This window comes from Diospyros lotus, chromosome 4 (genome assembly GCF_014633365.1).
Source record: "Diospyros lotus cultivar Yz01 chromosome 4, ASM1463336v1, whole genome shotgun sequence".
Taxonomy (NCBI): domain Eukaryota; kingdom Viridiplantae; phylum Streptophyta; class Magnoliopsida; order Ericales; family Ebenaceae; genus Diospyros; species Diospyros lotus.
The window spans coordinates 32504437-32648615 of NC_068341.1; the positions used below are offsets into that span (position 1 = coordinate 32504437).

Consider the following 144179-nt stretch of genomic DNA (forward strand, 5'->3'; position numbering starts at 1 on the left):
TTAAAACACAATTTTTTATTTTTTATTTTTATAAGAGCAGATAAAGATAATCAATTCACACAAGACTACAAGCAAATAATAGCAAACTCACAGCTAAACATGAACAAAATAATTTATAATTAGACCTTACACCCCCCAACTTGAATTGCAGTAATAAAATAGGGTTGTTAGGAATACCTGTAACTCCACAAGTCCATAGATTTACTGTAAACTGCTAGAACTCAAACAAACAAATGAGCATAACATATATATTTATATTTTCACATAAAAAATAAAATAAAATAAAATTATGCAAGTCATAAGATAAACAAAATGCGTCTTAAGAATACAAAAAGTACTCCTTACTCAGCCATCTTATCATAGACTTGCCTAACAACATTCCACAGTTTTTTTTTTTTTAAGAGAACATAAAAAAATTTCATGCAAGTCATAGGAGATGCGTCTTAAAAGTACAAAAAGTACTCCTTACTTAGCCATCTCATTATAGACTTGTCTTACAGGGATAAATCTAAATTAATCGGACCCCGTTGGCGCTTGTTTCTGGTTACTTTAGACCAATCTATCCGTGGCTCATAAAAATCATGCTATGGAACATAAGTATGTAATTTCTCAAGTAGCTCATCAATGGTGGATGCGAAAATGAGAATCTTTCTTGCTGAAAGAGAAATGAACTTTTGATCCACAGCCTAATCAAGAAAAGAGAGAAATCCATCGAAAAAATGATTAACATTTAAAAGTCCAATGGGTTTGGTATGGAGATTACTCTTAGCCCAGGAGATTATACAAAAGATTTCTTCAAGTGTTCCAAAACCTCCTAGTAAAGCAATGAAGGCGTCTGACTGATAAATCTTACAAGCCATGTGCTCAGACATAGAAGACGTTTCTAGAAGTTGACCGCATGTAATCCCAGAAATATGTGGTTCAGCAAAAGGGATTGGCATTACACCTACCACATATGATTTTTCAAGATGTGCATCTTGCGAAACACAACCATTCAATCCACAACTTCCCCCTCCATATATCAAATTAATTTTTCTTTCTCCCAATTTTAGGCCTAGTTCGCTTGCTGCAAGTGCGTTACTACTGTCGCTCCCGAGTTGAGAGCCCCATAGTACACATATGGTGTTGATTCGAAGAACTAACTGACCTTCCAATTATATTTGTTCTTTATGTATGCCCTGAAAAGAGATTTGGTCATCAAAAGTAGGTATACAAAAATTCAATAAGAAATAAACACAAATAAAGATTATGCGTATGTATAAATAGTTGTGATTGTGGCTTACATCTTCCTCTGGTTTTACGTCCAGAAACGGCTTAAACACTTTCTATGAAGCGGGGATAAGCTTCCCATCCAATTTTCTTAAAGATTGGCAAACAGGGTCATTTTTAGTCAGATTCCTAAGACTATAGCGTTGGTAGTCACTTATGAACTGGGTCCATAAAGCAAGAAGTTCTCTTTGCACTATTCCACATAGATGCGTCTCAAGAGTCAATCGGATATCATCCAATGACTCCTTACTCAGTTCATCCTTTATGAAACTAATTTTATCTTCTCGATTTATGGACGTAAACCCCACAGATTTGCATCGAGTGTTACAGGTCCAACGAGCACACTTGTGACAACCATTCACTCTTTTAGCTCTTCGTTTCTTCGCAAAACTACTCTTCCCTAAGCCCGGGAACTGCTTAAAATTAGGTGAAGTTTCGCCAGCTAATCGAACTTTTGCTTCGATCAGCCAACGAATATCTTCAGGAATGCTTTTATACATCAACATTCTAAGTCTTTCACACCTAGCAACATAATTTTTTTTCAAATCGTTCATTGGGAGAGATGGATAGTACTTGCGAATTTTTAAGAGTTGAAGATCCATTTTTTTTTTTTAATTAAAATACAACTATAATAAGAGAAAAGTAAAAACTATGAAACTTACAAAATGAATGAGAGTACCTGATCAGTGAACAACACGAAGGAAAGAAGACTGAGCTTGCTTGTAGAAGTGTGGCTTGCCTCCTATCGATATGTAGTCTCTTATAGAGCAATAGGTGTCACTATTTCATACTTGGTTCGAGGCATGCCATAATTACAGGGTCAGGCACGTCTCTTTTTTCAACGCTCGGTGTCTCATTTTTCAACATTTGACAGTGTGCCTCTTCCTTTATAGGACAGTGTGATTGCACTGCCCGAGAAAAATGGCTACCACCAGTGCTAATTCTGTCTCTCTCAATTCAAATTTTTTTATTATTATTATTTATTTATTTATTTATTTATTTTATTAGAGGCCTAATAAAATTATATATATACCACACAAGACAATATTATCGAGTCAAACAAAATTATTTGCACAATGAATCAATTTCAAATACCAATAAATCAATTCTTAAGTACACCTTACCCCCCAACTTAAATTGCGCATTGTCCTCAATCGGCAATAAAAGAATAGAAGATGGGCATACCTGGCAGTCTTCATTGCATGAATTAGTATGCAAATATTTTATTTAGACTGCACACAGAGAAATACTATTTGAGGCAAAGTTAATTAAATGATACAAAAATGAACAATAAATATATTATATATATATTTTTTGTTTTTTTTTTTTATATCTGAATTCCAAAGACATCCATTTAACCTAAATGGAAAGGTGGTCTTTTAACGTTAGATTCCCAGACGAATGTATTCCTAAAGGTCACTTAACCACTAACGGTGGTTCACCCAACTCCACCGTCTCGTCATTTTCTTCAACAAAATCTTTCTCAGCTATGCCTAGATATGGTTTCAGCCTTTGACCATTCACTTTAAAACATTGTCCAGACTCTTTGATTTCAATTTCTATTGCCCTATATTCTGATATGGTCTTGATTGTATAGGGTCCTGTCCATTTTGATCTCAACTTCCCTGGGAACAAATGAAGCCTTGAGTTGTAGAGAAGCACCTGCTAACCAACATGAAAATTTTTTCTGTTGATGTGTTGGTTATGCAACTTTTTCATATGCAACTTAGAAAATTTGGCATTTTCAAATGCCTCATCCCTAAGTTCTTCAAGTTCATTAAGTTGCAATTTCCTATTGAGGCTCACTTCTGTTGATTCCTCATTAATCTTCCTAATGACCCAGTAGGCTTTGTGCTCTATTTCAACTAGCAGATGACATGGCTTACCATATACCAACCTATAGGGAGACATGCCTAGAATGGTCTTGTATGCAGTTCTATAGGCCCAAAGTGCATCAATCAACCTCAAGGACCAATCCTTGCGGTTAGAATTGACTGTTTTCTCTAAAATCCTTTTTATCTCCCTATTGGCCAATTCAGCTTGGCCATTGGTTTGAGGGTGATATGGGGTTGCAACCTTATGGACTACTTCATATTTTCTCATTAATTCAGCCACTGGTTTGTTGCAGAAATGAGAACCTCCATCACTTATGATAGCCCTAGGCATTCCAAACCTACTATAAATATTTTCTTTCAAAAACTTCATTACAACCCGATGATCGTTTGTTCTTGTTAGGATTGCTTCTACCCACTTGGACACATAGTCAACAGCTAACAAGATGTACTCGTGCCCACCTGAATTAACAAATGGTCTCATGAAGTCTATTCCCCAACAATCAAAAATTTCTAATACCTGAATGGGTTGCAAGGGCATCATATTCCTCTTGGTTAGGCTTCCTAGCCTTTGGCATCTATCACATGAGCTATAGAACTGATGCACATCTCTAAACATGGTAGGCCAAAAGAGTCCACTTTGTAAGATCTTGGCCAATGTTTTTCTTGTGGAGAAATGACCTCCACAAGCAAGAGTATGACAAAAATTCAAAACACTCTGTTGCTCATGCTCGGGGATGCACCTTCTTAAAATTTGGTCAGCACAATACTTATACAAGTAAGGGTCATCCCAAAAATAAGTCATAACCTTCCTAAAGAATTTTTGTTTATCTAGCTTGGTCCAATGATTTGGAGTTAGACCGGTGGCTAGATAGTTAGCCAGATCTGCATACCATGGAGTAACAGAGGTTGAGGTATCATTGATAAGGAAGAGCTGTTCATCTGGAAAGGTGTCCCTGATTGGTTCTTTGTCTAGATTAAGGTCTTGGCATGGAAGTCCAGACAAATGGTCTGTCACCACATTTTCTAATTCCTTTTTATCTTTGATTTCTATGTTGAATTCTTGGAGTAACAAAATCCACCTAATAAGACGCGGTTTGGCATCTTGTTTGGTGAGCAAGTATTTCAAAGCAGCATGGTCAGTGAAAACAATGACTAATGACCCCACCAGATATGATCTGAACTTCTCTAATGCAAAAACTACTGCCAATAGTTCATTCTCAGTTGTTGTGTAATTTTTTTGGGCTTCATTGAGGGTTTTACTGGCATAGTAGATGACATAAGGTTTTTTATCTTTTCTTTGCCCTAGGACTGCTCCTACAGATAATCACTTGCATCACACATAAGTTCAAAGAGTAGTGACCAATCTGGTGGTTGAATAATGGGGGCTGAGATGAGAGCATTTCTTAACCTCTCAAAAGAGGTTTGACAAGATGATGTCCACTCAAATGGGACATTCTGGGAGAGCAAATTACACAGAGGCCGGGCTATGCTGCTAAAAGATGCGACGAATCTCCTATAGAACCCAGCATGCCCCAGGAAAGACCTGATGTCCTTAACACTCTTAGGGACTGGTAATTTTTGGATGGCTTCTACTTTGGCTTTGTCCACCTCCATTCCCTTAGCAGAGACAATATGCCCTAGGACTATATCTTGTTTGACCATGTAATGACATTTTTCCCAGTTAAGCACAAAGTGGGTTTCTTCACAACGAGCTAAAACTCTCTCTAAATTCTCTAAACATGCCTCAAAACTAGCTCTATAGACAGAGAAATCATCCATAAAAACCTCCACAATGTGTTCTGTCATCTCACTAAAAATACTTATCATACACCTTTGGAAGGTGGCAGGGGCATTGCATAGTCCAAAAGGCATACGTCTATAGGCAAATGTCCCAAATGGACATGTGAAAGTGGTCTTTTCCTGGTCCTCTAGGGCAATGTCAATCTGGTTATATCCTAAATAACCATCAAGGAAACAATAGAATGCTTGCCCAGCTATTCTTTCAAGGACTTGGTCCAAGAATGGCAATGGAAAATGGTCTTTTCTAGTCATTGCATTGAGTTTTCTGTAATCGATGCACACTCTCCATCCGGTTTGGATGCGACTAGGGATCAATTCAGTCTTTTCATTTCTCACCACTGTGACTCCAGACCTTTTTGGGACCACTTGAATGGGGCTGACCCACTTTGAATGCGAGATGGGGTATATAATACCCGCATCCAGCAACTTTAGCACTTCTTTCCTAACCACCTCTTTCATGTTAGGATTGAGTCTCCTCTGCATTTGCCTAACAGGTTTAGCATCCTCCTCTAGAAATATCCTATGAGTGCAAGTCAAAGGGTTAATTCCATGCAAGTCTGAGATGGTCCAACCTAAGGCTTTTTTATGAGCTCTCAGAATGTTTATCAGTTGAATTTCCTGTTGGGATGTCAAACTTGAAGAGATGACTACGGGGAGTGTGTTCTCATCACCTAGAAATGCATATTTTAACTCACTTGGCAAAGGTTTCATTTCAGGTGTGGGTGAGGTATTATCAGATTGTGACTCCTCATTGTTCAGAGAACCCAATGGTTCTAATTTGGGAATCCATTGAGCCACAGGCATTGCTTCTTGCTTCCTAGTGTTCTCCAATTATTTTAACTCTCTCTCTCTTCTTGATCTTCTTCCATAGATTTGTTCAAAAATTCTTTTGCAAAATAGTCCTCAGCTAATGTTTGAACCAAATCTACTTCCTCCACCTCATTCTCAGCTATGTGTTGTTTGGAAACTCTAAAGATATTCATCTCTACAGTCATGTTTCCAAATGATAACTTAAGTATTCCATTCCTACAATTAATTATGGCATTTGAAGTTACTAGGAATGGTCTACCAAGAATGACTGGAACAGGGGGTTGAGGGCCTTGATGGGGTTGTGTGTCCAAGACTATAAAATCAACAGGCAAGTAAAATTTGTCCACCTGCACTAATACATCATCCACTATCCCCCTAGGGACTTTGATTGACCTATCAGCAAGCTGTAGGGTAACTCTTGTTGGCTTGAGTTCTCCTAAGCCTAGTTGCTGATATACACTATAAGGAAGCAAGTTGACACTTGCTCCTAGATCTAAGAGTGCTTGGTCCACCCTCTGGCTTCCAATTATGCAAGAAATGGTTGGGCTACCAGGGTCTTTGTACTTAGGAGGTGTTTTAAGTTGCAGGATGGAACTCACTTGTTCAGTTAAGAATGCTTTCTCATGGATGTTGATCTTTCTTTTAACAGTACACAAGTCTTTTAAGAATTTTGCATAAGATGGTGTCTGTTTGATTGCATCAAGGAGAGCAATGTTAATCCTCACCTGCTTGAACACTTTATAAATATCAGTATTTTGTTTTTCCCTCTTTGTTTGAGTGAGTCTTTTAGGGAATGGTGGTGCAGGGTTGCTCTTGAATTCTTCCACCTTATTTTTTTTTTACCTTCCTTTTTTTGTTTTCAAGTTTTTCCTCCAAAGCTGGAGCATTGTCTTTTTTTATATTTTCATTTTGTTCTTCTTCTTGTGCATTAGGTTGGCTTGTCCTAGGATCATCTAGTTTGTCAATTATTTTTCCATTCCTAAGGACAGTGACTGCTTGCACCTGCTCATGATTATTGTTCCCACTATTTGATGATTCCACTTGATTTGTTTGCCTCACGGGGTTGGGATTTGGTTGAGAAGGGAATTTCCCAGGTTCTCTCACAGTCAAAGTTTGAGTTAGCTTGGTTAGCTGACTCCTCATATCTTCAATTGCCCTATTTGTTTGCTCTTGGAATTTTGCTACCTGAGCATTGTTCCCCATTTGCCCTTGCATAAATTGTTGTAGAGTATCCTCTAGGGATCTCTTATGCGGTGGCTGATATGAGCCAGATGGTCCTTGGTTAGGCTGGTAGGGCTGTAGCTGAGGTTGTGGCTGTGGTTGTGAGGGAAATGGTTGGTGTGGCTGAGGTGCTGAGTCATTTCTCCAAGAGAAATTTGGGTGGTTCCTAGAATTTGGATGGTAGGTGTTTGAGTTTGGGTTGTACCCTTGATAATTTCCACCCTGGTTTTGGTATATCCTACCCTCTGTTTGCCTTGGTTGTGAGTTTGAAGTTTGGCCATACAGCACTTCTTTGAAAGCAGGGAGAGTTGGACACTTCTCTTTTCTATGGCTATTAGCTTAACACACTACACAATGCACCTCTACCTCATTGACAGCCTTCATTTTTTTCATCTCCAATTCTTCCATTTTCTTTGTTAACAGAGCTAATCTAGCACTGATGTCATCAGTTTCATTTAATTGAAGTTTTCCCTTTGGTTGTGGATTGTATTGGTCTCTCAAATCTCCCATGGTTAATGGCCCAACTTCCCAATTTCTAGAGTTTTCAGCTACATGGTCAAAGTATGCAACAGCCTCTTCAGGAGTTTTTTCATAAAAATCACCATTACACATGGTGGACACCAGCATTTTCAAATTAGGAGTTAAGGCATTAAAGAAGAAACTAACTACCTGCCATTACTCAAAGGCATGGTGTGGGCAAGAATGCAAGAGGTCCTTGAAACGTTCCCAAGTTTGAGCAAATGTTTCATTTGGTTTACAGACGAAATTCATCATTTGCCTTTGGAGTGATGCTGTTCTATTAGCTGGGAAGTATTTTTTTAGAAATTTTGTTTGCATCTCCCTCCAAGTTCCTATTGATCTAGGCTCTAGAGTCCCTAACCACATTTTTGCTTTATCCTTGAGTGAGAATGGGAAGAGCTTTAGTCTAATAGTGTTCTCATGTATATTTTGATCCCCACAGGTACCACATACCTCTTCAAAATCCCTCATGTGTGTATATGGATTTTCAGAATCCATACCATGAAATGTGGGGAGCATTTGTATGGTACCTAATTTAAGGACAAATCGATGATGGTTTATTGGTAGGATTATGCAAGAGGAAGTGGTTTGCCTTGGAGGGTGCAAATAATCCCTGAGGGGTTTAATCTCATCACCATCCAAAGGATCATGTTCTCCATGATCACTCCCATGAGCAGATAGGTTTTCATTTTGTTGAGACATTATGGATTGTAAAAGTGATATTTTAGTCTTTGATAAAGAATCTATAGAATGGTTTGACTCAGTTTGATGGCTTAAGATTCTACCAGATCTAAGTCTCATATAATTTGAATAATATGCAAACAGTTAAGAAAAAACAATATTAAGAACAAAGTTACCCGTGGAGTGAATTTTTTCTTCTGTTGCACCTCCCCGGTAACGGCGCCAAAATTTGGCTGCACTCCTCACCCTACAATTTAAATAGCCTTAATCAGTTTGGATGTTCAGTGTTGAAATGGTGAGGAGGTTTAAACTCACTAATGTGTGAGTGTAGTTGTAGCACAAATATAAATTCCGGACAAGTCCGGGTCGATTCACTGGGAGGTTTATTTAACAAAAGAATTGTTCATTCAGGTTGATTTATCCAAAGAGAGCTAAGTTTTCTTGATTGTGAAAAGGTTTTTTTTTTTGAATATTAAAAAGGTCTTGGGTTGAGGCGAGTTCAGAACCAATGCCTAATAAATCTCTTATAGCAATTTAAATAGCAACATTAATCTGAAATAAACAGAGGATCATTTGGTAGTTATAATTCAAGATACGAATGATTCTCAGCTAAGCAACCCTCATACATAATATGAGGGTTCTAGGTTAAGATGTCACTGTAAATTGTATTATACTACAGACTATGATTTGATTGTCTGAGCTTGGGTATATCTCATCTCCAATTCTAGCAACTCTCATACATGACATGAGAGTTCTAAGTTAGGATGATGACCCAATCCAAACTCACAAAATCATTTACACACTCAACTCAAGTTTAACTTAGATAAATCTTGCATTCATCGAGGTTTGGCTTATCTTGAGATTCAAGAACATTGGACACTGTCCTCGCCTTAACCCAAGATTAGATTTAGCTATTCATTTCCATTTAAAAATTAATTGACAGGAATTTAAATGACGTAATTTAAATGACATAATTTAATTGACAGGAATTAAAATAGCAGAAACTAACCGGCCATTTAGACGGTGGATAATTTAAATGACAGGAATTAAAATTGTAGAAATTTAAAGGCATAAATTAACCGGCCATTTAGGCGGTGGATAATAAAGTAACAATAAATGCAATAATAATTTAAAAGAAGAAAGAAAGGAAGTAAGATTACAAGAGAAAACAAGAGAGAGAATAAGAGTAATTCTCTAAGAGAAACTCTAAGAACAAAACTAAACTTTGATTCAAATAATAACAACCTCTCACAAATGCATCAAAGTGAGCTATTTATAGGTCACAAGATGCAATACAAGCCACACAATTATTCAACAAAACATTCACCTAATTAGTGGAAGAAAATTAGGTAAAAGACAAAAAATACAAAAGACTTTGTGTGGTGGACTTCTCATAAGAATACAAAAAACTTTAGGTGGTGGACTTCTCATAAGAATACAAAAGACTTTAGGTGGTAAATCACTTATAAAAAAAATACAAAACAAAGAAAAGTCTTCTACAAATTGGGCTTTGTTGGGCCTTTGATTGGTCTTGGGCCTTTGGTTGGTCTTTGGCCTTTGGTTGGATTCCATTTGATAGTTGGGCCAAGTGCACTTGAAACATCCTCTAGACTCCATAATTGGCCTTTCAATTTGAGCAATAAAAAATGGGTAATCCAATGTCTTCGATTATGCCCCTAATTAATTGTAGAAGCCAACTTCCTTGCTTCATCCTGTAATAATATGTAATACGAATAATTATTTACTTTAAGCATAAAGATAAGGCCAAAATAGGGATATAATTCATTAAGATATAGGAAATATTGACCCTTATCAAGCCTGCCCTAAGGCCCACCTTCTCCTGGAGGGTCCCCTAGGCAGTCCGGCCCTCCACGAGGGATTCTTTTTAAGCCCTTCTGAATGCTACTAATGTACAGGTCTATCCCCGGCTCCTTGTAACAATACCGAGATCAACCCTCTCACGTCAGGAAGGTATCATTGTTCTATAATGACATGCCTTACTTATCTATTATACTATTCTCCTATAGTTACTAACTTAAGCATCGGAGGGCATACGCAGGTGAGGAGTCCCTGCGTGCCTTCTAACTTGTGCTTGTGGGTGTAGATATGTCCCGAGCACTCAGGAGATCATTCTCGAGCGATGACTAAGGTGCCTTCAGAGGTCCGTCTATGACCCCGGTCAATACAACAAGGACCAAAGCTACCTGACGCCTATCTCCACCAGTAGACTTCTGCTAGCTGTCAACCTCGCTCTGTCTCAGCTCCAATTTTCCCTCTCTATAAATTTTGTTGTTGTGTTTTTTTTTGGGGGGGGCCACTACAATTGGCGCCGTTTGTGGGAAACGAACAAGAAGCTAAAATCTATGAGGAAGACAACCCAGTCTGCCAAGCGTCAGGCATCAGTTGGGTAATACGAGGAGAACCAACACACCCCATCTAGGGGGTTGGGGGGCTTGCTCGTCGAGTAAGTTCGCTAGTATGAATGTAATACCCGAGAAATTGTTAGGGGTATAAATGGTATTTGATGAAGGGTATAATTGAAATTATCAAAAGAATGAGGCTTTAGGGCACACTATCGCAGTCTTAAGCGAATGAATCAATCAGAAGGAGTACCCTGGACCCTAGATAGCCAAGGAAAATTGTATAGTATCGACACGTGATTCGAATTATGATTTTTAGTGATGAAAGAAGTGGGATCGGGAACAGTTTTCAATACAGCTAAAATGCAGCTGCGAATTAGGCTTAGACGCCGAATTGATATAGGAGACCTCTGAGAAGTCAACTGAAGCCTGAGAGGGCTCCGATTTTTCGTAAGGAATAACCTTTAAGTGGTTTCGGGATGAAACAATAGCCCGATAAGGACTCTGGGGCAAAATCGTCATTATCGAGTAACTTTGAAATTATTAAATTTACGTTTTCGGTATTATAATGTAAATTAATTTGAGATTTAAAGATGCAATTGCAATTAGAGATTTACCCAAGTAAAATTAAGATGGAAATTTGGGGGTTCATGTGTAATTTATTTGTATTAATAAAGTAATATATATATATATACTCATGTGCATGTGTGCTTTTGGAAGCTGCCGAGAAGCTTCATGGCCAATTTGCTTGGAGTGGTGGCCAAGTTTAGCTAAAGGAGTGATGGCCAAGCTTGCTAAAGGCGGTGGGTCGGTGGGATTTCTATAAATAGGGGTTATTTGAGAGCAAAATGGAAAAATAAAAGAAGAAGGAAGCATGGCAGCACTATGAAGGCAAAGGCAGCGAGCAGAGGCAGCTATGATAGCAAGTGATTAACCAGGTGATCGAGAAGGAGCTAGGCATCGAAGCTTGTGGTCGGAGGCAGCCGCAAGAGGAGCCAAAATGGTAACCAAAGCTGTTTGCAGCAAGCGAACAGCATCCATGGCCGCAAGCCGCAGCCATGGCAGCATGCATGGAAGCTCGGATGATAGCTGAACAGCAACGAGAAGAAGGCGACTAGGGGTTACGTGGGGGCAAGAGCGATCGGTGGGGGTCATGGCAGGCGTTGGAAGTGGCTGGAGTGGGCCGCACAGCAAGTTGCGGCCATAGCCGCAAGCTTACTATGGCTGGGCTGTATCCATGGCGGCCGGAGCAGCTGCGGTGCGCAGGGAAGAAGAAGGCTGGAGGAAGAAGAAAGAAAGGAGAAAAAAAAAGAAAAGAAAAGGAAAATAGAGAAAATGGAAAGAAAAATTAGGAAAAATTGGGGAAAAATCTCAGAAAATTATGAGGATTAATTTGAAGCTATGGGAGCATGCCAAAGCAAGAAAATTACTCATATGCGCATTTTAAGGCTTAGCACGCATTACGAGGCAAAAATTGACTTGTCGTATAAGGTGAGTGGTCTGACTCTAATTTTACCCTCGTTTTGGAAATGTCTTGGTGTGAGTGTAGTGAGTTCAAGTGAACGAGTGACACGGTAGGGCACTCGAAACCAGAACTCAGGATGCTATGCTTATGCGTTTTATTCATGTATATATGGCATCATTTGCATATTGATCATGTAATATATTGCATCAACTGTTTTTACTTGCAAAAGAGTCGGTGCATGGCGTGTGATTTCATATCATTGGGGTATTGATTTTCATGTCGTTATTGGGTCCGTATGGGACGGGATGGGGTCTTCTTGAGAATGGGACAAGGTTAATCCTGGTAAACGAGCGACACGGTAGGGCACTCGAGAGATTAAGTATGTCGCGGCAAGGTCAACCCCAACGGTGTGTGGAAGATGTTTCCACGGGAGGTTGAGTATGTCAGGGAGATTTCTCAAGATAGACGTGTTTGCATGTGTCATTTTGTCTGTGTATGTCATACTCGTATATTTGTTCGTGCATTATGTAAACTGTTTCTTGCCGTCACTTAGATGTTTTGTCATCTAACCTGGGTTATGCCCCTGGAACGTTCAATGTTCTAGTCAGGGACTACTGCGAGGGCAAGGATACGGCCGGTTGAAGGTCAACGGTGCTTAGATTGATAGTCGATGTAAACTTTGGAGTTTTAGTATGTATTTCAGCTTGTGTATGAACAGTTGTACGATAACATTGTTTTCATTTGGTCATTTGTATTACACATTTTGTTATGGAAATACTATGTAAGAACCTCGGTGTTTGATGTTAATGTATCCGTTGCGTTATGATATGACTCGTTTAGTTGTTAAGATTATTGATCTTCTTAAGTTAAACGGGCAAGACTGGGGCTTTCGGGATCTTGTGTGTGCATGTGAAGGTTGTTCATGAAGCACCGCGCGCAATGATGTTAAGTAAAAAAAAAAGATTCCCGAAAATACCCTTATAGTGACACGCCCGGCGAGGCGGGGTGTTACAATGAAGCTGTCAGAGATAGCGTGTGGGCTTCCAAAAATCTTCAACGACCCCAAGATGAGGTCCTTCAGTGGCCGCAGTCACCCTATAATCCCTGATCGGGTGTCAACAACTATTTTGTTCAATAAGCACGGAGAATTAAGGAAAGACCACGATGCGTTCAGGGCGTAACAAGATTGTTAGAGGAACTCATCAGCATTGCAAGCAAGAGAATCGTGTTCATTTCTTTCGAGTTGTCATTACCTATATCGGCGCATTGAGGGTCTTTAAGAAACCCAAGCCGGTGTCATTTGAGTGTTCCCCTACGAGCATGCAGCTAAGGACAAGATACTAGAGAAACTCAAGAGGGCATAAAAAATTGTCATCTAAAAAAGGACATGCCAAAGATATGACTCCAGGAAGGAATAAGGAGTCAACTTAAGGTATGCAATGGTTACTAGACCACCATGGGCGGTCCAGTGAAAAACCTTTGAAATGAGGAGCTCGTCTCCCATTTCAGAGGTACGAAGAGGTGACTTGACTCTGTGAGCGGACCCTCGTCTAGACCAACGAGAATTTCTCTATGGCAGTGGGTGATAACAACAAAGTTGATTATGGACCCAAATACGATAAATCCGCCATAAGGCTGCGGTGGTGGCATTTGATATCCAAGCTTTACCTCCAGTATAGAAGGCCTAAGGTGGTTCAATATTTTTCAAAGAAGCAAAAGCTATTAACATCCCCTGAAGCAAAGTATGGAAGCTATACTGAGGAGTCGTTGATTCTGTTTGTTGTAACGAATCACGAACTTTTACGCCTCCAAGATAAAAAGAACGAAGCCTTTCAGCATGGAAGACCTAAAGAGGCGATGAAACATTATGGTGCGGATGCATCGACTGTTGTTAAGTTTCAGCCTTCTCAATTGTCTACCTTTGCAAGCATGTTGATGCGTATCAAGTTCCGAACCAAATTGCCGGTATCATCGTAGATCACAACCTAGCCATAGCTCTCCACTGAAGTCACAAAGGCAATTTCTAGAAGAGCCGCTTTACCTAAGGCAGTATTCTAACCGCTCTAAGGACGCTACTGTGGAAGCTTTAAACCTATGGGTAGACATGAAAAACCCGTTCTTGGCCAATGATCTTCCTAATAAATTTTATCATTCAGGCCAACAGACGTTTCAGGAAAATGGAGACTTCGAGTATTCTCAACCCTCTGAGCACCCTCAATCCGAGCAACGAGAAATTGATAAGAGAAATCTGAAGTGCGCCATGAATGAAGTGAAATCAAATTGAGCAATTGACTAGCCGAAAGAAATCAGATCAGTTTGAATTTAGCAAGCCAAGGCCACGACGTGACCAAGGATATGGACGAAAACCAGCACGTGAAGAACAATCACTTCAGCACAACCATAGTGATAAAGACAATGAAAACAAAGATGACCAGAGAAAGGATGATACGTCGGACAATCCCAAGAAAAGAACAGTCGAACCACTCGACAGTGAACCCGTGCAATCTCGATAGGTGAAAGTGTGGCAAGGAAGTCCACGACGGATCCTAAATGAGCAGGGTGTTAGCGTCACAAGAAGGCAGGTGATGGTCTCTTCGCCATCCTTATCGTAATCCTTTAGCATCTAGGGAGAAGCATCCCAACTTGCTCACCAACTCCCTTCCTCACAAACATACTTGACCAAAACAACAAATGTGCTACACAGATGAAGATATATATGGAATCCTCTTAGCGAGAAAAGAAAGAGAAAGGTCCAAGCTGAAAAGAGAAGTTATTTGAAGCCAGTCATGGAAGAGGAGGCTACTGGGGTAATCAATCAGATCTTCTTTGAAGAAACAAGAGCAATTTAATGATGCCTCAGGATTGCTCATTCATCGTTCCCATTGAAATCATCAAGGGTCTTGTTGACTAAATCCCACCAAGGAGGCGATCTTTGCAATGAGAAAGTTCACCCTGGAACATTCTAAGAGCGGGACTTGGTGTTTTGAAAAATGGCTATCACGAATGCATTAAGAAAGAAATAAGAGAAGTTTTGGTCAAGTCAGGAAAGGCCTTACAGAGTCACGAAGTATCGGGATCTGAAACGTGCATGTTACCGACGTTGCTAAGAAAGGCAACGAGCAGAATGTCAGGGGTGGTACATTTTGAAGAGTACCTCCCCATTGTGTGACAAATTGTATTTTCTTTTTAAAGTTTTGTCATACACTGTAACATTTTCAAAATAAATAAAAGAATATATCCTTTTTTGTATTCCTGTGAAAGATGGCAATCTCATAAGCCGAATCATGTAAATTTCCTATGCATCATGCATATATGTATATATATATATAGTTATTATGAAATGTGATGCAGGAACTATGGCAAGAAATCAGGATAGGCAATGATGCTCCCAAACTCAATGGAGCCATGTCGATTAAGTTAAGGGAAAGTTCAAGGCCTGAAAGGTTTAGCCTAACAAATGGTAATCTGGCACTAACACCACGTCCTTCTTGGAATCCCGTTTACGTGCTGATGCCATTCCCGCAGGCTAGCCTGGATCCCTTGCCTGAGTCCAGTGCTAAGCGCGCGAGCTAACCTTGACTCCCAGGCAGATTCGGTGCTAAGCCTCTCTACAAACTTGGAACAACCGGTGGTAATTCGATGGGTACTGATAGGTCTAACCTAGATCCCTTGCGTCAGACAAGCCCAAAAAGGGCCTAATGGGGCTGCATGCAACCTTCCCAAACAGGCTTACTCAGTTATGATCAGGCGCGATGGCCCGGTCCTTCCAAGACTCTCGGACGCGTTTTGACACTATGCCCACAAGGCAACCTGGATCCCTTGCCTAAGTCTGGCACTAAGCTTTCGAGCTAACCTTGACTCCTTGGTTGATCCGGTGCTAAGCCTTCCGGCAAACTCAAAACATCCGGTAGAAGTTCGGCAGGGGAACTTGGATTGAACCCAAATCCTTTGTGATGGACATGTTTGGGAAGGAAAATTAAGCAATGAAGATATGGGTGTTCTCAAAATCGCGAACGTAGGCAAGGCATGCTGAGCCGCCAAAACCAAATATCGTTGCAACTATTCACTCTAGCGCATATGCATGCCTCAGGCATCCCCATCAAGGAATTCTCGGTGTGAAAGTAAACGAGGTACGCCTAACCCCATAAATTATTTCATGGATAATACCCTTTGTGTATTTGTTGTAAGATCTAGTGCAGGTGTCACGACCTGAGCACAACGCGAAAAAATGACAAAGTTACCGGGTATAGCGGCAATAGGTCAGCAAAGACAAAGGTAAGCCCATCCCTAAGGGGTCTGGTTCTATGAATTGTAATCTGGTGCTAGGACCCCGGACTCATTTGAATTCCTGGATGTGTTCCGACGCCGTGTCCGCTAGTTAACCTGGATCCCTTGAGTGAGTCTGGTGCTAAACTTACGAGCTAACCCTGACTTCTTGGTAGATCCGGTGCGAAGCCTACCGGCAAACTCAGAACGACCGGTGGTAATTCAAAGAAAGATCCCGAGTTTAAGCTAGATTCCTTATGTCGGACGAACTCAAAGGAGCGATGTGGAAGAAATGGGGCTCGACCCTACCTTCTCAGATGAGCCTACCCAGTGGTGATCTGGTGCAATGGCCTCGAACATTCCCAGATTCCCGGATGTGTTCCGATGCCATGTCCACAGGCTAACCTAGATCCCTTGCAGGAGTCTACTGTTAAGCGTATGAGCTAACCTTGACTCCTTAGTCAATCCAGTGGAAAGCCTCCTGGCAAACTTGGAACATTCGGTGGAAATTTAGCAATAAGCCTCAGGCCAAACGCAAATCCCCTATGGCAGACAAGTCTGAAAAGAGAATGAAGAAATGCCAAGTACGTATAAGGATTTTGGTGTCTGTTTTGAATTCTCAGATGTGTTCCGACGCCATGTCCGCAGTCTAACCTGGATCCCTTCCTAAGCTTAGTGCTAGGCGTGCGAGCTAACCTTGACTCCTTGGTGGATCTGGTGCTAAGCCTCCCGACAAACTTGGAATGACCGATGGGAATTCAACGATAGACCACAGGTCCAACCTAGACTCTTCATGGCGGACCAACCTAGAAAAAGATGGAATAAAGAGACTTAACGAAGATATAGAGTAAAGATCATCAGGTGGCAATTAACCCCAAATGACAAGTAACGCACTTAACATACCCGATCAACTACAACAAGCGTCGAAGAAAGAGCACATCAATGACCCAATGTTGTTACACAAGTCAAGCGTAGACATCATGCTCAAGCTGAAGACGTTGACCCCAATTCATACTTTGTGGGGTAGATAAACCCCCAAACTCAAGCGACGAGTGTAAACGGGAGGAGCTAGAAAGCATGCCCTTATCCTCGATAAGAGCGCGACTGTCAACACTTGACAACATACCCTTCTGAGGCCGTTTAGCGGATAATCTAAATAGAAAAGTAATGTACATAACGTGCCTGAACGACAAAGCAGGTATCGAACGGTAGGTGACCTTTTGAAAAATTGGCATTAGGCCGCTTCAAGGACAAAAATGATTTGCTTGACTCTGGGAGGCTAGTCCTACGCTCTAACTTTACATTGAGCTCTGCCTAGCCCACGACTTTAACTCAGGTGGCTCGATATGAGCAACTTCGCCTTAGAACTACTCGGTGGTAAGAATGAGAGTGTACCTAGCCTAAAAACTAGTTTGATAAATGGTTTGGCCCTAGGGGTCCCATATACTTAAAACCCATCGAGACGTTTGGGCTAGAGATGGCCACATCGCAATTCCCCATAATAGCTCGGTGGAAGGTTGAGGGACAGTAAGAGAGTGGCAGGGGAAACGTCACCCCAGTTAGTCATTGCTATCCTGCCGCGTCGAACCTCTGTGTTCCGGCAGCATAGAATAGTTTGGAGTCCACCGTCCATCCAGTTTTAAGCTTTCAATTTAGATGTAACACCCCGCTCTCCTAGATGGGCGTTAAGTAACGTAAGATTCCGGGGATATAATTTTTTTTTTCCAAACAAACAATAGAAACCCAACACAAAAACCGTTCCCCGAAGATCCCGTTACACCTTCTCAGTATATCAACTATGAACCATTAATAAACTAAGATAAGTTCACCAACTCAAATGCGGAAGCTAGATCGAAACCTTAACAGGTCATAAGCGAACCACTTTATTTATAATATAAAGTCAACCAACGTTTATATGACGTTCTCAAAATAAACAACATAACTAAAATGACATAATATAAAACATCATCTAATCACCATCACTCCTCGGCAATTCCTTTTCCTTTCGCACCGCTGCCTTCATTTGAAACGTTTGAATATTCCAGGGACATAGTTCAAATTAGATGATGAATCATCTAAGTGAGGTTCAAAATCACATTTTTCATGAATGAATGCAAGACATGAAATAAACCAATACACCCGATAAGCCCTAGCCCAAGAGAATCCCCAGCGCTTAACCCTACCACGGGAAAAGAGCAATCTCTCTAAAAGCTATGCCACCATGCCGACACAACGACGCGACACGATTCTAACTTAAATGGGGCTGTCAATGCATCTCACCAGATTACGTTCCCACCTTAAGCATCCAGGAACCACCATACAATCCCAACTCCAAAATTTCACATGGACCACCTAGTCATCCTAGTGCAACTTCCCTGGCCAAACGACCTGGCACGGAAACCAAGGCGGCTATCCTGACATACACCCCATCATTAGATACCCCTATTATTCCATCACGCCCTTAGAGAATTACGGCTACACTAACCAAACAACATCTTAGGCTGACATCCCACATGAACAACACAGTATAGACCACCTAGTCGTCCTAGTGAAACTTTCCTGACCAAACGGTCTAGCACGGAAACCAAGGCAACTATCCTGACATGCATACCAGCATTAGATACTCCTATTATTCCGTCACGCCCTTGGAGAATTATGGCTACACTATCTAGACAACATCTTAGGCTGACATTCCATACGAACGTATAAAATGCAAGACAATGCCACATTTCACAATTCAATGTATCATATAAACAACATTTTATAGAATGCAATGCACATGTTCAAAACGTTTAGGGACAAACCTCCCTCATAAGACCAACCGTTACGTTACCATTTCAATGCACAAAACCATTTTGCATGAAATCTCCTCATGTTCAGATAGAACAAGCACAATAAATCAAGTTTTGGGGGAGAACCACTCACAACTTAAAACCAAATTTTCAGGTAGAACACTCACAGTAAACAAGTTTTGGGGGCGAACACTCACCTTGAACGAAACTCAAAACACCTTGAATCTTGTGCCTAACCTCGATTTTCATGCAACTCCTCAAGTCTTTTGACCAAACCACCTCCTTACACGCCCTCACGCGTTACCCAAGTGCTTTGCGCGTGTGATTCTTCGCGTATGCTTAAAAAAACCCCTATCTACTAAACCCGAAGCACTCTTGTCTAGCACGAAGTTATCACAATTTCGAATGAGCAACCTTTGGCCATGAACCCCTATTTATAGGTTTTGGAAACTTAGCCACCAAGAAACACATATTCTGCAATCATTTCAAATCTTCCAAAATCTTTTCCAATCATTCCTAATCTTCTAAGATCTTCTGCAATCATTGTAAATCTTCCAAGATATTATATAATCATTACCAAATCTTCTAAGATATTCTGCAATCATTCTAAATCTTCCAATATATTATATAATCATTACCAAATTTTCTAAGATATTCTGCAATCATTTTAAACCTTCCAAGATATATTATATAATCATTACCAAATCTTCTAAGATATTCTGCAATCATTCGAAATCTTCCAAGATATTATATAATCATTACCAAATCTTTTAAGATCTTTTGCAATCATTCTGAATCTTCTAAGATTTTTTGTAATCATTGTTATCCGAATCAAATCTTATTCAAATCAAATCTTTATCTAAATCAAATCATATCCAACAAAATCTTATCCAATCAAATCTTATCCTTAAAGTCATCATGAGATTTCATCTTATCTCTAATGTCATCATGAGACTTCATCCTTATCTCTAAAGTCATTTATGAGGCTTTTCCTAAATCTCCCAAATGCCCCTAGTAAAAAGGTTTTAAGAATTACACTTTGGCCCAAACTTTTGGATAATTGCACTTAGACCCTTTCCAACTTGGTCCCCGATTTAATTTTTAATTGCATTTTAGTCTCTGAAAAATGGATTAATTACGCTAATGCCCTTAATTTTTAGATAAATTACACTTTTACCCGAACCTAAAAATTACGATTTTGCCCCTGGCTTAGAAATTGAACTTTTATCTCCAAACATCCACAATCCCTTAAAACATCCTATTTCCTCAAGTATTTGAATCTAAAAATCTCGAGTATTACATCCCTTACTATCATTCGATTTTCTCAATCTAGTAGATAGCTGTACCGGAAACTGTTTCTGATTCAACTTCTTTTGATGCCTAAAATCATAACTCGAATCACTTGTCGATACTATATCGTTTTTCTTGGCTATCTAGGGTCTGGGGTACTCCCTTTGTCTAATTTGGTTGCCTAAAACTGCGATAGTGTACCCTATAACCTCATTTTTCCTAAAATTCCACTTGTACCCTTCATCAAATATTATTTACGGCCTCAAATCATTCCTGGGTATTACATTAGAGGCTAGTTTAACCAGCTTCTATTTCCTTCATTTAGGAGCTTAACTTTCAATGCATTGAATGCTGAAGCCACAGTCATTATGCTGTATGATCAGTTATCAGCGGAAGCCGACAAACAACCTCCTCTGCCTGATGGGCAATCGTGTCCCAAGCAGCCTTTCAAAATGTTACAAGGAGCAAGATCAAATAACCCATCAAAGAGGTATTCCACGAGGTACCAAAGCAAATCTAGGGCTAGCTTCTCAGTGTCTCAGAGTTGAAGGATTCTCGTGACCACGAGACCATGGCTAGTGATGCTAGTTCAGTTTTAGCGGCTCTGGATGGCTTGCTTGTTGATTATAAACTCTTTAAAAAACAAGTAATGGAATTTTTCAGCACTGCAGCATCGCTCGCAGAGGCTGAACCGTCTACTCGATAAGACAACTCCCTACGGTAGTTTGTTGATAGACACAATTGTCACAAAACAACACGGGGAAAACATTTCTTATCATCGTGCGAGGATTATCATTGCACTAGAAACTGCATCCAAGCACCTAAGATCTCCTAGAAAAGAGGCTACTCAGATCAGGGCCACACCTCGCAGCATAAAGGAAGAGTTGTTGTCCCAAGAGGCTGGTAATATGGGAATCCTAAATCACTTAGAGCGAGTCAATGAAGAGAAGTTGTAATCTCCACAAAGACTGCAAGTGGCAGCCATGGAGACAGAAGACCAGTTTGACTTGAGGCACGAACCAGAAACTCCTTTTGAGGAATACAGTCATGTCCCAGGAGTAAATGCTAAGAGCTTCAAGAGCTCGTATAGTGATGTCAGAAGACCAAAAGATAACAACTCTCCGAAGAGAGATGGAATAGAGAATGAATCTAATGTAGAAATGTATTCGGGGACATCTTTAGGTAAGAGAAGAAGAGATAGTAGTTGCCGGTCTTCAATGCAAGATAAAATGGAATGTTGTCATAGCACAGATGGACGTTGTGGATAAGGCATTGGCATCAACTATCTAAGAGACTGGTTTAAATTAGGGAGAATGGTTGAAGATGGACAGTCGTATTCCACCAATTATTATGATGGAATATCAAAGGAATCCCTGGGATAGGGTAAGCAGAGCACTGATGATGGCAGGAAAGAGAAACGCTCTTGACACAATGATTTTAGGTTGGTAGCATCGTTTCTCATATTCGATTTAAGACACTCGTAGGAGTCTGGAAAATCAAGCTTGAATGAGAGAAGATCTAAGGCATTAGCGAGAGTCGCCGTGGCCAAATGTATTATCTTGAGATAAGACTTGTTAAGGTACTTCGATCCTAGAGAAATCCGTCTTAGCTCAAACCTAAGTCCGAATATGGCAAAACCACCGACGTAATCTTCTCTAGGCCAGAAAACCATTCTCTAAAGAACCCAGTGCCCTTGAGCACTCAAAATCCAATCTATCTCTATTTATATCCTAGGCCACAACCAAAATCCTATTTCCAACTTGTGAGCCATTGGGCTATTTTCTTAGCGTTGCGTTGCTAGTAAGGCTCGAGTTTTCTCAAATCCCCTCTTACCGTGCCTTAGAGATATGTCTGTATCTTTCCCTTGAGAGGATCATTCCTTATCTTAGGTTCTATAAGTTGCGCCATCATATCTTTAAGCACCCGCTCGACATAGCGAGTCGTGCCTCTGTAGGACTGTCGAGCGTTTCCTTAGCAAGTGATCTCGTTTTAGTGACGACGTGAGGCTGTGAATCCTAAGAAAGCAGTTTTCTCCATCGAAGCAGATGGACGCAAGAGTGGCGTTAGTATTCCCTTTGACTTAGTAGTCAAAGCAAAGACTGGGGCGCAGCTATTGTGCCATAGAATTCTCGAGCGTCCACCTAGGGGTATTTTGGTCATTTGGTCTAGGTGAGTGAATCCCAAAAGTGGTCCCCCAAGCCTGAGTTTTCAATCCCTAAGAAAATCGTGGTCGAACGGCGAAGAAATTATTTAAATCGAAGACCGAACGAATAATATAGGGTTTAAGGGGGCAAAAGTGGCATAAGGCAAAAGTGGAGGGTCTGCCTTATAAAAGGAAAGTCAAAGGGTCAAAGGGTCAAAATAAGGGGAGGCCACTATTCATCTCCTCCATTTCTCTTTCCTGCACTCATTTCTCTTTCTCTCCGAGAAAGACTTTCCTTTCTCTGAGATGAGCTTTTTCCTCTTGGCAGAACCTTTCCGAGAGGCTCAAAGCCTCTCGAAGAGGATTCTCTCACTCTGCATCCTCTCGCGGGAAGGTCATTTGGTAGCGACAATCTTTCTTGGAGATGGTGGTGTCTCTTGGTAGTGGCAACAGCTCTCTCGGAGAGAGCTGCATTCTCTCGGCATATGGTCGGGCTTCCTCTCGGCAAGAGGCACCTCTGCTCGTCCTCCCATCTCGGTAATCTTCCTCGGCAAGGCTCGTGATGGTAGCAGTAGGGCTTCCGGCAAGACCTCTTCTCTTGGTTGTGGCTTCGCTCTCGGCAAGGAAGTGTGTGTCGGTGGTTTCTCTTGGGAATCCGTTTCTCGACGGCGGTAAGCTCCCCTCGGGAGGTTTCTTCCCGAGGGACCTCTCCGCGGTGGCCATGGCTTCTCTCGGGAAGCCATCTCTCAGCGACAACAAGCTTATCTCGGGAAGACTTCTTCCCAAGAGATCTCTCTCTCTCTATCTTCTCTCTCTTTGTCTTCCTTCCTTTGCGTGTATATCCATATATATGTATATATGTAGGAGGCAGAGGTGTGTATTATGTATTCGCGTGTATGAGCATTAGCGTAGAATATATATTGTGTATATATAATGAAGAGGCTTGTATGGGGTAGCAACCAAGTTAATGTGCCTATGTATTGTGATATGGTGCCATAGCACCTCGCGCCCTTATGTTGTACCCTCATATAGACATTGCACTATGTTTATGATATAATATATATAATGCTCATATGATATAATGAACCGTGTATGAAGCTAAACAGATAGTGTCTAAAGGCATTGTCACTCAGCCCAGAGCTGTGCCCGAGTAGGTCTCTCAGGGGCCAAAACGCTGCTTTGGCAGCCTGCCATGAGGCCCACCTTTTCCTGGAGGGTCCCCTAGGCAGTCCGGCCCTCCGGGAAAGATTCTTCTTAAGCCCTTCTGAATGCTACTAATGTGCAAGTCTATCCCTGACTCCTTTTAACAATACTGAGATCGACCCTCTCACGTCGGGAAGGTATCATTGTTCTATAATGACATGCCTTAGTTATCTATTGTACTATTCTCTTATAGTTACTAACTTAAGCATTGGAGGGCATACGCGGGTGAGGAATCCTCGCGTGCCTTCTAACTTGTGCCTGTGGGTGCAGATATGTCCCGAGCACTCAGGAGATCATTCCCGAGCGATGCCTAAGGTGCCTTCAGAGGTTCGTCTACGACCCCGATCAATACAGCGAGAACCAAAGCTACCCGACGCCTATCTCTACTAGTAGACTCCTGCCAGCTGTCAACCTCGCTCTGTCTCAACTCCAGCTTTCCCTCTCTACAAATTCAATTGTTGTGGTTTGTTTTGGGCCACTACAACTACCATATTAAGAAATTTGATACATGAATTAGTATCCAATATTAATGACACACCCACTTATTCTTTTAGTATTCTTAGTTGAAGATCATAAATGAACCAACCTTAGTTATTGTTATTCTCACTCTCCACATCCACTAAATCACAAAATTCTAAATCGCATCAAATCCAAAATCAAAACCCTGAATGAAACAATCTTAAATCAAGAAATCCTTAATTACAAACCCTAAATCAAGAATCCCTAAATTACAAACCCTAAATCAAATACCAAAAATTACAAACCCTAAATTAGTGTTTGGTACAACAAATAGGCTTTAAAACACCTAACTTTGACGATGACAACGAGACGAGAGAATGAGAGAAAGGGATGTCTAAACAATAGTTGTAATCAACCTGGAGTCTTAGGCTGTTGTCAGTTAATGAGAGTCAGTCTGCTAGTAAATAAGAGTAAGGGAAATAGATAAACTAAAAGTGGCCGACCTCATTAAGTTTATCGATAAATTTGGTCATTGTCTATAGTTCACCGATAAGGGGAACCCTTTAATCAAGATAGGTCATCGGTAAGAAAAATCAAGAGAGTTTTAATTTCAATTGTTCGTAAAGGAAATTGAGAGACCAAGCCATAGAAATTTAAAAATAATTTTCTATTCACAAGTTTAAACTTCTGCTAAAGCCAAACTATATTAGAAACTCATTACTAATGGTAACAAGTTATTTATTGAATCCATATTCAATAAATAAGATAAAAACAAATTGGTTACTTGAAATAATAGATTTCTTTAGAACTCATAACTTTTATAGTTAGTAGCAAGTTTTACTCGTCCAATTTTATATTGACTATCTTTCTTAATATGAAAAATTGATGTGATATATTTATAATATTATGTTGAATTGTTTGAAAGAAGTAATATTTTTTAAATATTTCTCCAATTATTTGCTACATTAAATATATGATAATAAAATAAAATAATAACTCAATTTCATTTTCTCTGGCCTCGTTCCAACAAACTAAACGCAGTTGCATGCCCCCGTTACCATTCTTACCGTCACATGGAGAAGTTTGGATAAATTATAGTGGTAATAGTGTAATTTAACAGAAAAAGAAAACCTAACAGGGAACCGGTCCAGGATGAATTGGGGTTTCGTTGCCAGCTGACTCTCTCTCTCTCTCCCCCCGCCCTCTCTCTGTGCTTTGCAGTTGTAACAATGGGAGATGGCAGCAGAGGCAACAGCAGCAATAGCAATAGCAGCGGTGGTAGTAATCGGCCGGAATGGTTGCAACAGTACGATCTGATCGGGAAGATCGGAGAGGGCACGTACGGGCTGGTGTTCTTGGCGAAGATCAAGTCCAATCGGAGCAAATCTATTGCTATCAAGAAGTTCAAGCAGTCCAAGGACGGCGACGGCGTCTCTCCCACCGCCATCCGTGAAATCATGGTTCATCCCCTTCCTCTTATTTTTATTTTTATTTTTATTTTCCCCTTTTCCCCCGAGAAAGTAACGGAGACAAAAAAAAGAATTGTGCGATTTTTACGCTTTTCATCTGCAAATTGGTTCTTGATAAAGAGAAAAATTACTAGATTTGGCTCAGAGAAAGGTGATAAGAATAGTGAAATCTTGTTCTTCGTGGTAATTGTATCGTAGGTTCAGGTTTATGTGTTATATTCAAAACCAAGAAAAAGACAGGCGAATTGTTAGCAGGATTTCTGTTTTGTTCTTTCTATTTCTGCGCATAGAAGCAGCTAGTTTTTTTTTTTTGGTTGCTTAGGCACCCTGAGGATGGATAGAACCACCAAGCGAATTCAATAGCGAAAGCTTAGCTCTGTTAAATGAGTGTAGCACAGGCTTAGTAGTACGCGGTTTCTTTTCATGGTTTGTGTTGCAAAATACGCACACATCTCCACACCGTCGTATGCTTGCCTGTATTTTTCATCTCAACGGTACTTTTTTGCTTTGGCATGGATGTTGAGAAAGCTTAGGTAAAAGAAGGCGAAATCTGTATCTTCACCAAGCAAAAAAAAAAAAAAAAAGAAAAAAGTGGGCGACTCTCTAATTTTAGTTATTTCTTTGCTTCTCTATTCTGCTGCAAAATTAGGAGGAGAAGGAAAGATAAATTATGTTTCTAGATATTGCTCTAGTTCTGTCCTTATTAGAATACTAATGAAATGTAAGTTGTATGAGAATTGAATAAGACAAATAATGATTATCTGTATTTAATTATAAAAGGTAATAATAGTTGACATGATTGTTACCAAATTTTCAAGCCTCCTGTTAGGTTTCAATAAGGCGAATGGTTATGAAGCAATTATTCAAGAGTATAAGAGTAAGGTTTATTCTAGGTTTTTGTTAATTTTTCTCTCAGAAGTCAAATCATTACCCACCTAGTGGCATTGAGGCTTGCAATTGTTATTGTTGTAGAAACCAAATCATTAAATTGTAAGAATTTAAAAGTATTCTTATTGTTCTTTTTTTCATTATATTCATTGTAATCAAGCAAGCATTATTGTGAAACTGAAATATTTGTTTTAATAATATTTCATTCCAATTTGGTTAAGTTGAGAATATTATGTGTCAATGATGCAGTTGCTTCGGGAGATAAACCATGAGAATGTGGTGAAGCTTGTGAATGTGCATATCAATCATGTTGACATGTCACTCTATTTGGCTTTTGATTATGCTGAGCATGACCTTTACGTAAGTATATTTTTCCTGTTTTTGATTAGATTTTATTGTTGTTCTGCTTTTGTAAACCCACATTACAAAAAAAGATTTCTATTCATCTTGTTTAGGAACCCAATTTATGTTTTAGATGTCATGACCAATTTTGTGTTGTTAGAAGGCAGTTGTTGCATGTACACCTACACACGCACATGCTTAAATTAGGATGATTTCAAGGTTTTATTTTCTGTTGGCCTTTTTCTTTTTCACTACTCCAGTCTTATGCTCATTTTTTTAGCACTTTACTATTGCTTTGTCATATATGATGTGAACTGTTAGCAACTTGGAAAGAACTTCTGCTCATATTTCACCACAAAGCTTGTGATTTAGTTATGCTTTAGAAGTTAATGTATCTCTCCTATAAATAAAGAAATTATTAAAATTTCTTAACAATACTATTCATATTTGGCCTTAATGTTGTATCCTTGATGTACAAGATATCTGATATTATGAGAATATCTACTAATTGGAGGCTTATTTAGTGTTAGAAGGCTAGGGAAAGTTGTTGAAAGGGCTAGGGTTTAGATTTTTAAGGGCTGGTGGACAATTTAGAGGTAAAAGAAGCCTGAAAAATTGAGTTTTAGGGGCTGAAAACAGGTCTGGAAGCAAGGTTACGAAAATAATAATCTAAAATTCAAAGATTAGGGATGAGGGAAATAGCTTCTAGGCATCATATGTAGGTTCCATAGGTATCATGCTTGGGGTTGGAATTGCATCACACAATCAAAGAAAGTATACCATGTAGAAAATTGTAGTTAATTGTTTCATTTACTTTTAAAAAGAGAGATTGTCAAAAGATACTGTTCCAAAGATTTCTAGATTTAGTGTTCCAGATTTGGGCATTTATGTTCCTAATATAGTGGTTTAGTTATAGTTGATATATCTTCTTCTCTCTTATCTTCTTATCCCCTTATTCTAGGGAGTCAAGGTCTGGTGGTTTTTTCCTATTTTAGGGGAAGTTAGTGGAGAAGTCAATTTTCTATTTTTAGGGAAACAGATTTCCCATTCCATGACCCTCTCCAAATTATGTATATAAACACTCGGCTCCTCGAATAAAAGATACATAACTTTTTCAGTCTCTACCTAATTTGTGTAAGAGATTATGATGGTATTTATAGAATTCTATTATTGCTACCCCTATTGGGATTAGGAAAACTAAAAAAACTGAAATTACTAATAATAAGGCTAGGAAAAGACCATAAATAAAGTATATTAATTTGATTTTCTGTTGGAGCAATGGTATTTATGCATTTGTTTACTTATTTCATTTGATCCAGTGTAATGTAATGTCACGACCCTAGGGTTATAATTGTAATTGATTGGCATTTATCTTGTATGAGCCATTGGGGGCTAACCAAAAAGGGTTCGGCAGTTAGGTATGTTAGTAAGGAAGTATCATTAGAGAATAATGACAAGTCCTTTTCTTTCAATCCTCTCTCTCTCTCGTGTTCTTTCTTTTTCCCTTAATATGTTTTGTCTCTCCCTCTAATTCTGTTCTTCTTCTTCTAAATTCCTATTCAAACCCTAGGACACCCTAGGGTCTTGACAAGTGGTATCAGAGCAAGGTCAATCCTTGGTTGTGATTTGATTCGATTATCGTTGATGTTGAGTTTTGGATCTAATCCTCACACAATTAAAACCTTTCTCTCACCCAAATGCTCACCCGATAGAGATAGAAACTAAAAGAAAAATGAAACAGATTAAAATGCAAAACAGAAACAATTAAGAACAAGAAGACTTATCCTGGTTCAGGCTCAAGAAAACAAAGGACCGAGCACTAGCTCTCTCTCTATTCTCTAACTCCTATGTGCGAATACAACATATGAATTCTCTCTCTTGCTGCTTTCCCTCACAGAACCTACCCGCCTCTATTTATAGAAGATAGAGGCGGTTACAACTTAAAAGGACTAATATGTAAATATAAGGAAAATACATGACTTAACCGGAAATAACCCAAGAGGCATTTCCGTTACATTTTAAACCCATAAAACATAAGAGTGAAACATTTCCTTACAAACATATCTGCCATTTTACAGAAAACTTACAACTATACTAAACAAATCCTAATAGTTGAAATTAATCTAGTAGTGACTCAACGGATTCAGTTTCATTTCCTGACACTATTAAGATCCAACGCAAAGCCACATTCCTTGGCTGTGATTACTGGAAGTTCTCCAGCGATTTCGGCAGCAAGATAGGCTGGCGAAGTACTGATGACTAAAAGGTTGGTTGGTGAATTGCGACGAACTCGAGCGAGCAAGCAATTCTTGGTTTGAGTCTTGAAGACGAAGCAGAGCAGCTGACTAGAATTTCCTATTCGACTTTGGAAAACGACTTGGCCAGCCATTCCGACGGTGCTTCCGACGACTCTTAAGAGCGAGTTTGAAGCTATTAGAACCCAACCCAAATTCTGCAGGACTCCAGTTAGAATTGTGGAGGGCGATTCTTACTGTAGTGAGAAAACAAGGCAGGCCCAGGGAATTCCATCTGAATTCCTTTGACCCAAGAACTGGGCAATCACAATTGGGTCCAGCATGGTGAGACGAGCGAGCCCAATAGTGTTCTTGGCATCAGATGAGGTCTAAGAAAGGATCTTGGAGGCGAACAAGAGGGCGCAAGCGACTCGGTGCAGTAGGTGAGCCAGAACAATAGTGATATTGGGGCGAATTCAAAGCCAAGCTGTCCTCGGCCATTGACTTGGATTTGGATGATTTAGGAAGGGGGTTACCGAAGTGGAATTCTTGGCTATCTGTCCTGGGCAATTGTTGTGAGGCAATTTCGGATGAAATTTCGGTGAATTTAGAAGTTGATAATAGGTTAACTTGAAGGCAATACAAACTCGATCAAATTTGGGAAGGCAAGTTATGCACCAAAAGTAGTTTCAGAAGCGAGCCATGGACGCAAGATTTGAAAAAACATGTGCTAAAATCAACAGACAGTTGGATGAGATTATGATCATGGTGGCCAAATGATTTTAGATTTGCCTTTTAGCTGAGTTACTTTCTAAGGAGTATTGGGATCCGATTATTCAGTGGAAGAGGTTAGAACTGGTGACAAGTGGAGATCTTGACATTACTTGTCCATGTAGTCAGCTTTCAGAGATAAAAGAAAGCTCTAGATCCACAGTAGGACCAATTCGAGCAAGCAATGGAAGCACACCTAATGCTTCCAGTTGGCAGACAATAGGTGGAGTAAAATTAAACGAGGTCAGAGATGAGAGATACAGTGAAGAACTCAATAACTTAAAACAAGAAGGCTCTGTAATAGATTACAAGGTCAGGTTTGAGGAATGGAAAGTGTCGATGCTCAACTCCCATCTGACCTTGAATGAGTCCTACTTTGTGTCGAAATTTACTAATGGTCTTGACGATGTGCTAAGGCTTAATGTGCAAGTATGCTGTCCTACTACGATGGAACAAGTGGCGGAGAAGGCAAGGCTGCATGAATTGGCGCTGGAAGCCATTTACAGAAAACATGGACTGCAATTGAAAAATTATCATAAGAGCAGCTTGCAAGTTTGTAACGGACCACATGTAGTTAAAGGAGTTTTAACGGAACAATCCGGATCGGAACAACTTTACATTACCTCCAAGGAAGCTGATACTGAAGTTGTTGAGGGTGGACATGCAACCGATGAGGATTCAGACCAAAGACAAAAACTGGAGGCTGAGGGTATGAATGGTTCTAAGGAAGCAGATTCTAAGAGTATGGCTTCTTTGCCTTTGATTTTGGAAAAGATTGAGGAGTCATAGGTTAAGATAATTCTAGCTGAAGAAAATCTCCATGTTGTTTTGAGTAATTTTGATCTCGGGCAATATGACAATATTGCTATTGCTGTCATGTCACTTGGTGGAGACCAGATTTGGAGGATGAAGGAAGAGAAGGGTGTTGCCATTTGATTTGTGAGTTTTGATATTGTGGAAGAGGAGGTTGCTTCCATCTAGTTCGAGAGATGGGACACTGGAGAAGGGAGCCTTGACATGGCGATCCTTAGAGTCTACATTTTATTTTTGCAAGAAAAACAAAAGCAACAAAGTGTAAGAGAAGATGGGCCAAAGCTTCGAAGGAGAAGGAAAGGAGAAAGAGGAGAAGAATAAACCAGATTGTTAAGGCTGGAATTTGGGTGAAGAACAGGGTAGCAGCTGTCAATTCTTGAGAACAAGAATTGTTTTAAGGGGAGGGGATTGTTACGACCCTAGGGTTGTAATTGTAATTGATTGGCATTTATCTTGTATGAGCCATTGAGGGCTAACCAAAAAGGGTTAGGTGGGGTTAGGTATGTTAGTAAGGAAGTATCATCAGAGAATAATGGCAAGTTCTTTTCTTTCAATCCTCTCTCCCATCTTTCTCACTCTCTTTCTCTCGTTCTCTCTTTTTCCCTTAATATGTTGTGTCTCTCCCTCTAATTCTGTTCTTCTTCTTCTAAATTCCTATTCAAACCCTAGGACACCCTAGGGTCTTGACATGTAAGTTCGGGATTCCATTTGGCCCATTTGCCCTTTACTGCTGCATGCTGGAGACTGTGGACATACCACTTGTTCAAAAATTGAGTTTTGACCTTATCCTAAGAAGAGCTTTAAACATTAAAAATTCAATTGTTATGATAAAAGGTTTTTGGTGCTGTAATATCTTGATATATTCATATATTTCTGCTCCATTTGTCCAATGTAAACTGCTTATCTTTCCTACTTTCTTTCAGCAATAACAACATACCAAGCCTTTATCCCACTATTTCCTACTTCTTACATTCGGACTTTTATATATGCACCTAAGTTGTATTCCCGGTAATGTTTCATGTTGAAGTACAAAAATATATAGAACTAATTCTTTTATTTGTTATGCAGAAAGTAAAATTTTGACAAGTAAAAGTAACTTTTCATTTGTCAAAGCATATTTTAAACATATTTAATCCTAAACTAGAATCATCAAGCAGAAGCACAAGATTTGTAGCTTTGGATTCATATATTCTGGTTAAGTTCACCTAATATAGCCAATTCCCTGACAATGTTTTCTTGAGCATGTCAGGAAATTATTAGACATCACAGAGATAAAGCTAACCAACCCATCAATCCGTACACTGTTAAGTCATTGCTATGGCAGCTGCTTAATGGGCTGAATTATCTCCACAGGCAAGGTTTAGTTGTGTCATCCTGATATTTAGTCTAGTTTCACTGTCATTGTTGACCTATACATATGTACATTGGTTTGTTGATGCATGCAGTAACTGGATTATACATCGAGATCTAAAGCCATCGAATATCTTGGTATGTTCTGTTGTTGTTGTCCTATTTCCCTGTTTACTAAGAATGTTGTATTCTTTGACATCTGGAATTTGCATTGACTCATTTTCATGAACTTCAATGATCAGGTCATGGGTGAGGGAGAAGAGCAAGGAGTTGTTAAAATTGGTGACTTTGGACTTGCTAGAATTTACCAAGCTCCCTTGAAGCCATTATCAGACAATGGGGTAAGATATATAATCCTGTCAATCTGCTGGTTTCTTTTTTCCTTCTTCTGTTTAATGATAATAGCGTCCCAGTATTGTAATCTGGTGGTTTCTTTTGGCTTTCTTTTTATTTGATAAAAATTATCTAGTCTGATCTGGGATGTGATGCTGCATCATAGCTTTTGTTTATATTGGATTTTTTTGCATTTTCTCCACACAGTGGGATAAAGGCATGTTATGTTGTTATTGTTGGTGTTTTTGCATTTTGGTAACCCAAAACAATTCACTTTATCACCTCAATTCTTATATACAGTATGACCTTTGAAGCACAGATGTTCTAATGACATAATTCTCTAGGTCTAACCATATTATCCAATATGAAGTGGTGATTTGTTCCTTAAGATATTTATTCCTTTTTCCCATATGGCATTTTTGTGTTTCTATGAATTGAAGATTCGTTGCTTGGTATTGATTATTTTTCCTGACATGGCATCTTCTGTTTCTCTCTTATTTATCATGTCTTTTTATCGTTGTATTGGAAAGTGAGTAATTAAGAAAGGGTATAATTCTCCTTTTATCCTAGTTGTTTCTCTTTATTGGAAGATGAAATCATGCACCTTGTAAACAATTTTCCCTCTTAGCCATTATGGATGTAAGCTAGTTAGATGATTGGAAGCCAATGATAATTTGCATGTGTGCATTATATGTTGTTGTCTCTCAATTGATTTAAATGAAGTGAACTGAGTTCTGTATGCATGCTGCAATCATTTCGCTTTTGCACATAACTTATTTTAAGTGCTCCTGCTGCGCATGCTTCCTTTCAAATGTACATGTCTTGTTTGGTATATTTCCTTTGCTACTGGTGTGGATTGTGCACCTTTAGATTATATGACTATTTGCAACATAATACTTGCATATGGTTACTAGTGTAAACAAATATATTATTTGGTAACTTTTGGCCATATCATTATCATACTTAAACCAATCCACTTATTAAATCTCATATTCCTTTGGGAAATGGTTCACTATATCAAATATGTTGGAGTTTTTGAAGTAAACTATCTCTGGAATAATTAGTTTGGGTTGCACACAGGTCTAGTTTCGCAATTGCTCATGCAAGAAATACATTGTTTTACAATTAAATGGATTAGGGTAGAAGCTTGAATGGTCATGCATAAGAATGCAAGGTGGAGTATTTGTGTAGGTACTTCCTCCCAATGGTACTCTACTTATTTTAGAAGTTAGCTGTAAATTCAAACAATTAATATGTGCACTCTATGTTTGAAGTAAAAAAAGAAGAAACAACTAGCAACTGAAAAAGACAACGAAAGGCAAGAATGAAATGTAGACCCTCGCCCCTTGCCCTCAATGGAGTGTTTTATTATACTATATGAATTTTCCTAACATTAAGGTTTTGATTATAACTGTTTCAGTGGCCATTGAAGCTTAGATGGAAAAAAAGAAGACAGATGAAGTTGGAAAATTCAATATCAATCTATACATCCAAATCAACCAAATCTAGTAATCCTTGTTAGTGAAGTGAGAGCTTCTATGAAGAAAAAGAAAGAAAATAAAAAGAGAACTGAAATTGAAATTTGCTGAAAATGATTCTCAACATTAGAAACAGAAGAGCAGTTGAGTATTTATAGATTGTGAACTCAACTCATTCTGTTAGAGATACAACTAACCGTGACAACTGTACAAAGGCAAGCGGACAACTCCTAACTGTTAGAAGATACCGAGATTACTATACATATTTAGAGAGTGATATACATGATCCATGTTTCTATATTTTTATCCTAAATCTTTCTTCTAGAAGACCCTATATTGACTGTATATTTGTGATTCTTCCTTAAACAAGTTTTGGAAAGTTCCAATTATGGAATATCAGTTTGTATATATTCTTGTAAACCTATAATGAGTAAGACATTGGATTTTTTGGCTATCTTTGACATGGTATTAGAGCCCTAGGTTCATATTTCTGGGGTCAGTCACCTTTTTTTTTTGGGCTTTTGTTGACGGTAGCCTACTTTGATTTCTAATCGACTTACATAGCTCCAAAAACCCTACAATTATGATAGACTCCATAGAAACCAGCAGTACAACAGAAGGAGTTTTGTTGGAAGCAATAGCATAGGCTTGGGTGGGGAGTTGTATAACATTCAGGCAACCTATCGACTTAATGGGAAGAACTACCTAAAGTGGTCCCAGTTGATCTGGACGTTTTTGAAGGGCAAAGGGAAGTTGAGTCACTTACTTGGAACCGTGCCTAAGAAGGATGATCCCATGTATGCCGCCTGGGATGAGGAGGATTCCTTAGTCATGTCTTGGCTTTCGAATTCTATGTTGCTTGAGATCAGTGACACCATTATGTTCCTAAGCACTGCTAAGGAGATTTGGGATGTGGTGAAGCTCACATATTCAAAGGTCCATGATGCTACCTAGATCTATGAGATCAAGACCAAGGTGGCAACCACTAAACTAGGGTCTTGGTTAATTACCAAGTATGCTAATCTCTTGCAAACTTTGTGGCAAGAGTTGGATCACTATTAGTGCATTCAGATGAAATGCAGTGAAAATGCAACCTTACAAAAACAGTTTGTTGAAAAAGAAAGAATTTATGATTTTATTGATAGTCTCAATATAGAGTTTGATGCAGTGAGAGTTTAGATCCTTGGAAAGGAGGATTTTCCTTCTCTCAATGAGGCAAGTTCAATTGTTTGTGTAGAAGGAGGATGGAAGGCATCAGATTTCTTAAAAACAATCAACAGAGACTCCCTATGGTGTAACTATTATAAGAAGCCTAGGCATACCACAGATAAGTGCTGGAAGCTTCATGGTAAGCCACCGAAGAGAGGATAACCAAAAGGATAAGGACAAGTGCATGTGGCCAACTGCCATCAGCTTGCTGATGGAAAAGTTCCAGAACAGGCAAACACAATGGAGCTCAACTGAGAAGAGATTGAGAAACAAAGGAGTCTGTTGGGATCATTGGAGAAGAAATTTGGGATAGGTGCTTGTAGTCTAGCTTTCACAGGTATATCTTCCTCTTCTCTTCTCTTGTCTTTCGTGCTTCGGATATAACTCTCCCAAACACCTGGATCCTTGACTCTGGGGCCATAGATCACATGACATGTTCTTCTCACCAATTTATATCCTATATGCCATGTCCTAGCACCAAGAAAATAACCATGGCAGATGGTTCATTAACAACTGCGACTTGTCAAGGAGATGTTCTTATAAATAATTGTCATGCTACAGATCGACCTTAGATTTTGATTTCTTGCATTTTGTTATTACTGTGATGTCATTTCTATAATTTCTATTTTGTTACTACTGTAATTCCTAGTTTGTTAGAGGTTGTTAGCCTAGAGAATCCATGTGTAAGTGGAATGAGCTGGTAGAGACGATTACAACCGCCTGGCTGTCAGGAATCTTCCTTGGCTGATTGTATAAATCGTCTACTACCCATTTCCTTGGGAAGGAATCGAGAATATCAGCTCATTTTATCCTTGCTCACAATCTCTCTCTCTCCCAATTCTCTCTTATCTCTCTTTCTCTCTTCATTCCTCTCTCAGTTCTGTGCTCAGTTCCTTAGAAAAATCCTTCTATTCATATCAAATAGGAAAAAGAAAGATTGTTAGGCTTAGGTTGTGACAATAATCATCTCACCCTTTAAAATGTCCTTCATGTGCCTAAACTTTTTACTAACCTTGAGTCCATTTAGAAGCTTACTACCGATGCTAATTGCAGTGTCATCTTTTCTTCATCTTTCTGTGAAATTCAGGAATAGGACACGAGGAGGATGATTGGGCGTGCTAGGGAGAGAGATGGACTTTACTACTTGAAAACCTTAGTGGACAGGTTCATAAAAGGACAATTTGCCCTTTATCTTTCCTAGTTAAGTCTAATAAAGATAAGTTGTGGTTTCATCACTTTCGTCTTGGTCATACCTCTTTTGAAACCCTTAAATTGCTGTTTCCTTTACTATTTAGAGGCTTAAATATTGAAGACTTTCATTGTGATGTGTGTGAACTTGCAAAACACAAGGGAGTCTCATTTCCTCCCACAAAAAACATAAGTTCTCTTCCATTTACACTTGTTCATAGTGATATATGCGGTCCTTCTACTGTTCCTAACATTTCCAAAGCTAGATGGTTTGTCTACTTTGTTGACGATTGGTTTGGTTATACTTGTTAAAAACTAAATCTGAAGTATGTACTGTCTTTCCAATTTTCTATAACATGATTAAAACTCAATTTAGTGTGGAAATAAAGAGGTTTAAATCTTATAATGCTAAAGACTATTTTAATTAGTCTTTATCCTCCTCCTTTAAAAAAACTGGCATCATACATGAGTCTTATTGTGTTCATACTCCTTAGCAAAATGGGGTAGCTAAGATGAAGAATGGTTATCTTCTAACTGTTACAAGAGCCCTTATCTTCCAAAACAATATTGGGGAAGCAGCCTTGACAACCACATAACTCATTAACCGGCTACCTTCTAGAAGTCTTGATTCCCACTATCCAATTCAACTCCTCACAAAGTTTTTCCCTGGGTTCAATGCTTCTAATGGTCTAACTCCCAAAGTGTTTGGTTGCCTCTCTTTTGTCCCATATTCACACTCCAAATAGAGGCAAACTTGATATTCATGCCCTCAAATGTATCTTTGTGAGTTATTCTTTCACTCAAAAAGGTTATAAGTGTTATCATCCTCCTACCAAGAAGTTTTTTGCCTCAGCTAATGTGAGTTTTGTGGAAGATGCTTCCTACTTTGATCGTCATTATTTTTAGGGGGAGGCTGCCTTCTTGGAAGACAAGGACAGGGGTATATTTCTTTTGGACCTTCCTTCTTTTCTTTCTCTTCCCCTCCTATGGTCTCTATCTCAAAGGATTCCTAGGACATGATAGAAGGGGAGAAACTTCCACCTTACTCCTCTTCACTACAGGTGTATTTAAGGAGAAAAACACCCGTTCCTCCACCTATGCAGGCTACACCATTTGAATCAAATCTTGAACCTGGTATTTCTAATCTCGAACCTAAATCAACCATTAAACTTGCAATTGATCCTAACTTGGGTGACTGTGTTGCCTGATCCCAATGACCTTGATCTTCCCATTGCCATCAGGAAGGGAACAAGAATTTGTACTAAACACCCATTGCATTTGTTCATGTCCTATTCAAATGTGTCTTCAAATCATAGAGCTTTTCTTACCAACCTACACACAATTCCTATACCAAAGACATTTTTCGAAGCAATAGGCAATGAGAATTGGAAGAGTGCCATAGAAGTAGAGATTGCAGCCTTGGTGTGAAATCGGGAGCACTGGAATTTCCCAATCTTGCCAATTTACAAATACAAACACACATTGATTCAACCCATGAACATAAAATATAACAGGAACAAAATTAAAATAGGGAAAGAAACATGCAAACCACACGAGAACACCAAGATGTATCCTGGTTCAGATCATCAATCGATGATCTTACGTTTAGCCTCTTGTCCTGAGAGCAAAATCCACTAGAATCTTTGAAAACCAATACAAGAATCTCTCACCACGAGTACATCAATCTCAAGATTACAAAGCACTATCTTTTCTAGACTTTTCTCTCACTTTACAACACTCACACAACTAAATGAATGATGCCCCAAGCAATTGCCCTATGCCTCTTATTTATAGACATTTTTGGGCGGACATTACAAGGATTATAAAATGACTACACAATGTCTAATATACCCCTCATACATATACAATCGTTAGACACTATATAACTTAACTTATTTCTGCCGCTTGGTTATACTTGGATTGTCTTGATTTCTTCTAGTTCTTCTAGGCTATTCTCGATGCAAAACCATAACACCTGGAGAAAAATCAAACGTAGGAGTTGGTCAAACTACCAAAGGGAAAGAATTTGGTAGGATGTAAGTGGGTGTTCACTATGAAATATGGATCAGACGGGTCCCTAGACAGATACAAAGCAAGGTTGGTTGCTAAGGGATATACTTAGACATATGGGGTGGATTATCTTGAGACTTTTCCCTTGGTAGCAAAAAAGTATACACCTGGACATCAATGCAGAAAATAGTTGATGCAGATGAAGGGACAAGAGGAAGAGGAAGAAGAAGAAGGAGAAGAAACCGGGGAGCTAGAAGGGGCTAGAAATGGAGTTGATGGCGAGGAAGGAGGGAAAATATCCTTACATGCTCTCGAGGGTTATCCATTAGAGAAGATAATTAAGATAAGGGGGATTGTGGGGAAGAAGAGGGAGATAGTCCTTATGACAGCGGGAGCACACATAGCTTTTTGAATAAGGACACTGCCAAGGAATTGCGATGCACCTTACATGCCACCCTTCCCCTATCAGTTATTGTTGCAAACGAAAGAAAAATGATCAGTAAGTACAGGTGTAAAAACTTCACATGGAGGATGCAAGGGCATGAGTTCACCACTAATCTAAGGATTTTGCACTTATGGGGCTGCCACATTGTATTGGGTGTCAATTGGATGAGGATAGTGAGTCTATTGATATTTGATTTTAATACATTGGAAGTGACCTTTGAAAGGGCAAGTAAGAGACTGATGTTAACTGGGTGCTTGGAGGAGGGTGAATGTAAAATGGTATCGAGCATAAACTTAAAAAAATTGTTTGAGCATGGGGAGGTTGACATAGCTCAATTACACTCCTTGGATGCAATCAAGTTGGAGGAGGAAAATGGGGATGCCAAGGAAGTTGCAATAGCTGATCATTCTTGGTTTAGGCTTGATGCTATAATACCCCCTCTCAAGCGAGGTATTGCCTTATGACTCTTTACATTCATTATTGGCTAAATTTGAGGATTTATTTGTTAAGCCATCTACCTTACCCCAACTCGATTCCTAGAACACACCATCCATTTAATACCCAATACCGAATCCATCAATGTCAGGTCATATCGGTATTCCCCCTTCCAAAAGGTAGAGATCGAAAGGTTGGTGAAAGATATGTTGTCTAAATCCAAAATTCAACTGAGCCAGAGTCCATTTGCCTCCTTTGTTCTTCTTGTAAAAAAAGGATGGATCGTAGAGATTTTGTGTTGATTATCACCAACTAAACTCCCACACAATCAAAAACAAATTTCCAATCCCTATCACAAAGGACCTCTTAGATGAATTATCTGGGGCTTACTTTCGAAACTTGACTTAAGGTCTGGATACCACCAGATTAGGATGAGCTCCACAGACATCCTTAAAACTGCTTTTAGAACCCACCAAGATCTATATGAATTCTTGGTTATGCCTTTTAGCCTAACCAATGCCCCTGTCACTTTCCAAACCTTGATGAATCACATCTTTGGTGCCCACCTGAGAAAATTCATCCTTGTTTTTTTAATGACATACTTATATACAACCCAAATTTTAATCAGCATTTGAGCCACCTACGAACTGCTTTCCAAATCCTCAGATCTGATCAATTGTTTGTGAAGAGATCTAAGTGTACCTTCACAGAGAGAAAAGTGGAATACTTATGTCACATCATCACGGGGAAATGAGTTAGCACTGATCCAAAGAAAATTGCTGCCATGGTGGAATGGCCGACACCACGGACAGTTAAGGAGTTAAGGGGATTCCTTGGATTGACGGGGTACTACAGAAAATTCATCAAGAGGATTGACGGGGTACTACAGAAAATTCATCAAGAATTATGGGATTATTAGCAAGCCGCTTACGGAGTTGCTCAAGAAGAATGGTTTTGAATGGAACTCCAGGGTAGATGTAGCCTTTCACACCTTTAAGGAGGCCATGACACAGGCTCCAATCCTAGCCTTGCCTGACTTCACCAAGCCCTTTACATTGGAGACCGATGCTTGTTTGGGAGGAGGTGTAGTGTCAGTGCAGGAGGGCAAACCAATAGCCTTTCTCAGCCAAGCCTTGGCCCCAAAACACTTGGGGTTAAGCATCTATGACAAGGAATTAATTGCAGTGCTCATGGTAGTGGACAAGTGGATGTATTATTTGGAGGGGAATCCATTCATGATAAAAAATGGACCACGAAAGTCTCAAATTCTTGATGCAGTAGAGGTGGCACACTCAATTACGAAAAAAAGGGGGTAACCAAGCTGTTGGGACTAGATTATACAATACAATATAGAAAAGGAAGAAAGAATACAATGGCAGATGCACTGCCAAGAAGGGAGGAGGAAGGGGAACGTTGAGTTGTTTCAACTTTGGTATCTGATTGGGTGAAAGAAGTGTCAGCCAACTATGAACAAATCCTGTGGGCAAAGGACCTTATGATTCAATTGTCTGTTAGGCTTGCTAATCATAAGGGGTACAACTTAAAAGCTGGACTGCTAAGGTACAAAGGAAGGTTGGTAATAGGGGATGATTCTCAACTCAAAATGGAGGATTTTACAATCTCTACATGACTCTCCCATTGGAGGACATTCCAGCATGAATGTCACTTACAACAAGGTAAGGCAGCTTTTTCATTAGCTGGGGTTGAAGAAAGATGTAACTGAGTTTGTGTTGGAGTGTTCCATTTGCCAGCGTTGTAAACATGAGAGCAGGTTCCTTACTCGGGCTTGCTTTAATCGCTAGACATACCGAAACATGCATGGCAATAGATTTTCGTGGATTTTGTGGAAGGTTTGCCAAGGTTAGAGGGGAAGAATACTATATTTCTAGTGGTGGACAAGTTGACAAAGTTTAGCAACTTTTCAAGTTTGGCTCATCCTTTCACAACCCTTGAAGTAGCTAGGTTGCTGTTGGACTCAATGGTGAAGATACACGAGGTACCTTTATCTATTATATCAGACAGAGATGAGGTGTTTATTGGGAAGGAATTGTTCCAACAATTAGGAGTGGGGTTGCACATGTCAATGGCCTACCATCCTGAAACCCATGGACAGATCAAGAGGGTGAACCAATGCCTGGAATCTTACCTCAGGTGCTTATGTTGCTCAAAACATAGGAGTTGGAATAGGTGGCTACCACTTGCTTAATGGTGGTATAATTCTAATTACCATTGTAGTTTAAAAAGGTCCCCATTTGAGGCCCTCTTCAGTTACAAACCCTCATTGATACCTGCAGTCACGCAATTCTCTAGTGTGGAATTAGTTGTAGACCAATATTTACACCATAGACAAGAAGCATTACAAGTGATGAAGAGGGAATTGGCTGTGGCACAGAATAGGAGGAAGCAACTTGTAGACTAGAAGAGGTGTGAGAGAAGCTTTGAAGTGGGAGACATGGTCTCCTTGAAGGTCAAGAGGTTCCAGCAACAGCTATTTGCTGTAAACCTGACGCAGCGTGTAGCGCGAGTGTGAAGAAAACACACCAAAATAAACCCTTGAAAGAGCAAACTTCAATGGCCGAAGCTTGGCTTTCAAGAAGACGCAAAAGCAAGACTGTTTTGCTAAGAAAACCTAAATAGGTTGCTGAAATTTGATTAAGAAAAACTTGATTACAAACTCTAGATCCTAGGCATATTTATAGTATTTGGCTAATCCAAATCCATCTAATATTTGGAAAACAAAATCCAACTAGAATCCTAATAGAAATAAATCTTAATCCAACATGAAGTAGAATCCTAAATCAAGTAGAAATATGAAATTGAATCCTAAATCAAGTAGAATTCTAAAAACTTAAGAAGTATTAAAATATTGTTTCGGCGTGGTCGAGAGTCAGCTTTAGGCCGGGTCTTGATTGGTGACCGCATCATTCACCTCCACTTGAGAAGAATTCGTCCTCGAATTATGATCTGGGTATGACAACTCAACGTCCGACAAATACAAAGAAAGATCAGCAACATTGAATGTTTTGGAAATACCCATATGATTTGGCAAATCCACAACATAAGCATTATCATTGATCTTCTTTGTAATCTTGTAAGGACCATACTTCTTTGGCTTGAGCTTGTTCTGTTGTCCTGTAGGAATCCGTTCCTTTTTCAAGAATATCATGACTTCATCTCCAACCGCAAATACCTTGTGCTTCCTATGCTTGTCAGCTGCTGCCTTGTACTTCTTATTCGCCTCGTGCAACTTTTGCCTGACATCTTCCTGAACTGCTTGAACGTGTTCGGCTAAGTCACTGGCTGCAACACTGAAACCTGGTACCTTTGGCAATTTTACCAAATCCAATGCATGATTAGGAACTTTCATGTATACGATAGAGAATGGTGATCTTCCTGTTGAGCTATGTACGGCGTTGTTGTAGGCAAATTCTGCTTGAGCTATGACTAGGTCCCATTGTCTTGGCTTGTCTTTGCAAACACTGCGAATCAGATTTCCTAAGGTACGATTCACCACCTCTGTTTGTCCATCAGTCTGGGGATGTGCTGTGCTACTGAAATTCAAAGATGAATCGAACATTCTCCACAAGGTAATCCAGAAATGACTCAAAAACCTTGTATCACGATCCGAAGTAATAGTTTTAGGGACTCCATGTAGTCTAACAATCTCCTTGAAAAACAGTTTGGCTGTAGCTACTGCATCTGCCGTCTTCTTGCATGGGAGAAAGTGCGCCATCTTGGAAAACCTGTCAACCACTACAAAAACAGAATCCATACCTCGTTGGGTTCGCGGTAGACCCAACACGAAGTCCATAGACAAATCTTCCCAAATAGCATTGGGAACAGGCAATGGCATGTAAAGACCGGCGTTAGAAGAGTGCCCCTTAGCTGTTTGACATATATAACACCTCGCCACAATAATAGAAACATCTCTCCTTGCTCTTGGCCAATAATACCTTCCCATAACAGCTTCAATAGTCTTGTCTCTGCCAAGATGCCCTGCTAAGCCACCACCATGCAAATCCCGAATAATTTTCTCACGAAGAGATGTGCAAGGGATGCACAACTGATTTCCCTTCATGAGAAACCCATCATGCACATAAAAATCTCCTGATGGTTGCTGAGACATGCATTGTTCCCACACATGTTTGAAATCCTCGTCTGTCGTATATAATTCTTTCAAGCACTCAAACCCAACAATCTCAACACTAAGGGTCTTGATCAAATCCACACGCCTACTCAAAGCGTCTGCCACTCGATTATGTTGTCCCGACTTATGTACAATTTTATATGGAAATTTATCAATAAAAGCAGACCATCTAGCATGCATATCACTCCTCAATTGCCTTTGGCTACTCAAGTACTTAAGAGCTTGGTGATCTGTGTAAAGAACAAATTCTTTGGCAATCAAGTAATGTTCCCATATCTTAAGAGCCCTCACTACTGCATAAAACTCCTTATCATAAGTAGACCACTTTCTTCTGGCTTCACACAATTTCTCACTGAAAAATGCAATTGGTCTCTTCTCTTGGGACAACACAGCACCTATACCCACTCCACTCGCATCACACTCAACCTCAAACAATTTGTCAAAGCTTGGCAAAGCTAAGACAGGAGCGGTACATAATTTATCTTTTATCAAGGTGAAACTTTGCTCTTGTTCTTCACCCCAATGGAACTTTTCTTTTTTTAAACACTCAGTAATTGGAGCCACAATACTACTAAAGTGTTTGATAAACTGCCTATAGAAAGTTGCTAACCCATGGAAACTTCGCACATCACTGACATTTTTAGGAGTTGGCCACTCTTTAATAGCTCGCACTTTTTCCTCATCTACCTTTACGCCCTCTTTACTTATAACAAAGCCCAAGAACAACAAGCTCTCACTCATAAAAGTACACTTCTTCAAATTAGCATAAAGTTTGTTTTCCCTCAACACACTCAACACCTCTCGAATATGCCCCTCATGCTCATTAATAGACTTACTGTATATCAAAATATCATCAAAATACACCACAACGAATTTACCAATGAAAGGGCGTAATACTTGGTTCATTAGTCTCATGAAAGTGCTTGGTGCATTGGTTAGTCCAAAGGGCATGACTAACCACTCAAACAACCCATCTCTTGTCTTGAAAGCTGTCTTCCACTCATCTCCAGGTCGAATTCTAATTTGATGATAACCACTTCTAAGGTCAATTTTGGAAAAAATCACAGCCCCATCAAGTTGATCAAGCATGTCGTCGAGCCTAGGAATTGGAAATTTGTACCCAATAGTAATTTTGTTGATGGCTCTACTGTCAACACACATCCTCCAACTCCCATCTTTCTTTGGTGTCAATAATGCTGGCACTGCACATGGACTCATGCTAGTTTGAATGTGCCCTTTTCTCAACAATTCCTCTACCTGCTCACGCAAAATCTCATTCTCCCTAGGACTCATCCTGTAGTGTGGTAGGTTAGGCAAGCTAGCACCAGGAACCAAGTCAATGTGGTGTTGAATATCTCTCATAGGAGGTAGCTCATTAGGCAACTCCTCAGGAACCACATCATGAAATTCCTCCAACAATCCCTGCACCTCCACTGGAATTTGATTTACCTTCAGTAGCTCACTCACACTCTCTCCCTTGATAACCAATAAGTGAACCTCTCGAGTATCCTTACACTCCCTCACAAACTCTGTGTGTTTATGTGTAATGGTAAGAAAATTTCGCCCCTCCACTTTAGAAGCTTTGGTTTGATTCTTTTCCACTATGGGTAACAAAGTATAACGCACACCTTCTTTCTCAAGCTGATATGTGTTCTTCCTACCCGAGTGCTTAGCATCCACATCAAATTGCCAAGGCCTCCCAAATAAAATATGGCAAGCATCCATATCAACAATATCACAATAGACTTCGTCGGAGTACTTACCGATAGAGAAAGGCACCCTGTAACGTTCATTCACATGTATGCCACCAACTTCTTTGATCCATCCAATCATGTAAGGGCTTGGATGTTTTTCAGGAGTTAACTGCATCTTTGCCACCACGTCTCTTCCTATGATGTTCTCCTGACTTCCACTATCAATAATCAACTCAAAGATTTTTCCTTTCACCGTACACCTCGTGCGAAAAAGCTTATGCCGTTGAGTAGTATCTTCATTCTTTTGAGATAGCATTAACTTCTTCACTACACAGGTATATTGCCCATGTCCATAATCTTCTTCATCATCCTCCCCATCAGGCCCGCAATATACTTCCTCTTCAGCAACATCTTCCTCTTCCTTTTCAACAATGTTAACTGTTTTCCTCCTTGGACAATCACTAGATCGATGCCCAACCTCATTGCACTTGAAACATTTTAAAAGAATAGGCTTTGCATAAGGATTAGGGGATTTTGGAAGATTAGAAGTAGTACCTCGAATGTTTCCCCCCATTGTAGCCTTATTAGGGTTGACTGTATGGGGTGGATTGGAGGGTTGCGCTCCTTGAACCGACTTGCCTTTATCAAAAGCTGGTTGTTTATTTTCATTCCCATTATACCGACGATAGGTGTCATTACGAGATCTCTCACTCAACATTAACTCAGCCTTTAAAGCTAAGTTCCTTGCTTCTTGCACACTTAGAACCATCTGAACTCCAATTTTATCACGAATAGCAGGCTTCAATCCATTCAAGTAACGAGCTGCTTGTTGATTGTCACTTTCTGACAATTGGTTTCTCTCCGCTAATCGTAAAAACTCAGAGGTATATTCATTCACACTCTTCATTCCCTGTGCACATCTTTGATAAGCTTCAAACATATATTGTTCATAGTCAGGGGGCAAAAACCTACCTCTTAACAATTGCTTCATTCGTCTCCATGTCTGAACTGGCTGTCGGCCTTCCCTCAATCTCGTTTCTCTTAATCGCTCCCACCAAACAGATGCACCGCTCTTCAACTTGTAAGCCACTAACTTTACTTGTCATTCATCTGGGATCTCCATGTATTCGAAAAAACGGTCAACCTCAGTGATCCAATCCAGGAACCCCTCAATATCAAGATCTCCACTAAAGGTGGGAATATCAACTTTTAGTTTATACTCATCGTTGCTCCAGTGGTTGTGCTGATGCGCATTCCTCCTAACCCCTCTACCACCAGGGTTAGCTATTGCTCGACCAAAATCATCCTCTTCATCGCTATCTTCAATCACTGGTCTTCTAGGATTAACAAGGACATGATTAATAGGTGGTCTTCCCGCTCCGGCTTGATTCACCCCATTATTCAGGTTCCTGTCATCATCAACTCGTAGTAAGGTGCCCAATTGGTTGCTATGTTGCTCCAATCGCTGCTGGATAGTACGAGTTACTTCCCGCTGTTCTTCAATTGCTCTCCAAACTGCGGACAACCCCTGATCACCGTCACGAGGCTGGTTGCTACCGTTACCTTCAAGATTGGCCATCTGATTGGTTGATTAACCGCTCTGATACCACCTGACGCAGCGTGTAGCGCGAGTGTGAAGAAAACACACCAAAATAAACCCTTGAAAGAGCAAACTTCAATGGCCGAAGCTTGGCTTTCAAGAAGACGCAAAAACAAGACTGTTTTGCTAAGAAAACCTAAATAGGTTGCTGAAATTTGATTAAGAAAAACTTGATTACAAACTCTAGATCCTAGGCATATTTATAGTATTTGGCTAATCCAAATCCATCTAATATTTGGAAAACAAAATCCAACTAGAATCCTAATAGAAATAAATCTTAATCCAACATGAAGTAGAATCCTAAATCAAGTAGAAATATGAAATTGAATCCTAAATCAAGTAGAATTCTAAAAACTTAAGAAGTATTAAAATATTGTTTCGGCGTGGTCGAGAGTCAGCTTTAGGCCGGGTCTTGATTGGTGACCGCATCAAAACCCTCCCACCAAGTTGAGCCCAAAGTACTACAGGCCTTTCCAGGTGTTAGCCAAAGTGGGGAAGGTAGCCTATATACTGTAACTGCTAAAAGGAGTAGGTATTCGTCCAATCTTCCATGTCACTTTGCTAAAATAGTCGGTGGGGCCTTCTGACCTTACAAGTTCATACCTCTCTCTAGTGGAAGCACATGGTGTAACCCCTTGCGGTGTTGGATAAGAGGGTGAACTATCAAAATTCTCTTCCCATCACACCAGTGCTGGTATAATGGACCCACTATCACCCTGATCACACTATCACCCTGATCACACAACTTGAGAGTACCTATCAGATCTCCTCAAATAATTTTCCCAAGTTGCTCAGCTTTTGTAATTTCTTGAGGACAAGAAATGTCTTGAAGGGAAGGGGTGTTGTCACATTTCGTGTTATTCAGTTTTGTTTGAGTGGCTGGAAGTCTAGAAGGACTCGATTATTAGGCTTTGTATGCGGCAATGACAATAAGGAAATATAGGCTAATTGCATGTTTATTTAAGTGGGGTAGATAGGGTATTTCCCAAGTATGCTCTCCTATTGTAACTCATGCCCTTATGTCTATAAATAAGAGGTGTGGGGGTAGACTGCCGTCACCTAATGTACTAATCATTCTCATTGACTGTGAAGAGTTTTATTGCTAGAGAAAGGATAGAGAAGATATCTTTGTAATCTTGCAGTGAGGGTCCTTGGTTTGTTAGTGAGGGACGAGGGGTGTGCGAGTGACTTTTTTTTACTAAATTCATCAAGTTTTCCAGTGGATTGCTCTCTCTATGTTATGTCATTTGTATTAGATTAGAAGTTATGTAAACAAATATTCTGTATGCTTGCATTGGTATGTTTCCTTTTCTAGTTTAAGGTTAGAATAAATAGTCTTCTAGAAGGCATGTTTCTAGAAGGGTGGCTAACTGATTTAGTTAGTTGGTTAGTCTCAGTCAGTTGGTTAGTTATTGTAACCCACAACCCTATAGTCTATAAATAGGGATCGTGGGACAAGTCAGGGGTGTGCGTTTTCATTCCGAGAAGGGTTGTTTCTTCAGTTTCTATCTTGTGGGTTGGGATTGAGTGAGAGATCGAGAGGAAGGCTGGGAATAAGTCTTGTAATCTCAGGAATTCTGGTAGCTTTCAGGGTATATGGGCTGGGTGGATTCGGGAAACTCTTTGTAATCATTCTCAAGTGTGCTTTCAAGATAGTGGATTAGAAGGCGGAACTACAGTCTAGACTTAGGTCTCATTTTGAGACCGAACCAGGATAAATCCTTCTTGTGCTCTTACTGTTTTCTCTATTCTTATTTGTGTTGCCTATATTGTTTGTGTTCTCGGGTGTGGGAGTGATTAGGGTGAGCTATTGAGTTGTGAGAATTGTTGGGATTGGTGTGCTTCTACTCTAATACTCTGTGAAGGCTGGATGTAGGACTAGTGTTTTCAGTCCGAAGTAGGATATATCTCGGTGTATATTGTGTGGTTTGATTGCTCTAACTCCACTCTTTGTCAATTTTTTATTTTCGGTTTATGTTGTATGTTGTATCGGCCAGTTATTGAGGGTGAGAGTTAGTGATTTGTTGGCTTCTTGGGTAGATTTATTAGACTGCCAGTGCTCCCAATTGTAACATTTTGAAGTGTAGAATAGTCCATATAATTTTTGTAAGCTATTTGGAGGTGTATCAAGGCGGTTATTAGCTAGGCATCTCCTGGAGTACTATCAAGGCGGTTATCAGCTAGGCATCTCCTGGAGTACATTTCAGAAGATACAGCTCAGCTAACGGTTATATATATGTATTGAGGCATTAGCCACCAAAATCATGGGATGAAAGAATCTGATTTTTCTCTCCAATTCTGTTATTCTCTCTCATCCTCTCTTTCTCTCTCTCCCTCTCTCTCTTTTCTTCCTTGAATTCTCTCAGGATTCTCATATTAGAATCCTAAACCACCCTTGTCAGCTTTAAGGTGCTGACACTCTTGTCTCATATTAACAATTTCAATATCAGTAACCAATAAATCTAGACCAATTATCCCATAATCAGAAAGTGATTAGCTTCACCCTATAGTCAGTGCACTACCTAAGCTCGTGCAACAATAATTGTGCCAGGAGCCTGCCTTCAGTATAGTCAAAGAAAACATCATACCACATTCTTTGTACTCTGATAGTCCAAGTCTACCTACCTGTAAAATATTGGGAGGGGGGAATGCAAAAAACATGGAAAAACTAGGGCAACTCTCAGCTAACCTAGTGAGGGATAAAAGGCATTATAACAGTGGGGAAATAAGAATATATGCAACAAATGGATAAATGCCATGACAGTAAGTATAACGGGATAGAGATATGGGATCCAACAACTACGAGTGCAGGGAATATGGCATGTGTCATGGAGGAGTAATCAAGAAGAACAACAGTTAATCAGTGCTATACAACAGTTAGTTCAACATCTCAATCAATATAATACTAGGCCACAACAACGGCCATGTATTTAATACTTAAAACACATAGCAAGTGGTTATCATTGTGATACCTTGCTAGCACGATGATGTGATATCACTGTTGCATTGAATATTTTCTCCTGCATATGAAAGCTGGGCCTTTTGTCTGCTTTCCCTTTCTACAACAAAGATATTTTTGGTCTTTGTTTTGAACATGTAGAAAAGTAATGTATTTCACCTTAACTATTGAATAAGTTGTAGCAAACTTATATACATGTAACATATACTAACATCATGGAAGTATATTCTACATATCATACAATATATATGGTTACTATAAATTAAAGATGTCAAGTATATACGAGTACTTTATATATATAAATCGTCATCTCTTAACCACTCCCCCTCAAGCTGGAGAATAAATGTTGAACATGCCATGCTTGGTGCATATGTAGCTTGCACAAGGACCTTTGAGTGACTTAGTGAATAGATCAGTTAACTAGTTGTGAGAACCCACAAATTCTGAGACAATATCTTCAAAAAGTAACTTTTCTTTGATGAAGTGGCACTCAATCTCAATGTGTCTGGTTCTCTCATTTATCCTCACATTGACAAATGTATGAAATATGCTATTGCCTTTTACTAATCTTTTCCTACAAGATAGACAGAATATATCGTGACACTAATGTTGGTATCTTTATCTTCGCATAAACAAGATCCTTTTCAATTGTGGGGTTTATGTTGGACGGCTGCCAAGAATATCTTGGACATGTTTGACCAATTGGGAGGGGGTTATGTCTGTGGGAAAACTATCTAAAGATTTTGGTTCTCTATCTTCTCTAGCTGGCTGTGGACTTTATGGCTTGAGAGAGATAGAGTGGTGTTGAACATTGTTCTGGTTCCTTTGGCTGATCTGTTCAAACTGACTATTACACATCTACTTTATTGGATTTAGGCTTGGTACCCTCTTTCTCATACTTCTGTTCACAACTTATATTGAGTGTGGATCCATTGCGTTTTTGGAAGTAGAGGAGGTGGTTGATCTCAGCTTCAACTTGGGGATGGTTTTGCCTCTTTGAGTATGATTGTCTTTTGGCTACCAACAATAGCTGAGGGTGGTTTCAATTTCTTGCTCCTTATTCCTTCCATTATTGGGTGGCTGTTAACCTTTGTTTTGTCCTTGGTTTCACTTGGTGGTGTGAGGGTTTTGATCTGTTTGTGTGGTGGTTGTTCGTGTTCTCTTCTAAATTAATTAATGAGCTCATATCTTTTTTTTTTCAAAAAAAAAGATCCTTTTATTTTTTAGGTAGTGTTTGTTAACCAATATATGGGGTGGAAAAAGTCAGATATGGGAAGCATTTCGAATGTTTGTTATTTTAATGTGTTTGTTAAATTTATCTAACCTTTCTCGGAAAAACCCTTTCATGACTTCTTATCTGACTTTTTGTAGATAAATTTATCTAGCCGTAAATTTATTTGGCTGCCAACCAGATAAATTTATCTGATATTTTACAGATAAACCTAAATTACCCATACGTCATTTGTAAGATAATTAATATCATTTAATACATTTTTTAAAATTTAAATTTATTAAGTCTTATTTTTACAATAAGGTTGGTTTTAAAAGAACTTATTTATTTAAGTCTTATAATTAATGTCATTTAATACATTTTTAAATTGCCATATGTTTTGGCAATTTTTAAAATTTAAATTACATTATTCTTTTCACTGATTTTTAAAATTTAAATTTCTCTCTCTTTATATATATTTTATTATCTAATACAAATTCCTTTCATCGATTTTTTAAATTATTTTATTCAATTTTATATTTTATTATCTATTATGAAAATATGCTTTGGCAATTTTGAATTATGTAAGTGATATAATTCCACCAATAATTATTTCTACTTTCTAGTCTTTTTAGAATCTATTTTTGAACATGGATTTAGAAAATAAAACACTATTTTTATTTTTAATTTTTTGACAATTCACATTAATCATAAAATATTATTTTAATTATAAATTTGTTGTTGATGTTAACGTACAATTTTGAATGAATTCAATAATAGGGATATTTTGGTAAAAAAATCCTTATTTTTGTGCTTATCATATGCATTTAACGAACATATGAGAAAAAAAAGTACAATTTTCAACGGATTCCAAAAAATTTAACAGTTTGATAAAAATTTTGAAATGTTTTCGAGTCTTATTTTGACCATTCCATATTTTGGTCCGAAAAACATTACAATCTTATCTTGCTCATTTTAACAAACACTACCTTAAAGTATACTCAATTTTCTAGAAGTTCAACAACTTGATCAATGGCATCAAATTGAAGGTCTAATTTTTAGTCAAGACAATTTTGGAGGGTGAGCCTTGGTAGCAACAGTAAGGTTGCTCTGTGACTAAGAGGTCATAGGTTCAAGATGAAGAGATAGCCTCTTTGCAAAAATATACTAGGGTAAGATTGTGTACAAGAATGACATCTTCCCAAATCCTTGCAAAGAGGGGAGCCTAATGCAGTGGGGACACCCTCATACTACAGTTCTGAAGGTTTAAGCAATTAGGAATTATGCCAAATAATATGCCATACTTTCTAAAACTCTCACGTACTGTGCATTGGCAACCTAAGCCAATGTGCACTAACTCACAAAGTAAGAGTGCCCAACAATACAATGGGAAACAAACTCATGTAACAAAATTCAATCACTGCTTTGTGGAATCAGAGATCTGATACCATATTAATTGACCGTTTGTCTAAAGTTTAAGCTATTAAAATAGATTAGAGACTCAATATGTATCAACTTTCAAACAGTTTTTTCATGAGTTAAAATAACATTTTACCTGTTGAATGTACTTGTTTTTACTCTTTGTTCTTGAGTCATAGTCTTTTAATTACAAAAGTTTAGTTTTATATCAGACCATGTGGCCAAATGGCACAACAATTAACATATAAGTTTCCTTTTATATTATGTGTGGATAACATTGAAGAGCCAGCATAAAGGGGGCTGTAACAGAAAAACAAATGACAATAATAACTTGTATTTCTAAAAACATATACATTCTATTCCACTATTACATAAAAGATGAGTGAGAAAAAACTATTCCCCTCTATTTCACAAAAAAGTGACTTAGTCAAAAGTCTTTGATTTCTGACAAATAAACCACATCAATCTTCTACTCCTGTGCCTGTGAGTGAATTGAGAATAGACTTTGCAATGGAGCCTACAACTGAAGCTGGCTTCTTTGTTTCTGACACCAGGCTATAGATAGTTTATCATAACCAAATAAATAATGTGCTTAATAATCAATTTTGAATTTTCTACCAGTATGTCGTACATGAACTGCCCCAAGGCAGTTCTTGTTTTTTGGAGCTGGGTGATGGATTTTTACCAAGGCCAAATAAGTCCTTTGTACTTGATTATGAAGTTGTACATTTCAATGTGCCAATGCCATGATATTTCTTGTCATTTATGTTTTATGGTGCCAATGACCGCTGCAGGTTGTTGTAACCATTTGGTATCGGGCACCAGAGCTACTTCTTGGGGCAAAGCACTATACAAGTGCTGTTGGTATCCTTTGGCATTGGATTCCCTTTTCTATTCGTTACAAGCATTGGAATCACTTGGCATCATCTTTGTGATTGTGTTGATAAGATAGACTGTTATTACTTTAATTTAAATTCACAATATTTCCTTAAAAATTGCTATTAGATATGTGGGCTGTTGGATGCATATTTGCTGAGCTTCTGACTCTGAAACCACTCTTTCAAGGGCAAGAAGTAAAAACCCCATCAAACCCATTTCAGGTATGAAGTAATTGATATGTTCTTCTTTTATGTCATTTTCTCATTGAATTTTCTTTTCAATTATTATTAACTGTATAATATGATTTTATAGCTGGACATCTGCTATCTCTGTTTATTTCTTTCACTAAAGTGAAGTGCAATTTCTGCAGCTTGACCAACTAGAAAAAATATTTAAAGTCTTAGGTAAGAAGGTTCCTTTTTGTTGCTTTCTCCCTTTATCTAGCTTACTGGTCTAAATTATTGTTGACCATTGCATCAGGTCATCCTACAGAAGAAAGGTGGCCAACACTTGTCAATCTTCCTCACTGGCAATCAGATGCTCAGCACATCCAAGGGCGTAAATAGTATGTACCTACCTTCTCATAAACGAAAGAGAGAAGTCTTTTCCATCAATTATTCTTAATTCCCATACACTACTTAAGCATTTGGTCATCACTCTTAATTAGTTCTATTTGCCAATGTAAATAGCAATACTATCTAATTTATTTCCCCCTTCCTTCTTTTCACTTGGCAGTGACAATCCTGGACTTCATAATGCTGTTCGTCTCCTCCCAAAAAGTCCTGCATACGATCTACTTTCAAGGATGCTGGAGTATGTTCCTTGCAGTTTCTTAGTTGTAACCTTACTGTATGTTAAGATATTGATAATGGTGCAAGTGTAGAATGTACTTCACCCTTCTTATCATCACAACTAGCCTCAATCCCGCTAGGCGGGGTGAGCTACATAAATTTCAGCTCCCTGAACTGTTTTTAAGTCTTGTTTGAAGTCTGGCAATTTTTATGCTGCCTATCAACAACCAAACATAACCATTCTCCGTTCTTTGAGCTTGGGATCGGTTGTGAATAGGTAGACCCTTTGAAGGTGTTCCTTCAATTTACAAATGGTCCCAAGCCTAGATAAACTCAGTGGGTTGTGTTAAGTAGTTGATAGCCAATGTAAACTTGTAGGTTCAAATATTATCAATTCTAAATAAGTAAATGGTGTTAGGCTGTACCCTCTTAGTTACACATTATATTACTCGAGTCTGGTGAAAATGAGCTAGGGCCACTATATTAGTGCTTGGAGGTGGGGTTAAATTTATAAACATTCTCTTTTCATGGATGGATGACTTAAAGAAGTTAGTCTAGGATCAAAGATGAAAGATTAGATCATGAAACAACAAAATTTTGGCAAAAAAAATCTATGGAAGTTGTGGGTGATGATTATGAGAAGAATTAATGTTATCTGCCTGTCATGACCCAAGGACATAGTAATAATTAGATAATAGTGGAATTTCTTTAGTTGTATTATAACAACCTCCAGCTTTATTCATTTGAATAATTAGCAGCCCTATTGGCGCCGAACTAAGCTGCTGGATCAGTATATAAGGCTGATCATATCTGATTCAAAGGACAACCAATTATTGAATGAAATCTGAATTTTCAGATTCTCTTTTAGTTTCCCTCTCTTCCTCAGTTCTCCCTATTCTCTCTCTCTCTCTCTGTTTCTGTTCTTCTCTAATTCCCTCCCATTTCTTCTTATCTCTTTCCCCAATTCCTTCCTATTATCTCCTAAACCCTAGGTTGAACCCTAGGAACGTGACGCTACCTCCAAAGACGAGTTGGGTTGGTGAGGTGGCTAAAGTGTTAACCAAGTATGAATATAAATTTTGTTAATTAGGGAAGGATAGTACAAAGAATTGAGTGGGGACTATTTTGTAAAACATTTTGAAGGAAGGTTTAGTAGATGTGAAGAGCATTGTTATTGCATATAAAATTGTTCTAGATGAAGAGACTATTAATATTTTGAGTACATATGCACTACAAGTCAGGTTAGGAGAATAGGTAAAAACAAAATTTTAGGAAGATTTAGAGGGTTTGGAGCAAGGAATATCGGAACAAGAGATGATCATTATAAAAATAAAGGGGGTTGGTGTAAGGAATACCTAAAGGAGAGAAGATCATTACAGGAAGTAACTAATATAATTATGTGGGCAGCGAAGTACATGAGTGTAAATATGTACATGGAAGTTTGTGATTTGGAGAAAGAAATAATGAGGGAAGCTATTTGATTTTGCCATGGAATATGAGCTCATCATAGCTAATACAATGTTCAAGATGCGGGATGAATAATTGGTACGTATAAAAATGGCTTATCGACTACCCAAATATAGTACCTTCTTTTGAGATAAAATGATTGCTTATGTCATAAGGATTATAAACATGTATTGAGAGAATGGCTAACCACTCAACATAGGCTTATGGTCCTTGATGTTCCTATTTGAAGGTGGAGAAAGAATGTTAAAAAACAAAGGCCAAGAATCAGATCATGGGATTTAAAGGGTGAAAAATAGGCTATTTTAAAGGAAAAAGTTACAGTTGTCAAATAGGTTGGCTTTACTGCAACCAAACTATGCCAACCTAACCTAGATATATAGGGCCAGGTTGGGCTAGGGTTATGGCCCATGGCATGTCTTGACATGACCTTTGGCCTATTTGGCTTGTTTAAAATAAAAAAATTAAAATTACATAAATTTAAAAAAAGAAAATTTAATAAATCAACAATTATTAGTCATCATCATGGATTAAAAAGTAATTATTTAAAATATTATTAATTGTGAATTAATAAGGTAATTGTTTACAGTAATCTAAATTTTTAAGGGAATATTATATTCAACATTTTTCCATTATTCATTACTAACTTACAAATTTAGTCTTTAGTATAGGGATGTAAATGGGTGCTCCATGGGTTCCCAATTACCCTATTTAAGTTTAAAACAAGTATGAAAATGAGATATAGGTATAAGGCTTATTTGAAAATTCATTAAGATAAATATGTACATCAACCCTGCATTTGTAGTATTACACATTTATAATATATTACAATAGATTTAGGTTATACATCAAAATTATAGAGTTCACAAGTTTATACTTTATAGCCTTGCAATGAATACCTCAAGAAATCCCTAGAAGCGTGCTCAAATGCTATAGTGCTTGAGCAAGCCTTGCACTTGTAGGGATTTCCTATAAGGTTACACTCATATGAGTGTACTCATAGCCTATGAGTATATTTGAACACTCAAAGTTGAACGATCAAATTTGGGTTAGGATCAAGATACAAAATGTTTATAATGCTATACTAATAATACTAAACATTTTTAATTAAAGCGATGTCATGACCCTATGAGCAATAAAAGAGTATTATTGTAATATGATAGAATAGTTTGTTAGGGATATTTTAGCAAGTGGTTAGAAGCACATGGGAGCATGTGTTAGGCTGTTAGAAGGCAAATATGCCTATAAAAGGTTGCTGTAATAGTTTGTTTCCTTATCCAAGAAATTAATGAATTGAAATCTGTTTTTCTCCTCTTCCAAATTCTCTCTCCTTTCTTGATCTTCGTCTCCCTATTTTCTGTTCTTCTAATCCCCCTAACACTTCTTCTAATCTCTCCCTCATTCTCTCAAATTCCTCCTTAATTTCCTTTTGTTCTTGGCCGTAGCTGAATCGGATTTATCTGATTCCCAAACTGATCCTAGGTTAAGCCCTAGGATCATGACAAGCGACTAGGAGTCAAGAATAAAGAATAAAGAATAAAGACAAGTACATTCAACATGCAAAATACTACTTTAACTTGTGAAAATTGGTTGAAAGGTTGATACATGTTGAGTCACTATTCTAATAGCTTAAACGTTTTGTATCTTGATTTCGCTCCACATTTGAACATTCAAATGAGTCATAGCCTATGAGTGCACTCATACAAGTGCACTAAACCCTAAAATTCCCAGCAAGTTGTGCTTAAGCATACTAGTGCTTTGTTGCACTTGAGTGCAACTTACACTTGCAGGGAATCTTCCCTCAGTGATTCCTTGTGAGCCTATAAAGTATAAACTCTAGAATAGCATAAAATTCTAAAATAAGAGGAAATTTTCTTTTAAAAATATAATTTTAATTATAACTTGAATTCATTGTAATCTATTGTAAATTTGTAATACTACTAATATAAGGTTGATGTAAATGGGACCAATTAACTCCATTCACTTATTTGTTTTAATACATTTTCAAATAAGCCTAATACCTATATCCCATTTTCATACTTGTTTTAATTTAAATAAGGTAATTTGGAATCTGTTGAGTACCCATTTACATCCTTATGCTACTACCTAAATTTGTAAATTAGTAATGAGTGATGATAAAATGTTGAATCTCACTTAAAAAGTTAGAATATTGTAAACAATTTCCTTATTAATTTGTTATACTAATATTTTAAACAATTACTTTTAATTTATGTTGACTAATAATATTTGATTTATTAATTTTTTTTTTTAAAAATTTTTGTGAATTTTTTAAATTTCTATTTTATTTATTTTAATCAAGCCAAATGGGTCACGATCTGTGCCAAATTGGTGGGCCAAAAACCCTTAGCTTGGCGCGACTAGAGTAGACAAAGATTTTGAGTTCAGACCTCTTCTCCAACCCAATATTTAAATTTTTGCATGTGTTTGGAGTTGTTGTGCTATAAAGCTTGGACACATGTGAGGGGGCCTGTTGAGAGTAAAAATGGTAATTAAAAGATAAAATTAGCCCTTGATCTAGCAACTTAAGCTTTTACGTGAGATAGTGGTTAACAATTCAACAAGTTGAAAATTGAATATGTTGAATGCAAGTTCATTCAATATAAAAGTGTGGATGATGCCATTATGAGACATGGAAATCAAGTTATCCTAAGAAAATATTAGTTTAGATATCTTGGACCAATTGTTTCAAAAAAAGGGAGGTTTTGGATGATATTACTTATAGAATCAAGGGAAGGTGGTTAAAGTGGAGAAGTGCATTCAATATTTTATGCGATAGTAATATTCCTTGAAAGCTAAAAGAGAAGTTTTATCAAACAATTTTAAAAATTCTCGTTTTTCTATAGCTCTAAATGTTGAGTAGTTAATTACCTAATCATAAAAGGAACAAGGATGCTATGGTAGATGTTTAACCATATTAGAAAAGAAAAAGAAAATAAGAAATGGAACTATACATAATAAGGTTGGAGTGGCATCTATTGAAAATGAAATGTGGGAGATGCAATTAAGATGGTTTTTGACATGTGAGAAGAAGACTAATAGATGCACTTACAAGTGAATGGATGTAATGGAGGAAGTTTGTAGCAAAAGGAGAGGAAGACCAAATAAAACCCGGTGAAAAATCATTAAATATGACATAGGATATAATTGTTTTACCAATGATGTGACCAATTGGCCATTCACAGGGATAGAGGTCTAGGATTCATGTAGACCAACCCACCTAGTGTGATTAGGTCATGCTCTTGGTCGATAAATTACCACCTAGTTGAACTTGGACTTGATAGAGATAATAAATTATAGTTTTTTTTAGATTATGACTAAGTACCTCCCACCTAGTGGGATTAAGCCTTAATATGTTGTTATGCATTAATACCTTATTCTATAATCTATCAAACAAATTTAAAAAAAAAAATTATGCATTGACAACTCTATGGCAATCCATATACATATTTTTTCCTTGAATGATAAAATACAACTTAAACAACATCCGCCACTTGTTCCAGGGCTCTATCAGAGTTTTGGGAGTTTAGACAATATTGTAAGAGTAAGGAAAACAATAGTTAGTTCTCCTTTTGTTTTCATGCTGCTTTTGTGTTCTATTCTTTGCTTTGTCTTGATGTTAGTGAATTTTGATCATGTTGGTTGTGAGATGTAGAGAGCACTTGCATGGTTTGCTTTTTCTTGTAGCTTATCGTTTTGGATTAGATTCAATATAATAATGGATTTAAATAGAGATTCAATTCAAATTCTACCTTGTTTTCTAGGCATAGTTTTTAAGTTCCTAAAATCTCTGGAAGTTTATGCAATGTGTGATGAATTACCTCATGCATGCTGCTTTTGCAACATTTTTCTTCTTTGATGTTTCAAATTCTCAAATTTCTTCAAATTTGGATGGTTGTATTGATCACAATAGATTGCCATTGTTTAATTATGACATCCGAAGAATTTGGATTTTCTTAACTAGTTGCTACTAGCGAGTTAACTTCAAAAGGGTTGCAATTTAGAGGAAAAAGAATGCAAAAACAGGCTGGGGAATAAGTGTTTAGTGTCGTGATGTCATTACCGCCATCATTATCATTATTAAATTTTTGATAAGTTCTTCATCACCATGGTTATTATTTTAACAAGTTCATCACCACCACTATCATCATCTTCTCAGGAAACTAGTTAATACACTTGGAGGGGTGTGTGTGTAACAGTCTCCTTGACTGCACAGGTATGATGTCCCTGCTAATGCAGTCATCCAAATCACCGTGCTTGGCCAGTAATGTGTGTGAACACACGCCCTTATTGCTGCACTCCTTCAATTCTTAAGCTAGCTTCGTGGTTTGCTTCCTTTCCTTCACTTCCTCTCTTCTCCACCCAACCTCCGCACTTTGATCACCCAAATGACTTTCTAAAAACGTCATAGTGCCATCAAAAACCCTCTATATGGCCAGCAAACTGGCTGGAGAGCTGGAAGTGCTGGTAGCTAGCTGGGTGGCTATCTGGATGTGACACAGCACTGGAAGAAATTTCCCAGACTTTCTTCTAGGTTCTATCTGAGCTCTGGAGTTTAATCAAGAGGTTTAGGATCTAATTAACCTATTTACCCTGGTTTAATTAGGCTCAGCTAATGACAATGCCCATTACCACTAACCTTGATGCAGGACTGTCTTGAGGGAGATTTGGGTGGGTATTGTAGGTATTGAAGTAGATTTTAAGAAGTTTATGTTTGGGAATTGTTTCTTTAATTTCTTGTATTTGCGGGTAGTTATTTTTTCATGTTGGACATATATATTTGTTTGTATTTTCACTATGAAGGCAGTTAATGGTCAGTTTCTCAGTATTTCTCTTTTCAACTGCTCTCTTCCCTCTCTTCTTCTTCTTCTTCTTCTTCTTCTTCCACTCTTTTTCTCTCCTTTCTCTTCTCTATTCTCTTTTGTCCTACATCAAACCTTTCCTACTTTGATCTTTTAGTGGACCCCTTAACCACCTCTTGCCCCTAACTTGAATTTTCCTGTAACTGCCCTAAGCTTGAGCTAACGAAGTCATAATTCTCTCGAATACCCCTTCTACAACCATTGTTCTTAAAATCGGCCTAGGCGCCGCCGAGGCATTAGGTGGCCCCTGGTCGTCGCGAATATAGGCTAATCGACTTCCCTAGGCACCGATCCGATTAATCGGTTGTCGTCGGCGCCTAGGCGGCCCAGGAGATGCCTAGCCGCCTGGGTCGCCTAATTTTCAAAGGTTTTAAGTTAGGGTTTTTAAGTTCTAAGTTAGGGTTTCTTGTTGCCGCCGCTACTAGTCGTCTCTCTTGGCCCCTGATTTCCCTGGGCCCCTTGGCTATTGCCGCCAGTCGTCTCTCTTGGCCTCGATTTCCTGATTTCCCTTGGCACCTTGGCCGCCATTGCCAATTGTCTCTCTTGCTGTTGGCTGTTCTTCCTCCGCCCTCCGGTACGTATAGCCATCACCTCAATTTCCTGATTTCCCTTGGCACCTTGGTCGCCAGAATTTTGAATACTTATGTTAGGAATCTAAGGATATAGTTGTGAAGCATAACTTTCTTACGGCTTTCCTCTCATCTAATTTTAGCGAAGGCCTCACAAATAAAGGGAAAAGGTTTAGAACCTAGGAGTCAACTGTGTACTTTATCCAAGTCCTTGTTGAGCCCGTGCAAGAAATCAAACACCCACTCCTCCTCAAGCATCTTGGCATATTTGGCACTATCTTTAGAACAATGCCAGTTTATGTCATAGAACAGATCCATTTGTACCACAATTCTATTAAGACATTGTAGTATTCAGTAACTGACATAGTACCTTATCAAGTAGTCTTAATGGCGGATCGACTATCAAAGCATTGTGAGGCGTTTTCTAGGTTTGAATAAATTTTTTGCATAACTATCCCAATATCCTTTGCAGTTTTGTAAAACAGGTATGCCCTTCCTATCTTTTGCTCCACAGAATTGATGAGCCAAACCAACACTATCAAATTCTTGACATCCCAGGTTAAGTAGTGAGGTGTCATTGTTGGAGGCATGGGAAGTGAGCAATCAAGATAGTGTACCTTTCCTTTACCCTTCATAACCAACAATACTGATTGAAACCATTTTCGATAATTAGTCCCATTCAATTTGTGTTGGGTGGTTTCAAGTGAATGAAAATCAAGGTTTGAGGGGATGGAAGGCATAGGTTGAAATGGAATATTAAAGATCAAAGTAGTGGCAGAGCGGTAGCCGGAAGAGGTGTTTTCCTCCATAAGAATAGGAACCAATAACTATAGATGACTTAATCAGACGAGAAGGAATCGGCTAGTAGAGTCACTGGCTTTGATACCATGAACAAAAAGTAGTTTTTGGATGAAAGAAGAATTTCATTATGTTGTTGCCAAAATACAATAATGAATTTGTAATGTGGGAAAAGTTATCTTGATTGCAATGATCAAGAGACTTGAGGGTCTTGTTACAATGATTAGGAGACCTGGAGGTCTTGTGGATGATCTAATGCCTTGGTGAACGGGTAGCGTGCTGATGAACGAGTGACCCCTGGTGATCGGGAGACCTCTGATGATCAAAGACTTGTCGAGATGAGCAATCGATTAGGGGCACGTGTGTATGTCTCCGCACAAACCCTCCAATGCTTAAGTTAGTCTTCGTGTTAGAGTAGATTCGCAACATTTTGCACTCACCAAGACACAAATAGAATATCTCAAATCCTCACAGCAACAAGAAATAGCAAAACAAAGAAATGAAGAACACGAAATAGATACAAGAACACGATAAGAATTATCCTGATTTAGTCTTTTAAAGAAGACCTACATCCAGACTGCCCAAGGCACTATTCTCCACTTTCTTGAACGAAAACTTGAGGATTACATGCACTACAACTCTCCCACAGCCTTATACACAGAATTGTATAGAGTTTCCCAACCCAAGATTACAAAGATATCCTTTCTTTACTCTCAAGTTACCCTTGTGCATACTCCTCTCTTTCTTATCACAAGACAGGAAATTAGAATAGAATGCTAATGCCCCCTCACCCGACCTCTATTTATAAATAATAAAGGTGGTAAAAATAAAGAAAACTTATCCGGTAGTTTCAACCAACTAACCGGCCTATATCACTAACCAACCCTTCTAGAAACAAGCCTTCTAGAATAACACAAGTGCTATACAAATGCAACCTACTAATATTATAATAGAGAACCCTCTCGAGATAATCTTAAACTAATCTAATACAAGTGATTACAACACTTCGGATGCTTGAGCACAAGAAATGGAGTCAGAGTGGCAGAGTGAGTGTACTTGAGAGAGGAGGTGGTCCTCCTATTTATGGAGGGAGAAGGGGATACATGGCAGCCATCCCACGTTTTTAGGATGGAATATTCCTAGCATATTCCTGGCATATTTTACAGAATCTTGGCATATTCTATGGAATCTTTGAATATTCTTGTGGATCCCTGGGAGGGTCTTGGCAAGAGGCTCTCGGGTTCGGTTTGAGGAATGCCCCGGGAGGGTTTGTTGGTTGCAAGAGAGGCTCTCGGGGGTGAAGGATGGAAACAACTGAGAGGCTCTGGATGATTGAGAGGTCCTGAAATGACCAAGAGGCCGAGCAATGGTTCTTTCTTGCTTTCCTTGGCTTTTTGCTCTTCTCTTTGTTTGATTCATTTAATTTTTGCTTCGTTGTTCATCACTTAATGGGCCATCTTTTGTTGCATTGTCCTTCTTGACCCACTCAGTTATTTTCTTGTCTTCCACTTGCTTGGTTCCTTCTTTATTGCCTTTACTTTTGGGTTGTGCTTTGATGCTTCGTTTTAAAGGTTGTTCTCTTCAACGGATCAAGGGGTGCCTTCATTGCCGTGAGCCTCATATGATCGAGTGGGGAGGTGCCCACTCTGTCATGTGTTGATTTCTTTTCACCTTGTTCTTCCTTTGTTGGTTTTTGCTCTTAGTTGTGGATTTTAGCCCATTTAGATATGCACTTGACCCAAATGCACACTCGTAGATTTTGACCTGGATCTGCCACTTGGGTTTGCTCCGTATCCGACCTGTCTATTGTTTGTAGGGCATATCACATTCATATGGAATACTCTTCTGTATAGAATTATATAGACAAAAGATCTAAAACCTTACCATCTAGGAAAAGAGTAATGCCGCATTGGGGACCATGTTTTGAAGTATCCTTGTCATGTCTCGCAGTGCTTGCATTCCCTTAATATGTTGCTGCCGTAGTGCTTCATATTTTTCCCAAGAGATTGTGGGAGGAGCCTACTTTGAAGGGCCAGGTTGATCATGACATCCATACTAATTGATCAGGGGTTGGAAGCTTGGTGGAGGTGGCTGAGTCCTCATCTGTTGTTGGGGATATAGGGGAGTTGATTGAATACTCCCTTGTTGTTGAGTCTAGCTGAGGAAGGTGTGTTCCTGTTGGGCACTGAGAGTCTTGCGAAGGTGGGCAAGCTTCCACGCCTTGGGAGAGGGTTTGTTGATTGCCTCTAGTGTTTGTCGTCAATAGCATTCTTTGTTTGACTTTTTGTTATGTTTCCCATAGATATCGCTAATTGTTGTTGCCAAAATATAATAATGAATTTGTAATGTGAGAAAGGTGATCTTGATTGCAATAATTAGGAGACCTGGGGATCTTGTTGCAATGATCAGGAGACCTGGAGGTCTTGTGGATGATCAGATGCCTTGATGAACAGGTAGCTTGTTGATGAACGAGTGACCCCTGGTGATTAGGAGACCTCGGATGAATGGGAGCCCTCTGATGACGGGGAGACCTTTGATGAACGAGAGACCTATGATGATTGGGAGACCTGTTGAGACGAGCAATTGATTAGGGGCGCAATTGGATGGCCCTGTGCAAATCCTCTGATGCTTAAATTATTCTTCAGATACTTAAGTGCAAGAAATGGAGTTAGAGTGGCAGAGTGAGCGTACCAGAGAGAGGTGGTGTTCCTATTTATAGAGGAGGGAGAGGGGGACACGTGGTAGCCATCCCACATTTTTAGGATGGAATATTCCTAGCATATTGTTGGCATATTCCCGACATATTCTATGGAATCTTGGAATATTCCTGTGGGTCCCCATGAAGGTCTTGGAAAGAGGCTCTCGGGTTCGGTTTGAGGAATGCCCTGGGAGTGTTTGTCGATTACAAGAGAGGCTCCTAGGGGTGAAGGATGAAAATGACCAAGAGGTCCTAAAATGATCGAGAGGCCAAGTAGTGGTGCTTTCTTTGCTTTCCTTGGCTCTTTGCTCTTATCTTTGTTTGATTTGTTTCATTTTTGTTTCGTTGTTTATCACTTAATGGGCCATCTTTTGTTGCATTGTTCTTCTTAACCAAGTGACCACTCAGTCATTGTCTTGTCTTCTGCTTGCTTGGTTCCTTCTTTGTTTGTTAGAGTTTTGTTTAGAGTATTGATGGCAACGATAACAGTGTTTTTGCATAGGTTATTATGCAGTTTTAGAGGGTAGAAATAGGTGGTAGACTCACTTGTAAATAACTGTTAAGTTGGGGGTAAATCGGTAATATCCAGTCTTGTAATAGTCTAGAAATTATCACCCTAATATTCTATAAATAGGGAAGAAGGGGGGGGGGGGGGGGGGGGGGGCGCGCTATGCAACAGAGACGCATAATACAGTTGTTTCTCGAGAAAGCTTTGAGAGAGGAAAGACTGTGTTCATAGAATAGCTTTTCGTAATCTTGAGAGAAGGCTTGTAATCGGGGGTGCAACTGGTGTGCTGTGATCATTCTTTCTGAATCAAAGAAGGTTGCTCTTGGAGGGTTCTTAAGGTTGGATGTAAGATTGCTTATTGGAATCTAAACCAAGATAATCTTGGTGTTCTTGTGGATGTTTAGTTTGCGCATTCTTATTCTTTCAATTCCATTTCTGTTCTGTTTATTATTTCTATTGATTCCATTAATTCTGTTCTTAAGTTTAAATCCGTGAGTGTGCGATGGTGAGTGGGAGAATTCTTGCCTATGAAATCTGATCCAGTGACCCTAGGAATAACATTGTTGCTTTTACTTTTGGATTGTGCTTTGATGTTTCGTTTCAAAGGTTGTTCTTCTTCAACGGATCAAGGGGCGCCTTCATTGTCATGAGCCTTCCATGACTGGGTGGGGTTTAGGGTTTATGTCTTGATACCCCACTCGGACATGTCTTGATACCCCCCACTCGGTCATGTCTTGATTTCTTTTCATCTTCTTCTTTCTTTGTTGGTTTTTGCTCTTGGTTTGTGGATTTTGGCCCATTTAGATATGCACTTGACCCATATGCCCATTTGTAGATTTTGATCCGGATCTGCCACTTGGGTCTGCTCCATATCCGAACTGTTTGCTATTTGCAGGGCATATCACATTCATATGGAATACTCTTCTATATAGAATTGTATTGACAAAAGATCTAAAACCTTACCATCTAGAATGTACAACAATCAAGGAATTAGACAATCCTTGAAAATAGAAAGTTTTGACTTTTGTACAATCCCTATAATTACTCTAATCAATCATCTATCAATCTATAATTTACAACTGCTTTCTTTTAATATATACCTTATCAATTTATTCTTTATTCTCAGTTTTCCAACATATTGGGGCTCTGAACTTGTTCTATGCATTGTCCTCTAAAAATTATCATAATAGCTATATGACAATCCTCAAATTTCTGCAATGGATTCTAATGTTTCAAGTGAATCACAAGTTACCACTCATAAGCCCACTGGCAATGCTTGATTTAGCATAACTATGAATTGCAAAGCTAAAGGAGCATTTCTATAAATGTGGATCATGAAAAATGTTGGAATTACTTTGATTTGATTCTTTTTGCATTTTGGACAGAACTCAGGAAGGGGATATAGGACACGTTCATGCTGTGAAGTTTTTTTCCATGATTTTTACTTCATGGAAACTTCAGATATAGCAGTTATCAGACTAGTTGTAGGCTAAAGTAGGTTGATGCACAAGATAAATTTAGTAGAAAATTGCACCATGACTTTGACTTTATGGAAGCTTCAAATATAGCAGTTATCTAACTGTTGGCTAAAGTAGGTTGATGCATGAGATCAATTTAATAGAAAATTGCACCATGATTCATGAGCTATCTGTTTGATTTGGCCATTTATCAAGCTAAACAATATGTTTCTTACATTCTTGGCCAATATTTGGGGAAGTTAATTAATACTTAGTTGACTATCATGGGTTGTCTTATTTGCAGATATGATCCCCGAAAGCGAATAACAGCTGCACAAGCTCTTGAACATGAGTATGATATCTTCCTTGCATCTATTGTTTATAGTTTTTGTTTCTAATTTCAGCTTTCAAGTTCTTTGATGTTATGTGTTGACAGTGACAAACTGCATAAAACATTTTCTTAGATGCAATTTACACTGTAGTGCCAAAATAATTATGTTGCTGATCCTTCAGTGCTTTTGAAGGAACTTTGAGAACAGCTTGCTGCCATATCTACATTTGATATGTTCTAAAAGCAAAAGAAAAAAAGCTTATGAAGAAATGTTAAATTACACTGAGCAACCTTGATCTTTGACATTCAACAAAAAGTCGAGAATATCCAAGACAACATTGATAAATTACACTGCACATGCTTGCTTTATTGTAAATTGGAACTGATTTTCCCTCCTGGTAAGTTATCATTGTGAAAATTATTGACTTGTTGCATATGCGAACTGTGGAAGGATATAATGTTTGATTAGCTGTCGTGTACTTTCTTATGCTATGCTGTGATTGCCTTATATTGTTGTAACTGTAATTGTTATGCTTCTGCTGTATTGTTATAAGTAATGATTGGTTTAGTTAGGCTGTTAGCTAGGCGGTTAGCTGGTTGTTGCAACCTGCAACAACTATTTGTTATCAAGTATAGCTGAGTTTAAATACTTAGCTATACCTTCTCTCTTGTTTTGAATTTTCATTTTTTTTTCATTCAGTAAAGTTTTCGGTTTCTTTCTTCTTCTCGCATTTTTTTTTCATGCACCTTGAAGCTCTTGCTTCATGGTATCAGAGCCATAGAGATACGTTAATGGCTTCCAATCCAGATTTCAGTTCCTCCTCCTCTCTACCTCATTCCTCCTCTTCCTTATCATTAGCTTCACAATCCAATTTTGTGGTAGTGGCGAAAGCCTTCAATTATATCCCTATCAAGCTGGACTCCAGCAACTATGTATTTTGGAAGGCTCAGATCTTGGCAAAGGTCAGAGTGTTTGATCTTCTTCCGTTTAAGAATAAATCTCTGCCACCAGTGAAGTATGTTTCTGATCCGGCAGCTGCTGAGTCTGATTCTTCTATTGTTAATCTAGAGTACATCAATTGGATCTAGTCCGATCAACTATTACTCGGGTGGCTCTTCTCTACAATAGACAAAGAGGTACTCACACAGGTGATTCATTGTGAATCATCTACGGAGGTATGGTCTTCTCTTGAAAGTCTTTACTCTCGGCAAACAGTAGCCAAATCTTTTCAGTAAAGCCGCAATTGAGGTTAATCAAGAAGGATTCACTTTTTGTAAATGACTATATTTTGAAAATCAAAACCATAGAGCATGCTCTTGCTGCCATTGGTGAACCACTTAATGACAAGGATTTACTGCTAGCTATCCTTAATGGTCTAGATCATGATTACGAGACTGTGGTTAGTTAGTCTCATGTATAGTGAAAATCTGTATCACATGAATAGAAACCTACATAAAGGATAATAAATATACAGTTTGCCTGCAAAACATTCTGATTGACTTCAAATCTGACCCAAAAATTGAGAGCTTTTATCTGTCTGATATACTGTCAGTAGTGCACTTTGAGCTTACCTGTTCCAAATGCTGGATAAACAACTTGTTCTCAAATTGTCAAATTATTTTTTTAAGCAAAGCCAAGCAGAACAAAACTTGAAGTCAACAACCAAAATATTAAATCCAGCAATATTGTGAACTAATCTGAATAAACAAGTAACCATGTAGTACCAAAAAAGAATGACAAAGACTAAATCCCCAAATCTGCAAGCCATGCATAACATCTGTTATGCAATCACCCTTTCTGTTCTTCTGGGGCCCTAGCCATGCATAGCTCTTGTGCTCAGCAGTTCCGCCAGACTCTTCAACCAGTCCTCCTTTAGCTCGTTTGATGGTAGAGGAAGTGCACATAGATAGAACCATATTTTACCTTTTGGCTAACCTGTTAAAAATGTGATGATTGAGTGGCACAGTGACTCGTTGAATTTTGAAACATGTTTATTTTGGGCATTTGATGTTAGAATCATGTGCTTTTTAAAACTATTCAAGCTTGATATGCAAAGTAGAATATGTAATACTAGAGGGCAAGCATTGATAGGAACAAGAAGGTTGCTCTTTTGAAATTGGAAACTTATAGGTTGAGTTGTGGAAACAGTCTCTTTGCAAAGCAAAGGGAAGGATGCGCACAAGAATGACCTTTCCCCAGTCTTTGCAAGGCCATGAGTGTCACACCCTTTTCAGAACATGTGATGTGAAACAAGCAAGACCAACAATGTACTTCCAACACTCTATGCCTCCTGCATGCCCAGCAAAAAATAGAGAATAAAAAGCAGAGACACACATGGACTTGCACTCAGTAAAATAGGGACAAGTGGCCTCATTTTGGTGTAGCTGACACTTGATTTTCTTGCAATGTAGCATTAGCTGCTTCTATGAAGCTTTTCGTTTTCATTTTTTTTATTTTTTTCTTTTTATGAGTAAGATTTCAGTGTGTTTAAAATTGAATATGGTCAGGCCTAAATATGTGTGAGTTTCGGCATCTTTGTTTATTGGTACTTGTTTTCAAGCTACAAGCATTTAATGACTTATTATGACAGAAGATTTTGAGGATATTACCAGCTTAGCACTCACATACTGTGATTCAAATTGTGACAAATCATTTAGGAACTCCATATGCCAATTATGAGTCTGATGTCCTTTCTATCAACTACACGAGCTAGACAATGGCATTCTTTGGCCCCCAATCCCAGGTGGATATATAAACTTGGATGAAATACTATGATGGAGATCAAGAGGTTAATTATTTTAAAACTTAATAATTTTAGTGATGTTAGGAATTTATTTATGTAGGAGCTCTTAAAGATTAAGATCATTTGATGTTATCTTAACATATTTTAGTTTATTTAGGACTGTTTCAGAAGAGTTTTAGGTGTTTTAGTAGTTTTTTCAACCCTATGAATATAACTTAATCATGAATTACCATATTATGGTTTTAAGTATGAATAGAAGCTATAATTTTTGGAAGAGTTTTGAACTCCCCCCACCCCCCACATTCCCCTCTTACTTACTTTTCTCTGGTGCGTCTCTTCTCTATTATATGTTCTGTTCTCTTCTTTCTTTTACTCTTTTCTTCTCTGCTTCTTGATCTCTTATTAGTTTTCTTCTCTATTTTGTATCTTCTTCCTCCTCTGGTTTCTTCTCTTTCACAATTTTGTCTCTGTTTTTTTTCTTCTTTCTCACACAGGCCTTGAAACTTTTCTTGCATTTTATTGAGCATTTAACAAAGCATACATGCGCACACTCTAGTTCCATCAAAGTGAAGTTGTTGATTATTTGGATTCTTATATGTAACATTTTATGTCTGCATATATGGGCAGTTTTCTGTTTGTATTGTGCAGCATACACTTGATCCTTGATGGTCTAGGGGCCATTTAACTGACCTTTCAGTTTTCATTTTTAATTTCTTATTTTCAGTTTTGGTTTTCATTTAAAGAAAGACAAAAAAACTGACATGTTCGCTAAGTTTGTTTTTGTTTTAAATTTTGTATAGAATATTTTCCCTTTCAACCCCCTGCCTCCTTAAATCATCACCGGTGACTGGAGGAGACGCTGGATGTTGCCTGAGAGTTTCCACAACTGTTTGGCAACTCACAGAGATCATGGCAGGACTCAGGCAGCGGCTGAACATTCTTGGGGCTATTGCAATGGGTTTCATCAACTGGCATAGTTCCCATTTTTGTTAAGACCTATCCATGTAATACTGCTCCATTTGTTCCTCCATCAATGCCTATAGATCTAGCAATCACGTGGTTTACCTTGAAGTTGCATGCCCAGTAGTTTATGTTTAAGCTACAGCTGCACCTCCACCTCCACCTCCACCTCCACCTCCAGAATCCCTCAGATGTGTCTTTTTTCCACCAATACCACCTCATGCCATGCTTTTTCCCATCCCAGATACACAGTTGCAAAATTAGATAGTGAATTGGATAAATTATTAATTCAGCAATGAGAATTTAGTTAAAGATATGTTCTTGTGACAGAACATTGATGAACAGAGCTGGGTCTCATCTGTGGGAGTTGCTACCAAGTGGCAACTCCAGGAGTAAGGTCGCCGGTGACTTCCTGCAGTTCCCGGTTGCCACTCTGGTGATATTCTGGTGGCATCAGGTTGCTAACAGTGAGTGATGGGAGAGGAGGAAAAATGAAAATGAAATGAAAAATCTCAACACCTTTTTGTGTTCAAAATTTTTGGAAACAAAATGAGCAACCAAATGCGTTTTTCTATTTTCATTGTCAAAATAGTGAAAATGAAAACTGTAAGACAAAAAGCCAACCAAACAGGCTCTTGATAATAGCAGATTTTCTAGTGAATTCTTTCAAGTAAAACTTGCTTCAATGTAATATATAATTTTCTTTTGTTGGTTTATAAATTACACACAGTTATGTACTACAGTTTTTTCTTTCTATCTTTTTTGTTTTGTACACTTGAATAAACATGACAAGTTTTCTGCTGCTTAGGTACTTTCGGCTTGACCCACTTCCGGGACGCAAGTAAGTTTTTTTTTTTCCGTATAGATCCTTATATTTTTTAAACTTTAATGTTTGATGTGTATAAAGCAATGCTATGTTGTTCTCTGTTACTTTTTTAACACATTGTATGAAAATAAAAGTATCTTTTAGTCTTCTTGTTTTTTGTTTGTTTACTTTTTTCCTTTTTTCTTTTCTTTTGTTATCATTTCATCGTTGGTTGGTTGCGGTGATTTTTTTTTTTTTGTGAACCATATTTTCCCTCCATATTACCTTGAATTTGACTGGGGAAATGTAACATCAATGCTCAGTGCTCTGGTATCGCCTCAACCTGGAGAGAAAATTGTGAATTATCCAATTCGTCCAGTGGACACAACAACTGATTTTGAAGGAACGACTACTCTACAACCTCCTCAATCGGTATATACCCTTGATATGCAACTTCTGCACTGTACAAAAATGTCTCTGTGAGTTTGGAATTAATATATCTTTTCCTTTTGTCCCTTTGATAGTGATAATAATTGCTCACTAAGAAACTATCAGTGGGATGCATTTGCCTCAGCTTATGTTTTCTTGCTTGGCATGTCGTTTTGTGCAACTTACTTTTCAAAATGCTTTACATGATCTCCTCATAAAAATTGTGTCTTCTTGAACTTTAAACTTCCAAGGAAGAAAGTAACTTTGCACTTGGTAAGAGTATAGAGATGGACATGACAAACCGACATGCTGTAAAAAACTTTAAATAATCTGGATGTGCTACTGATAAGGACTAGGGAATAGGAGTAAAGTGATCCATGCACACACCAAAAATATTATTTTTGGATGTAACATTTGTTTTTATATTGATTGAAGTTAATATCAAATTATTCATTTTCTGGTTAAGATGTCGGATAGGATATTGGGACTTGGTTCTTTAACATCCATTACAAACTAGTTATATTTTGCACAGTCAGCTAAAATGTAAAAATAAAACAAAGTGAAAATTCTGAAGGGTCAAGAAAATAGATAAGAATATAGCAGTCCAGGGTTAAGATGGTTTCCACTGATATTAGTTTAATTGGTCTCATCATTTATATCTATATTTCTTCTTCTTATTTCTATTAGATATGTGAGGGGTTTTTGTTACATGGGTTTTCCCTTGTATTTTTTCTTACCGTTGCCAGAAATTCTATGCAGAATAGATTATGTGAGAATGTGCGACCTTGTGTAAAATCTTCTTGAATTTCAATCTTAGGGTACTGGAATATGCACCCAATGGTTGACACTTGACATGGCCATCTTGTGAACATTTCGATATATTGTTTGTTGTATTGTATTGTAATAAAATTGTCATAAATCAAGGTTGTGATTATGTGTGTGATTGGTCAAATATTTTGTAGATTTAAAGGCTATAACAATCCCACAGTTTATGGGATTGATTACCGATCCCAATCAATCCGACAATCTATGGGATTGATTATAATCAATCTTAATTGTTGGAATTGATTGATTGGTGTAAATTAGTAATTGATATTATTAGGATTCCTTCGTTTTTCCTTAGTTATAGGGATTTGATTGATTTCTTTCTCCTATATATATCGTAATCAAGTGAAAGTGGAAAATACACCAAGTTTTCAGTTTTCTTCTACATGGTATCAAAGCCTAAAGAAACCCTAGGACTCTTATTTTCGAGCTTTCACCGCTCACTATTCTTCTGCTGCTATCGACAACCTATCACCAACAACCTTCATTGTTGCCCAACTTTACCCGCTACTACAGCCATCACGAGCAGCCTTCATTGTTGCAATAGTACGTTATTTCCCATTCCTCCCTTGGCCCTTCCCATTAACTGGAGATGTCAGCCATCACTGATGAAGCTTGTTCCTGTGATAAGGGAAACACCGGCACCCATGCTGCTTTAGCTGTTGGGAGAACTGCAAAAAATCAATGCTGCCTATCGATTGGATGGAAGGAATTATCTTAAATGGTCTCTGTTGATTCAAATCATTTTGAAAGGGAAAGGGAAGATTAACCATATTATAAGAATCGAACCAAAGAAGGGAGATCCAGCCTATGCAACATGGGATGAAGAAGATTCCATGATCATTGCATAACTGTGGAGTCCATGGCTCCTGAAATCAGCAATACCTGCATGTTTTTGTCAACAACAAAGGAGGTTTGGGAGTCTATCCAACAAACCTACTCGAAGGAAAAGGATGCAGCCTAGATCTACAAGTTGAAGACCAAAATAGCTACAACAAAACAAGACAACAGAATTATCACCAATTATGCCAATTTCCTAAAGGGGCTATGGCAAGAAATGGATCACTACAAGGTAATTGAGATGAAGAACAATGATGATGCATCCACCTTGAAGGCTTTTATAGACAAAGATCACACCTACGATTTCCTTGTAAGCCCAAATGTGGAGTATGGTCAAGTGAGGGTTCAAATCCTAAGCAAAGATGACTTACTTTCACTTAATGAAGTAATTTCAATTATTATAGCTGAGGAAAGTAGAGGGGGTGTCATGTTGGACCCCAAACCAGTTGAGGCCTCAGCAATGGTCGCAAAAGGAGGAGGAAATCGTGGGTTTAAGAAGGACCATCTGCTTGGAGAAAATGAAAAAATGGGTCTCAAATCCATGGACAATGACAACTGTGAGAATATGTGATGTACTTTCTGTAAAAAACCACGCCATTCTAGGGAGATGTGCTGGAAGCTATATGGAAAGCCACCAAGCAAGGAATGGGGAAATAAAGGTGGACAACATCAGCATAGGAGCCTGGGGCAAGTTAATATGGCAACTCCACAAGAGGAAAAAATAGTCTTATGAACCAAAAGAATTCAACAAGGAGGAGATTGAAAGGTTGCTTTAAGTACCCTTTAGGCATCATCCTCTTTAGGTACATGCTCACTGCAACAATCAGGTAAAACCCCAATTTCACATGCTTTAAATGCCTTTCATACATCCCTTAAAAAACTCATGGATTATTGACTTCGGAACCACAGACCATATGACTCCTTCTTCCCAATTTTTTCTTTCATACTCACCTTGTTCTACTAATCGGAAAATTGCTATAGCTGATGGTTTTTTGATCACAGTAGTTGGAATAGGAGAGATCAAAATCAGCCCTTCCTTGACCCTCAAAAATGTCATTTATGTGCCTAAATTGTCCACCAACTTAATCTCCATATCCAAGCTATCCTATGACACTAATTGCAGAGTGTTTTTTCTTTCTTCTTGCTATTGGTTTCAGGACAAGGACATAGAACTGATGATTGGACATGCTAAGGATAGGTATGGCTTACACTATCTTGAGAAATCTAAGAAATTACTTGTTGGTAGGTGGAAGCAACCCTTAACATGTCTTTCAGAACACCCCCGCCCCCCCTCCCCCTAAAGACACTATTTGGATGCATCATTACAGGCTGAGACATCTTGCTTTTTCTACTCCTAAAATTTTGTTCCCTTCGTTAGAGCGTAACCCTTCATAGCGATGCACTACACTGCCCGTGTGTAGTGTCAAGTGAGCTATGGCCACTGTATCGACGCTCGGATGTCGTGACAAATAAGGAAGGGTCCTCTCATTTGCTTGGACGGATGCGGGTAAAGAAGTTAGTCCAAAATCAAAAATCAAAAATTAAAATAAAAAACAAAATAAAATTCAAAGCCAAAGCCAAAGCCAAAATGAAAATCATATATTAAAGATTGGGTTATGGAACATAGGAACATTAACAGGCAAAGCTATGGAAGTGGTAGATGTGATGATTAAGACAAAGATTAATATTATGTGCCTTCAAGAGACGAGATGGGTAGGGAAAAAAATAAATTTTTTTATTAGAAACTGGATATAAAATATGGTATACAAGAAATGATTGAGCGAAAAATGGAGTGAGGATTATTATGGATAGAAACTTAGTAGATGAGGTAGTGGATGTAAAGAGAATAGGGGATTTGATTATTATGGTGAAGCTTGGTCTAGGAAGAATGACTATGAATATCTTTAGTACATATGCACCACAAGCGGGGTTAGGTGAGGAGATAAAAACAAAATTCTAGGAGGACCTAGAGAGACTCATACAAATGATATCAAGAGGAGAGAAAATGATTATAGGAGGTGACCTAAATGGCCATGTGGGTAGAGACGGAAATGGCTATAGAAAGGTACATGAAGGGTATGGATTTGGAGAAATTAATAATAAAGGTAAGTCTATTCTAGATTTTGCAATGGCATATGGGCTCATCATAACCAATACTAGATTCAAAAAATGGGGCGAACACTTAATCACATATAAAAATGCCACATCAAGCACCCAAATAGATTACTTCCTCATGAGATAAGAGGATCGGTTATGTTGTAGAGATTGTAAGGTGATACCGGGGGAGTGTTTGACTACTCAACATAGACTTTTGGTACTTGATGTCCAAGTAAGAATTTGGAAGAGAAAAAATCACATAAAACAAAATTCAAGAATTAGGTGGTGGGATTTAAAAGTAGAGAAACAATTAATCTTCAAAGAAAAATTAAGGGATAGAAGGGAATGGAATGGAGAAGTACAGACAAACCAAATGTAGAGGGAAATGACTACTACCTTGAGAAACATGGCAAAGGTAGTCGTTGGAGAGACAAATGGTAGAGCCCCAAACCTTAAGGAGTCTTGGTGGTGGAATAAAGAGGTACAATTGAAAATTAAAAATAAGAAAACTTGCTATAAGGCTGTATATTAGTGCAGCAATGAAAAAAACCTAAAAAATTATAAAGAAGCGAAGAAGGCAGTTGTAACACCCCGCCTTACACTGACGCGTCACTATAAGAGAATCCTTGGGAATCTTTTTTTTTTCAAGTGCATCACGCACGGTGCTTCAAGAACAATCGTCACATGCTTTAATATGCCCGACGCATACGATGGCCAGCATCCACAGTGATTTCAAGAACAATCTTCACATGCAGATAGGATCCCGGAAATCCTAGTCTTGCTCATTTAACTAACAAGATCAATAATCTTAAACTAAACGAGTCATAAAATAATGCAACAGATTAGATAACATCAAAATACCGTGGCCTACTACGAGGTTCATACATAATGTATCCACACCAAAATACGTAGTACAAAGCTTCCAAATGATAACAAAACATTACCATACAACCGTTCATACATATCAAAGTAAATACTAGCACCTCAAAATGATACAACAGCTATCATACTAAATACCGTTGGCCCTCAATTGGCCACGTCCTCACCTTCGCAGCAGTCCTTGGCTGGAACGTTGAATGTTCTTGGGGCATAACTCAGATTAGATGATAAAACATTTAAGTGATGGTATGATACAACTTATTGAATGCATGAAACACACACGAGCATGGCACATACAGACAATGACAACATGCAACACGTTTAACTTGAGAAATCTCCCTGGCATACTCAACCTCCCGTGGAAAATCCATTCCACACACCTTTGGGGTTGACCTTGCCTCGACTTACTTAATCCCCGAGTGCCCTTTCGTGTCACTCGATCACTGGGATTAACCTTGCCCCATTCTCAAAGAGACCCCATCCCGTCTCCCACGGACATAACGACGACACGAAAATCAATACCTCGATGATACGTAAAATCACACGCCATGCACCGACTCTTTTACAAGTAAAAACAGCTGATGCAATATACCACATCTTCAATATGCATACAATGCCATAAATACGTAAGTAAAACGTCTATGCATAACATTTCAAGTTCTGGTGGGTATAATCGCTCGCTGGAACTGGTTCAAACACATGTAACCTAAACTCGGGAGGGTAAAATTACTCACCTGAACCCACTCTACACACACCAACACACTTCCAAGACAAGGGTAAAACTAGAATCAAACCACTCACCTTAATTCAAAAAAATCGATTTTCGCCTCGAAAAGCGTGTCGTACCTTGAAAATTGTGTAATCCTTCCCTCTAACAGTCAAACCGTCTCTTGATTACCATTATGACTATAGAAATCAATATTTCTATTTTTCCCATAATTTCCTTAATTTTCTCTATTTTTAAACCCTTCTTTCCTTTGGAAATTCATAATAAATGCCTAAAACCTAGTTTCACCAAATATTTTTGCACCAATATTCCCCAAATAATTTTGGCAAAATTATAAAATTAATTTCGGAAGAAAACATCACCTCACGCGCCACTTCTAGCCTCGGCGAGTGAAGCCCACGCGTAACCTGTTCTGGTTGTCTTCTTCGGAGATGGCAAGCTCTGACGACCTCCTATGGCCAAAACGACTACAGGGGCTTGAAGATCTCTTTGAAGCGACCTCGATGGAACCTTCAAATGGCCGAAATAGTTGTCGGAAAAAGCTTTAAAAGCCAGTTGCAGGTCGCAGTCCGGCAACCCCTTGATTTTCCGGCCAACTTCTAAAACCCTATGAAACGCACATGAAACTCTCCAGAAATGATCCCCACAACTCAAAGAACAAAACCCCTTATCCCTAAGGCTCGATTGAAGCAAAAACGAGATGAATTTGGCCCGATTTCCTTTTGAAACCCTCTTCCTTCAACCCCTATTTATACCCGTTTTCGACGCCAATTTCCACCAAATCTCGGTTGTTCTTATCCCTTAAGCCCCAAATCTAGCCTTTAAACCCATCAACTAGCCTTAAATCATGAGAAAATGCCCTCGAATTCTCGGCTAAAAACGTCGGTCACCTTCACCATTAAAACTGATCCCATCATAGCTTTTTTCTAGCCAATGGCGAGCCCCACTCACTTCATCATTACCTGGAGGCTATCCTCGAGCCTCCAGGCGACCTTCCTGACGCCACAGGCAGCCGGTCAGTTTCCCATTGCTTTTTCCATTTTTTTGCACTTATGCCCCCCCCCAAGTATTTTCCAATTACATTTCTCCCCTTTCCTTGATACTCCTAGACTTTCCAACAATTCCACTACTGCCTATAAGTTCCAAGTTATTCATTTCCCTCAAGAATTTCTGAAAAACTCGTCGATTCGACCTCCCTCGAGCAGTTTACACAATTTGCACTTTTGCCCGGATGCCCTTAATCTTGTGTCTTTGACCTCAAACCTTTGCGAATCTCTTGGTTTTGTCAAATATTATTTATTTGGGCTATTTTACCTTCATTGACTTGCTTTGATATGGACTATTGCCTTTCATTCATGTTTTGGATATTACACGTACGCCCGAAATTTTGCTAAATTCCATTTTTGACACTTCAATTCCCAAAAATGCCTTTGATATTAAATACTGGGTATTACATTAGCAAAAAGAGCTGTTAGTGAAGCAATGTCAAAAACATATGAGAATCTCTATATAAACGACTTGATACAAAAGATGGAGAAAGGGATATATATAAATTAGCTAAAGTAAGAGAATGAAAAACAAGGGATCTAAACCAAGTGAAATGAATGAAAGATGAAAACCAAAATGTATTAGTGAATGAGGGAGTGATTAAGGAGAGATGAAGGAGTATTTTACAAAATTATTCAATGATGGTGGGGACACAAGAGTTAGGTTGGGACATCTTAGTAACTCCGAAAGGAATGTGAGTAATACATTTTATCGACGCATAAGTTCAAAAGAAATAAGGCAAGCATTAAAAAAGATGAAAAATATAAGGCGGTGGGACCAGATAATATACTAATAGAAGCATGAAAATGCATGGGAGAAAATGGCATTTCCTGGCTAACGAAATTATTTAACGTGATCCTTATATCAAAAAAGATGCCAGATGAGTGGAGGAAGAGTACTTTGGTTCCTATATACAAGAACAAAGGAGATGCTCAAAATTGTGAAAATTACAGAGGAATTAAGTTAATGAGCTATACCATAAAATTCTGGGAAAGAGTAATAGAGTAGAGGTTTAGAAAAGAAACAAAACGTTTCAGAAAATCAGTTTGGTTTCATGCATGGTAGGTCAACAATGGAAGCTATATACCTACTGAGGTGCCTAATGGAAAGGTATCGAGCTCATTAGAAAGACTTGCATATGGTGTTTATAGATCTAGAAAAGGTCTATGATAGGGTCCCTAGAGAAGTATTATGGAGGATTTTAGAGAAGAAAAGAGTCCGAATAACCTATATACAAGCCTTTAAGGACATGTATCACGGTGCAAAGACAAGGGTCAGAATAGGCGGAGGGGATACTGAACCGTTTAAAATTATAATGGGATTGCATCAAGGTTCTGCACTAAGTCCATACTTATTTGATTTAGTAATGGATGAACTCAGTAAACACATTCAGAGAGAGGTGCCATAGTGTATGCTATTTACAGATGACATAGTGTTGGTGGATGAAACAAATGAGGAAGTGAACGCTAAGCTTGAGTTGTGGAGAAACAATTTAGAATCTAAGGGATTTAAATTAAGTAGAAGAAGACAGAATATATGGAATGTAAATTTAGTAAAAATGCAAGAGTGGAGGATGTTATAATAAAATTGGAAGACCAAATCATAAAAAGAAAAGACCATTTTCGATATTTGGGATCAGTGATTTAAAAAGATAGAGAAATTCACGAGGATGTCATGCATAGAATTAAGGCAGGTTGGCTAAAATGAAGAAATGCATCGGGGGTGTTATGTGATGGTAAAATCCCATTAAAAGTGAAAGGAAAATTCTATAGTACAGTTATAAGATCAGTTTTGTTATATGGCTCAGAATGTTGGGCAATCAAATACTAGCATGAGCAAAAGATGAGCGTAGCGGAGATGAAGATGCTAAAATGGATGTGCGGCTATACAAAAAAAGATAAAATTAAAAATGAGATTATTTGTAATAAGGTAGGAGTAGTGCCAATCAAGGAGAAGATGAGAGAGACTAGATTAAGATGGTTTGATCATGTGAGAAGAAGACCAAGAGACACTCATATGAGAAGAGTTGATGAAATTGAATAATTAGTCAAAAAAAAAGGTAGAGGTAAACTCAAGAAGACTTTGAGAAAGACATTAAAGTTTGATATGAAGTGTATGGGCCTAAATAAAAATATGACAAAAGACAGAAATACATAGAAATCTAGAATTCATGTAGCCGACCCCACATAGTGTGATAATGGCTGGATATGTTGTTGTTTCAAAATCTTGATATTAGAGAGTTTCATTGTGATATCTGTGAGTTTGCTAAACATAGACGTGCTGTTTTTTCAGCTAGTAATAACAGATGTCTTACTCATTTTTGAATTGATTCATAGTGGTATCTGGGGTCTATCAACCATTCCAAATGTTTCTGGGGCACGTTGGCTTGTTTCGTTCATTGATGATTGCACAAGGGTTACATGGGTCTTTCTTCTTAAATCTAAATACGATGTGAGCGATATTCTTCCCAATTTCTTTTTTATGATCCACAATCAATGTGGGGCACAAATCAAATGGTTTTAGTTAGACAATGCAAGGGATTATTTCAACCTAACCCTTTCCCACTATTTCCTTCAACGGGGACTTATTCATGAATCCTCTTGTGTTTCTACCCCTCAACAGAATAGGATTGCCAAACGAAAAAAAACAACCTAGATACTATTAGGGCATTGTTGTTTCACAAAAATGTGTCTAAACAATTTTGGGGAGAAGCTGTCTTCACAACCACTCATGTCATAAACCGATTACTCTCTCGAGTGTCACATTTTCAAACCCCTATGGCAATCTTATCCTGCTTCTATCCTGTTTTCCTACCACAAATTAGCTTAGTCCTAAAGTATGTGGGTGTGTTTTATCTGTTATGTTTAGAGCCCTTGTTAGGGGAAGTTGGATCCTAGAGCTCTTAACTGTGTATTTGTGGGCTATTCTTCTACACAAAAATGGCACAAATGCTATCATCTTATTATTAAAAAAATTTTGGTTTTTGTGGATGTTACCTTTGATGAAACTGAACCCTATTTTACTCACCATTCTCTAGAGGGAGACCACCTCAAGTGTGGAAGATAAGGATGAGCTGCTCCTTCCTAACTTTCTGCTACCAGGCTCCGGCTCCTAAACCTCTACTTGAACAACTTGCATTTGACTCTACCTCATAAACTCATGAACCTAAATCTAGGGAGGAGACCACCACTGGCAAATGATTTCTCCAAATATTTACTCAAGAAAAAATAATCAAAAACCCAAACCAAGGCTGCACCTATCATCAATTCCAATGTTTGGAAATGAGGTAACATCTATTGACTCACCTTCTAATGTTGATTCCATGGTTGATATTGACTTTCCTATAACACAAAGGAAAGGAATTAGAGAGTGCACTAAACATCCCTTATATCCACTCTCTCACTTTGTATTCTTTAAAAGATGCTTTCCATCTCATAAAAGCTTTCTGACAAACATACACACAACATCCATTCCTACCATATTGCTTTAAACTATGAAAATTGGAGGAATGCCATGAATGTTGAAATGCAGGCTCTTGAGAGGAATAATACATGGGAGATTGTGGATTTACCAAAAGAGATGAAAACTTGTTGGGTGTAAATGGGTCTTCACAATCAAGTATAAAGCAAATGAGACACTTGAAAGATACAAGGCTAGATTGGTAGCTAAGGGTTATACCCAAACATATGGAATAGACTACCAAGAAACCTTTGCCTGGGTAGCCAAAATGAACACGGTGAGAATTTTCTTATCTCTAGTAGTTAATTTTGATTGGTTTTTGGTATAGTTTGATGTGAAGAATGCTTTCTTGCATGGAAACCTTGAGGAGGAAATTTATATGGACATACCCCCAGGATTCAACAAAAACAGACTTGGGACTAAGTTTTGTAGACTCAACTCAAGAAGGCATTATATGGCCTAAAACAGTCACCTAGAGCTTGGTTTTAGAGATTTTCCAAAGTAGTGTAGGCCATGGGTTACAAACCGAGCCAAGGGGACCACACTCTATTCATAAAACATTCAGGTTCTGGTCTTGTCACAACTATTATTGTTTATGTTGATGACATTGTAGTGATAGGAAATGATGAAAAGAAGAGGCAGAACTTGAGCAGATATTTGACTAAGGAGTTTGAGATCAAGGAATTAGGAAATTTGAAGTATTTCCTAGGTATTGAAGTGGCATAGTCCAAACAGGGGATATATATATATCCCAACACAAATATGTCCTTGATCTTTTACGAGACATAGGGAAAATGGCTTGCAAATCATCTAGCATTCCAATTGACCCTAATCACAAACTTGGTGAAGCTAAGGGAGATAGAGACACAAACAAAGAGGAATATCAAAGGTTAGTCAGCAGGCTAATTTACCTCTCACACACGGCCAGATATAGCCTATGCCATGAGTATAGTGAGTCAATTCATGCATGAACCCATATATAGCCTTCACCTGCAAGTAGTCTACAGAATCTTACATTACCTCAAGGGTACTTTAGAAAAGGGAATTTTGTTCAAAAAAGGGAGGGAAACTCACTCTAGAGGCCTACACTGATGTAGATTATGCAAGCTCAGTGATTGATAGAAGATCTACCTCAGGATATTGCACTTTCTTAGGTGGAAACTTAGTTACTTGGGGAAGTAAGAAACAATTTGTCGTGGCCAGATCAAGTGTAGAATCAGAATGCCAAGCAATGGCACATGGGATGTGTGAACTATTATGGTTAAAGATTATTCTGGAAGATCTAAGACTCAAGTGGGAAGGTCTTATGAAGCTCTATTGTGACAATAAATTGGCCATCAGCATTGCACACAATCCTGTGCAGCATGACCGGACAAAACATATTGAGGTGGATTGACATTTTATTAAAGAAAAATTGAACAATGGTCTTATCTACACGTCTTATATATTAAGCGAATCACAGTTAGCTGATGTTCTAACTAACAAACTCAATAGTTAGGTCTTTCACAATCTTACACCCAAGCTGGGAATGGACAATATCTATTCACTAGCTTGAGAGAGAGAGTCATGAATCAAGGCTATGATTATGTCTGTGATTGGTCAAATATTTTGTAGATTTAAAGGCTATAACAATCTCAGAATCTATGGGATTAATTATCAATCCCAATCAATCCCTCAATCTATGTGACTGATTATAATCAATCTTATCCCACAATCTATGGTTGTGGGATTGACAATAATTAATTTTAATTATTGGAATTGATTGATTGATATAAATTAGCAATTGATGTAATTAGGATTCCTTCATTTTTTCTTAGTTATATGGATTTGATTGATTTCTTTTTCCTATATATATTGTAATCAAGTGGAAGTGGAAAATATACCTAGTTTTTAGTTTTCTTCTACAATTGTAATAAAATGATTCTATTATTTATAAATATGCTTCAAAAGTAAATGAGATTTTTATCTGTTCTTAGAGCTTTCAAATGCTTTTATTATATCACAGTGTGCTTTTTTCCTTCAAATGCAATTGAAAATTAGAGCATAGAATGTCCAATTAGAGTCAGGAACACAACTAAAATTCATTTCTTCTTCCTTATCTTTATCTTTCTTATAGATCCATCATAGTTTTAGGCATAGTTTCCAAAATAAGAAGTGGAACTGGGAAAGCTATAGTGGAGATGGAGATGGGAAACATGACCAATATATATATATATATATATACAGGAAATGACAAGTAAGAAAATGATCAAAAATCAAAAAAGAAACTGAATTGGATTCGTATAAAAAATGTTCACAATGCTTAATGAAAACTTTATAAAAACTAATAAAAACTTGATGATAATACTTAGATGTTGCCAAGGTTTTCAATTTTGAAAATAATGAAAACAAATAAATTGGAAAAAAAAAAAAAACCCAAACAAGCCCTATTCTTCATCCCAGGTGTTTCCAATCTATAAAACAAAATAGTATCATTCTTGATAGTAGTATTAAAATTAGTTTCTTTGGTTGACTGTGCCAGCAGTGCCTTTTACATTAAGCATTGACAAAATTCACTGGTAATGCATGAGTGTGCTTCATAGCATCTATTTCTTACTAGTGGGAACTGATGCTCTTTGATACATTGCTTGGTGTGTAATTGTGCAATTTTAGGGAACTTAAGGAAAAATACTCGAAAATCAACATATACATAGTGGATGCTTACATAGACGTGGAAACAAATCTCCCAATCTCCTAATTGGGGTAATCATCTATTTACAATAATATGGACATAATCACAGCCTTAATTCCCAATAGAATATTGACTAATTACATACTATCTCTTACCTGGATTCCTGACACTCCTCTCATGTTGGTGAATAAACATTGTTCATTCCCAGCTTGACTATAATCTTATGAAAGACTAGACTATTGAATCCCTTGGTTAAGACATTTGCCAGTTGTGATTCACTCAGTACATAAGGGGTGCAGATAAGACCAATGTCTAACTTCTCCCTAATAAAATGTCGATTAATCTCAACGTGTTTTGTTTGATCAAGCTACATAGGATTGCGTGTAATGTTGATTGCAGACTTATTGTCACAATACAGCTTCATAAGACCATCCCACTCGAGTCTTAGATCTTCCTAAATAATCTTCGACCATAGCAGCTCACATATACCCTGTGCCATTGCCCGAAATTTTGATTTTGCACCTAATCTTGCCACGGCATTCTATTTTTTGCCCCTCCAAGTAACTAAGTTTCCTCCCAAGAAAGTGCAATAACCCGTGGTGGACCTCTCATTAACCATTGAGCTTGCGTAATTAGCATCGGTGTAGGCCTCTAGGTAAGTTTGTCACTTTTCTTGAATAAAATTCCCTTTCCTAGGGTTTCGTTAAGGTAGTGATGTAGTGTAGAATTCTATAGATTGCTTGCAGGTGAAGTTCCTTGGTTTCGTGCATGAATTGGCTCACTACACTAACTACATAGGCTATGTCCAGTCGTGTCTAAGATAGATAGCCTGCCAACCAATGTTTGATATGCTTCTTTGTCTATGGCCCTATCTCCCTCTGCTTCACCAAATTTGTTATTAGGATCAATTGAGATGTTGGATGGTTTGCAAGCCAATTTTCCTATGTCTCTCAAAAGATCAAGGGTATACTTATGTTGGAATATAATCCCTTATGTAGACCGTGCCACTTTAATACTTAGGAAATATTTCAAATTCCCTAATTCCTTGATCTCAAACTCCTTAGCCAAATATCTTCCCAAGTTTTGCCTCTCATTTTCATCATTTTTCTGTCCCTATAATGTCATCAATAGAAACAACAAGAGTAGTAATTGAACTTGAACCCGAGTGTTTTATAAATAGGGAGTGATCCCCTTGGCTTGGCTTGTACCCCATAGCCTGCATTACCTTGGAAAATCTCCCGATCTAGGCTCTCGGTGACTACTTTAGGCCATATAGTGCCTACTTGACCCTGAAAACCTTGTTTCCAGCTATGTTCCTATTGAACCCTAGGGGTATTTCCATGTAATTTTCCCCTAAATGCCTAACCCCCATTTAGTTAGCACTAACAGCTCATACAAGATTATTACCTACCAATTATAGATATACCCCTAGGGTTGTGACATCATCTTGGCTACTGGGGCAAAGGTTTCTTGTTAGTTTATCCCATATGTTTAGTTGTATCCTTTAGCTACCAGCTTAGGTTTGTACCTTTTAAGTGTCCCATCTACTTTATACTTGACTGTGAAGACCCACTTGCATCCTATCGGTTTCTTTTCTTTTGATAAATCCACAATCTCCCAAGTAATGTTCTTTTCTAAGGCTTGCATTTCAACATTCATAGCATTCTTCCAATTCTCACAATTTAAAGCCTCTGATAATATTGTGGGAATGGATGTTGTGTTTATGTTTGCAAGGAAACTTCTATGAGATTGGGAGCCTCTTTTAAAGGCTACAAAATGAGATATTGGGTATAAGGGATGTTTTGTGCACTCTCTGATTCATTTCCTAAGTGTTATGGGCAAATCAATGTTAGCCAGGGATCAATGTCTTTTGTGTAAATAGTCTAGGGATCCATGTTAGGAGGAGAGCTAAGAGATACTACCACATTTCCAAGTGTTGGGTCTAATGATTGGTCTAGCCTTGTTTCGGGTTCTGGATTTGTCTTTCTTGAGTAAATATGTGAAAATCAATTGTCAACAATGGCCTTTCCCCCTTCTATTTGTGAACCAAGTTGTAGGAAGGGCTCATGGTCATGGTTTTGTGAAGAAGGCTCAAGTTCAGGTTCAGGTGTATGTTTAAGGGATGATGATGGTAAGTTAAAAAGAAAAAAATTATCCGTATCTTCCACAATTGATGTCTCCATCTGAAGATAAGGATGTAAAATAGGGTTCAATTTCAACAAAAGTAATATCTGTTGAAATAAAGAGTTTTTTAGTCGGTGGAAGATAGCATTTGTACTCTTTCTGTGTTAAAAAGTATCCCACAAAAACACACTTAGTAGCTCTAGGATCCAAACCATATTCGTCCATCCAAACCTCGCAATTTCATCTACTAGTCTTCTTTTCATCCATCCAAACCATATTCGTCTTGTCTTTCACATCCTATTGTCTGTAAACGCCACTTCAACCTTGTTATGTATAATCTCATTTCTCATTTTATCTTCTTCTCCTTCTTCTTCTTCTTCTTTTTTTTTTTTTTTTTTTTTTTTTTTTTTTTTTTATAGTTGCACATCTATCATAGCATCTATTTGCCCAATATTTTGAACCAATGCTATAAGATAAATATGACACAAGAACGTTTACAAGCCTTAATTCCACTACGTGGGATCAACTTCATGAATTATCAACCTCCAACCATCTTTATCAGTGGTTATATTATTTTCAAGGCCATTATATCCTATGTTAGGGGTTTTTCACTTTCTTTTTTCTCTTCCTCACCCTGTTTTGCTACAAACATGCTCCATTTCACCCCCTTGCACTACAAGTGCATCTAACAATCATTTTCCCACTTATTTAAACTATGCATCTAACAATCTTTTTCCCACCTATTTAAACTATCTTAATCACGTCTCCTCTACATCTTATTTTTAATAGATGTCACTCCAATTTTATTTAGGGTGGTTCATTAGCTTGATCCCTTAATAAATTTCACAATTTTTAGCATCTCTTTTATTTTTATAAATATGCACCAAAGTTCTATTTCTCCACTCATTTGACATCCTTTTTATTTAAGGATCACATTAAATAATTCTACTAAAAATGCTCTCTTGCATTTCCATTTTTATATCCAGATATTATTTGATCCAACTACTTTACTATTCCTTATCTTTTTCATAGTTTACTTTATTTCAATTGGAGAAATGTTCCTATGGAATGTGTAATTCTTATTTTCTTTAGAGTTACTATGACACCCCGAAATATAGCACTTGTTTCTCCCCTTTTATTGAATAACTTTGAGAGATTCCCTTTCCATATCTCTTTGATTGCCCCCTCATTTACTAGCACCTTTTGATTTTCATCTTTTACACATTAAGATAAAATGCTAAGGTGGGGAAATAATGAAATAATTTGGAGGATGCATATAGCACAGACCAATTCCTTAAATATTTTAAGAACCATTAGGTGATTCAAAACCTGGGGGCAATAGTGCAGTGATCTATTCCAATATCAATTATTTTGCAACAAGAATTTTTGAGTTATTGATAATTAAGACTTTTCATAAGATCTTGTGTTCGTGGAACAACCCTTTCTGCTTTTAGTTTGGAAAAATCAACTGTCTTATAACATTGTCTCAACAGAATTTTGGCCACCTTCAATCTCTTGTTGGTTGTAAGACACAGCAATGTGTAAATCAGAACAATCTATTGCCCTAAATTTGTACCATGGGCTACTTTAGCAAATATACTGGCATATTGCAGAACTCTTACCCTGAAAATTTGACATATAACATTGTCTCAACAGAATTTTTGCTACCTTTTGTTGGTAATAAGTCACAACGTGTAAATCAGAACGATCTATTGCCTTGAATTTATACCATTGACTATCTTAGCAAATATGATGCTGGCATATGCAGAGCTCTTTGCCCGCCTTCCCCCCCAACAGAAAAGAAGAATTGTGGTTGTTTTTACTCATATTTTGGTAATTTTAATCAGGCATCAACAGGAAATGCTGTTTCCGGGAACATGCCAGGGCCCCATGTCATGCCAAGTAGATCTGTACCTCGGCAAATGCCTATGGTTCCCATGCAAAGAATGCAACCTCAGGGCATTGCAGCTTACAATCTCACTTCCCAGGCTGGGATGGGTGGTATGAATCCTGGCAACATGCCAATGCAGCGGGGTGTTGCAGGCCAGGCTCACCCACAGCAACAGGTTCTCTCTATTTAATTCAAGCTTGTTTGCCATGTTAAAGCTATTGCTTGCTAATGCATGGTCTATAATTTGGAAATAGATGAGAAGGAAAGATGGGGGAATGGGAATGCCAGGATACCCTCCACAACAGAAGTCAAGGCGCTTTTGAGGTAAACCTACTTTTTCATTCTTTTTGCTGTTGCATCTGTTGGATGATCTGAAAGATTGCATTTATTATTGAAAATTTTATGTAGAGTGGAATTCATAATCAAGATCCAAATATCTGTGCACCTAGCAATTTTATTTTATTTTTTTTTAGAGAAAGAAATTGTTCATTCAAAGGAGGAATCTTCCGAAAACAATAGACACTGCTGCAGGTGGGAAATCATGGTTCCACACCTGAAATTGATCAGCTCCTAATTTGACAAAAAGATGTGCCAATCTATTGCTTTCTTTTCTACCATAAAGAATATCTGTGCAATGAGTCAATGCCAGTTTGGCAACAACCGTGAGGATATTATGTCCATATTCAACCATGGTGCTTGTGGGGCGACTGCCATGGAATCTCCTTCAAGCTGAAAATCCAGAAATACTCATTGTTATATAGAACACATCTGCCGTGGAATCACCTGCTAATGCGGCCACAGCTTCAATATAGAACACATATGGAATACAGGGCAGTCTCATCGTTGTTGCTGCTATGAGAATGCTCCTGTGATCTCTAATTACTGCTCCAGCTACAGCCACCTTTTGCCTCAAATCTATAACTCTGTCAAAATTGATTTTGCATTTGCCTCCAGTGCAGGAGCTGATTTCCAGAAACTTTTGAGACGCTTGATTGTCCAAACACTAGGTTGCATCAACCTAAGAACTGCTGCAAGTCTGTCATCTGTAACTAAGGAGATGGAATGGATATAGGAGCTCAAGAGAAATCAAAATTTGCCAGCAAACATGAAATTGATCGCCACCATGACTGGATTTTGTAGATTCCCACCCTCCATGAGAAACTCTGAAATTAAAGTCAACCACAAAGAGGTGTAGGAAAATAAATCTTGAAGTCCAGCCATGCTTTATGAGAAACTGACCATAACTGTTAGGGAACGAATTAAGTGATAAAGAAAACTTGGAACAAAATCACACACACATAAAACCGAATTTATGTGGTTTGACAAAGAATATCTATGTCTACGGTTGCAATAGGTGTTTTTTTCACTATTTGAGAATGTTATAATTACAAGAATCATATTCATATATGAAGATTAGCACAAAAATAGAACTCCTAATTTGGGCCTGTTTAAGTTTCGGGGGCTCCACCCCCTAGCCCTGGGCAAGGTGCACTGCCCCCTTGACCCCTGTCCGCTGACTGAACTACGACACCCCGGGTATCAGCTCTATGTAGGCTTCATAAATCAAATCAGGCTCCACGTCTCCAACAATAATTGCCTTCAAATTGAAAATACATACGTGTATTTCCAACATAAAATAAAAACTACCCAGAAATACATTAAAGAAACAATTCCCAAACATAAACACAAATAAACACTTAAAATCTGCTTCTATGCCATCGATAACCTGTCCAAATCTCCCTCATGACGGTCCTGCTGTAGCCACAGCTCCCTAGCTCTATGGATTGTGGTATCTTGGGAATTGTGGGACTCCTCAAAAGTGAGCGAGCAGTATCCACAGCTACCTCTGGATATTGGATGATGTACATATTTTAACCAGAACCATATCAGACTTGTATCAAGGAAGGAGAGCTTTAAACCTCTTCTCAAAGGTTTAGATGTATCAGTTTTGACCTGCAGTTGGAGAAATCTACCCCAAGCCACATCTCAAGAATCATTACCTATTTCCTCAAAAGAGCCGATTATGTTTCCAATTAATTGCCCTACATCCTTGGCCATGCTTTGAATTGGCAGGTTATGCATTTGGAGTCAAAAGCTTTGATATTTGACAATTATGTCCTTGAGTTGCTATTAGTCTTCTATCTTAGTCAAAACCACCAGATTCTTGCTCAAGTGCACAAACCTTTCCCAGATAAGATTTCATGGAAGTCTCTTGCTTGAGATTCTTGATATTGGAGACCATAGTATACAAACGTTGGATATTATTCGTATAACACTCTTTGGCTTCTTTTCATACGTCAACACAAGTTTCAAAGGGGTGAAAGAGCTGCAAGATTGATGGATCAATGGACTGCCATAGGATACTACATAATTGGGCATCAACTTGTTCCCATCTAGCCCAGTTGGTTGCTAGCACACTTTCAGCTTTTGTGGTAAGATGATTAGCTTGGCCTTTTCCTTTGAACCACTTTTTGACAAAAGCTGCCCATAAGAGATAATTGGTAGACCCTATCAACTTGACAATGGTGATGTTGGGTGTCTCGAGATTGGAGACAACAAAGGTTTGAGAGGCAGTGGAGGCATCAAATATTGAAATGGAAGCACCAGAGATAGAGATGGTGTCACTGAGGTCAGACATGGTGAGTGTTTTGACAAAAGAGATGGGCTCAAAGGGTGCTAGAGGTCCCAATTTGGAGTGGTTGGAGGCGAGACAACAACGGACGCGCTTACACACGCCGACGCGTGGAGGCGGAAGCGTTCTGCATGTGAGGGCATGTGGCCTCGCTGATTGCCTCCTAGCACCAAGGGTTGGCCAATCTAGAGGATTTGAGGATGATGGTATAATTGGTTTTTCAAAAATAACATCGAATAATGTGCCAATAGTTTCGGCCAGTTGTGAGTAAACGAAAAACTAGGGTTTGATTTTTGCTGGAAATCGGGACACAACAAGGGATTTTTAGGTGGTGTTCTCTTCGTGTTTCAGTTTTCAGTTTTCAGTTTTGAGTTTTGAATTCATTTTCAGTTTTATGTTTTGGGATAATTGAAAATGCTTTTTTTTGTCATTTTGAAAAAATGTTTCTCAAAAACTGAAAATTGAAAAACGCGTTCACTGATTTTGAGAAAAATTATTGTATGATATTTTATTTAATAAATTTGATTCAAAGTAAATTGTAAATATTTATTAATAAATTATAAATTTAATTTAATAAATTTAAAATATAATACCATGAATAACCGATGATTTAATCATATATAATAATGTATTAAAATTACAAAATACTTTTTAAAATCATTTTTAATTTGATCCAACTAATAATTTCATAATAAAATTATTTTTACCTACAAATAAAAATTTGACATTAATTTTAAAATTTAGATTACTCACCATAAATAGCAACAGAAAAAATTTATCCAAAATCATTTTACATAACAGAAGAAATCGTGTGGAGGGCAGAAGAAATCGCAGAGAAGAAATGGCAGAAGGTGAAGGCGGTGGTGGGCGATGGTAGTGGTGGTGGTGGCGGATCTGGGCTTGGAGGGCAATGGCGGTGATGGCGGAGGCGGGCGATGGCAGTGGCGGATCAGGACTTGGTGGGCGGTGGCGGTGATGGCGTTGGAGGGCAGTGGCGATGATGGCGGTGGTGATGGAAGATTTGGGTTGCTTGTTGGAAGAGAGCAAGTGGAGGTTGGAAGAGAGAAGAGAGCAAGATTTGGGAGTGCGTGAGAAGGAAAACGCCTGCGTTTTTTCGTGTTTTCAATTTTTGCCGTGTTTTGGCTAAAAACAGCTAAAACGGCTTTTTGCTGTTTTCCATTTCCTTTACAAAATTTTTTGTTGTTTTCGAAAATGCGTTTTTGAAAATAACAAAGAGAACATGTTTTCAGTGTTTTGAAAAATTGAAAACAGAAAATGACCTAAAAATGACAAAGAGAACAGGCCCTTAGGGTTTTCTCAACACAAGTTCTAATACCATGTGAAAGTGATTGAGAGAGAAAACTTGAGATATTAGCCTCTCAATTCTATTATTTATAGGCTAATTACAATCAATGATAAAGAGGTAATCATGGAGATGATTATAGATTATGTGGATAATTATAGCCTAGCTAATTACCCTAATTATCAGCTAATCATCAGTTGACCATATACACATTTCTATGAGAATAAATCTCATAAATCTCTCAATGGCATTGAAATTTTTGAAGACTTGATCAACCTCAAACTTATCTTTCAGAAGGAATACTCATGTTAATCTAGTGTGGTCATCAATGAAGGACACAAACCAATGAGATGCCAAAACATGTTTTGTGCGAGAAGGTCCCCACGCATCACCATGAACCATAGCAAATGGACGAGAGGGTTTATATTGCTGATTTGGAAATGAACTTCGAGTATGCTTTGAAAATTAACACACTTCACATTGAAACAAATTGGAATTTGTATTCTTGAATAACAAAGGGAACAACTTTTCGAGATATGCAAAATTCTTTTTTTTTTTATTTATATAAAAATATATGTATAGATAGAGAAAACGTCTATACAGAACCCAAACTAGGGTATACCCTAGTGCACAATGACACAACAAACGAAATAAAGAAAACACTCAAGATCCCCGCACAAACGAGATCAAAACAACATAAAGAAACAAAGAAGCAACGTGATCGAAATTCTAAGTTATAGCTCTTGATCAAAGTGTCAGCTCCAAAACTAGTGGCACTCTAAACACGTCTTTCGAATCAGTGAAGCTCTGCAAAGACCAGGATCATGCAGTGAACATGTAAGCAACCACAGACAGAGCCACCAAGCTGACAATGTGTACAAAGTGACAAACTAGGACCAAAGGGATGACCCAGCAAGAGTCACCAAAGTGTGCTGTTGAGCAGCCAACCCCAGGACACGAATTGGAACAAACACTCGGGTACCTAATCGTTAAATCGAATCCTGCTCAAGAGTTATCGTTTTACACTGGAAATGCACAGGGGCTCTGCCCGCTCTAAGTTACTAAGTAAGCCGACATACCGTTTGACTATGGAGACACACAAGGGGTTTGCCCGCTCCAAGTTACTAAGTAGGTAGCAAACCTGAATAGGCAAGATCAAGAGGCAGCAAAACCACTCTACATGACATCATGTACAAAGTAAGAGCTAGGATCAAATGAGAGTATCAACTTTGGTCACTAGAGTTTTGCAACTCTAGGATACTCACAGACACAACACAAAGATCTAACATCGTCAATTCATGGCCTGCATTAGAAGCCATCTACCATTTGACTATGGAAATGCACAGGGGTTCTGCCCACTCCAAGTTACTAAGCAAAATGGCTTACCTAAGCTAGTCGGCTGGAAGCCACCAGAAATGTTGCAATGCACGGCTCTGAAGCGAAGGAGGAAAAGGGATGGTGACCAACCGTGCCCACACAACACACTGTACTTGATGCGCGAGTTGGTCCGCAAATCGCTCAGTACCTTGCCAACATCGATTGTTGTGCTCACACCACAAGAAGTAGACCATCGCTTACAAAACCAATTAGTTAGACACATGCCACGGGCTCTTACCCTTCCACCGAGTTGTTGCCCATAGAACTCTTGTCTCTCGTTGTCACCACGGCCATCCAAATTTCTTTGAACGCCAAAAGAATCATAGCACTTGCTTAGAATAGGAACACTCAAAAAACATATGGTTGTGTCGCTCAGAATCGCCAACATCGGTTGTTGCGCTCACACCACAATAAGTAGACCATCGCTTGCAAAACCAATCGGTTAGACACATGCCATGGGCTCTTACCCTTCCATCGAGTTGCCGCCCATAGAACTCATGTCTCCCATTGTCACCGCAGCCATCCAAATTTTTTTGAATGCCGAAAGAAGGACAACACTTGCTTAGAATAGGAGCACTCAAAAAACAGATGGTTGTGCCACTCAGAAACTGCCTTGCAAAGAAAGCATCTATTGGGGAAAGGTAAGACCAGGTTAACACAGTCAAGAGTATATAATCGCTCTTTAACTGCTAACCATAAAATAAAAAAATGGGCAGGAACTCCATTCCCAAACCAAACCAACCGATGCCATAAAACCCGATCTTGTTTCTCCAACAAACCCTGTAAGACAGACCTAACTGAGAAGGCACCATCTAAAGTTGGAGTCCAACTCAGCACATCATGACTCCCAACCCTAGGGGGTCCCACCATTTGGAGCTGGATAAGGTCTAGAGAAGGAAAGGCAGAGTTCAACGGCCAAGCCCATTTACCATCAACAATGATGTCGGAAACATGGACTCTAATTGGGATACCCAGCTGCCGAGGGAGCTAACAGGAGAAATGATTGACCAAAATCCCAAGTGGGTGCCACTTATCATACCACAAGAAGACACGACTACTATCCCCCACCCTGTAACCAAACTTATCTCTAACCACATGATGGATAGATAGGAGCTTCCTCTAGTACCAGGGGTAAGAATGTGGCACTGAAAGCATCCAAAAGCATTTGTCGAAATGTATGAACCCATTTATCTCACAAAGACTCGCTTTCACTTGACAAGAGTCTTCAAATTAACTTTGTCACCATAGCTTGATTCCAAAAATAAAGGGGCTTCAACCCAAGACCCCTTTGCTCCTTGGGATAGCACACATCTCGCCACACGACTTTAGCTTTATGGGAATCCCCATCCAACCCACTCCAAAGAAAATTCCTGATGATGCTCTCTAACTCCTTAATCACTCGCTTAGGTAACAAGAAGACAAATGCTCAATACACGTAAATTGTAGCAAGGACTGACTGACCCAACTGAAGCCTACCCCCAAAGGACAACAACCAACTACACCATGAGCACACCTGGCTCCTAACTTTATCCAAGATGGGCTTACAATTCCCATAAGCTAACTTTGTTGATAACAGGGGGACACCCAGATATCTCATGGGTTGCTAACGTCTATAGAACTCGGCAGCAAGGAACAAATTCTCCCTCAAGGCCTCATCCTGACAAGAAACAAAACAGTCACTCTTTGCGGGGTTGGCACACACACAGACCAGACATTAGAGAAAATTTCCCCAAGCACTCTTTGAGGATTCTTATGGATGCAACATCTCCATGAGAGAACAGTAATAGGTCATCGACAAACATGAGCATCACCATCTTGGATTGCTCACATCTCCAATGAAACTTGAATTCAGTAGACTGAGCATACCGGCTAACCATACCCTGCAACACTTGCATGATCATCACAAACAAATAAGGCGATAGCGAGTCTCCCTGCCTCAAGCCCCTCCCTCCCCGAAAAAACCCATGCAATTGGCCATTTATCTTGACTGAGAAGCAGGGAATGGTGACACCCTCACGAATCCAACCACAAAACTGCGGCGGGAAATTCATCAACTGAAGGATCGCTAAAAGAAAATCCCACTCCACCAAATCGTAGGCCATTTGCCATGTCAACTTTCATTGCACACCTCGACAGGCCCCTATGAAGATGGTATTGATGCACTAACTCTTGGGCTAACAAGACATTATCTCCTATGGATCGGCTTGGCACAAAAGCTGCCTAGAACTCATCAATCAAGTCTGGAAGCACTACCTTAAATTTATTAGCCATGATCTTCGAGATGATTTTGTATACGACATTACAACACGAGATCGTCCTAAACTAAGCAGGAGACTCCGGATGGGAAACCTTGAGGACTAAGCTAATCACTGTGGCGTTGACCTCTCCCAATAATCGTCCCGCACCAAAGAAATTCCTAATAGCCTCCACCACATCTGATCCCACCACTTCCCAGGCTCTCCTAGAGAACTTGATCGTGAAACCATCAGGCCTCAGGGCTTTATCATCTCCCATGCTAAATAGAACTTGCCTGTCAAGTCTCCGAGGAGAGACTTGAAGTTTTCAAGATTTAAGAAGACTCAATAGAGAGAGAATTTGGAAGGAAGAGAAGAATTGAATTTAGAGGGAAAGAGAATATCATTCAATAGATAACTCCCATCCTCCCATACAAGGCCTTATATAGGCTCTTCCCATGGCATGTGATCATAACCGTGAGGCTCCTCTCTAACTACTTACATGCTAGTGACCATGTGGCTATCTTTATTACAGAATTTCAATAATACCCTTGAGGTCCTAACATCTCCCCACCCCTAGAGACAATTCTTAGTCCTCAAGAATTTAAAGTAGCCCTGTAGCTCTTGGGAAATGATCTAGGAACTCCAGTAAGTACTCCCATGTTGTGTGATTTGGGTCTTTCTACATCCATCTTACCAGCTCCTGAGTTAAGGGCACGGAGCCTTGATATAAGACCTTTTTATCCGAAATAGCTTGGAGTTCTACTACTCCTTCTTCCTCTTTGTTCATTTGTGGTAAGTTTGAACTGCTAACAGTCTAGGGTCCAATATACTTTATTCAGGAGAGACACGTGGAACACCAGGTGCACTTGGACTCCCTCTGGTAATTTCAATTTGTAGGCCATCTTCCCAATCTTGGACTCCACCTCATAAGGTCCGAAGTACTTAGGGCTCAGTTTAGATGCAAGAATGGTTGTAAAAGGTTGTTGCAGGAACCTTTTCAACCTTAGGAAGACCCTATCCAAGGACCGATCACTCCTTTTTGTATCTGTGTGTTGTTTCATTTTGTTCTGGGCTATACTCAGCTCCTCCTTTATCCCCAGAACTTTCTACCTTTGCTGGAAATATTGTTCCATCATTGTCATGTTTGCTGTTGACTTAGATAGGGCTGGAATTAGCAGTGGTTTGTAACCAAACAATGCCTCGAAAGGGCTCCTGTTAATGGCATTGTGGTGGCTTGAATTGTACCACCACTGGGCTAAGGAGAGCCATTTATGTCAACTCTTAGGCTTAGTGTGAGACATGCACCTCAAGTAACCCTCCAAACATTGGTTGACTCTCTCGGTTTGGCCATCTGTTTATGGGTGGTATGTAGTAGACATGTGTAATCCCACTTCCAATCCTTTAAATAGCTCCTGCTAGAAAGTGCTCGTAAAGATCTTGTCCCTATCTAAAATAATCGATTTTGGCACATCATGGATCTTCACCACCGAGTCCATAAACACCCTTGCTACCTCCCGTGCACGAAAGGGATGTGTTAGACTGATGTAATGTGCGAACTTGGTCAATCTATCCACCACTACCATTACCACATTCCTTCCTTCTGATCTTGGTAGCCCTTCAACAAAATCCAAGGAGCAACAAAATCCATGGATGCTCCCTCCCATGCCTGCTCAGGAATTTCTAGGGATTGTAGAAGGCCTGGGTAGCCTACATTCTCATGTTTACACCTTTGGTAGACTGAACATGATAATACAAAATTTACTACTTTTTTTTTGTCCTAGCCAGAAGAATAAGTGTCTCACCTCATGGTAGGTTGCCCTGATGCTCGAATGTCCTCCCATTAGTGATTCATGTAAGGTTGTTAGTATCCTCCTCCTCAATGTCTCGTCATCACCCACCACCACTTTTTCCTTGAACTGCAATAGTCCATTAGCAAAAGTGTACCCTGAAGATTCTGATGGCTGCACTGCCAAGCTTTCCATTAGGTCTCTGATCCATGGTGTCTAATCATAGCTTCTAGCCACTTCTTTCATCCACTTCGGAATTACTACCGATATTGCTTGACATTGACCCACCTCTTCCTTCCTTGATAGGGCATCTGCCACAATATTTTCCTTTCCCCTTCGATACTCAACGGAATAGTCCAGCCGAATCAATTTTGAGACCCTTTTTCGTTGTAGCTGAGTGTGTAATTTTTGCTGGGATAAAAATTGTTGACTCTCATGGTCAATTTTAATTATAAAAGGACTGGCTTTCAAGTAATGCCTCCATTTTTCAATAGCCCCCAAAATTGCCAATAACTCTTTATCACACACTCAATCCCAAATGTTTGGGAGCTAGTGCCTTATTGATGTAAGCTAGGGTCTTTCTTCTTGCATTAACATAGCTCCAATCCCCTTATCACTTGCGTCAGTCTCCACTATAAACTTCTTAGAGAAATTAGGCAAGGCTAGCACCAGGGCCTCTGTCATGGCTTTCTTAAGGGTCAGAAAGGCATCCTCAGCCTGGGCGTTCCACTGGAAACAATCTTTCTTCAGGAGTTTTGTAAGGGGCTTGCTAATGAGCCCATAATTCTGCATAAACTTCCTGTAATAGCTCGTCAAACCCAAAAACTCCCTTAGCTCCCATACTGATTGGGGGCTTGGCCACTCGGCCATAGCAACAATCTTTTGAGGGTCAATCCTCACCCTTTCCCCTGAGATAATGTGACCCAAATATTCTACCTCTCTTTGAGAAAATGTACACTTGAATAGTTTAACATATAGTTTGTTAGAATTCAGGATCTCAAATGTCATTTTTAGGTGGGTTAAATGCTGGTCAAGGTCTTGGCTATATATAAGGATATCATCGAAGAAAAGTAGGATGAATTTCCTTAGGTAAGGATGAAATACTTGGTTCATCAATGCCTGAAATGTAGTTGGGGCATTGGTGAGCCCAGAAGGCATCACCATAAATTTGTATAGTCTTTGGTGTGTGCGAAAGGCTATTTTGTGTATATCAGGGGGTGACATCCGGATTTGATGACATCTAGATCTTAGGTTCAATTTGGAAAAGATTTTAGCTCCATGTAATTCATCCAAAAGGTCATCAATGAGGGGTATAAGAAATTTGTTTTTGATGGTCTTGGAGTTGAGTTGACGATAGTCAACACAAAACCTCCATGATCCATCATTCTTCTTCATGAGTAATACGGGTGATGCAAAGGGGCTTTGGCTAGGGTGTATGATGGTTGAGGATAGCATGCTAGCTACTTGTTTTTCAATCTCCTTTTTTTGTATGGGAGAATATCTATAGGCTCTCAGGTTTATTGTTTCAGAGTGGGGTTTAAGGAATATTGAATGGTCTAATGATCTTTGGGGTGGCAGGGTATGGGGTTCAACAAAAAGATCCTGATATTCCTTTAACAGTAATGTTAAGCTATCCGAAAGTGGTACCTACGTGGTTGATTGGAGTAGTGCCCAGCTTCCCATCCCTGGATGATTATTCTCTGTATCTCCGCCCCTTGATTCCAGCTTTTCCATTGCGTGTATTGAGTATAATTGAGCTATCTGCCCCCTTTTACTCTTCATCCACCTCTGTAGCTTCTCCCCCTCTATCCATTTGCATTCTCCCTGCTACATGGTACCCTTCAGAATGAGCTTAGAAATTTCTTTTTCCACAGTGACTTCCAGTTTGTTAAAGTCAAAGGTGAGGGGACTAACAGTCTTCATCTAATCCACTCCCAACACTATGTCACACCCGCCTAATTCCAGCACTCTCAAGTCAGCTTGGAACGTGTGCCCTTGCATCTCCCAATAGGAACCTTCACACCTTTTATGGTTATGCATCTTACTTCCATTAGCCACGGTCACCAAAATAGTAGTAGCAACAGTTAATCTACACCTCAATTCTAGGGCAATAGCTTCATTTAAGAAGCTATGGGTGCTGTCACTATCGATCAATACCACTAATCATTTTTGTCCCACTTGCCCTGCATCTTTATGATCTGACCCGTAAGCCCCCCCTTAACGCATGGAATGAAATTTCTACCCCCTCCTACTCTTTTTCTTCATCTCGTACCAATCCCACTGCCTCGAGTAACCTCCTCTTCATTTTCTAGCTCTCCTGCACTAGGCTCCTCCTCCCCTTCCTTGTTAAGGAGCTACCTCTTTCACTAGTGCCCGACATGATATTTCTCACCACATTTGAAACACAAACCCCATAAGTCTCCTCTGTTCCATGGTTGTAGCATAGGAAGGCAGATAACTACCTTTAGGACCCCTTAAGGCCCCCCCAATAATAGTAGTATGTTACTCCCTCTTGTAGGGTAATTCTGACTTGGCAGTGGTCTCATAGCCACCCTATTCTTTTTTAATATAGCCTCAAGTGTCAACTCCTGCAACCTAGCCTTTTCTGTCGCCTTCCTAACCGTCATCGGCATCATCATTTTTACCAAGGATCTCAGCTCATCCTTGAGGCCACTAATGAAGCTGGATACGAAGCACTAATTGGTGAGAGTTGGTTGAGCATTCCACATCAACACTCCTAACTCCTCGAATTTCTCTTGATATTCGCCCACCGACCCTTCCTGTTTGAGCTTATTAAACTCCTCTATCACATCTATCATATTTCACTCCCCAAAGTGAATACACAGTTCCTCGGCAAAATCGATCCATCTTGCTTCCACTCCTCTTGATCTATACCACCCTTGAAACCAGACAATATGATGAATTTCCCCTTTCTATGACTCCTTGAGGCTGGGGAAGAATTCCCACTCCCGTCATGCTAGCTTCTAGAACTGGCCTGGGAGGAAATTTCGATGGCAATCAAAATTGAGGGAGTGCAAACAGCATGCTCACCACACTGCCTATCCGCTACCCAAACTAATCTAATAACTTCCTCTACCTCGCCAATTCTCTTTGAGCTCCTTCTCGAGAAGAAGTCATCTCCTCCCTTACTTCCTCACGAACCGCCCTGGTCTCTTCCCTACTTTGTGCTATTGCTTCCTGAGTCGTACCAAACTCCATTGCTTCCGGACAATTCTCCAACTGTTCCAATCTAGTTCCTTTAACCATCTTCGTTTTCGATCACTTTGCCTTGATCCTTTCAATGTAACTCCTTACCGCGCTTAGAATCACAGCAGAGGATGATCGGCTCCAAGGAGAGACTTGAAGTTTCCGAGATTTAAGAAGACAAGAGAGAGAATTTGGAGGGGAAGAGAAGAATTGAATTTAGAGAGAGAGAATATCATTCAACAAATAACTCCCATCCTCCCATACAAGGCCTTATATAGGCTCTTCCCACAACATGTGATCATAACCGTGAGGCTCCTCTCTAACTACTTACAAGCAAGTGGCCATGTGGCTGTCTTTATTATAGAATTTCAATAATACCCTTGGGGTCCTAACACTGCCTAATCTCCTACAGAGTCACAAGAGCTGTAAGACCCTCTCATCTATCACTAGCCACCTATCTAACCAGACAAGGGGCGATATCTCTCAAGTGAAAACACGACACCTGAGCACTACTACCCAACAGATTCTTGTAATAGTTCACTAGAGTCCCTACTACCTCCTTATTAGAGTCCATCGTGGTGCCATCATCCCTTTGTAGACTAAAAATCTTCCCATAATTACATCAAGCCACCATAGACTAGAAGAAGTATCGAGAGCATCGGTCGCCCTCAGTCTCTCCCTCCAATTCCTCTCTCTCTCTCTCTCTCTCATATTCTTCTCAATTTCCTTTTTAAACCCTAGCCCAACCCTAGGTTATGACATTTGGTATCAGAGTAAATCGTTCCTCGACTATGAGTCAGGTAGTTCCCCAAACAATCTTAGCAGTGATCTATCGAAGTTGAGGCAAGGCAATCTTAACAGTGATCAGTTGAAGTCAAGGCAAAGCAAATCCAGATGATTTTCAGCTGATGGCTGGATCTTGGATGTTGAATTAGATATAGGCGATTCAGGAAGCCAGTTGATTCTCGACAGTAATAATGGTGATCAGAGCATCAAATTGATAGGCAACTCCACGAAGCAGTTACTAAGGCGGACTTCGGTTTGCTAAATCAAGATTGGAAGACTGTCCTTGGAAGCTGTTAAGTGTCTGATTCTCTGGAATCTACAATCCACATAGTTGAATTGTTGCTTTTAACATTGAGGACATGGATGATATTACCTCTATGAGCCACGGTTCCTGTTGCAATGATCGAAGAGGGGCTGTTTGTGGTTGGCTGAAAACTTTCTGAAGATATTCCATTTGTTCTTTGCTAAAGAGAGATGTTTTGGTGGAGTTGGTCTTTTCTTCCAAATTCACCACTTTCCCCCTACTTTCTCTTCGATTTACTGGCTTCATGTCCACTAGTTTACCGTGTAAATCCCAGCACTTGTCCTTTGTGTGACCAATTTTATGACAAGACTCACATTTTGGCAGATCCTTCTTTTGTTTACCATGGTTTGATGGAGGTTGCCTCCCACAGGCAGCAAGAGCAGTAGCTTTTGTGGCTGGATTTTAGGTCCCCAACATGACTTTCTTTCTACTATCTTCCCGTCTCACTTCAACAAAGGCTTCTCAAAGGCTTGGGGTTGGTTTCGTAGACAAGATTCTTCCACGAACATCATCCAAGTTCTTACTTACACCAATTAAAAACTTGTATAGGCGCTTCTGCTCAACAATCTTCTTGTAGTACAATCCATCTTCTAAGCATTTCCATTTGTCCTCGTCAAACTTGTCCAACCGTTGCCAATGCCGGTTGAGGATGTTGAAGTATTGTGTGACAGTGAGATCTCCTTGCCGTTGATTGTGAAGAAGACAATCAATCTTGAACAACTCAGACATGTTCTCCACGTGTGAGTATATTTCCTTCGCAGCCTCCCAAATTTCCAGTCATTTCGTAAAGGAGAAAATTCTCTCCATTTTCATTCGTCATGGAGTTGAGGAGCCATGGCATAACCTGGTTATTCCCCAATCTTCCACGATCGAAACCTTGGATCTTCTTTCTTCAGCTGTATGGCTTCACCGGTGAGATATTCACCTCTACCTTTCCTGGAGATGAAGATCAAGATTGGCTGGGACCGCTACAAGTAGTTTTGACCTTTTAGTTTATGGCCAGTGATGGTGAACAACATGCTGTCAACGGTTCTCCTGTGACTCGAGATGATTTCTGATGACAAGGAAACCTTCTTGGCGGCCATGATTTTTCTCAGATTTTAGGTTTTCAGAGGTGGCTCGGAGACTAGGCTATAGTGGAGGAGGCTGCAGCGATGGCAGACAATGGCTAGGATGAACAGGAATGAATACAGTGGACATGGGAGATGAACAGTGGACCAAGGGAGTTCCCTAGAACGAGCAGTTTCTTTATCTCGGTTGGAGACGAAAGGGATGCTAGCGATTAAGGCTGAAAAGTCACATAAACAAGAAGCCCTAATCCCACTTTGATACCATGTGGAGAAAGGAAAAATATTTCTTCACTCCTAAATGGGGGCTGTACATAGCAGGAATATATATACAGAAAGGATTCCAATCATTTCCCTTACAGATTGTGATCTCTTAAGGATCATCAATCTACTAAACAGGAAACGAAGAAAATAAAAAACTGTAAAATCTCCCTAGCTGTACTCCTAACTGTACATAGCCTAAATAGAGAAGATTTGGGATAAAAATGTTGATAGATTCGGACATCTACAGCATGCACTTTAGCAGTTAAACAAAACTCAACCTTGTTTATAGGAGGCTGGACATGAGAGGTATCGATATGGATGGGTTCTTCTCCCTCATTTGTCAACATTAGTTTGTGAGTAATATCTTCCAGGATGTCCTCCATTCATCCACCACTACTCTCTACCGATTAGTGATTAGAAGGTATTTGTGCAGTTAAAACCAGTAAAGAGACACATTCCTTTCACCAGAAAAAATTAGGCAGACTTGTACATAGGATACAACAGAGACTTCAGGAATGGGTATATCACAGCTCAAAAGCCTCAAACCATAGATGCATACAATAATGTAGAGGGGAGAGAATTATGTTGTATCTGATGATAATTCTGTATGGTCTCCTCTATTTACAGAGCTGCTGTGCCAGTCCTTTAGTTACCACAACTATGAGTCATATTTGATGAGACTTCAGCCAGTGGTCTAGTCTAATCAATCCACAATAATACAAGTTATTCAGGAGTTTTCTGAATGGGTCAACTAACTGGGCCATAACCCCGAGTACCCGGCCCAATTTCATATGAAGTAATGATTGAAATGGAAGGGAAGTGCCTAGGGGCTTTCTTTTATTTGTCTAATTGTTATTTTGTTACAGTTATTATTGAAAAAGATATATGAAGCTGGCAGTTCTCTGGCAGCCTGGCAAATGTACATCTTATCAATTGTCTGCTAAGAGGCAACAATAAACACCTTATATATAAACATGCTACTGATGACCCAGTTGATTTGCTCGTCTCTGTTCAAGTAGTTTAATAGCCTCTGAATAGGTATAATTAAATATACAATGACTAAATTGCTCTGTACCTCTGTAAATGTATTAGGCAAAAAGCCTTCAATGGAGTGACAAATCCACAAAGTAGGATCAGGAACAAGAACTTATTAACGTCATTTTATAAAATTGCATGAGAGCAAGAACACCTTGAGCATCTACATACAAGAAGTATAAAACATAGTTGAAATGCTGAAACATAGTCTAATTAAATATTTTACTATTTTCTTAGGGATATTATTCTTGTGAGAAACTCTTATCTAATATTTGAAAGAAGTAGACCAGAATTGGTGGTATATTAGTGGATGACAAACTGTAATTACTTAACTGGTGAGCCTTGGTGACCATCAGAACTGTTTGTACAATCTGTAGGGTGTAACAAATGCTGCTCAGGTTGGCCATGGCCACACGTATAACAAATGCCCCTCAGGTTTGCCATGGCCATAACTTCACTAAAGATTTAGTTCAGTGAAGCACATGCCAGTAAAAATTTCAATTTCTCACAAGCCATAGTATAGAAAAAACACCATTTATCTGTAAATTTTTGCTAACAAGTTGAGATTATTCTTCTTCTATGAGTTTCAAATAAATTCTCAACTTCTAACTGTTACCATCCTGCGGCAAATTCCCAAACTAGAACATGGTGAGCAAGGCGTGTGATTTACATTTTGATGGAAATCGTCGAATCATGAGACCATATGGAAAACCTTGGTCAAACATTAGTAGTTCTATTCTGGTCATAATATCTTCTGCAATTGATGAACGACTTTATGCAGATGAATAATGGAAGTGAAGATGCCTTATTTAAAAGGGATCATCGGCAGAAAATCAAACTGAAAAGAGTTCAACCAGTACTTCTGGCCGGGAAGCGAAGTTGAGGCAGTTCCTTCAGATGCCCTCACAGCTGTGTGCCTGTGCCTCGTAGCATCTCAAAACATCAGAATTTGTTGTAGAAAGATCAGAATCAACAAACTTATTCACTCTGTGTTGGGCCAACAGTAACCTTTGGTATCATATAAAAGTTCCATCTTAATTAAACCTTTGGATTAGTTCCCAATTTTACTTGTTGCATAGCTAATCGGAATTTAGAAAGCTGCTATCCTTAGTGCGAGGTATTGGTGTTATGTCCTTTACTACATATAAGAAATAGGGAATTAAGTAGTTTGTCTGCTGTTCCTTCTTGTTTTGAGCTCTCTGCCTTCATTTTTTTTCTTTTTCATTTGTTTTCCTCTTGAGTTGCTTGCTTCGTTTAATATAAGAGGGTATCAAATTGAAGGAATCGTGTTTGCATAGCAACTTGAAAGCTTCCCAGTATTGTTCAATTCCCCTTGTAGTCGCTGATTTTCAATTCTTTGCATTTCTTTTCGAAATGAAGGGGTTAGATAAAAGGTTTTGATTGGTGACGAATGTCTCTCGTCCTTTGATTAGGATTTTTTTTTTTTATTTATTTTGCAATTTTAAAAAATACTAAAAGCAAAATATCTTTGATTTTTTGTTTTTCAGGTACCTTTTACTTGAAGTTTGCAGAATTATTTGCCATGACCTAGTTTATTACAAAGGTCTTGAGTATATATATTATTTGATCCCATAGATGGGATCTAAGGTCATGTTTAACTGCATTTTTGGGTGAAATTCAAAATCGCAGTAGAGTTAACTCAGAATCCCTGACAGCCAAGAAAACTTTTTGAGATTGAGTTGGGGGGATATGGGATATTTGGACTGGTGAGAGGACGATAGGAATTAATGTTTTTACAATCTAATCCCGTCTATATAATCTATTAGAGAGATTTTTAATATGTTACATGCTCCGTCCTAACACTTGGGTGCTTAATACCATCCGTGCTTAATGTCGTCATACGAAGGGTTTCTCATGCAATGCCACAAATTATCCTAATGAATTTAATTTAGTGGTCTATACCGGTTATGACAGATGCAAAATTGATAGGAAGAGTATTAGTGGTTCATGTTAATTTTTTAAAAAATTACTAATATCTTGGTCAACTAGAAAATAAAATACCGTTGCATTTTTTTTCACTGAAGTTGAATATGTAACACTTAAAAGTTGTTGTGCACAAATTCTTTGGATAAGGCATCAATTAGAAGATTGTGCCATAGATTTTCATAATATTCCAATAAGATGTGACAATACAAGTGCTGTTGCCTTAATAAAAAAAATTCAATATTTCATACAAGAACAAAGCACACTGAAGTAAAATATCATTTTATCAGAGATTATGTTTAAAAAGAGGACATTAAACTTGAATTTGCAAACACAAATCACCAAATAGCGGATATTTTTACAAAACCTCTAGATAAGAATAAATTTAAATATTTTAAAAGTGAGTTAGGAATGATTGAATCTTAATGTGTTATTCATTTGATGAATGTGATTTAAATGTATCTGGGTGCAAAATTTTGTGTTATGAATTGGTTGAAATTTTATTTGGATGCAATTTGTTTTTAAAAGCTAAGTGGAATAGGTTGACTGGTTATATCCATACTGTCGACCTGTCCTAAAAGACTATTGACCGCTTGATGCTTACACTCATTTTGTGAACAAGGAACAACGATTGATCAGCTTACCCTTGTTGTTGACTGTTTCTATCATGGCTTTTAAAAGCTGGACGATCGATGGGTTGCCCATTCTCTCAAACCCTCATCTCTCTCACCCAGTCGAACCCTTTCTTGTGTCCCTCTCTTTGTTCAATCCATTTTTTGACTTTTTTACTCATTTCAAGCATCGATTTTGCATTCAAATCCCTCTATGGCATGAACCAAACATCCTTTAGTTGTAGGTAACCCCAGTTCGAACAAACTAAATGACATCCAACGACTTGTAGACAACTCGCACCTCATGGAGTGTTTCACCACTCTCTTCTAGTCACGGGACATTCTTTTGGGTAGGTTTCTTGACGTTTCCTTCCTTGAGTCCATTCATTTCCCTTATTTAGAAAATTTCTATAACTTTGGTTGGATGAATTTTATTACCTTTGCATAGGGATGTATATGAAGATGCCGTTAGGGCATGTTAGGCATGTTATTCAAATGCTTCCAACATGTTTTGTGGTCATACTTCTGAAACTCGTTTCGAATCCAAAGTCTATGGTAAGTCTTTTGAAATTAACATTTCTTTAATTCATAACATGTTTGGAATCTGCAAAAAGGGCCTAGTGTACCAATCTTGGCAATTTAACTTTGTTAAAGCCACCCATGTTGTTTTTGAAGATGAAACCCTCGCCCACTATATCGATTACGTGTCTCAACTCTCTATGTGTAACCGACTTCTTCATTTAATTTGTGTTTATATTCTCATTTCAAATCCAAGTGACTAAAGAGAATCTTTGGCTCATGTATTGCATAATCACGTGCCAATGCGTTGACTTGTGCTCTATCATCTTGAACCAAATGATATGGGCTTTCTCAAATGAAAATTGGTGTCTTCCTTATGGCATTGCCTTGGGTTCAATCTTAGACTCCAAAGTAGACAACCTCAATAATGTTAAACGAGTATCCATTAACCCCTTACAATTTCTAAACTATGAGTCCCTACTTCGCATGAGATACAAGGAAGACAAAGAGGGATGATGGGCTAAATCAAAGAAACAAAAGGAAATCCATATGTCCGAGGATGAGGAAATCCAACCTCCTCCTCTATTACTACTTCCTCTGAGCCTCCTCCAGCACCATTATCGATTTTCCCATCGCACCACGTGGGTGAGTCTTCTCATCCACAAGATTATTTTGTTGTGCACGGGATAGCAGACCTCAAGTCTGAGGTCAGTAACCTTCAAGCAACGATGCAAGAGATCTGGAGTCAGCAAGTAGAGATGATGGCTCAAATAGCGTAACTAGTGGAGATCGTTTTATCTTGCCTCCAACCGCCTACATCGTCTTCTTCTCCTCCGTCGCCTCCCGAGTCCTTAGTTTATTCTCTCATGTTCACACATTATTGTATTTTTGTATGTTTTTCTCTTTGAATGAGTGTGTTTTCTTTGTGGTGACTCTTATGTATTAAACGTGTTATGACATGAATACAATAATAAATTTGTAGAATGAAAACGTCGTCTTCAAGCTGCCTGAGCTTGCAAAAAATAGGAAAATAGTCAAAGGGCACTAGGAGGTCCCCGTGCAAATACTCTGACGCTTAAATTAGACACTGAGTATAATGAAAGAAACTATATTGAAATAGTATCAAAGACATCCCCCTTTCAGGAATTCATACCTACCTATATATAGAGAAATACGGAGCGATTTAAAATGTAACAGAATTATAGATAACGCTTATCTTGATAGATGATATTTATCTTATCCTTTTTAGGGATAGAATTTCTTAGGGATAATGCTTATCTAAATATTTCATAACCATTTTAGAATTTAGAATTTGCTACGGATAATTATCTATCCTCTTCTTGGAATATTTAAAAGGATTTTTAAATGTCGGACTTATCGTGTTTGCGCGCTTTGTGTGGGACCCCCCGCATATGGGAAATTTATACCTTTTAGCCCAAAAAGACATTTCGAGCTTTTAGGCTTACTTGACTCTCTAATGGGCTCTTATCTATGACATAATAGTTGCTCCCCACTCTTGCCCTTGACTGCAAGGCAAAGGGAAGAGTACACTGACTATGCCTTACCACTGCCGAGCTTCTTGCAGGACAACGGTTTTATTTTCTCCTCATTGCCGGGCTATGCGTAAGACGATGGGCCTTTTGCTTTTCCCTCATTATTGGGCTATATATAAGCAAGGTAACAAATTTATTTTTCCCTTGTTGCCAAGTTATGCACGGGGCAATGGGCTTTGTTTTCTCTTTGTTACCGGGCCATGTGCGAGATGACGAGTTTGTTTTCCTTTATTGTCAAGCTATGTGCGAGACAATGGACTTGTTGTTTTTCCCTCGTTGCCGGGCTATGTGCAGGGCAACGGGCCTTTTATTTTTTGCCATAATATTGCAGCTCCCCAGTTTCGTGTGTATATGCTTGCTGGAATATTTGTGGGCGACATCTGTAATTCAAAATAATATCAATATTTTGTTTTCGCTGTTCGACATACCACCTACATCCGCAATCCGAGAGTATTTTGTTTTTGCGGTTCGACGTAACGCCTACGTTCGCACTGAGAAAGGATATCCATATTTTATTTTCGTGGTTCGGCATAACGCTTACGTCCGCAATCAGAGAATAATAATATTTTGTTTTCGCGGTTCGGCATGACGCTTACATCCGCAATTAGAGATAGTACTTTATTTTTGCAGCTCGACGTAACACCTACATCCGCATGTGTTCAAGGCGAGTAATTCGTCTGTTAACGTTATTGTCCCCCGAACATTTTAATAGAATTAATCCAAATCAATAGTAAGAGCATAAGAAAATTAATTAAACAAGGAATAAGAAGGAGAAACTCCTTGGCCAGAGCTGAAACAAATCTAGAACCGAATTCGAACCAACTGTTGCTCACTCGTTTGCCCATTTTGCCTTCTGACTTGTGGATACGTGGCCCAGAATATGAGATATATGTTGGGCATATCATTTCTCTTAAAATAATAGAGATGTCCAAGACCCCATGATAATAGTGATGATAACTCATTTTCTGTTATTAAGTCGAAAATTCTGTGAGAAGAGTCAATATTTTACGTTTTTGTGAAGTAGCAATGATTTCCAAATGAATAGACAATCTGTCTCTCCAAGACATCCTTCATTTCATTGAGCTTAGACTTCCTCGATTGAACTGGACCATTGGAAGTGGCAATTGGAGAAAAACGCAGAAACAACAGGCAACCACACAACCACCTCGAGCACAGCAAGCCACAAGGCTCGGCCCACACTCAGCAAAATAGTAAGGTGCACCACTCGCACACTCAAAAAAAATAGTAAGGCATTGCAAGGCTCTCGCAAGGGATAGCGACGGAAGCAAGTAGACACACGTGGAAGGCCTCATTGGAAGCCAATACACTTTCAACTTCGACGCCACGAACACCTTCGTCATTGGATTTTCCCTCTCCCTTGCTAGTTCAAATTACAACCTTTTGCCTATGCCTATATATCTAGCAATTCTCCAATGGATAATAGTTAAAACACTAGAATGATAAAATAAGGGGAATAAGCTTTAATCAAAGCGATATTAACGGAGCATCTGTCGCGGCCATGTTCGCCATTATTACTGCTTACTGCAGCCATCATTCGCATTTGAACGCCACTGCTGTCGTTCGTTGCCTTGTAGTTGCTGCCTCTGCCTGGGCTCGCTGTCCCTCAAGAAGCTTCTTGTATAATATATAATATATATAACATATGCGTAACTTGTTTACTCCCATATTGCTTCTTCCAATTCCTTTTTCCTTTTCTTGAGAATGCTACACATGAAATTTTCTTCCAAGCTTCCTCTAGAAGCTTTTCTTATCATGATATAATATTATATATATATGCAATATAACAATTCTGTCAAGCTTCTCCGGCTTCACGAGAAGCTTCTCTGACCACACACACACACACATATATATATATACACATGCATATATCTCTCTCCATGGCTTCTTTTTCAATTATATTATTTTTTTTTACATAAAACAATAATTAAAAAATAGAACAATAGCTAATGAAAAAATATTAAATGAATGAGTGCACCGTAATGAGGTTATCTGATACGTGTAATGTCTTCTTCTTCAATTGATTTGATTTGGCTTCATGCGGCTTGAGATTATGTGAGAGCCGTTGTAGTATTAATAGACTTTTTGGACGTTTCCCATAGACGGCACCAATTGTTGTCACATGAATACAACAATAAATTTGTAGAATGGAAACGTCGTCTTCAAGCCGCCTGAGCCTGCAAAAAATAAGAAAATAGTCAGAGGGCATGAGGAGGTCCCCGCGCCTGTTTTGGATCTATAACTTGCTTGCCTAAAATCATTTGATGGAATAGGCTAACTCTAAGGCTTTATCAAAGGAAGCTGGCTTGCTTGGAGAAGGCTTGCAACAGGCACACTGCGGAAAGGCCTAGCTTACTTGCTGTAGCTAACTAACTTGACTCTGAGAACTGTGATAATAACAGGCTTACACGACTGGCCATGATTCCAAACTCCTCACTTCCACTAGCAATTTCGACAATAGATGCGTTAAATAGCTGTCGATTCTTCTCTTTGATTGCAGCTATCTTTCTAAACAGGAGAGAATGAAAGAAAAAAACCATAAAATCACTTTATTCTGGGATCTAGGCTCTCTTCTATATAGAAGAGAGATCGGTGAAGGGAGCTTTAGGGATATTTTGTGCTATTTGCTATCAATAAGTTAAAATAAAATAGAAATCCCAACAGTGAAGTAAGCGGGGGGTTATTCACTCTTCTTTTTTTTTTTTCAGCTCAGCTCTTGTGAAATGGTCTCCGTGGTTCGCTTGCCCTTGTGACTATCTATCTATGTTGGTGAACTTTTGCAGATTCTTCACTCTTGCTTTCGTGGGAACAAGAATAGCTATGGTTTCAGAAGTGCAAACACTCTGACGCTTAAATTAGACACTGAGTATAATGAAAGAAACTATATTGAAATAGTATCAAAGACATCCCCCTTTTTGGAATTCATACCTGCCTATTTATAGAGAAATACAGAGCGATTTAAAATGTAACAGAATTACAAATAACGCTTATCTTGATAGATGATATTTATCTTATCGTTTTTAGGGATAGAATTTCTTAGTGATAATACTTATCTAAATATTTCATAACCATTTTAGAATTAAGAATTTGATACGGATAATTATCTATCCTTTTCTTGGAATATTCAAAAGGATTTTTAAATGTCGGACTTATCGTGTTTGCACGCATTGTGTGGGACCCCCCCCCCCCCCCCGGCGCATATGGGAAATTTATACCTTTTAGCCCAAAAAGACATTTCGGGCTTTTAGGCTTACTTGACTCTCTAATGGGCTTTTATCTATGACACAACAAAACATTTGTATAATGAATGAATGTAATGTTGTTTGTTATGTATGGATTTCATTAGGATATTTCTCTTATGACTAACGTTTGCTTGATTGAATGTTTTTTAGTTAAGTCATCTTAAAAGGGGAGCTCATATTAAGGGGGAGTGTTTTTTATTAAATTTGTTTTTGAAAAATCATGTTTTGATTTATAACAAAAAGGGGATATATTGAGAAATTGATTTTGTTGAGTTTTGTCATCATTAAAAAGTGAGAGATTGTTGTTTTACTCTTTGTTTTGGTTTTGATAATAAAAAATTATATTATTTTAATAAAGAAAATCTTATCTAAGTGGTTTGTTTCTTGGTGCACCCTAATCGTTTTATAAGCACCTAAATGAAAATCATTTTTATCATGAAAATCAATTTCATCCAATGCCAAAATCTTATTCTTAGAATTCTTGATGGCATTTGGGAAAAACAAGTTTTTATGTTAAAAAATTATTTAAATTTGATTCTTCAAAAATGGTCTTGAAGCACTTGAAAATCAAAGCAATTTTTTAAAATACAAAGGCCAAGCTGTCGGTCGTATATGAGATACGGTCGACCACTTTAGGTCTTGCTGTCAATTAGCTGCCCAAACCAGTCAACCAGTCAAATGCATGGTCTCAATCAACCGTAATTGCATGAATCCAATCAACCGCTTTAAATCTAGTCGACTATTTTTTCTTCTTATGTCGATCATTTCCTTAGAGTTTGCTCTAACCAGTCGACCGTCCCTTAACCCTGTCAACCATTTTTATCGCAAATGTCTTTAATGACTAGTTTTGTAAATCATTTATAGCGACCAATAGCTCCATCAACGGCTATTAAATTTAAAGGATAGGTGAAGTCTATAAATACCAGCCCGATGGTGCATTTAATGTTGAGTTAACTTGCTTCATTTAATGTCTAATCAAGTTTTGATGATTAACAAAAATAATATTTTGAATAATGTATTAATTGTAGCTCTTAATCATTTCTAATTTAATTATAAAATATTTGTTTCTTAATATCTTTGTTATCAAAATTGTTATTTTCCATAGAAATTATTTTTCAAGTAAATATAGGATATAAAAAAAAGTTAGATTTTTCAGAAAACTAGACCAAGAGTCAACTCCCAATCATGGATAGTTAACTCCTGATGTGCCAGTCTACTGTGGCAAAGCCAGACTCAACATAACCAAGAGCATGTTATGCATAGTCAACATAGTCGAGACCATCTCTTGGATAGTCGACTCCTGCTTGGAAATCGACTTCCACTCCCTAGAAGTTGACTCCAGTTCAAGTGACAGTCGATTGTCAGAGTAAAACTGTCAAATTTTTTAACATTATGAAGGTTGTCTAGATTTACCTATAAATAGTTGGAGATCAAAATGAAGAAAATGTTTTGCTCTCCTAAACATCTTAAGTGATCTCTAGTTTTCTCAAAGCTCTAAAAAACATTCCAAGCAATCCAAGGCTCTTAAGCATCATTGTCAATCCATTTAAGAGCCACAAAGTGGAGAAGACGACAACTCGAATCCATTCCATTTCTCTTCGTTAAACTGAGGTTCATTATTTAATTTTTATTTTCATTGTCTTGTATTTTCATTCATCAATTGTTGATTGATTTGTGTCCAAGTGTGGACAAGGATTGTATTCATTTAAACTCATTGTTGAGGATTGTTTTCATTGCCTAGAACCCTCATAATCTATGTGTGTATTAGTTTCCCAAGTGAACTAAAGTGAAAACCTTGGTGAGATTGGATTTAGTGGAACTCCAATAGTGATTAGACCTTGGGAAAGTGAAGTAGGTGTGTGAAGAAAGTCTTTATTAGGAAAATTTCTAATAAAGATCTAGTTGTTGGGCTTCCTAAGATAAAATTTAATGAAGAAATTTTTTGTTATGCTTGTTGTCAAGGTAAGCAAACTAGAACTTCATTTAAATCTAAAAATAAAATTTCAACAAGTATATCTCTACAACTTTTACACACGGGCTTATTTGGACCCACACAAACTAGAAGTTTAGGTAGGAAACATTATGTATATGTTATAGTAGATGATTTTTCTAGGTTTACTTGGATTATGTTTTTATCTTCAAAGGATGAAGCTTTTCAAAGCTCTGTCAAATTAGCTAAGAGAATTCAAAGAGAGCAAGATAATAAAATTGTTTCTCTAAGAAGTGATCATGGTAGGGAATTTGAGAATAGATTATTCATGGAGTTTTGAGAAGAGCATGGGATTCTTCATCAATTCTCCACACTGAGAATCTCACAATAAAATGGTGTTGCAGAAAGAAAGAATAGGACACTTCAAGAGATGGTTAGGACCATGCTTTTGGAGAATAATTTGCCTACTTATTTTTGGGCAAAAGCAGTTAATATTGCTTGTTGCATTTTAAATACGTTTAACTTAAGGCAAGGTATCAAGAAAACACCATTTAAAAGAAGTCCAATGTATCCTACTTTAGAGCCTTTGGATGTAAATGCTATATTTTGAACACCAATGACAACTTAGGTAAGTTTGATGGTAAAAGTGATCAAGGTATTTTCCTTGGATATTCAAACATTAGTAAGGCTTATAGAGTGTAATTTTAGGACAAATTCTTTGGAAGAATCCATCCATGTAAAATTTAATGAATCTTTTGAGTCAAGGAGAAATAATGAAGATGAATAAGAGATATCATTAGATCCATCCAAAGAGATTGAGAAGTTAAAAATTCAAGAAGAGGCTAAGAATGAACTATCAAATTCTCAATCTAAAACCCAAGAGAAACCCTTAGATGAGTATGATTTAGGTAAGCTCCCCAAAGCTATAAATTTGTACAAAATCATCCTAAAGACCAAATTATTGGGGAACCAAGCCAAGGTGTGAAGACTAGGAAATCCTCGCATCAACGTTGCAACAATGTGGCTTTCACATCAAAAGTTGAGCCAACTTGCATAGAATTAGCTTTGAAAGATGAATTTTGGAGCAATGCTATGCAAGAAGAACTGGACCAATTCAAGAGAAATGAAGTTTGGGAATTAGTTCCAAGACCCAACGATAAATCTATTATAGGAATCAAATGGGTATTCAAGAACAAGGTAGATGAAAATAGAAATATAATAAGAAATAAAGCAAGACTTGTAGCCAAAGGGTATTGCCAAAAGGAAGGCATTGATTTTCAAGAATCATATGCTCCCATAGCTAGGTTAGAAGCTGTTAAGCTCGAGGGTAAGTAAATATGATTTTGATAATAATAAAAATATTTTTATAATTTAAATGAATTTCTTAAACTTCTTATGTTAAAAAAAAAATGAATGTTTTTTTCGTGTCTATGTATCTTAAGTCGACTAATGATTACTCTAAGTCGACTGAAGTGAGACAAAATGTTTAAATCTAATTATATGCCATTTAGGTTGACTGAAGCTCTTCTTCAGTCAATCAAAGTTGCCCAGAATATTGGTCTCGTGTCCTAGGTCAACTTAGCGTTTGACTAAAGTTGTGTTTTTGGTTACTGAACAACTTCGATCGATCGAAATTATGCCTTCGGTCGACCAAAGTTCAACGATTGTTTTTGATTATCTTATTTTCTAGATATTTTGTTGTTGCACCCCAAAGGTATATTTCTTTATATATGTTTTATCACTATCATCAAAGTCATAGTCTGATTTTCTATTATAATTTTATCTTTAGAAAATGTTGTCTCCTTAGCATGCATTTTTGACTTTGTATGCAAATGATTCTCAATTGTGTTCTATGTTTTCAACAAATGCTAGTTGGATGTTACGTAACGTGTGTGACACTACCGAAGGTAGGCGCCAATAACCAAGAGAACCATGAAGATAGGTGTTACAATTATGACCCAGAATTTAAATTTAACTAAGAGTGGGACTCCTAATTTAACCGTGATTATGACTTCGAATTTAACTATAATTATGATGTTGTCAAATTCAATTTTATGTGAGATTTATCTCATTTGGAGAAATATCCTCATGCATTATCTTCTTATCAGGATATGATTTTTTGTATTCATCCATAGATGATTTTAGGTCTATAAATAGGTGTCCAATGCTCTAAAATTAGTTGCAGCTATATCACTTTTGTATTACTAATATTTGGTTAGTGATATTTTATTCTTTTTGCCCGTGATTTTTCTCGATTTGGGTTTTCCATGTTAAATTATGTGTTTATGTGTGGTTGATTGGTTTGATTGTTAGTTTGTTGTCGATCCAATTTCATAACAAAGTGGTATCAGAGCTGTTGGATCAAACCAGTACATTTGGCAGATCTCAACCATTGGATCTGCATCATCATCATCATCTACATCAGTTGGTTTTAGGTTACCTAAGACCTTCAGCCCTCATTGTCGTCGTACCTCCTTCGTCGTCGATGACCCTACCTTCACCGTTGATTGCCCTTGCCCTCACCATCGCTCCAAATCTTAGTCCACCTTGTCGGTCCTTTGCCCTTCATCATTCACAATTTCATCGATTGGAACATCGTCGGTCACTGTCGAGCTTCTTATTGCTGATCTACTATCTCTTCCACCATCAATCATCAACCAACCTTCATCGCCTTGCTCCTTTGCCATCGACCATCAACTTTCCTTACTACTTGTTGTCCATTAACACAGTCAGTATTGCCGATAGGTTTCTCCATTATAGAAGATCATTGTTTCAACACACCCAAATCCTTATCCAAATCTGGTTAGATCCGAACCACGAGGTCCAAACTCGCTTTAGCTTTGGTTAGCCAAGGGTTGACCCATTAGATCATATCCGACCAGTCAATTTGCTAACCCACATTCAAATCTATTTTTACCCAGATTTGTTGCCCAGATCCAATATTCTGGTTTGTTTTCTGTTGGGATTTTGTTTATCGATCGTTTAACATTATTTGATCTTTGTATTGGCTATCTTGAAGTATGATATTCCATTATTGGATCGGAATATCTTGATTCTCACTATTGCAGATTAAGATGCGTGTAATTTTAGATGGATGGATTTAGATGAAGGTGGAGTTATCAAGGGAGATTTATATTGATAAATGCGAAGTTATTATTAAGATCATTAAAGATATGTTGAGGTCGATCTCTAACTATGATTTAATTGCCAGTGAAGAGATCCACTACATTAAACTTTGTGTGAATTTATGTGGTATTTCATGTAGTGCAATTTTGGTTGGTATTTATCAGGAGATTAATTCTCTATGATTTTGTTGGAAGAAAGAATTTTGGATAATTCCATATTTCAATTTTGTGTCAAGGTGGAGCTTGTTATAATTGTGATCTGGAATTCAAATTTGACTAAGATTGGGACTTCGAATTTGACTAAAATTATGATGATGTCAAATTCAATTTTATGTGAGATTTATCTCATCTAGAGAAATATCCCTATGCATCATCTTCTTATCAGAATATGATTTCCTGTGTTAATCCATAAATGATTTTAGATCTATAAATAGGTGTCTAATGCTTTGGAATTAGTTGCAATTATATCACTTTTGTATTACTAATATTTGGTTAGTGATATTTTATTCTTTTTGCCCATGGTTTTTCTCGATTTGGGTTTTCCACGTTAAATTATGTGTTCATGTGTGGTTGATTGGTTTGATTGTTGGTTTGTTTTTTATACAATTTCGTAATAATAGGCATAAGAAGGGTGCCAGGCCGGAGGTGAAAGGCATAGGCGGGACATGCTGCCAAGGGCGAGGGGCGATAATGGCAAGTGTACATGCCACCAGGCACCCAAGTGGGCACAAGAGGTGCGCCAAGCTAGAGGCCGAAGACGTCAAGGGGACGTGCGATTAAGGATGTGAGGCGATGAAGGCGAGGCAACACGCCATTGGGAACGCGAGCAGGCCGACATTGAAGGAACTCTCGAGAGGTTTGTGGAAGGCTCTAGAAACGTACAGGACATGGTCAAGTTGGCGAGGTCCTTAAAACTCCATGGACGGGCGTTGAAGGAACTCTCTAGAAGGCTCAAGAGAATTGCAAAAGGATTGGGCATTCTAGAGAATTTCAAGGGAAGATTCCAGGGGTTTATTCTAGAGAACTCCATTGTAAATATCTAGGATATTTTGTGAAGAGAATTCTAGAGGGTGATGGGAGGTCGTTGGATCAAGTTGATCCCTACCGTCCATTCTAAGAAGGTGGAAGTATAAATAAGGGCGAGGCCTTCATTTGCAAACCATCCCCCAACAATCCAAGAGTGTGGAGAGCTAGAGAGCTGGAGTGAGAGTAAGGCACTTGTGTAAGGGCAATGAGGGCTTCTAGTCACAAGTGTTTTGCGAGGGTCATTGTAAAGGGTTGTTCTAATTGTGGAGAGTTTTAATACAAGAGGTTGTATATTTCTCTCTATGTTCATTTGCTGATTTCCCTTTTTATTTCATTTAGAAGCACTTGAGTAGTGCTTGTGTGAGGGTCGAGCTGACTTAATTAGTGTCCATAGAGGAGCTAAGGCCACACGAAGCTTTCAAATCTCCAAATCTGTGACAGTTGGTATCAGAGCAACGTTTAGCATATGGGTGGTGTTAGCATAATGGCTAACAAGGGAAACGAGTCCAGCACAACGGAGGTCTAGTGAGGATGTGATGTTGCGTCTGCCAAGGATGGCACCAAGCAAGAACGCAACACAAGTCAGGTACATACGAAGGCCCTTGAGGAGATGTTCATCAATATAAAGGAAAGCATTGAGGCCATGGAACATTCGCTCTCAATGTTGGAATCGCACGGGATGGATCAACTTGACACCGTCAAGGAAGAATAGTGTGTCGTGAGGGGTGACCTTGCTACTTTAGAGGGAAAGGTCATGGACCATCACGACCATCCAAAACTAATTCAGCCAACTTTGTGACGAGATGCGCAAAGAGATGGCCGCATGCAAGAGGATAACGTCTAGCATGGGTGCTAGCACATCATCCGTTACTCCAAGGGTGGTGTACCCCAAGCTGAAGGAGTTTTTGGGCAAGTAGGATGCTAAGGAGGTCAAGAATTTCCTATGGCAGATGGAGATGTACTTTGAAGGCGTTAACATCGTCGATAAGGCCACAAAGGTACGAATTGCCATTCTCTACCTTAGTGACATTGTGACATTATGGTGGCGCCGCAAGCACAATGATATAGAAAGTGGGATGTGGAAGATTGATGTAATACCCAGTATTTAATATCAAGAGTATTTTTAGAAATTACGGGGCTAAAATGGAAGTTAGTAAAGTTTCAGGCCTATGCGTAATATTCAAAACATGAACGAAATGCAGGAGTCCATGTCAAGGCAAGCCAAGGAAGGTGAATTTTCCTAAATAAGTGATATTTGACAAAACCAAGAGATTTCCGAAGGTTTGAGGTCAATAACACACGATTAGGGGCATATGGGCAAAATTGTTGTTTGTATAAACTACCCGAGAGAGGTCAAATCAATGAGTTTTTCAAAAATTCTTGGGAGAAATGAATAATTTGGAACTTGTGGGCAGTAGTGGAAGTGTTAGAAAATCTAGGGGCATTAAGGATAGGGAGAAATGTGATTTGAAAATAATCAAAAGGCTAAAGTGCAAAAAATGGCAGTTTCAAGGTGTGAATGCGACCGCCGCACATGGCCGTTGACCAGTAGCCTCTGGGCATCGGGAAGGTAGCCTAGAGGCTTCAAAGTAGCCTCCAGGTGATGATGAAGCATCTGGGAGTGGCCATTAGCCGAGAACCACTGTGATGCGACTGGTTTTAATGGCAGAGGTGACCGCCGATTTGGCTGAGATTTTCGAAGGCCATATCTCATGATTTAGGGCTAGAAGATTGGTTTAAAGCTAGATTTGGGGCTTCAGGGATAAGAACATGTGGGATTTTGTGGGAAATCGGGTCGAGAACGGGTATAAAATGGGTAGGAGGCCAAGGGATTGAAAAACAAAATCGATCAAAATTGCTTGCGTTTTCGCTTAAATCGAGCTTAACTGATAAGGGGGTTTTGTTTCGTAAGGGTTGGGAAGAGGATCTGGAGAGTTTTGAGGCGTTTGGCTTAGTTTTCATAGGGTTACAATGCCTTCGCTGAAAAATCGGGCTCGCCGGAGCCAAGGCCTACAATTGGTTTTTAAAGCCTTTTTCAGCGACTATTTCGGCCGTTTGAAGGTTCCATCAAGGTCGCCTCAACGAGTGCTTCAAGCCCTTTCAATCAAATCGGGCATCGGAGATCACTACCGACGACTGTAACTGGAGAAGACTAGCTGCGCGTGTGCATGCGCAAACACCACTCTCTTCCACGCGTTAGCGTGTGAAGCCCAAGTTTTTCCTGAAATTAATTTTATAATTTTTATAAAATTATTTTAAGAGGGTTTATACAAAAATATTTGGAAAAATTGAGTGTTTGGTATTTATTATGAATTTTCAAGGGGGAGAAATGTTTGAAAAATAGGAAAAAATAAGAAAAATTGAGGAAACTATAGAAAAAATAGAAATATTGATTTCTAAGGTCATAATGGTAAACAAAAGACGACTAGAATATTAAGGAGAATGATTGCACATTTTTTGAGACACGACACGCATTTCAAGGCAAAAAATGGTCTTTTCTGAATTAAGATGAGTGGTCTGATTCCAGTCTTACCCTTGCTTGGAAGTGTCTTGGTGTGTGTGTAGTGAGTTCAGGCGATCGGTTTTACCCTCCCGAACGTAGGTTGCATGTGATTGAATCAATTCAAGTGAGCGGTTATACCCTCCAGAATTCAGGGTGTTATGCATAGGAGTTTTACTTACGTACTTATGGCATCGTATGCATATTGTACATATGGTATATTGCATCAACTGTTTTTACTTATAAATGAGTCGATGCATGGCGTGTGATTTTTCATATCATCGAGGTATTGATTTTCGTGTCATTGTTATGTCCATGGGGGACGGGATAGGGTATACTTGAGAATGGGGCAAGGTTAATCCCAGTGATCGGGTGATATGGTAGGGCACTCGGGGATTAAGTATGTCGCGTAAGGTTAACCCCAAAGGTGTGTGGAATGGATTTTCCACAGGAGGTTGAGTATGTTAGGGAGATTTCTCAAGTTAGACATGTTGCATGTCATTGTTGTTGGTATATGCCATGCTCGTATATCTTTCATGCATTCAGTAAACTATTCATGCCATCACTTAGATGTTTTATCACCTAACCTAGGTTATGCCCCTGAAACATTCAATGTTCCAACCAGGGACTGCTACGAGGGCGAGGACATGGCCAGTTGAGAGCCAATGGTGTTTAGTTTGATGGTCGTTGTAACATTTTGGAAGGATTAGTATTTATTTTTGTATATGTATGAACGGTTGTATGATAATGTTGTTATCATTTGGTAGTCTTGTAATACGTATTTCGGTGTGAATACACCTTGTATGAAACTCGTGATAGGCCACGGTATTTTGATGTTAATGTATTCGCTGCGTTATACCATGTCTCGTTTAGTTTTAAGATTATTGATCTTGTTAGTTAAATGGGCAAGACTGAGGTTTTTAGGATCTTATCTGCATGTGACGATTGTTCTTGAAATCACGGTGGATGTCGGCCATCGTATGTGTTAAGCATGTTTTTTGCATGTGAATATTGTTCTTGATACACCACACGTGATGGACTTGGAAAAGAAAAAAGATTCCTGAAAATTGCCTTATGGTGACGCGCCTGTGCGATGTGGGGTGTTACAATCAAGATTTGGGATGATTTCAAGAAGGGATGTTGAACTGCTAATCTATCTTGAAAATGTGGTGTACGAGGCACAAAAAAAGATGCAAAAACTCAAGCAAAGATCCACGATTCAGGACTATGTGCAGGACAACACTAATGCTTCATATCCCAAACATAACTGAATAAAACTTCTCTTTTACTTCACCGATGGGCCCCAACATTGGGTAAGAATGGAGTTGCAAAGATGAGGAGTTAGCAACATAGATGAGGCAACAATGATAGTGGAGTCCTTGGCGGATTATCGCATAGAGTATGCCTCAAAATGCGAGCTGTGAGACAACCATGACAAAGGTGGGGGAAACAAAGAGAGAACTATGTGTCACCCGAAAGACGATCACCTGCCCCTTAGAAGTTGTAACACCCTAGACTCTGAAAAAATAATTAATTAATAGGTTTGTGGTGATTTGTGTATGATTATTGGTTAATTGTGAGGTTGGGATGAATTATTTGTGGTTTATTAAAGAATTGAGGCCTTGGGGATATTTATGGAAACAATGAGGGAAAAATAAATAAATTAAATTAATGAGTTTCTTGGAAATTTTAGGGTGCAGGTGAAATAAGGAAAATGAGGTATGGGGGTGTATGTGTGAATTCTGAAAGTTTGGGGGGCTGTGTGTGATTTTCAGAAATGGCCTTGGATCACTTTCAAATTAATAGGAGAAGTTTAATGGTTGAGGGGGCAGCCAGCCCAGCTAGTCGCACGTGCGAGGGGCCAACTGGGCGACCAGGGATCGAGTGGGAGGGGGAGCGCGCGGGAGAGAAGGGGTGGAATTTTTTCCACCCATTTGGGGAGCCAAATGGCGCGGTTTGGAGGCGCCAGCTGGCGCCCATGCACATAGGCACACGCAGCCAAGCGCACCCCAGGCATATCTATGGACCCTGCCAAGGTGGAAGCGGTAAAAGGGTGGCCACAACCTACTACTGTATCTGAAATTAGAAGTTTTCTCGGTCTAGCAAGGTATTACCGTAAATTTGTCGAGAAATTTTCAAGTATTGCTGCCCCGTTAACTCAATTGACCCGAAAAGGAACCAAGTTTGTCTGAGATGAATCTTGTGAAAAAGCTTTCCAGGAGCTCAAGTGGAGGTTGACCGAAGCACCAATATTGGCTATACCTGAAGGGTCTGAGGGATATGAGGTGTACACCGATGCCTCGGGAATAGGGTTGGGGTGTGTGCTGATGCAGAATGGTAAGGTGATTGCATATGGATCTAGACAACTGCGCCCCCATGAGAAGAATTACCCGATACATGACATGGAATTGGCAACTGTGGTACATGCCTTAAAGTTGTGGCGACATTACTTGTACGGAGAAAAATTTGTTATATATGCGGACCATCAGAGTCTAAAGTATATCTTCACTCAACGAGATCTAAATCTTTGACAACGCCGGTGGATGGAGCTCCTAAAAGATTATGACTGTACCATCCAGTACCGCCCAGGACGAGCAAATGTGGTAACAGATGCACTAAGTCGGAAAGGCATTGTGTCAAGGGTATGCTTGGCTATCCGTTTACATGCCTTAACTGAAGAGTTCACAAATTTAACCCTCAAGGAAAAACCATAAGGCGATACAACAATTGTGGCACAGATGCGATTACAAGTTGATCCTTGGGATAAGATTAAACTGGCTACAGCTCATGAGGGCAATCTAGAACAATGGATAGATGAGAATGGGCTACCCAAGCAGCCGGAATTTAAATACCGTAATGGAATACTCCGAATGAATGGGCAGGTGTATGTGTAGGCCTTGGGGAGGCTACAAAGGGAAATTCTGAATGAGGCACATCGAACACCCTATACAGTACACCCCGGAGCTACCAAGATGTATTGTGTTCTTTGAGAAGTGTATTGGTGGCCGGGAATGAAGAGAGATGTGGCAGAGTTCGTAAGAGCATGTGACACCTGTCAACGGATAAAAGCCAAACATCAAAAACCATCAAGAAGCTTGCAACCTTTGGAGATTCCGGAATGGAAATTGGAGCATGTAACAACCGATTTCATTATGGGTTTACCCCGGACCTTGAGGAAGGCTGATGCTATATGGGTTGTGGTGGACCGACTAACAAAGTTGGCATATTTCTTACCTATAAGGAGCACTATAGGTGCTGAGCAACTTGCCCAACTCTTTATCCAAGAAATTGTTCACTTGCACGAAGTTCCTGTGAGCATTGTATCGGATAGAGATAGTCGATTCATGTCCAACTTTTGGAAAGCTGTACAAGAAGAACTTGGGACCTAGCTGAATTTTAGCACAGCCTATCACCCTCAGACAGACGGTCAAACTGAACGGGTTAATCAAATTTTAGACGACATGCTTCGGGCTTACGTGCAAGATTTTGGAGGCAATTGGGATGAATATCTAAGTTTGGCAGAATTTGCTTATAATAACAACTATCAAGCAAGCATAGGAATGGCCCCATATGAAGTGTTGTATGGACGACGATGTCAATCACCGGTGTGCTAGCTCAAAGTAGGGGAGAAACAGCTTACCCGGACAGATCTTGTGGAGAAAGCAATACAGCAGATAGAGATAGTCCGTAAAAACATGAAAGTGGCCTAAGACCGATAGAAAAAGTATGCAGATCACCAGACCCGACCTTTGGAGTTTGCGGAATGAGATCTGGTGTACCTTCGAGCTACCCCAATACGCCCAGCATTTAGACATCAACGAAGAGGGAAATTGGGACCTCGGTACTTGGGACCGTATCGAATCAAGGATCAAGTTGGACCACTTGCCTACCGTCTGGAGTTGTCAGAGCCATTAACCAGACTACATGATGTATTTCATGTTTCCCAGTTACGAAAGCATATATATAATTCGGACATGGAAGTGCGTGCTGAGGATGTTGAACTTCAACCTGATATGATATTCAAGGTGCAACCTATATGTGTGCTGGAACACCAAGACCGCCAATTAAGACGTAGAACTCTACCTATTGTAAAGGTGCAGTGGAGTTAACATTCGAAGTGAGAAACGACCTAGGAAATGGAAGAAGAAATGTGTGAGAAATATCCTTACTTGTTTGATAATCATAGTTAATGCTGAGGATCTATGTATGATAGAATAAAATGTACAAAATTTCGAGGATGAAATTTCATAAGGAGGGGAGACTGTAACACCCTAGACTTTGAAAAAATAATTAATCAATAGGTTTGTGGTGATTTGTGTATGATTATTGGTTAATTATGAGGTTGGGATGAATTATTTGTGGTTTATTAAAGAATTGAGGTCTTGGGGATATTTATGGAAACAATGAGGAAAAAAGAAATAAATTAAATTAATGAATTTTTGGAAATTTTAGGGTGTAGGTGAAATAAGGAAAATGAGGTGTGGGGATGTATGTGTGAATTCTGGAAGTTTGGGGGGTTGTGTGCGATTTTCAAAAATGGCCTTGGATCACTTTAAAATTAATAGAAGAAGTTTAATGGTTGAGGGAGCAGCCAGCCCAGCTGGTCGCACGCGCGAGGGGCCAGCTGGGCAACCAGGGATCAAGTGGGAGGGGGAGAGAAGGGGTGGAATTTTTTCCACCCATTTAGGGCGCCAAATGGCATCGTTTGGCGGCGCCAGTTGGCGCCCATGCACTCGGGAGCGCACAGCTAAGCGCACCCCAGTTGCGCCCAGGCCGCGCCACTTGGCGCGGCCATGTCCCCTCACCTAGCCACCCTTCTCTCTTCCCTTGCTGCCACGTGGTAGCGTCTGGGGGCTCCTTGTAACCCAAAATCTTCACCTCTTGGCCGAATTTCCTTCCCCCCCCCCCCCAAGCTATAAATAGTAGTGATTTCACTGCTGTAACACAGTGAATTTTAAGAAGTATAGAAACTCTGCCTGTGCGAATACGTGAGGTATAAAATATTTTTAAATTTAATTAATAGTGCTATTTATAAATTAGTCACATGTTTAGCTAAATTAATTAGCAATGTAACGGCGATAATTAAAATTAACTGCACATTTAATTAAATTATTTTATTTTATAAATTGTATAGGAATTGAGACGTGAAACCGAGGTGAAGCAAGTGGTTAACGTCCGGTAGGGTTTATTATGATTTGCGAGTAAATTTATTTTAACATGGCTTGTATTAGACTGTGGGAGAAGTGTCTAGGCATGGGGCTGTAGATTTGGGCCGTGTGAGTCTCGAGATGGGGTCCTAAATGAAATTAGTAGGGCCACCAAAATCCGGATCAGGGTAAGGTGGACAAGCCTGCATGCATGATGCACTTCACATTATTCTATAATTGTCATGCATTTTAATTTACTACAACTCATATTACCCTTACTGAGTCCTCGAGACTACCCCTATATTTTTCCCACTAACCTAGCAGGTGGCTCGGGATCCAAGAAGGGAAAGGCAGTGTTGTTAGATGAGCCGCCAGTTGGCAGTGACTGTTGATAATGGGGGTGTAGGTTAACCCCTATGTTAATCATATAATATATTTACTGTGTGTTAATCACGAGTCACGGTGATGGTTTAACCAGATGTAAACTGGAAGTTAAGGTTCCCACTATGAGTAACCCAGTAGGTGTAGGGAACTTGTACCGATCGGCTACGGCCGAAATCTGATATATGTTTAAACATGTTTGGTGGTTGAAGTAATTTATTGAGCTTGTTGGTATTTGTTTATTTGAAATTGGATTTATACTCCAAGGGCCTAATCAGGTATGAGACTCGAGTGAGTTTTCGCTGCCTACGCAATTTACTCTCGAGTTCTCGACCAGTCCAAGGCGGTGAAACCTAGACCCCACCCAGGGCACCCATATTAATTTAAAGCTTTATATTGGTAGGGGCATAACTGTCCTTCGTAGCAGGTCAGGGTTGTAATGTGGGTTATGGTGGCACCCGGTAGTGGGGTTGGGGCATCACAAAAGCAGTCACTTCTCTTCTACGGGCGACAAAGACACAAGGTCTCAAGGTCGGAAGCAATATGAAGATAAGAAGGGGATGTTTAGGCCAAGGGAAGGATGCTTTAATTGCGATAGGCCTCATAAAATGAAGGACTACCCCAAGATCAGTGCATTATCGGCTATTATGGAGGAGCCAAGGGAGGAACGAGATCGAGAGGAAAAGCCAAAGCAAATGGGGCTAATCTAACTCTTGAACAATCTATAAGTTGGAACCAAGGAGCCAAGTAGTGGGATGACCGAAGATAAGGGCCTCATGTTTATGGAAAGCCGCATCAACGGACAAAACGTTTGGGCCTCGGTGGATACAGGAGCTTCCCACAACTTCATATCAAGGGAGAGGCCAAGCAGTTGGCCTTCTAGTTACGAGGGACGACAGCTAGATAAAGACAATCAATACTAAAAGCCAAGCCGTTATCAGGAGTAACATAAGGAATGAGGCTACACCTTGGCACGTGCGAGACTCGGGTGGATTTATCAATAGCACCAATGGATGGCTACGAGATGATATTGGGGCTGAACTTTATGAAGAAGTCCAACGCAAAACTAATGCCAAGCATGAAGGCATTGTGCATTCTTGGAGGTAATGTGCCTTATATGATTCCCATCGTGAAGAGGTTGTATGTCTTAGGGATGCAACTTGTCGAGGGGACGAGCAGATGTAACGTGTATTACTTGGGGATAATATAGCTCGTTGAGGGACACAGATCAGACATAACACATTAGACGCCATGGCAACGAGGGCATCACCACAATAGGTGGGGGAGATTGTCACGCACCACGCGTGACACTACAAAAGACAAGCCCCAACGGCTAAGAGAAGCATAAAGATGGGCACAATAGGAATGCTAGGCTGGAGGCCAAAAGGTGTAGGCAGGACACGCTACCAAGGTCGAGGGGTGATAATGGTGAGCAGGTGCGCCATCAAGCACACAAGTGGCCGCAAAAGGTACTCCAAGCTGGAGGCCAAAGACGTGAAAGGGACACGGTTGAGGATGTGAGGCAACGAAGGCAAGGCGACACGCCATTGGGAAAGCAAGAGGGTCGATGTTGAAGGAACGCCCGAGAGGTTTGTGGAAGGTTTCAAAAGCGTTCGGAACATGGTCGAGTTGGTGAGGTCCAAAAAGCTCCATGGACGGGCATTAAAGGAACTCTCTAAAAGGCTCAAGAAAATTACAGAAGGATGGAGCATTCTAGAGAATTCCAAGGGAAGATTCTAGGGGCTTATTCTAGAGAGCTCCATTGTAAATATCTAGGATATTTTGTGTAGAGAATTCTAGAGGGTGATAGGAGGCTATTGGATCAAGTTGATCCCCACTGTTAATTCTAAAGAGGTGGAAATATAAATAGGGGTGAGGCCTTCATTTGAAAACCATCCCCTAATAATCCAAGAGTGTGGAAAGCTAAAGAGCTAAAGTGAGAGTGAGGCACTTGTGCGAGGGCAAGTGAGGGCTTCTAATCGTAAGTGTTCTACTAGGGTCATTTTAAAGGGTCGTTGTAATTGTGGAGAGTTTTAATACAAGAGGTTGTATATTTTTCTCTATGTTCATTTTCCAGTTTCCCCTTTCATTTCGCTTAGAAGCACTTGAGTGGAGCTTGTGTGAGGATCGAGCTAACATAGCTACTGTCTATGGAAGACAGATTGAAGAGCTAAGGCCGCATGGAGCTTGTGTATCTCCAAGTCCATAACATGGAGCTAGAAATTGATAAAGAATTTTTGTATTTCGAAAGATTGTTTATTCCTTTATTTATAACAGCTAGATTCTCTACAGATGTGCATAAATTCAAAGCTTCTGTGAAGGCTAACCTGAGTAGAGAATAAACTTGATAGAGCATTCAAACAAGAGTGAGAAAGCTCAAGTGTTGGAAATCTGATGGCTAGTGGAATTCTCAATCCGTTGATGACTTGTTTGATATTGCATCTAATTGTAAGTTTGTTATTATTCACTTGTTATGCAGAGGATTGTATTTGCTAGCTAAGTGTTAGTGGTCTTACTTAGGCAATTGATTGTATGTTGGTTCTAACTCCAATCAAAAGCTAGTGTTGATTCTCCCTAGTGGAACCTCAAGTTCAGTCTTGAAAGAGAGGACTAGGCTCTTTAAAGAGTTGAACCTCTATAAAAATTCTCTTGTTCATTGTGGTTGATTGTTTTAAATTTTCATATACTTGCTCGATCACATTTTATTTAGATAAAAAAAATCAAGAGTTTTCAACAAGAGCTAAAAATTTTAATTTTTGAAAAACCCAATTCACCCCTCATCTTGGGTATTTATCTAGGTAACAGAAGTAATTAGAATTCTTTTAGCCCTTGCCTCTCACATGAATTTCATGTTGTATTAAATGAATGTGAAGTGTGCATTCTTAAATGGCTACATAAATGAAAAGGTATATGTGGAACAACCCCTTAGCTTTGAAAATTCTCATTTATAGAGGACCATGTGTATAAGCTTAGAAAAGCCTTATATGGTCTCAAGCAAGCTCCTAGAGCTTGGTATGAGATATTGAGTAAAATTCTCATTGAAAAAGGTTTTTTAAGAAGAAAAGTTGACACAACTCTTTTCATAAAAATTAAAGAATCAAATATTCTAATCATCCAAGTATATGTAGATGATATAGTATTTGGAGGAACAAGTGAAAAGTTTTGCAAATTTAAAGAATAGTGAATTTAAAATGAGTCTCATGGGAGAACTCACATATTTTCTAGGCCTCCAAGTAAAACAATCTAAGGAAGGAATTTTTGTGAATCAAGAAAAATATTTAAGAGAAATGTTAAAGAAATTTGGGATGGAAAATTCAAAAGCAATAGACACACTTATGAGTACATCCACAAAACTTGACAAAGATGATCAAGGCATAAGTGTGGACCAAAAACTCAATAGGAGTACGATAGGATCTCTACTCTACCTAACGACAAGTAGGCTCGATATCATGTTTAGTATATGCCTACGCGTAAGATGCCAATAAAATCCCAAAGAATCTCGTGTAATGGCTATTAAAAGAATTTTCAAATATTTAATTGAAACTCAAGATGTAGGTTTGTGGTATTCAAATGGGGATGATTTTGAACAAATAGGATATTTCGATGCAAATTTTACCGGATGCAAGGTAGACTGGAAGAGTACTTCTAGAACTTGCCAAGTTTTAAAGTATAAGCTAATTTCATGGTTTTCAAAGAAACAAAATTATGTAGAATTATCAACCGTCGAAGTAGAATATATAGCAGCTGGTAGTTGTTATGCTCAAGTTATTTGAATTCGCCAAGAACTAATTGACTTTAAAATAAATTTTAAGTAAACCCCCATTAGATTTGATAACACTAGTGTCATTAACCTCTCAAAAAATCCAATGTTACATTTTAGAACAAAGCGCATAGAGGTTAGACATCATTTCCTTCATGACCATGTCCAAAACCAAGAAATATCTCTTGAATTTGTCCCGAAATTAATGGATATATTTACAAAACCCCTTCCAGAGGAAAGATTTAATTATATTCGAAGAGAATTAGGCATAATAAATCTATTTTGAATAATTAATGTATCTAATTTTTTCCTAAGGTCAAAGATGTTTTCAGTATGCTCTCAGGTTTGGAAGCACAAACAACTCCTATGGTATAAAAGTCGACTCCCAATTGAAAGTTGACTATAGATTTAGCAAAGTCGACTTCTCATTGAGAGTTGACTAAGGCTATAGAAAAGTCGACTAGGGCTTGAAAGTCGACTGTCAATGAATGGACAATTGACTTATGAGACCATTTCATTGCCTTTTCAAAATAGTCCGTGTCCCTCATTTTTTTAAAACATACTCCTCCATCTTTTCTTCATCTTATTTTTCCTTTTTCGACTCTCCTATCTTACTCTCTTTTCCAAACTCAAACCCTAGAAATCCTCTCAAAACAACAGACGTCTCAATGCCTTCATCTCACCATCGAATGTCTCCAAGGTAATTTTTCTATTTCTTTTGTTACTTTCCCATTCTTTCTATTTGGATTTATTAGTTTTTGGTTAGGTTATCAAATACTCAAGTCGTTTATCTTGTCATTTAGTGCTTATTTGTGATTTTGTGTTAGTTTGCATTTACACTTACACTATTCATCGTTTCTATTGTGTTTCATCTAGAAAAGTCAAGTCCCTTCTTCCCATAGTCTATTGCCCCATCTTGATAATCGTCTCCCTAGCGTTTTAAAAAATAATCTATTTTTACATCAAGAATGTCTTAACACAAACGTCATCATCCATCCTCCTCCTCTTAACGCCCTCTTTCTCAATTATCATGGCATCCTTCATATTTCCCAAACCACGATTTAGAAGACTCATTTAACAAACTCTTTCAAAAATGTATTGTACTTTTTGGGAAAAACATTTATTGCCATTATTTAGAGCCACATATTTAACTTTTGCAAGTGGTTCTATGAGGATCGCCCTTGGGGCTCCCTCATTAACTTGCAAGGTGATATCTTTCCCTTCCTTGTTCACACATTTTATGCTAACCTAAATGAAGATTCTCACTCTTTTGTTAAAGGTGCTAACATTCCCGTCGCCTCCAAGTCCATCCCCACTCTCTTTTATATTCCACTTGACAAGGATACCAACAACCCCTCATATCTAAACATTCCTTGGAAAACTGTCTTATTCAATATCACCGATCAAGACAACCTCATTTTTGAGATATCCTACTTAGTCACCATCCTCAAAAACATAAATCTACGGCTTGCCCAAAATGTTCTCGCCCATACCATCCTACCCCGAAAGGGGACGGAGTCATTAAGGTGGATTTACATTAGTGAATGCGAAGTTATTAAGGTTAGTAAATACATATTGAGGCTGATTTTGTTGCCTATACTTTGAGTATGGATGAAGATATCTACTACAGTAACAATTGTATGGATTTGGTTAGTATTTCCTTTGGTGTGGTTTTGTTTAATATTCATTAGGGAGATTAATTCTTTGTGATTTTGTTAAAAGAAATATTTATGAATAATTCGATATTTGAATTTCGTGTCAAGGTAGAAGTTGCTATAATTGCGACCTGAAATTCAAATTTGATTGAGATTGAGACTCTTAATTTGATTGTGATTAGGACTTTGAATTTAACTATCATTAGGATATCAAATTGGATTGTGATTGGGATTTATCTCAATTGAAGATTTATCTTCTTGGTTTATCTTCTAATCAAAATATAATTTTCTTTGTACATCTACAAATAAGTTTAGGCCTATAAATAAATGTCCAATGCTCTAAAATTAGTTATAGGTATATACCAATTTTATCATAGTGATAGTTTGTTCTTTGTCTGTGATTTTTCTCAATTTGGATTTTTCACGTTAAATTTTGTGTTTGTTTATGTGGTTAATGGTTTGATTATGATTTCTTTTCGGTCCAAAATCATAACAATAGGAGTGCACGTCTCAGAGGGGGTGAATTGGGTATTTCAAAACTTGTTTGGTTTAATAAAGATTTTACAAAAAGGAAAAAATTGTTTTGTACTTTTTCTTATAGTTTGAAAACAATGTTATGAATGTAAATTGAAAATACTTGACATGAAATAATCAAATGCAAGAAAAATAAAATCGATAGTAGACAGGATTTATTTGTAGTGGTTGAGCATAATGCAACTTATTCCATTACCTTAACTCAATTGAATATTCATTATCATAACATTTTCAAAATCAAACTCAACCGTATCTTTTCATAATATTTGTGAACAATGTGGACTCAATTTGGGTATACAATAGAAATTATTTGTAATGAAATTGTTTAATGATATTTAAGTTTAACTTAGACTACGTTCCTTGTAGAACTCTAACTAGTCAGATTAATTATAACTAAGGGACAAAAAGAAAAATTCATGAAAATTATTATGATTATTATTGGGCATAAGGGTAGAAATAAAAAAAATACGAAATAGAAATAAAAAATTTCTAAATTTTTGAGAAAATAACACATGGAGAAAGCAAGGCGTTACATTCCATTTTTATGTTCCCAACACTATGCTTTGCCCTATTTTGTTTCCTAGTTTTGGTTAATATACCTTTAACACAATCCACACAAATTTTAGAGTTATAAAAATTCAATTGGGGGGAAGAATTTGAGTTTTAATCAATCTTTCAACTCTTTCTTGAGAAATGTGTATACTAAGCATTAATGCCACAAATAAAATGATTTTTCTTTTATCAAAATTCTTTGGGTTCCAATCTTTTTAAGGTTTAATGGATAAAATCAAAACATAAAGTTCAATTGATATAAGTCATCAAACATTCACTAACAAAACTTCAATTTAAGGAGATTTCAACTCCTTTATGCCTAATATAGAGATGATATCCAAACTCTTCAAGCTTTGAAATAAAGATCAAAACTCCAATAGTTTTTATTAAAACAAGACTACAACCAGACTAAAAATATAGAATAATTGTTTCAATGTATTCAACATCAACCTCTCGACTCTATTCCCCACATGCTAATTTATTTCCCCTTCACTTGGTTTGTGTTTGATCATGAAGACTTGCAAATGATTAGCAATATATGAATAGGACTTCCACTATCTAACCACCAAGGATTTTGTGGTACATCAACTAGAGAAGTTTCAAAATAAATAAAGGTTAGTATTTAACCTTTCTTATTTTATTCTCTAGCCATGCCTCATAAAGATGTTGTGAAATGAGTTGGATGACATTGAAAGTATAAGGGTGGAAGGGGCTAGAAATTAGAAAGTTAGGAATGGTGTCTATGAATGTGAAGGAAGAGAGAGAGAGAGAGAAATAATAGGAAGAATTTGATAAATTTGGATATTAGGTTAATTCAAAAAAAAAAATTAATTTGGGCTAGATTTTGAGTTTGGTTTGAAACGTAATATTTGAATTGGAGCACGAGGAACACGAGTTGTTTAAAAGAAATACAGATTAACAATTCAAAAACTAAAAAAAAATAATAATAATTTACATAGATTTGGCTTGAGGTTGGCACGAGCTAAAGCCCAGTCCATTCCCTTCCTTTCTCCTTCCCCCGATTCGTCTCTACAAATGTATCTTTTTGAGCATTATAGATGGTTTTGATTTACTAAATTGGATTGGAAGAGAGAGTTTAAGGTTTGGTGAACAACGAAGAATTTGGTTACAATCACTTTTGGGTTGTCGAGACGGTTGATTATATCTTACATTTTCATGACATAGGTCCTAATCTTAGAAACACTATCATAACTCATATTTGTCAAATTTTGTATCGGCTTTCTTTCTTCCAACCTTATTAGACTCTAGGAATCTCTACTCTCAAAGAATCTCTTACCATTCTTCTTATAACCATATTACTCAATCTATTGCCTCTTTCCTATTTTTGCTAGTGAGTTTTCTTTAAGAATGCATTAACTGGGCCCAAGGGGCTCATCATCAATTAAGGCTAAGTCAAGATCAGTTAGCCCTAACACTAACTCAACACCACCCTTCCAAAATTGGCATGATTATTATTCTTATGATATTTGATAACGATTTGACTAACTACAAGACAAAAATAATATAATTATGCATGGGCAATACAATTATACCAAATGTCATAAAACTTTGAGAATTCAAAACATATCACTACTTAGCTAGTATTTGTTAATTAATATATAAATAAAAAAAATAAAATATGAAAAGTATTATAAATTTTTGTTATTTATAATATATTTGTTAAATTTATCTGATTATTCTTAGAAAGGAAGTTACGCGACTTCTTATTTGGTAATTTCATATATGCTTATCTTTCTCACTCCCTTCCAAATAAACATAGTTTGAACCTTACAGATAAAAAAAATAAAAAAAAAATAGCGTGTGTGTCCTCTAGTGTTTTTAAAAAAAAATTTAACAAACAATTTGATAAAAATCTTAAAATATTTCTTAGTTTTATTTTAATCATTTTATATTTTAATCCGAAAAACACTCTAAACTTATTTTAATACAACCTTATTTTACTCATTTTAACAAACGTTATCTTAATAATCTTAATAATAAGAATGACTGCACAAAAAAAACATCCATTTTATAATACCCCAAGAGTCTAGAGAATGATAGTATATATCGAGGATAAATAAAAAAGAAAACAACACCAACTGAATACATTTTGAACTGAATATAGACAAAGAACTCTTGAATTAAGCGTGCTTAAGTTAGAAAAACTTAAGGATGGAGGACCCTGAGAAGTTCACGTAGACTCATTAGAATAAGTTATTCTGATTCTTCTTATTGCTCGATGCAGAATATTACACCCTCCATCTATATATATATATCAAAATCAAAATAAAACCCTTATCAAGTATTCCCACTTTTGGAAACTCATGCGAACAACCCCTTTTTTAAGTAATTATTATGCACAATCATTTACTTACAACATCATCTCATAATCTTTGGCGATTTCATTTATTTAATTCATAAGTTTTCGATTGAGACAATTTGCCCACCTATAATATTATATATATATATATATATTAATCTAAGACTTCTTCTCCATTTCGCTGTGTCCTAACTTAAAGCCACAATTTGTTGCTTCCTCGTAAAACTAACAAAATGACTTAATTTTATAATCAATAAAATAAATTGAATGGATGGTAAACCACTTCATTTTGTAATCATTTTTTTTATTCATCTAGGTGTTCGAGTTTCGCCCGACTAATTCTCATAGACAGGTGATCTTCTTCCTTGATGCACCTCCGAGTACATCTAAATGCGATCACAGTCTATACACATTTAAAATTATATATTTAAGATAATTCATATAAAATTTACTTTTCAAATTTATTACTGTCTTCCAACTAAATGTTATTTTTCAATAATAATTTTATCTTTTAAGCCATTATATTATTTTTCATATAAAATTTTAAATACTTTACCACCCTTTTACCACCCTAGTACTATTGCATGGAGACGGACCATTTTGGCCCTAAATCAAAAGATACCATTCTTCAAAAGGAGCTGTTTGCACGTGCATCTCGCGTGGAGTACTGGAGGACATATATGTATATATATATATATATATCCAACATACAAAGAGACCCAGACCCCCTCACAATTGCCCATCCCAGTCCCTCATCAGATAAAAATTTTAAATATATATATATATATAGTGAGTGGTATTTTAAATAATAAATTATATATATATATGTATAAAGTTTTTGATATTGTAGTGATAAGTTATTAATGTACGTAGGAAGTTGCGAAAGGTTACTTATGGGTACGTTTAAAAAATCGAGGAGAATTTAATCAAATTAATTAATTATTTATTTATTTATTTTTGCGTGCGCCTGCCATCCATCCGAAATAACCCACGTGACACTCTTAACTTGTTCGTAAAATACTACATCGTCATTGTTGCTATATATATTCATCTTGAAAACCTGTTTTTAATCCAAAAAAATAAAAATACAATGTTAATAGGCACGAGAGGTGCGCGTGGGACTTGTAGCTGTCTCCGGCAATCAGTTTGTCGCTGGCATGGCATTCATGGCATGGGATCTACTAAATAAAAAATAATAAAAAGGAGAAAAAAAAGATCCACTTGCGGCTGCAGACAACCCAACGTGACTTCCCCCATGTGGACAAATGTTTGCCGCTCGTTGGCCCTCAGTGTTTCATGAATTTTTCATTTTTTTAATAATTTAAATTAATAAAAAAATTATCGTACCATCCAAACTTTTGTTAAATTTAATAAATTATTTTAAAAAATATTTTGATTTTTTTCCAGTTCCAATGTTTTCCTGGGGCCATGCGCATGCGCTCCTTTCACTTGGGCCATTGTTTTCTTTGCCCGTCATTTGGTCAAATACATATTTTAGTCTGTGTTTCTATACATTGTTTCATATTTTTTTTATGTTAATATTTAAATTTTTTATTATTTTAAAAGTACTTATGAATTATATAATTTTAAATCAATTACACACAATAAATTTAAGAGTTTAATTAAAATAATAAAAAATTTAAAAATATATTTGACTCGAAATTATATAATTCAAAATTATATTTGAAATAATAAAAAATTCATCTATCTAAGTTAAAAAATATATATAAATATACCATAAATACATACATACATACATACATCCACCCATCAATCAATCATCATTTTTTTTCCATTCTTCGTAGTTAAGTTACCAATACTTGATGCCTCATAAATTAAGTTACTAATTTAAAATATAGCTTGTACGTAAATATGGAAATTATTTATTGTATTTTATTTTATTTTTAAAAATTAATTAATTACCAATCTTAAAAACAACTTTAATAAGTTATTTTTAAAATCATTACTTAAAATTTGAACGTAATAAATTTGGGGAAAATAATTAAAAGGGTAAAGGTCATAAATCTTATTTAAATATATACTTTTTGTTAATATATATATATATATATATATATATAATAAAGAAGAATACTAGTTGTGGAGAAATAGGGGCTGGCCGTTGTATCCAGGGAAAAAGCCACAGCGGCCACGTGATCAAAACATGCGTGCTTTCATCATAATATTTTTGCGAGTTTGTTGTAGAGGCTATCAGTAATTAAGAAGTCCATTTTTTTTAATAATAATAAAAACTATTTGGGGATCATTTAACAAAATGCAATATATATATATATATATTATAAAATGAATCGTTAAGTATTTTTTTTATTTACAAAAATAATTTTTTTTATGACAAACATATCACAAAATACTAAATAGACACTGTCGATGTTCAGAATTGGTCGACCATGATTTGTAACCCCGCAATGAGAAAAATAAGCACAATAGCAAAGATGATGAACAAATGACAATCAATACGCAAGGAAATTTTTACATGGTTCGTCCAGAATGATGTCTAGTCCATAATTGTTTTCTGATTATTCTAACAGAGTAACAATATATTATTTTTTTTCTCATTTGTAATGATATTTTGACCCTCTTTTATAGTGTAGGGGTGTTTATAACTTACACATAATCCAAAATAATAGGATAATATCATGAGAACAAGGATGTCATTATCAATCCCATAAAACTAGAAGTGGATTCCTCACTACCAGAGATCTGGTTTGCCTCAGATAAAATAAGTGGGTCCTTGTCTCCGGTTGTTCCACAGCTTTCTTATTATGTAAGCTGAAGGATTAGGCCAGCGATCTGAAAACATTGTTGAGAACTCGCTTGGTTAGACCAGCAAGTTGGGAGTATCATTTGGAGTTCGCTTGGTTTTGTTGTCTGAGCTCGAGTTTTAACGACGTGTAACCTTATTCCAACGAGTTCGGCCTTAGGCCTATTGGGGGTTTCAGGAGATCGAGCAGGTCTGCTGGGTCGATCGAGTTTAGCCCATAAGAAGTGGTGCAAGAAATACCTATAACAGACACGACATTACGAGTATAATTGTTAATATTGATAACTCTTTTGAAGCCATATAATTTGTACATAAATTAAAAAATTCAAGAATATATTAACTGTTTTGGAGCCATATAATTAATATTGTTAATATTAATTATATCTCTAAATTATATAATTTTAAATCAATTACACATAATAAATTCAAGAATTTAATTAAAATAATAAAAAGTTTAAGAGTGCACTTGATTCAAAATTATATAATTTAGGAGTGTCTTTGAAATAAAAAAAAAATTAATTATCTAAATACATCATAAATACATACATACATCCACTCATCCATCAATCAATCATAATTTTTTCCCATTCTTCGTATTTAAGTTACCAATTCTTGATGCCTCAGAAATTAAGTTACTAATTTAAAATATAGCTTGTACGTAAATATGGGAATTATTTATTGTATTTTATTTTATTTTTAAAAATAAATTAATTACAATATCTTAAAAACAACTTTAATAAGTTATTTTTACAATCATGTGATTTTAAAAATCATTTCTTAAAATTTGAACGTAATAAATTTGGGGAAAATAATTAAAAGGGTAAAGGTCATAAATGTTATTTAAATATATTTTTTTTGTTAATATATATATTTATAATAAAGAAGAATACTAGTTGTGGAGAACTAGGGGCTGGCCGTTGTATCCAGGGAAAAAGCCACAGTGGCCACGTGATCAAAACATGGGTGCTTTCATCACAATATCTTGCAAGTTGTTGCAGAGGCTAATTAAGAAGTCCATTTTTTTAATAATAATGAAAGCTATTTGGGGATCATTTAAAAATGTGCTAAATATATATATATTTTAGAAAATAAATCGTTAAATATATTTTTTATTTACAAAAGTGATTTTCTTCACGATAAATATATCTCAAAATACTAAATAGACACAGACATTATAAATATATGACAATACTATGTTGCTCATTGTTAAGCAACATAGAATTTGTCCGACAATGAGAGGAGCACGGGCCCTATGCACGTGGACCCTACGTGCATGGGATCGGGCCCCTCATTATGAGACAAATGTTATGTTGCGTGACAATAGGCACAACAAAGCCTTATAAGTATAATTCTTAATATTGATAACTCTTTGAGAGATTTTGGAATCATATAATTTGCAAAGAAATTAAAAAGAATAGGAGATTAACTAAGTGTATTAAATAACATATATACACTTAAATAGTATTTGTTAAAATAAATAAAATAAAATTATATCAAGATAAATTATCTAAAAAGTTCAAAATAGAAGGAGACATGATTTCTTTTCATATAAATTTAATAAATAAAATGAAAAATATTTTTATTTGAAATGTTTTTTATATTCTATTTTTTTCAATTTATATCTTAATTAACAAATACTATATTGGTCTAAATTTTATATCCACTCAAATTCAAATTCTATTATAACTTAACTTGTATATAAATATTGTTATCTTCTAAAATTGAAATTAAATAACCTTATTAAATTACAGATCAAATATAGTAAGTAACACAAGAATTTGTTAAATAATTTTCAATCCTTTAATTTCACGTTAAAAAAAGACTCGCTTATGCATGCTCTCATATCTTGGAATGTTTTTTATATCTATCTTAATTATTTTATATTTTAATTTAAAAAAATTAATTTTATATTAATATAAGATATTCAAAAAAAAATTATAATCTCCTTTATCAGTTAACCCAGTCAGCTGTTCGGATTGGCACTAAAGTCCTCAAGAGGCCTATGAGTCTATCCCATATATATATATATATATATATAAACTATTAGCCGAATTTATTTGTTTTTTCTCAGCAGGGATTTCAGAATTTCAGGAGCAGAAAACCAAGTCTTCGCCAACTTGCTCCGGCTACCACCCAATCCAATCTTCTCTCTCTCTCTCTACATATATACAAGTAGAGGGCATCCATCCATGTCTCTGCTTCTCGATCAGCATCTATATATGGCAGAACAGGAGACCTTCCACAAGTTCTTCAACTGCTGGATCACCGAGCAAGACTGCCTCCTCCAAGAACTCACATCCGCTGCCGCCTCTAACGACGACGACACCGTGCTCCGGCCACTCGTCGTCCGAGTCCTTCAGCATTACGAGCACTACTACGGAGCCAAGTCTCGCTGGGCCCGGGACGACATCTTCTCCATGTTCTCCCCCTCCTGGACCACCACTCTGGAGAATGCCTTCCTCTGGATCGGCGGCTGGCGCCCCTCCATGGCCTTTCACCTCCTCTTCTCCAAGTCCGGCCTTCAGCTCGAGCAGGCCCTGGAGGTCCTGATTCGCGGCCTCTGCTCTGGCGACCTCGCCGACCTCAGCCCTGCCCAGGTATCCCAGGCCGACAACTTGCAGCGCCACACCATAAGGGAGGAGAAGGAGATCACCGAGGAGATGGCCAAGCACCAGGAGACCATCGCCGATCCCTCCATGGTGGAGCTATCCCACGAGGTCTCCGAGCTGCTCCGGAATGGCGGCGGCTTCGGGGGCGAGGCGGAGACGGAGCGGTTAGAGTCGAACATAGCGGCGAAGGAGAAGCGGCTGAAGGAGATACTCCAGAGGGCGGATGACCTACGGCTGAGGACACTCAAGGGAGTGGTTGACATTTTGACTCCGGTCCAGGCCGTCCATTTCTTGATTGCGGCGGCTGAGTTGCACCTCCGGCTTCACGACTGGGGCAGGAGACGGGACGCCGTCCACGCCGCCGCCAACAACCAGCCTGATGATGGACTTCGTGGCCCTTGATTGGATGGTGGAGATTGCGGGTTGCACGTCCAGCAGAGTGAGAAGGGTGCAACGTAGCAATGCCTTTTCTTATTAAGGTTAGGAAATATGTATAACATAATAGTAATAGAAATAATAATAATAATATATATCTAATATGGGTGGTAATATATCTAATATATAAAATATTTCTTCTTCTTATTAAGTCTAAATCTGCCACTGTGTACACACCGATATGTACTGGTTTGCTGTTTGTCCAGTCAAAAGAAATTGTCAAATTCATGGGACCCATTTTATTTTATTTTTTTTATATTGGTTTTAAAAATTAAAACTGAAATGGTATTTAATTTCGTGTTCTATATAAAAAAAAAAAAAATTGAAACGTAACGCAGAAAAGTGGTAAGAGATGTAAACAAGAAGGAAAAAGTGTTTTTCTGTGCGTGCTTAAAAGTAAGTTTGTCCTATTAGTATACTGAAATTAATAATATATTTAAACCTATACAATAACAATGGTTTGTAAAGGATAAATTAGCTGGATTTGGCCTTCTGGATCAGAATTCAGAGCTAGCTTAGCTAGTTGTTGTTGTTGTTGTTTCTATTCTTTCTAGGCTAGGCATTTCGATTTTGAAGCCATCATCGATATATTAAACCCTTGCCCAGCTGTGTGTGTCAAGCTAATTAATGTTGAACAGTGCATGCATTTTTAGGTAGGTAACTCGGCCTCGGCAAAGCAACTCTGCCACTAGAAGCCATCTAGGAATGATGTTTCATTATGTCGGCAACATATTGGGAAAACCGAGATTCGAGCAACTGGAGACCTCCCCTCCCATCCCATCCCATCCCATCCCATCCCAACCTCGCTGTTAATTACATATATACATAAAAACAGATAAAAAATGTTTGATATTAAATCATGCTAATAGTTAAAAGTACTGTTGAAAAGTTCACCTCTTTTAAATTATAGGCCCATTTATTGTAGGTTAATTAAAGAAATTATACCTTTTAACTTCTTAGATTATAATTTCTAAAATTTAAAATAAGTTGTGAACCTGTTTGCTACAACTTCTTAGAAGTTGTAGTTAAATAGTTGTGGTGTTTGATACCATAAGCTGTAAAATAACTTATTTTTGTATAATTTTCTATAATACCTTTAGTAGTTATAAAATGATAATTTAAAAATTAATTAGTGTATATGTATAAGTTTCAAGTGTTATAAAAAAATTAATTAAAGTATAGAGAGAGGAAGATGGCGAGAGAGAGGAAGAGATCTGAAAATGGAGATGGCGGTAGAGAAGAAAAACCCATAATTGCGTAGACAAGAGGGTAATTCTTTGTTAAAAATAAATACAAAATTGTCATAATAATGTAATCATTTAAATAGAAGTTGCAAAAGCTGGGGTACCCCAGTTTTGAAAAAGCCAGCTTCTACCCCTTCAAAAAGCTAGTAGAAGCTATAAGTTAGAATTTTATAAGATAAAACAAACACTACATCCCAACTTTTTTGAAACTAGAAGTTAAAAGTTGCAGTTTTTAAGTTGCAACAAACATGCCCATAATATCAAACAGCTCAATACATAAATTATTAAGGCCTCAAAAATAAGAGGGGCCCCCAAAATGTAAGAGCAAGAGATCCAAGATGAGAGACGTCAGAGAAAAAGAGATGAGAGTCAGAGGAGAGTAGCAGACACTGGAAGGGATATTGGAGAAAGAGAAATGAGACACTAAAGGACGGGAGGAGATGGCCGAGAAGATGCGCCCAAAATGACAGTAGATGCTGAAGAGTTAAAAAGAAAGAGAATAACAAGGGACTCCAGAGGTGGAGGATGGGAGGAGTCCAAGGGACACTAGAGGTAGAGAAAATGTGATCACGCACTTACACGAGAGAGAGAGAGATACTAGAGGACTAAGAACGAGATGAAAGAGACCAAGGGATGCCTGATACTAGAGGTGGTGGAGAACCAAGGACTGGAGGAACGAGAACAAAGGACGTCAGACAGCCGAAGATGGAGGAGATGCGGTCAACCGGTCAAACACTCACGCGGGAAAGAGAGTGAGAGGTGAAAAGACTCACTCTAGCCGCACTTGCCATTAAATGTTGAGATTTAACAATTGTAATTGATTAACATTTGACAGCATGAGAGAGAGAAAATCATAAACTAAGATAGAAGATGGAATGAGTTACCATTTATGTTTAACTATGGTACAAAAAATATTAAGTAATTTAACTATATTATTAATTAAAAAAAATTATTTTCTAATTTTAAATACAAATATTTAATTAACAATTTAACATCTTGAAAAATAAGAAAAATAAATTTTAAATAATTTTAAGATTTATATATATATTATTAAAGGGTTACCAAATAAATTCCTGCTTAGGGCTGCAGATGCTGTTAGAGTCGACCCTGATATCAAAACACACTTTTCATACTCCTTAGAATTATTTTTGTAAAACCACTAAAACACACTTTTCATTAGTCTTATCATTCATATTTGGTGTGTCATGAGAAAAAATACTGAAAAAAAATAAATTTATAAATGGATCAATCTAGCTTAATTGGGACAACCTGGTAGCAAAAGGCCTTAGGTGATGATTGCGAAAGATGACAGTTGAAGAAGGCAACGCAGGATGGTTGCAAAAGACGATGGCTGAGGAATGCGACGTCGAACTACTATTGGAGATGACGCTAGACTATTGAGAAAGGTGACGTCGGACGGTTGAGAAAGGCGACGCCGGACAACTGTGGAAGACAGCTTTAGAAGATGACAGTTGAGGAAGGTGACGTCGAACGACTATAGAAGAAGACGGCCGAGGAAGGCAATGTTAGATGGCTTCGGAAGATGATAGTTGAGGAAGGCGATGCAAGACGGTTGCGGAAGACAATAATTGTAGACGAAGGCAATGCAAGGAAAAGACGATCGTAGGCTACGAGGTGCAAGACGATTGTGAGTCGCTAGGAATGCGACGATCGTGGGCTAGAGAAGCATAATGACCGCAAGTCGTGAGGCGTGCTATGATCGTGAGGTGTGCAATGGCTACATCGTAGCAAAAGTAGTCTCCCAAATACGTCGAGGGAGGGTCCCACACAATGTGTAAATTTGATAACTCCAATAGTTAAAAATCCTTGTAGGAAAATGATAGACAATTATCCACAAAGAATTTTATCCCCAAAAAGGGAAAGATAAATATCATCTATAAAAGATAGATATTATCCACAACAATCATAATTCCAGTTAAATTAGGATTAATCAAGATAAACGTTATCTATAAAAATCCTAATCCTGAGACACTTTGGATCACTCTATATTTCTCTATAAATAGACAAGCACTCATTCCATAAAAGGTACGTCTCTGATACTAGTGTAAATATTGCTCTACATCTTTTATCACTCTCAGTGTTTGACTTAAGTATCCGAGTGTTTGTGCGAGGACCCTCCTCACCCTCTGAAATTTTTTTCCTTGCAAAATCAAGGGCTTGATGATGACGTTTCCCGACAACTAAATTTATTATTGTATCTTTCCAACGACAATTGGCCCCGTTTGTGGGAAGTCGTACAAAAAGCTAATTAGTTTGTTTGCAATGGCCCAAACTAGAAGTACTACTAATCAACAA

At 38.2% G+C, this 144179-nt stretch overlaps 3 protein-coding genes and 1 pseudogene across 3 annotated transcripts; all 4 read left to right on the top strand.

The window, feature by feature from the left end:
* Positions 1–7617: 7617 nt before the first annotated feature.
* Positions 7618–7717, top strand: LOC127800870 (small nucleolar RNA R71; annotated as a pseudogene).
* Positions 7718–25249: 17532 nt separating this feature from the next.
* On the top strand, positions 25250–105165 carry LOC127800484 (cyclin-dependent kinase E-1). The gene is made up of 16 exons (XM_052335108.1): positions 25250–25573; positions 26720–26830; positions 31880–31983; positions 32076–32118; positions 32223–32321; positions 52902–52971; positions 53113–53207; positions 53357–53390; positions 53467–53551; positions 53722–53799; positions 66456–66503; positions 70995–71027; positions 71315–71423; positions 87937–88155; positions 88235–88304; positions 104761–105165. Exons 1-15 carry the CDS (start codon positions 25343–25345, stop codon positions 88301–88303), a joined length of 1428 nt encoding a protein of 475 aa, XP_052191068.1. The 5' UTR covers positions 25250–25342; the 3' UTR covers position 88304; positions 104761–105165.
* A 13732-nt stretch (positions 105166–118897) lies between these two features.
* Positions 118898–123836, top strand: LOC127799781 (uncharacterized). Its single transcript, XM_052334005.1, has 5 exons — positions 118898–119038; positions 122667–122867; positions 123027–123089; positions 123186–123329; positions 123465–123836. Exons 1-5 carry the CDS (start codon positions 118898–118900, stop codon positions 123834–123836), a joined length of 921 nt encoding a protein of 306 aa, XP_052189965.1.
* A 15805-nt stretch (positions 123837–139641) lies between these two features.
* LOC127800146 (protein DOG1-like 4) lies at positions 139642–140843 on the top strand. The gene has a single exon (XM_052334596.1). It carries the CDS (start codon positions 139765–139767, stop codon positions 140584–140586), a length of 822 nt encoding a protein of 273 aa, XP_052190556.1. The 5' UTR covers positions 139642–139764; the 3' UTR covers positions 140587–140843.
* The last annotated feature ends 3336 nt before the right edge of the window (positions 140844–144179 follow it).

Bases quoted from the DNA above. Each gene is read 5' to 3' on its own strand.
- LOC127799781 (XM_052334005.1), top strand. From the start codon at position 118,898: ATGGAGATGTACTTTGAAGGCGTTAACATCGTCGATAAGGCCACAAAG. The intron at 119,039-122,666 runs GTAATACCCAGT...AAAGCTTTCCAG, and splicing joins GTGGGATGTGGAAGATTGAT to GAGCTCAAGTGGAGGTTGAC. The intron at 123,330-123,464 runs GTGTATGTGTAG...CCGGGAATGAAG, and splicing joins TACTCCGAATGAATGGGCAG to AGAGATGTGGCAGAGTTCGT.
- LOC127800484 (XM_052335108.1), top strand. From the start codon at position 25,343: ATGGGAGATGGCAGCAGAGGCAACAGCAGCAATAGCAATAGCAGCGGT. The intron at 26,831-31,879 runs GTAAGTATATTT...TGAGCATGTCAG, and splicing joins ATGCTGAGCATGACCTTTAC to GAAATTATTAGACATCACAG. The intron at 53,800-66,455 runs GTATGTTCCTTG...TCTTATTTGCAG, and splicing joins CTACTTTCAAGGATGCTGGA to ATATGATCCCCGAAAGCGAA.
- LOC127800146 (XM_052334596.1), top strand. From the start codon at position 139,765: ATGTCTCTGCTTCTCGATCAGCATCTATATATGGCAGAACAGGAGACC.